The 107361-nt window shown below is 41.1% G+C and overlaps 4 protein-coding genes across 4 annotated transcripts; 2 read left to right on the top strand and 2 right to left on the bottom strand.

Annotated features, from left to right (window-relative positions):
* Positions 1-2652: 2652 nt before the first annotated feature.
* Positions 2653-81103, top strand: gtf2f2b (general transcription factor IIF, polypeptide 2b; the record flags this gene model as incomplete). The annotated part of the gene is made up of 9 exons (XM_084084091.1): positions 2653-2817; positions 3239-3367; positions 4763-4833; positions 4948-4966; positions 10706-10853; positions 74585-74666; positions 77883-77982; positions 79056-79199; positions 80954-81103. 9 exons carry the CDS (start codon positions 2653-2655, stop codon positions 81101-81103), a joined length of 1008 nt encoding a protein of 335 aa, XP_083940217.1.
* Positions 51552-53130, bottom strand: kctd4 (potassium channel tetramerization domain containing 4; the record flags this gene model as incomplete). The annotated part of the gene is made up of 2 exons (XM_084085204.1): positions 53010-53130; positions 51552-52235 (listed from the first exon to the last, which is right to left on the bottom strand). The coding sequence occupies exons 1-2, from the start codon at positions 53100-53102 to the stop codon at positions 51552-51554; spliced, it is 777 nt and encodes a 258-aa protein (XP_083941330.1). The 5' UTR covers positions 53103-53130.
* Positions 81104-84733: 3630 nt separating the features above from the next.
* On the bottom strand, positions 84734-87462 carry LOC311064211 (claudin-14-like; the record flags this gene model as incomplete). The annotated part of the gene is made up of 3 exons (XM_084084034.1): positions 84734-85037; positions 85813-86039; positions 87229-87462. The coding sequence occupies 3 exons, from the start codon at positions 87460-87462 to the stop codon at positions 84734-84736; spliced, it is 765 nt and encodes a 254-aa protein (XP_083940160.1).
* Positions 87463-99470: 12008 nt separating this feature from the next.
* Positions 99471-106459, top strand: LOC311064256 (F-box only protein 47-like; the record flags this gene model as incomplete). The annotated part of the gene is made up of 9 exons (XM_084084090.1): positions 99471-99615; positions 100588-100664; positions 100955-101035; positions 101710-101818; positions 102359-102535; positions 103768-103917; positions 104923-105065; positions 105605-105764; positions 106368-106459. 9 exons carry the CDS (start codon positions 99471-99473, stop codon positions 106457-106459), a joined length of 1134 nt encoding a protein of 377 aa, XP_083940216.1.
* Positions 106460-107361: the final 902 nt, after the last annotated feature.

Genomic DNA, 107361 nt, shown 5'->3' with positions numbered 1-107361 from the left:
ACGGCTGGAGAGCTCACAGAGCACACACGCACGGTCGCACGCACGGTCGCACGCACACACGCACGCACGCACGCACGCACGCACGCACGCACGCACGCACGCACGCACGCACGCACGCACGCACGCACACACACACACACACACACACACACACACACACACACACACACACACACACACACACACACACAGACAGTAAAGGTTACATTCACAAAATCTAAATATGGTAAATACTTTGCCCCCCCCCATATAGTATTGTATATTTGTCATTAAATGTTTCGATGAATTGAGTATGTAGGACCCCAATGGAAACAAGCCATAGGCTTTCTTGGGTTTAAAATCCTCTTTTGAACTGTACTTTCCTGTTCATTATTTTTGGCAAAAAGCTTATAAAGTATTCAATCAAAGTATTCAATCAAACACACACTCCGAACCCAACCCCTAAACCTGACCTCTAAATGTCTAATCCTAACCTTATGGCCTTAATCTTTTCCTAATTGTAAAGTGTTAGGGTTAAGCCTATAGCTAGCTCCACAAATCCTTTGAAACCATAAAACAAGCATTTCTCTTGTGAGGACCCAGAGAATTGTCCTCACAATGTCTATTACTCACATTCTACTACACTTTGGGTACATTTGGCCACATAGGCTTTGTGTTGGTGGCCATGGCGTTGACAGATCTGTGCAGGAACAGAGGAAATGAGAACGCTGTGGAGGAGGAGAGACACCTTCAATGTCAAATGATCCACAACGGTTTCATCCCAGTGCAATCCAATAGCAACACACACATCTCCCCCAGTGTCACATTTAAAGCAGCAATCCGTAAACTTTTATGTCCTACAGAAGCCTCTGGGCCGGGGGGCCCACTGGTGCAGGCCGTGAGGATATTGCGAATGGGCCCCCCAAACAATTGGCAAAGACTTTAGTGGTAATATAACATTAATATGACATTAAATTAACGTACAAAAAGGTCACAGTGTTTCTTTCCTTGAAACCTTTTTATTGTGATACCAACAAATAGGAACTCAAACTTAAAGGTTCTATGACATTCATTTTCACTTTTTTAATTTTTTATGTTTTTTGGGGGGTTTTATGACCTCAATTACACCCAATAAATCTGAACTTTGAACATTCAGTGGATTTTCTGAATAATTAGGCTGAAAAGTAATCTGAGCTTGGCCCTTCGACAGTGAGGTCACTGTCGATTAATCCCGCCCACTCTCCTCCTCGCCCCTCCCCTCCCCTATCCTTTCCTTTGGGGGGGCGGAGCAGAGGCGATGATTGACAGGCAAAATCCCTCACCAGCGACACCCGCAGGCAAAGATTTCTTTTTTCATTGCAGTTGAAAAGGCTTTAGAAATGTGAGAGAAAAACACCTGCCATGGATCAATGGAGTGGAATTTTTTGTTAAAACCTTCTATACACGTTTGAAGGACCATGACAAAGACTTTTAATGTGTGGTAAAACTGAACGTCATGAAACCTTTAACGTTCGGTCCATCCATTGATCCTGGCCGGAACGCGATTGAATGACTGATCGTTAAAATAAACATGCTCTGACGATGTATGTTTGCCCCCAGCTGACCACTTCACACGGCAATCAGTCGGCCCCCGTGTTAAGCGGTCAGAAGGGTGGGCCGTGAACGCTTTTCATGATTTTTCAAGTGGGCCCTGATCCAGGAAAGTTTGAGAACCACTGCGAGTGCGATAGCAACACACAGAAAACTCCCCAGTGTCAATCAGTAAAACGTTATGTCCTGCCAGCTGCCAGTGATTTGAACCCCAGCCACCCTGAATAAAGCAGGTCAGTGGCCTTGTGGTTAAAGTGTCTGCTCTGAGAATGCGGGAGTCGGGGTTCAATTCCCTGGCCGGGTCATACCTATCCAAAAACTGAAATTGCGCACTATATAGATGGAGGGCACTCAGCATCAAGGGTTCGGTTGGCCATAAGTCCCTGCGAAATGCGTGTACTTGAATGTCATGTGACATACTACCTAGCGTCATGTCCAGTGGGTATATCATTATTATACTAGTTATATTGTATTAACATGCTCTACCATACAGATTCCATTTGTACACTCTCTGAAGTGTACAGAAGTGGGTGAAATATTAGTTGTGCTCCATCATTTTGTTGTGCTCCAGGCCTATTTGTTGAGTCATGTTGACTCTTATTATGCTCAACTGACAGTACCCTTGGACTAGAATAATAAGCCCTGGGTGTCTTTTCACCACTGGATGGCAGTGTGAGCTGAACATTATTTAATTGCCATGGACACAATCTACACAGAGCTGTAGGAGGGGAGCACAGAGCATCCTTAAAGGATCTACATCATCTTGCTCACCCTCTGTTTTTCAGCATTTCTAAAACAAAATATGATATGTTAAAACAGCTTTCTTATTTTTGTTTTCATAAAAATGTAGCCCATATATTTGGGTTAGTGTAATTATAAAATCACACCGGTTAATATGAATATTAATGTTACTGTATTGTACTGGAGCCTATTAAGAGTTTTTCCACGCCGCTGGCTTTAATTGTTTAATTGCCAACGGCCGCCAACAAAGTTGTGGAAGACAGTCGACTGTGGACGCTGTAACAGTTTAATAACCACGCAAGAAAGACAAGTAAGCATTTTACAAGTGACAACGGGACAAGAATGGACCAGAAGCGTCTTGTAGTTGCTGCTGTGGCTGTAGGCATGCTGCATTTAGAGGCTGAAGAGGAGGCTGCCCAGTGGAGGAGGAGAATCCGTGCAAGGAGAGCCAGGATGGAGCTGAGGAGGCAGAGAAGAGATGCCATGTTGGCCTGCCTCTCTAGTGTTGTAAGTTTATCTAACTAAGCAATTTTTGTATTGGATAATGCTTTGTGTTAGTAGTTAGCCTAGACTTGACAGTTTACTCGGTAAGCATAAATAAAACACAAATAAGTGTGAATAAAGTACCTGTACCTCATCTGTGTGACATATTGTATATCATTAGTCAAAACCAGAATATCCCATGAGTCATGTCTATGAAGGCTAGCTTTATGTATGATGAAATATTGACCAGAATGGAACAGAGCCTTCATTAGTGTCATTGGTAACACCTGTGCATTTCTTCATCATATGGCTGCTGTGAATAGAGCCTATACCGCCCTCATCTGGCAGGTCAGGTTAATTAGTTGCAGCTGTCCTGCGAAAAGGGGTCACATAATTCAACACGTCACCATTTACGGTGTGACATCACATGACATGCACGTCGAAGAGAAAGAGGAGAAAGGTCTCTCCCAAAGTGTGTAAACAAACTTTCTATGTAAAAATGTCCAACAACAACAATAAGGCGGATATTGATTTGAGTGGAATCAAACAAAGCACAGGTGTTTGGCTGGTGAAGGTTAGTATGAAGTAGAATTAAACAAACAAACAAACACATTTTTATCAAAACTATTGTTAAAACCAGTGGTGGAAAAAGTACTCAAATGTCTTACTTGAGTAAAAGTATCAATACCGTAGCTATAGCTACTCTGGAACAAGTCAAAGCCAGTAGGCTATTCAAAATTGACTTGAGGAAAAGTACAAAAGTATTGGCATCAAAATGTACTTAAAGTACCAAAAGTAAAAGTACTAGTTGTGTAGTGGAGTGTGGAGACAGATGTAGTGAAGTAGAAGTAAAAGTATAGAAAAATGGAAATACTCCAGTAAAGTAAAAAAATCCTCAAATTTGTAAGTACAGTACTTGTACATGTACTTACACCACTGGTTCTCAAACATTTTCATGTCAAGGTTTGATCAAATTGATGTGTAGGCCTATTTGGCACACATTAATTTACATAACACTGATGTTAGTGCTGTCAAACAAGTCTATGAAGCTAAAAGTTAAATCTGCAACACCATTTTATACAATATGTTCCGCTGTGGGGGTCCCTGCTTCAGGGGCCAATACTAGTGGCATGAGGGCATATTTTATATGGCCCTGTAGTATTATAATAAAATGTATTATGTACAGCTCTGGGCAGACAGGCAGATTGACACTTATTAGCCTGCGGACCCCCATTGGAAAAGATATGCCAGGGACCAGCATAAGAGAAGATTTTTACGGCCCTAGCAGTGATTCCCAACTATCTTAATTTCAAGGACCCCTGCAGTTTGACATGCAATAGGCTACGGACCCCCATTTAATGACATTTCTATCCCTGGGACCTCAATTTATGTTGTAAAATCAATGTTAATTTAGCTCTGAGAGTTACAGACCCATAAGGGTCCATTTGGTTCCTAACTATCCATCATTTAGCTGGGGACCCACTGGAACTCCCTCAAGGACCCCTGGGGGTCACCGGACCCCACTTTGAGAACCAATGCCTTATGTAGTCTCATTCTCAAGATGTAAAAGAAATGCTATTTTTATTTTATTTTACAGTGTATGTACATTTTTGTAGAGACCGTTTCACACCTGGTATGAACAAAAATTTGAATGCAATTTATTGGAGTGTAAATATAATAGCAGTGCATGCATGTGAAATATAGACTGAATTGTTTTATTGTTCATAGCACAGATGAGTGGCTTACATTTGACTACACTGCCAACAAAAGACTATTGATGCACTGTAGTTAAATCAAATGGTTGTAATATTTGTATGTGACCTTCTTATGGTCCAAAGGTACAGTATGACAGGAGATACAGTCGGCCCTAATGTATTTTCATATTTTCAAATATGGTTTGGACACCCCTGCTATAACCTCCCTCCATGTTTCACTTCTCTCTCTCTTTCTCATCCCTCGCTTCCATCAGGTTCCCAAGTATCTCTCCCAGCAATGGACCAATTCTGCAGAGAGAGAAGTGGGGAAACTGAAAATTGGAAAGTAAGCATTTTCTTAAGTCCTTTGGATATATATCTTTGGTATAACATACGAATATGTTAATTTCAATGTATAGTTATTGTGGAAATGTAATGGCATTTCTTATTTTCTTCCCAGGAAAAATGGGAGAACAGAGGTGAGTTTTAATACTTACTGTTATGTTGTGTTAAGTTAATGTAATTTAAATAAATATAAGACGTGTTTTAATGCAGTGGTTCTCCTCTGTTCCGCTAAGGTATTGTAAGTGGGCCCCCCGAATAATTGGCAAACACTATTTTATTTCTTTAAAACCTTGAAAAATATTTTTCATTGTGTCACATATAAATAGCAACTTAAATGATACTATGTTTTTATGTTTGCTCCATCGATCCAAGCCGGAACACCGATTGAATTATTATTCAAATACACAGGCTCTGAAAAAGCACAAGGCCCACCCACAGTGGTCAGATGGGTAAGCCGTGAACACTTTAAAGATTTTCAATTGGGCCCTGATCTAGAACCAAACCAATGCTTTAATACAACAGTGTGTACAGTAGTTCAGTTTCACCAGCCAGTGAGACAAGATCACTGACATGGACTTGAAAGTGCTCCCTTTCTTGACTGGGATGAGAAGTCATAAAACATAGTCACCACTAGGTGTCACTGTAAACCTAAAATGACTACAAACCTAGAACACACACATCTCTGTCACTCACTCACTCACTCACTCACTCACATTAATGACTCGTTAAAGCTGCCAGGAATATGATTTGGTTTATTTGTGTCTGAAAATATGTCTGTACAGTTTGGCTCACAACTTTAGATGGGGCCTCTGTACAGAGGCCCCATCTAAAATAGCATCGTTCAACAGTATAGATGTTTAGTTTTTACGTGGTACAACACTATCCGATGAGATAAGGCCAGTAGTAGAAATGTGCTGGGTTGTATCCTGACTGAGATACAGGGTTTGATTTGTAACCACTTGAGCCGTATGTACTGCTTCATATGAGAAATATCGGAAATAACCGATAACCTACAAACTCATAAGGCATCGCATCGTTTCGCTTGTAGGTCGGCAGCAAATCCAACCCTGCTGAGATATATGATCAGATGACACTTATACGGCTATGCATCCCAGGGGAAATTAGCTTAGGTTACTGTAGCTTGCCAGGAACAGAGTGACCGTCCACAGTCAAGCCAGTGTGTCAAAATTGCCATATGTCTTGAGTATGTGCAGAGTAGCCTATAGAGTGACAGGATTATTTAGAGTGTTACAGTACAGTGTATGGAGTGCAGGTACTTTAGATCGGCCAGAAGCTCAGTGCCAAGAAAATAAAAGCTAATGGCATTCAACGCGGAGGACGGAACCGTTGCTTACTGCCAGTCAGTGGTGTAAAGTAACTAAGTACATTTACTCAAGTACGGTACAATTTTGAGGTATTTTTTACTTTACTGGAGTATTTCTAATTTTCAATACTTTTACTTCTACTCCACTACACCTCAGAGGCAAATATTATACTTTTACTCCACTGCGATTATTGGAAAACTTTAGTTACTAGTTACTTTGCAGATTATATTATAAAACATACATTAACAACTTTAGCCCTATTTTATACGTAGGCTATTTGAAAATAGCAGATCTACAAGCTCACAACGCGTCGCCCCGGACCGCTATTTTCAAGATCTGCTATTTTCAAGATCTGCTATTTTCAAGCAGATCTACAAGCTCATAGCGCGGCATAGTGCCGCGCTATGAGCTTGTATACCTACTATTTTTGAATAGCCAAAGAAATCTAAAATGACAGAGATGCGTTCCCGGTCTTAATGGGTTAACCCCTAACGGCTCCGCCGCCCCCGAGCACCCCTGAGCAGCCAGTAGAACTCTTGACTGACATGGTGATCTATGCCAGTGTTTCCCAAATTATGGGTTGGGACCCATCTTTGGGTCACAGGCCCATTTTTAAGGGTCGTGAGTAAAGATCCCTTTTTTATGTTTCCTACAGAAAAAAAAAATACAATCAAAAGCAATGATCAAGAATAATTTAAGGCACATTCCCTTATATCTTGGACTTGGTGCCTGGTCAAATAGCTTGAACAGTGAAATCATGTAGAAAGAAGGGCTCGCAACTCACTGTTATAATGCTCCAAACTTTATTATGTTGACAGCTAATATAATGAAGTTTGGACTGGAGCATTATAAAAGTGAGTTGTGAGCCCTTAGTTCTTTCTAAAGGAACTGGCAATGACTACATTTGGGAGAGTAGTATCATAAACCAGCCCAAGAACTTTGAATATAGGCTGGTGAAGCCTAAAGCTAAAACAATACCTTTTTAATATTAAATCTCATCACTACTTGCATTGCAAGCAGCTCAAAGACACTATAAAAATGAAATAATATTCCTTTAGCTGCTAAGAGATGTACGGTACCTACTAGCCATAAGGTAGTCAAAGGAGACGAGATGGACTATAACAATTTACAGTGGTGGAAAGTAACTTACTTAAGTACATTTACTCAAGTACTGTACTTAAGTAAAATGTTGAGGTACTTTTACTTTACTGGAGTGTTTCCAATTTTCAATACTTTTACTTCTACTCCACTACGTCTCAGAGGCAAATATTGTACTTTTACTCCACTACAATTATTTGAGAACTTTAGTTACTAGTTACTTTTTGTTTTTGATTATTATTACAAAACATACATAAACCACTTCAACCCCATACATTTCGGCCATTTGAAAATAGCCGATCTACAAGCTCACAATGTGTCGCATCGCGACGAGCTTGTAGATCTGCTATTTTCAAAACATTTTCTTATACATTGTATACATTTGCAAACTTGTGAAGAACATTCTGCATAATGAGTACTTTCTACTTTTGTACTTTAAGTATATTTTGATACAAATACTTTTGCACTTTTACTCAAGTACATTTTGAATTCTGGACTTTTACTTGTAACAGAGTATTTCTACATTAACAAATGTGAGTACTTTTTCCACCACTAACAATTTATACATTTTTAACCTGTGATAAAATATATATATAGTATCTAGAACCACATTCGTTTTCCTGCACTGCTATTATTGCAGGAAGAGCATCTTACTCATCTAGGAATAATAATTTTCTCCATCACTTAGCAGGCTTTTTTTGGTCCTTTGCCAGAGGCTTGTTTCCATGGTAACATGTTTACAAAGTTGTGTCATTTAGTCTTTAGTATATGGTGGTTGTCGGGCAGAAACCGTGTATCTCAGTGGACGCCTCATGGTGGACGACCAATGGCCAAATGAATGCCTTATAGCAGTGGTTTTCAACCCTTTTTATATCAAGGTCCATTATTTATTCAGCATTTGAGCCACGGAACCACCGTTTGATGAGATTTAGCCTCTCAGACCCAAGACTTAGAATATGATTTTGTCCACAATTCCTTGCTGTATTGATGTGGTACCGTTAGGAGAGATAACGGGCAAAAGTTGATCAAAATAACAATTCTTTAATTAAGTAATGCCAATGTTTAACAATAATTTAACTCTTGAGAGCGTAAAATGAAACCAAATGGACCCGTAAGGGTCCATTTGGTTTCATTTTATGCTCTCAAAAGTTAAAGATCTATAAGGGTCCATTTGGTTTCATTTTACGCTCTCAAAAGTTAAAGATCTGTAAGGGTCTATTTGGTTTCATTTTATGCTCTCAAGAGTTAAAGATCTGTAAGGGTCCATTTGGTTTCATTTTACTCTCTCAAGAGTTAAAGATCTATAAGGGTCCATTTGGTTTAATTTTACGCTCTCAAAAGTTAAAGATCTATAAGGGTCCATTTGGTTTAATTTTACGCTCTCAAAAGTTAAAGATCTATAAGGGTCCATTTGGTTTCATTTTACGCTCTCAAAAGTTAAAGATCTGTAAGGGTCCATTTGGTTACCAACTCTCCATCATTTAGCTGGGGACCACCGGGAACCCCCTCAAGGACCACTGGTGGTCCCTGGACCACTGGTTGAGAACCACTGCCTTATATCACCGCACGACTAAACAGTGTTGCACAAAAGTTGTAAAAATAGCCGATCTACAAGCTCACAATGCATTGAAGATTTTTGAACATGAAAGTGATTAAGTCTGTCTGTGGGTTTATATATATATATATAACCATTAAGCAATGCCCTTCGCTTGGACCACCTACAGGCCAGGAGGTTGTAACCTTGACTGCTGCTGCGGCCCATTAAATGCCTTAAAGGAGTAGTTCACCCAAAAAATGACTTATTTTCTATCAATTGCACACCCCATGAAGCCTTGAATCCATGGATTTATTTGTGTTTTTGTCGCATTCCTAAGCTAATAATTTGATTCCTGTCTCCTACCGGCTAATGTATACGGTAGGAGACACAAAGTAGATTCTTTGTGTCTCCTACCGGAAATACAACAGGGCATCAAATTATTGGCTTAGGAATGCGACAAAAACTAAATAAATCCATGAATTCAAGGCTTCATGGGGTATGCATTTGATAGAAAATAAGTCATTTTTTTGGGTGAACTCCTCCTTTAAATGCCTTAACCCATTCAATCCAGAAACGCATCTCTTGTCATTTCTTTGACTTTTCAAAAATAGCAGATATACAAGCTCATAGCGTGACAGAGTGACCTTGTAGATCTGCATTTTTTTTAAATCGTGAAAATTTGTGCAAATCATTGAATATATATATATATATATATATATATATATATTTTTTTTTTAAGCGGACATTTGTAACGCAAATCTTTTCTTCTGGGGGGTCCTTGGAACGAAACATTTTACAAATGTTCGCTTTAAAAAATATATATTCAAAGATTTGCGCAACATTTCAAGATACATTTTTTTTTTCAGATCTGCAAGCTCATAGCGCGGTACTCTGTGCAGCGCTATAAGCTTGTAGATCTGCTATTTTTAAATGGCCAAAGAAATCTAAAATGACAGATGCGTTCCCGGATTGAAATGGGTTAAAAGACTGTAAACTTAAAGTGTGTTTTGTTCTTTTGATGTCTAGTAGTATTGCTTGGAATCTGCACCCCACGGTGTTCAAAGACCAGTTGTTTTTATTTGAGCGCACAGAGCCTTTGAAGTAACTGTATATATATATATATATATATACAAATACTGTACACATACAGTATATCGTCTCTGTTAGGTGGAAACCTCATATGTCCAAAACCGTTACTTCTCAGGACTCAAATTCAAACACCGCAAAAGTAGCAGATCTACAAGCTCGAAACGAGGCGCGAAGCCTTTGATGCTTTTGTGTGACGCTGTAGTATGATCAAGTAGGGCAGTGGTTTTCAACCTTTTTCATGCCATGGACCCCTAAATTGATATACATTTGGCCGCGGACCACCCTTTGAAAATGTTTTGTGCCAGGGACCGCCAGAAGCAAAGATATCAGTTAATTTTCGCTTTGAAAAATATAAATACTCAAAGATATGCACGCTTTTTCAAGGTTTTTCAAAAATAGATCTACAAGCTCAGTGCCGCGCTATGAGCTTGTATATCTGCTATTTTTGAATAGCCAAAGCTAAGTGGTTAAAAATGATAGTGACGCTATTAACTAATTTTGCTGGGGACCCCCTGGTACTCCCTCAAGGACCACTGGTGGTCCCCGGACCACTGGTTGAAAACCACTGAAGTATGGCTTTAATTTACGAAAAAACTCAAAAAGTTAGAATATGGAGATAAGAGGTTTCTGCCCGACAGCAACGATATATTATTTGGCCTCAAAGCGTCAGTACAAAATGGCGTCAAACGAATGTTTTTTTCTCTTTCTCATTTTTAGCGAGGCGTGTTGAACATCTTAGTGTCGTGTCGTCCATATAAGAGCTTGTGTCTTCGTCTTTGAGTAGGATCAATGAAACGTTTTGTTCTGCCGCGTGTTTTTGCCAGGAGGTGTCCTTCACCTTGAGCAAGGCATTGTCCACGCTGAGCTCCCCGGGGGAGAAGAGCGAGACCCTGCAGGTTCCCAGAGACTACCCCTTCACCATGCACACCGCCCCGGGACAGAACCTGGCCGTCTTCACCCAGTCTCACACAGGTCAGTCCTACACAGGTCCACCACCCCCATTCTAATGCCCCAGGGGTCGGGACCCCACCCATGGAAACCTGAGACAGCAGGGGGTCCAAATCATTTTGGACCCCCTGTGGACTTTTCGACCATGAAGGGTGAACCCCAGAACCTTCAAGGACCTGAAACCTTCCGGAACCTGTGAAGTTCTGTGATTGTTTTTGTTTGTTTGTTATATACATCATAACCTGAACCACCCCTGAAAGGAGAGGTATGTCATAAAACCCATGAAGAAAAGTGAAAATAGCTGATCTATAAGCTCACAGCGTGTTGGGTTGAGATATGTTTTTATATTTTTGCTATTTTAAGTTCTGGGTTTAAGTTCTGAGAACTCAGGGTTATCATCACCTCCTGAGCAGCTAGGGCCCAAATTAGGTTCTGAGAAGTTCATCTGAAACCCAGTCGTAGCGTAACGGAAACGAACCCAGAACTGTGAAATACTGTACGCTATACTGCATGGCACTTAGTTCTTGTAGTGGAACCATTCATGGGCTAAACAGGTTCTTTGTACAGCAGAGGTGCCATATAGCAGTGGTTCTCAAACCTTTTCATGTTCCAAATTGATATGTATTTGGCCGCAGACCCCCATCTGAAAAGGTTTTGTGCCAGGGACCCCCAGAAGAGATGATTTGTATAAAATAAAATAAATCCAAATTATTCTAGATTCCCAAACATTTTCGATATTTTTCAAATATTTTCAAAAATAGCAGATGTACAAGCTGCAGCGCGGCAGGAAGGGCTACGCTGTGAGCTTGTAGATCTGCTATTTTTGAATAGCCAACATATAAATGGACATAGTGGTTAAGGTGATTGTGATGCTATGTTAACTACTTTCGCTGGCCGGACCCCACTTTGAGAACCAATGATATATTGCGCCTCAACCACCCCAAAGAACCACTGAAGAACCACCATTTTGTGTTTGTACTGGTCCTTTCGGTTGGCTGCCTGCCAGTTGTCATGTTTGCCAGGTTGACAGTGGGGATGTGATAATGGATTGGTTGCATGTTTTTACTGGTGTAGCTACTTGTCAAAGCATCGCCACAGCTCATCAAAACGTCTGCTGTTCCAGTCGTTGAAATAATGTTTTCATAAGTGAATCAGACAGTTTCAGCAAACAAAGATGGTGACGCACGAGTTGACTCACAAGTCACAGTAAGTGACTCGTGAATCTGTGACTCACAAAAAAGCTAGTTGTTTCTGAAATGAAACCGTATTGAATCAGAAAGCCTATAAGCAAAGCCTCACCATGGTTCGTTGCTAATGGAGAATATGCCATGTTTTCTCTACAGCAGGGGTCTTCAACGTTTTCAGGCCAAGGACCCCTTGGCTGAGAGAGAGATAAAGCAGGGACCCCCAATATATATTGTATAGAATATAATCTTTTCATAGATTTCATAGATAGCTTCATAGACTTGTTTGACAGCACTGTCATCAGTGTTGGATTCATTTTAATGTGTGTTTTCAGACTTTTAACCACATAAACCGTCCATACTAAGTAAACTTGACCCACTCTGTACTTGGTCTGCTCTTTTTTCCCCCTACACCAAACCTCTTTGCCGAAAATAGCAGATCTACAAGCGCACAACGCCTCGCAGCGCGAGGCGTTGTGTGCTTGTAGATCTGCTATTTTTGGCTAAAGTTCTCCTCAGAATAGGGACGCATGGTTGAAGTGGTTAATGTAAAAATCACGAAATTTGTAGTAACTCTGAGGACCCCCTAGGGGTCCCGGACCCCCTGTTGAAGACCCCTGCTTTACAGAGTGCTTGACATTAGAGATGAGATTAAAAACCCTTGTCCTGTATTAAACTGAAGTGATTTACCAATAATAACATCTTTTTTTTATAAGATCATCTACAGAATGTAGTTTTGTCTACTACACTGTCATAATTTATAAACTCCTCTCTTATGCCTAAAGAGCTCTTCTCCACTATTCCCTCCCTAACATTTTTGTCATGTTTTTTATTTGTTGACGGACTTGTCAACATATATTATACGTAGCCTGCGAATTAATTCTGGCCAGCATACACTCGAGATAGGTTACATGCATGCTCGCTCTATGTGGCTGTTTACAGCGTCATGCAATTGGGCGGGTATTTAAGTTCTCTTGAATCGGGCATTCCATCCGCTTGTGTGTTCTAGCTTGTTGTCATGCAGCGTTTGCTCCCACCACCACCCCAGCACCACCAGTAGGCTCTGCTATTGGTCTGTTCCCTATGGGGGGTTGTTATGTATATCTCCCTGCTCTTAATGGTTAATGAATCTGGATGTCTAAATTGTGCTGAGCAGGGAGAAAAAATATAGCAGAGCCTGAACGCCAAGATAAAATATTACATCCACACTTGTATTCTCATTCTATAATATTGCTTTATTCGGTCTATAACATTGGTTCAATCTATTTGAGAGTTATCTGACAGAATTAGCTTAGTTTTGATTAGTTTTCATCAGTGAAAAAAGGTAGTTCAACCTTTTTTTGTTCTGTCCTTGGACCATGAATGGTGTGTCCTTTTCAGAAGCTGATTTAAGTCCTATGAAAGTGGGCTGACGTAAGCGTTTCATGTTGGATTTGTCCTTCAAGACAAGTCGTTATGCGTCATACATGCTGCTGCTGAGTGTGAGTGTGCCAGATTGACTGGAGGAATTTCACATCATTTGCCAGACATTAAAATGGCTGTCTGCTTTAGTATAATAACAATAGAATTGCACTAAGCCTCTGTGCATTCTCAGACAGCTTGTTTGTTTGGCACAGTGGTGGAAGAAGTACTTCAGCTGTCAAATAATTGTAGTGGGGTAAAAAGCACTTTGCTGCAAATTTGCCACTTGAGATGTATTGGAGCAGACACACACACACACACACACACACACACACACACACGCACACACACGCACACGCACACACGCGCACACGCACACGCACACGCACACGCACACACACAAACACAACACACAGAGAAACAGGCTCCATTCGTTTGAAATATGAACTGTGCAAATTTCATATTTTTTTTAATTGCCAATTAATAATGCATAGAGTATTTCAGACATGTCATCACAGATTGATACATTCCTCCCTGGAATGTGAGCTCTGCTGTAGTAAGAACTGTTGGGAACATTGACACAGATTGTTTAGGTTTAGATGCAATAACTCATGTTAAGAGTTATTATGTTTACTGAACACTGTATGGAGGTTTTTGGTATTTGTTCACATTAAGTATAGTCTAGATGGAAAGAGGGGTCCACCCGCATGGGGTGCATTTGAAGATTCTGCCAGGTACGGTTTCATGGGCTGAAATAATGTTCCATGGGGTTAATTTCTAACCCTTTCTTACACATATCCTGACCCCAAACCCGAAAATGGAAAAAGTAGAAAATAACATAACTATTGAAATAAAAATCATACAGAGACAAATGAACACATTTTCCCACACAATTCTGACCCAGGGAATTAATCAAAATGGTCATTATTAAGATTAAAGCACACCATGACACTATTTCAGGACAAACTGCAGGTAAAAGGGTTAAACAATGTCCCATGGGGTTAATTTGAACCCTTTCTCATATCATGCAAACAAAACAAGCAGAACATGTTTAGATCACTCTAAATATCTCTTTATTTTTTTTACTAAATACTAGTAGAAGATACATTTGAAGTTATTAATTACAATAATAATCTAAACAAGATTCTCTCCATGCTGTGATGCCCCAAATATGTTATATGTGTTAAACTAGTCATTCCTAGTCAAACTAGTCAGTTTAAACATACACACATGAACACATTTTCCGCAGTAAAATGTTAATTGTATATTGAAAAAAAAATCACAAAAAGGGTGCAACACAATGATGTTTACGTTATACTCGGCTGGCACACCATTCCAATCCTAACCTTTAATTTGATGAAATGATGTGCCCTAATTTCCCTAAACTACTACAACTAGAATAGAGATGCTGGGGTTTTAAGTGTTTTTTTAACCCATTTAATCCGGAAACGAATCTGTCATTTTAGATTTCTTTGGCTATTCAAAAATAGCTCCAAAGTATAAAATATCGCCGGGCTATGAGCTTGTAGATAAGATTTTTGGAAAATCTTGATTTTTTTTTTGCAAATCTTTGAATATATGTTTTTTAAAGCGAACATTTGTAACTCAAATCATTGCTTCTGGGGGTCCCTGGAACAAAATATTTGACAAATGTTCGCTTTATAAATATATATATAAAGATTTGCACACATTTTCACGATTTTTCAAAAATAGCAGATTCACAAGCTCGTACAAGCTCGAGCTTGTACAGCTGCTATTTTTGAATAGCCAAAGAAATCTAAAAATGACACTGATGCGTTCCCGGTTTGAATGGGTTATGTGCTGCTCCATCAGGAAGCAAGGAGTTTAACCGAGGAGTACTCTACTTACAAAATGAGTGGAAATCTACAAGTGGCTTTTCAGCCATTTGCAAAATACACACTGCTTTAGCGCATGCATGTCTGCAGACTGCACTGAATGGCCAAATCGAATTCATTAGAGATAACAAAGTCATGCAAATAAGGAACTTATTAGATGGAAATTTAATATGAGCCGAGTTAACAGAGACGTCAATTAGAGACGGTGGAGGAAGAGCCAGGGCCATCTGAGTAGAAAAGGATTTCTGCTGGCGACACAGAGGCTCAGGAAATACATGCAACTAAGACGCATTTAGCATGTCGTCTCTGTCGGGTGGAAACCTCACATCTCCGAAAATGTTACTTTTTCAGGATTCAAATACAAAAATGTCAAAAGTAGCAGATCTACAAGCTCAAAACGCGTCGGGAAATGCTACTTTTTGTGTGACGCTGTAGTATGCGTTCATTTCCGAAAACGAAAAAAATAAATAAATATGGAGATAAAGAGGTTTCTGCCCGACAGCAACGATATCGTCACTGTGGGGTAGTAACCTTGTATCTCCATATTTCATCTTTTTATGTTTTTCCTTGTTTTGAATTCTCTATTTTATATTTTGTCGTACGACAGTGTTGTGCAAAATTCGTAAAAATAGCAGAACTACAAGCTTGTAGATCTGGTAGATCTGCTATTTTATTTATTCACATTTTGTTAAAAAAAATGTCTTTGCCTATAATGACATGCCCTAAAACAGGGCAGCCAGTCTGTGGGTTTTATAAATATTTGACCAATGAGGGTTTTATAAATATTTTACCAATGAAAAGTATTAACAAAGAAAGTAAAAAAAAAAAGGTATTAACAAGAGCTTGTGACTAAATAAAAACCACATTGGATCCACTGGAACGCAGGTTCTTTTTTTTTCTTTTCTTTTTTAATTTCCTGGAAAAGTACTGGTTATGGACATGCCCCCGACAGAGACAATATGCAGAGGAAGTCATTACAGCAGTGTGAGTGCTGTCCAAACAACAAGGCGTTCATTCCACTGGATATGAGCACATCCACAAATCTAATCAGGATCTTTCACACCATTTATTATCGGTCTGCTCTGCTGCAGAGTGCTGCTGTCATGAACACTTCCCCCGAACAACGACGGCAACAAATATCGCTGCCGTCTGGTAGAAACCCTGTATCACCGTATTTGTTTTTGTGAATTAATGTCCTACCATGCCGTCGTACAACGGTGTTGCACAAAAGCATAGCGGAAGTAGCCAATCTACAAGCTCACAACACGTCGTTGTGTAGCTTGTAGATTATATTTTGACAAGCGAGCTTGTAGCCTACATTGTATTTACGTTTTTTTGGGGGGAGGATTTTGAAAGTGGTTAAAGGGGAATGCCACTCATTTTCAACAATGAAACAATGTCATAATATATCTTGGAGCTGTTGTGTGGAAATAAGAAAAAAAAGTCCCCCCCCTTCTATGTTGCCTAGAACTGGAGAATTGATGGTTGGGGTCATGTGATCAGTGACGTACGGAAGGTGTGCTCTTTGGCCCGCCCTCTTGGCTGCCTCATTCACTAGAATGGGGAATCTCACTTCCAGTTCTCCAGTTCTAGGCGACATAGAAGGGGGAGGACTTTTTTCTTATTTCCACACAACAGCTCCAAGGTATATTATGACATGGTTCAATGCTGAACAATGAGTGGTATTCCCCTTTAAGTCTGTCTGTGGGTTTCATAACATTTATATTGAACCAATGAAAAGCATTAACAAAAGAGTTTGTGACTAAATAATAACTACATTGGATCCATTTGGAAGACAGAAGTAAGGGTTTAAGATTTCCACCCGATAGCGACAAAATATATTTGTATTATAATAATATTATGTCCCTTCTTGTTTTGCATCACATTGTTTTGGTCCTCTTGTAGCAAATCGCATCTATTGGTTTAAAGGAGAGTGTGAATGCTAATGTTCTGCTCTGTTGTTCTGGTTGTATTGAATACACACACTGTTTACTCTCTCTAGCCTCTCTTCTCCTGTATGTACTACTACTGTATGCTGTATACACCCACGCATACATGCTGCATTAACCACATGAACTCTACTACCCTAGCATCCCTTTTCTGGGCATGTTGTCATAGTAGGCGAGCATTGGCTGAAAATAGCCGAGGCACAAGCTTTGTGAGCCTGTAGATTGGCAATTGTCGGCAAAGAGATTTGGTGTAGAGGGAGGAAAGGAGGGGACTGAGTACAAACCCCCTGTAGATCCCGGTCAACAAAGTATATAGGTTTGTTAATAACACCATACTGTATCGCTCTCTCTATGTGTGTGTGTAGCGTTTTATTACAGTCAAAATCAAATAGAATAGTTTTTTTGCTGGCTGTGATCAATCGAGCTGATCAAAAACAACCATCATCAACCATTACTGAGACAAAACATTTCTTCCCACATACTGTAGTGAGAAGGATCTTTTATTCATCACATCTTTTTCTTTGTTTGGTTTTATTTTTTAAAATTGTTGGCAATCTTATGTATTTTGGACACCGGACAATAATTTATCTACGACAGGTGCGTTGGTGGAGCATAAATGTATAAAATGTATTTACAATTTAGGCCAGGGGGTCCGGGACCCCTAGGGGGTCCTCAGAGTTACTACATGGTTCCACCAAATCTTTGTGTGATAGGATATATATACTGTATATGTATTTACATGAATCACTTGAACCCTAGCATCACTATTCTAAGGAGAAATTTAGCCAAAAATAGCAGATCTACAAGCTCACAATGCTTCGAGCTGCGAGGCTATTTTTGGCAAAGAGGTTTGGTGTAAAGGGAAAGAAGAGCAGACCAAGAACGGAGCTTAAACGGAAGTTTACTAAGTATTGAGGGTTTAAGTGGTTAAATGTCTGAAAATACACATTAACATGACAACATATTAATAGAAAAGATCATGTGTAAACAAACCAACTGATGATAGTGCTGTAAAAACCAGTATAGAATCTATGAAAATGTTTAATCTGCAACACAATTTTATACAATATGTAGTGGTGGTCTCAGCTAAGGGGTCCTTGGGCTGAAAAACAGACCCCTGATTTAGGCATTTAGCAATGTTCTTATCTAGAGCGACTTACTAGGGCGACATCAGATTAAGCAGTATAAGCATGAACAATAGTCGATAACCCAGGCAAAACATCACATTATTAGAGAGAACACAACAGTGTAGTGCCTCAAAAAACAAAAAAATAGGATACCAGGTGAACAATGAACAACAATGAAATGACATGCTGTACATTTTGTGGTCGAGAAATGGGGAACAAGAGTACAAGAAGTGACAAGAAGCCATATCTTGGTTAATCGCTAGCATCCACCGAAATATGAAGGTATACAAGATGAAATTATACAAGTCAATGGATAAAAACACCCACACACCGTCTTTACTTGCTCAATACAGAAAGAAATCAATGCAACCTTTCAGTCAAGGACCTTCTTCAGGCATCCTGAAGGTCCTTGAGCGAAACTTTTGAGCTTTTGTGTGACGCTGTAGTTTGATTCATTATGATTACTTAAAATATGGAGGGAGTCCTTGAAATGAAAGTTTCAGAACAGAACCACAAGGCCAGTCCACACCAATGCAACTAGTCGCAACTCGCAACACATTTTTTTCAAAAGATAAAAAAATAACCATTTTAAAATGATGTCCATACATTTGTTTTGTTTTTTAAAAAATAGGTGAAAATAGCTAATCTACAAGCTCACAACGCGTTGCATCTTCAGCTTGTAGATAGTGGCTATTTTCACTAGTTTTTGTAAGTTTGGGTCCCTGAGGAGAGAATTCTCTTCTGGGTCTTCTTGAGTGTGAAAGGTTTGAGAAGCACTGATCAAAAGTAGCAGATCTACAAGTGCAAAACGCAGCGTTTTGAACTTGTAGATCTGCTACTTTTGATGCATTTTAATTTGAATCCTGAAAAGTAACGTTTTTTAATATATGAGGTTTCCATCCCCAACAGAGACCATACAGTATATCAATGACTCAATGTCTGCATTCTATAGTGAGTGGGTGTCATGGTGTCTGGGTCGATGTGTGTGTGTGTGTGTGTGTGTGTGTGTGTGTGTGTGTGTGTGTGTGTGTGTGTGTGTGTGTGTGTGTGTGTGTGTGTGTGTGTGTGTGTGTGTGTGTGTGTGTGTGTGTGTGCTTGGAAGCATTATGTACTGTACATTCATGATTCATAGACTCTGTCTGCCGTGCTGTATAGGTCACTGCTCTCATTCTGAATCTGCGTCACGCCGTAAAAGTTATAAGAACGGTATAATGCAGAGTCCATAGAAGCGAAGTAACTGCAAATATGAAGGGTGAAAATAAATAACATATAGAATTGCGGGGGGAAATAACAATTTGGTGTGCGTGTGCGTGCACGTGTGCGCGTGTGTGGGTGTCAAGTGTAATGGTGGACAAAGTACTCAACTCGAGTACTTGAGTAGAAGTGTAGCTAGTACTGGTCAAATTTTAATCGACTACAAGTGAACGTTTCTCAGTTAAATTTGCACTTGAGTTGAAGTACTGGAGTACTTGCTTTTAAAAAGACTTAAAGGAGTAGTTCAACCAAAACATGACTGTTTGACTGAAAATGTTTTAGACATTGTCTTTCAAATGTAGTAGAATCAGTCCTAAGTATCCAAAAATACATCCAAAAGTACAAATACTCAAGTAAAGTACATATCGTCTCTGTCAGGTGGAAACCTCATACAGTATGTCCATAACCGTTACTTTTTTAAGGATTCAAATTCAAGAATAGCTTATAGCTTGTAGATCTGCTACTTTTGATGCTTTTGGGTGATGCTGTAGTATGATCAAGTAGGGCGTTAATTTATGAAAAAACACAAAGAGTTAAAATATGGAGATAAGAGGTTTCTGACCGACAGCAACGAGATACTCAAGTAAATGTACTTAGTTACTACTGTCCACCACTGGTCACGTGTAAATTTACAGTGCAAGTGAAGAGGACGAAGGTGTGTGTGTGTAATGCAGGTCAGACATGTGCTTGAGCATTTATGAGAGCAAGCAACTGTCTGTGTGTGTGTGTGTGTGTGTGTGTGTGTGTGTGTGTGTGTGTGTGTGTGTGTGTGTGTGTGTGTGTGTGCACTCGCGTGCGTGAGACTGTGGGTGGGCATACCCTATTAAAGGGCTACCTGTGGGCAGGTTAAGGTGAGTAAACGGCAATTAAGTGCATTCATTTTAATTTTGTTGATATAGCATTAAAGTGGGCTCCGTGTATCCACGATGCTTGAGCTCCATTTTGTGCTTTTAACACCCCAACACCAGAGGACTAATGTTTTACTCATCACTCCATTCACCCACTAAAGTCTATGGAATGAATCGTGGGATCGTCATCGTGCTTAACCCATTCAATCTGTCATTTTAGATTTCTTTGGCTATTCAAAAATAGCAGATATATATGAGCTTGTAGATCTGCTATTTGTGCAAATCTCTGAATATATACTTTTTAAAGCAAACATTTGTAACTCAAATCTTTGCCTCTGGGTGGGTCCCTGGAACTAAATATTTTACAAATGTTTGCTTAAAAATATATATATTCAAAGATTTGCTCAAAAGTTCAGAGATTATTATGGCATTTAAAAGATTAGCCTATGGTTTAAAGTAGTCCTTATATAACGCCATCCTTTAAGGGTAAGGTCCTATCTTTTGTGATGTTTTATGTTTTGATTTTGTTTGTTTGGCTGGGTTTAAATGTGTGTTTCTGCTTTGACACTTTGACGTGCGTACATAAAATATGCGGAAGTTGCCGGCCCCACGGGGGAAAACAAACGAGAGACGACAAACCAACAGGTAGTCCACGGGAGACCTGGTTCAGTTTGATTCATTATTCATCTCTTGTAAAGCTATCGGTGGAATATAGCTAAGGCCACAGTAACTGCTTACTCACCGTTTAAAGGGAAGACGCTCAGGACGTATCTTTTAAACCAGTGGTTTTCAACCCTTTTCATGTCAAGGTCCATTATTTATTCAGTATTTGAGCCACGGAACCACCGTTTGATGAGATTTAGACGCTCAAATTTAGACACAAGACTTAGAATATTTTATCGTTGGATACGATTTGTTGCTGTATTGATGTTAGTACCATAGGAGAGATTACAGGCAGACGTTGATCAAAATAACAATTCTTTAATTCAATAATGCAGATGTCTAACAATAATGTAACTCTTGAGAGTGTAAAATGAACCTTGGTTTCATTTTACACTCTTAATTTTTTACACTCTTCATTTTACACTCTTCATTTTACACTCTAATTTTTTTTTTTACACTCTTAATTTTACACTCTTAACTCTTAATGCTAAGCGGTAGAATGATAGTCGTTATTTTAGTCTCAGATCTGTTTAAACAGCGAGGGACACAGCACTATGGCATATTGGCAAAACACACACTTGGACTCGGAAGTTTTTCTGACGGGGTGCATACGTCATGACTTAACAACAGAACAGTCACACACACACACACACACACGCACACGCACGCACACGCGCACACACACACACACACACACACACACACACACGCAATGACACTTGCTAGCAATGGCCTCACTAAATCTCAATCAAGTGAGATTTAGACCAAGTCCTTATTGATTGATCATTAAAATGTTCTGAAAATACACACGGATTTTCAAGCGAGTGCATTTTTGAGATTATCCAAGTGGGTCCTGATCCAGAAATGTTTGTAGAACCACTGCACTAAAGAGTCCTATTGGAGACATGACTGTGATTGCACATAACTAGCTGCATGTGCTTTCATGCAGAACATAGAACATTATTATTGATTATATCAGTGCATATCAGCAGCCAGTGACCAGATACAGATTTTTTTTCACAATTTCTCTAGATTGTTCAAGGTTTTTCTTTATTTTTTTGCACATCTGCAAGCTCACAACATGTCGTATTTTGTTGGTTTGTTAACGGCAACCCCCCTGGGACCTCATCAAGAACCCCTGGGGGTCCCCAGAGCCCAATTTGAGAACCTTTGCAGTGCATAGGAAAAAGATATTAAAAATAACCTTCTTAAAACCAGGAAGAGATAAGTTCATGAACACAAAAGGCAAATGTCAGAAATGCAAAAATGATGTTCAAGTATATTTAATTACACAGTACATAAATGTGTTGCTGCTTGACTTTGTCTTTGTGTGACACCGTTGGATAAGTATTCCTATTATTATTATTATCATCATTATTATTATTATTATATTTTCCCTCTGGTTCTGCACCACTCTGAAAAGGCACATGTATTGATTACATGGTTGCCTGGCAACTGCCACAGAAGCTGCTAGAATGGACAACCTAAAGCTAGCAGCTGTAATTACTGTACCTGTCTGTTTGTCTACCTGTCTGTCTGTCTATCTCTATTTCTCTCTGTCTGTCTCTATTTCTGTCTGTCTGTCTGTCTCTCTTTCTGTCTCTCTTTCTGTCTGTCTGTCTCTCTCGCTGTGTTTGTCTTGCTCTCTTTCTGTCTGTCTTTCTCTTTTTCAGTTTTTCTCTCTGCCACTCTTTGTCTTTCTCTCTCTCTCTCTCTCTCTCTCTCTCTCTCTCTGCCACTTACTATTTATTTTTCTCCTACTTTCTCTGTCTTTTGTCTCTGTCATTCTTTCCTTGTTTTTCCTCTTGTTTTTCACCGTCTCTCTTTCTGGTTTATATGTCTAATGTTCTCTTTCTCACTCCTACACGCTCTCTCTCTCTCTCTCTCTCTCTCTCTCTCTGTCTGCCTAGTTCCATCTCCATTTTTCAATCAATATGCTTTATTGGCATGAATGTTGCAAAGACAATATTTCCAAACTATTACGAAGTACCTCCTACTCTCTCTATGTCTCTTTCTCTCTGAGTGGTTTTCACACCAAGTAATGAATTGAAATAGCTCAGCACACAGAGCTGAGCAGCATGTTTCTGTATTTTACTGATTCTGTGGTGGAACATTTCCCCCAAAATATGTGTTGTGAGCTTGTAGATCTGCTAGTTTTTGCCAAAGAGATTTGGTGTATTTGGAAAAAAGCGCTCCTGTGCAGTTGTAGCTCGGATCCTTTTTTCAGGCCAAGGACCCCCTTAGCTGAGAGGGGGATGAAGCAGGGACCCCCGCCACTACATACATACTGTATAAAATTGTGTTGCAGATTCAACTTTTTCATACATTTAATAGATGGCTTGACACCATCATTGTGTAGCGTTGTGTTGGATTCATGTTGATGTGTATTTTCAAACCCTCAATACTTAGACAACTTGTACTTGGTCTGCCCCCCCCCCCCCCACACACACACACACACACACACCAAACCTCTTTGCCGAAAATGGCTGATCTACAAGCTCACAAGCAGCGTGAGGCGTTGTGAGCTTGTAGATCGGCTATTTTCAGTTAATGTTCCACTCAGAGTAGGGATGGGGTTCAAGTGGTTAATGTAAAAAAAAGAAAGAAAAAAGGGTTCCAATCACACAAAGATTTGGCAGCCCCCCTGTAGTAACTCTGAGGACCCCCTAGGGGTCCCGGACTCCCTGTTGAAGGCCCCTGGACAAGAGGGTTTAAAGTGGTTAAAGTACAAGAACAAGGTAAAATATAGCTGCAAGCAGCGATAATACGGGGCCAGTGAATAGAGAAAGAGAGAGACATGGAAACGGAATAGATTGAAGAGAGAGAGAGTGACATGGAAACAATAGATTGATGAGAGAGAGAGATGGAAACATAATGGTTTGATTGGACATCTCAACCTACTGCCATTAACAGGATTCGAACTCTCAACCTTCAGACTAATAGGCTGCAACACTACCTATAGTGCTATAGCTTTGTCCAGGCTGATATTGTCTGTTGAAGATCATAAACTCTTGCCTTCTTTCATGAACCAAGCCCCTGTTTTACTAACACTAAGATCACTCGTTCACAAACCATTTACCAATGAAGAAATTGTACATCTCCTCAGAACCAAAACTAGTGAAAGTAGCCGATCTACAAGCTCACAAACCATGAAAAGTTGTGAGATTGTAGATCAGCTATTTTCAGATAAAGTATGTCATACGTTGAAAAAACGTACTCTCAAATAAGCATTTCAGGTTATCTTTACCATTTGCACATGTATTCATTGATACAGTCATGTTGTTTGCAATTCAACTTAAATTAAGTCTGCATCAAGTGAGGCTTGAACTGGCGACCTTGAGATTGTGAGGCATTCATTTAAGGGAGACGCCATTGGCCCAACAGACAAGTAACTGTGAAAAAGGAGATCACACAGATGATACAGTTTCACGCAAATAGCTGAAAAATCCTGGGTTTAAGTGTTTTTCAAACTGCTCAAAATTGCGGAAAATCTAAGGGCGGAGCTTAATGGTCAAATCGATACGTGTGTTCCTCATGAGTCAAGGCACATGTGTAAGCAAGTTTCACGACTTTCGGCCAAACGAGGCATGACTTATGCCTGTTTAAAGTCTGACTTTTCAAAACATTGCTATAGCGCCCCCTTTTGGCCAATTGGAGTGAGATTGGTTTCAGTGATATTTGGAATGACCCTGTACATTTCTGCAAAGTTTCAAAGAAATGTGAGTCTGCATGTATGTTTTAGGCACAGATGAATAATTTTCATAAAACTGTAATAGTTAAAATCTATCTCCTCCTGGGATTTTTGAGAAATCTGCACGAAACGTTTAACACTTGAACTTTGGACCACTGCCTACAAAAATTTCCAACGGATTTTCCATAAGTGAAAAAATGCAGAAGTTAGGAGCCAATGACTGTTTTACATATAATTCAAAATGGTGGGCGATCTAAAGGTCAGAGGTCAAAAGTCAGACCACAAAAGTTGTCGGGCATGAAGAGACGCATGTGTGTATCGAAGTTTCATGGTTGTAGGTCAAACAGGGCATGAGTTGTACCTGTTCAAAGTTGGCACTTTCAATTGAGTGCTATAGCGCCACCCTTTGACGAATGAGTGTGAGAATTATTTCTTGGTAGTTTTTCATGAGCATCTACCATATGGCCGAGTTTCGTAAAAAGCGTATGCACGGTTAAGCCAGAACTGGCAAAAACAAGTATTTTTCAAACTGCTCAAAATTGCGGAAAATCTAAGGGCGGAGCTTAATGGTCAAATCGATACGTGTGTTCCTCATGAGTCAAGGCACATGTGTAAGCAAGTTTCACGACTTTCGGCCAAACGAGGCATGACTTATGCCTGTTTAAAGTCTGCCTTTTCAAAAAATTGCTATAGCGCCCCCTTTTGGCCAATTGGAGTAAGATTGGTTTCAGTGATATTTGGAATGACCCTGTACATTTCTGCAAAGTTTCAAAGAAATGTGAGTCTGCATGTATGTTTTAGGCACAGATGAATAATTTTCATAAAACTGTAATAGTTAAAATCTATCTCCTCCTGGGATTTTTGAGCAATCTGCACGAAACGTTTAATACTTGAACTTTGGACCTCTGCCTACAAAAATTTCCAACGGATTTTCCATAAGTGAAAAAATGCAGAAGTTAGGAGCCAATGACTGTTTTTCATATAATTCAAAATGGTGGGAGATCTAAAGGTCAGAGGTCAAAAGTCAGAGGGTGAAAGTTGTTCAGCATGAGGAGACGCATATGTGTATCCAAGTTTCATGGCTGTAGGTCAAACAGGGCATGAGTTGTACCTGGTCAAAGTTGGCATTTTCAATTGAGTGCTATAGCGCCACCTTTGGACGAAAGATTGTGAGAATTATTTCTTGATCGTTTTTCATGACCATCTACCATATGGCCGAGTTTCGTAAAAAGCGACAGCGCGGTTCAGCCAGAACTGCGAAAAGTGGCAGAAGTGACAGAATAAAGCGAATAATAAAACAGGTCCAGAGCTGAGCTCTGGCCCCGTAACTAACAGAGGGCACCAAATATAGCTGCCTCATTCTGCGCTCCTCACATTATTTCTGAGGGTGCTTGGTTTTTGTATTTTTGCATTAAATTTCACTTGTAAAGTAGCCATCTACATGACAGACACATTTTAAAAGTAGCCATCTATATTTGATTTGTTTTGGTAGCCCAGAAATGTCCCTGTCTACCGAAATAAACAGTGAAAACACCCGAATGCAGCGAGACAGCAATGTGGTGTCCAGGCTCTGTCGCTGACATTGATGAGTACACAATTCATAAGATTCCTCCCAAAGTGTTTAGAGCAGGGGTCTTCAACGTTTTCAGGCCAAGGACCCCCTAGCTGAGAGAGAGATGAAGCAGGGACCCCCTACTCTATATTGTATAAAATTGTGTTTCAGCTTAAAGTTGTTTACTTAGTCTGCTATTTTTTCCCTCTACACCTATAGCCTCTTTGCCAAAAATATATTTTCGGCTAATGTTCCCCTCAGAAAAGGAATTTTAGGGTTCAAGTGGTTAATGTAAAAAAACTAAATCCTATCACACAAAGATTTGGCGGACCCCCTATAGTAGCTCTGAGGACCCCCTGTTGAAGACCCCTGGTTTAGAGGACTTTGTCTGCACAAAAGCAGTTTGGGGGTGTCCAAACTAGAAACCATGAATAAACGGTACAGTTCGAGATGCCCTCACACCACACGAGATACCGCCGCCTTCACCTCCAGATCCATTACAGTCTCTGTAGAGTGATCACGGAAGCCAAATGGGAACACAGCAACAAGATCGAAACACAGTTAAAATGGTATTGAATGGTATTGATGTAGTACGTGGCACCGTGGCAGGGGTACTACACACACTATCGGACTCCTCTCTGGATCTGGGCCCCCTGCAGCCATTTCTAAAACCGGTTCTCACTAACCTTGGTGTCAAATTGGACAGTGATTTTAAGTTTGATAAACAGATTAACTCTGTCATTAAATCCAGCTTTTATCACCTGAGGCTTTTAGACAAAGTCAAGTCTGCTGCAACCATTTCTGATTTTGAACGTCTTACCATTGTACATTTCGGAGCTTCTACCTCCCAATAACTCTACAAGGGTCTTGAGGTCTACTTACCAGTCACTTCTTAAGGTCCCACCAACAAAGCTGAAGACCCGGGGAGATGGATAATTTTCCGCCGTAGTGCCCAAACTGTGGAACGAGCTTCCACCCCATGTTAGAGCGTCTCAAACCATGCCTGTGTTTAAATCACGTCTCGAAAATTCAGACTGATAGTTGCTGTTTCCACTAGGTATCGTGTGTATACTGTAAGTTGTCCTGTTTATTGTGTATTGTGTTTTGCTCTTGTACATTTTAGTACTTTTTTTGTTACTGAGTGTACACTGTACAGCACTTTGGTTCAACACTGTTGTTTTAAATGTGCTCTATAGATAAAGTGGATTGGATTGGACTTTAAAGAGAGACCCAGCTGCTCAAGTACGGTCACTGACTTCCTCCTCCACAAGCTGAATAGTTTTTAATGCCTGATTAGAGTTCAGTAACTCTAAACACTCAGCCACCGCCGAGCACGACCTGCATCATTTACCAGAACGGTGTGCACAAGTGTATACTGTAGTTCAAGCAGTTGGTCGACAGCCACGAAGAGGCTGGGCCAGACGTGGGCACGCATTGAGAATTCAGAGGCCCCCTGGGAATTTACCATTTATTATTGCGAACGCGGAAGGAGGCCTCCGCCCAAGTGGAGCATACTATGAAACTCGGCTCGGCTTGTGTCTCTGTCTGTGTGCAGTATGTGTGCAGCCGCGCCCCCATGTCACTCACGCTCTCATTGGCTGCCCCCATGTGACTCACGCTCTCATTGCCTGCATGCACTACAGTGTGGCTGAAATTCGCCTGTGCCCCTGGGTGTCTACTTACACTCCTCTGAGAAAAATATAGCAGCGACAGTCAAAAATAACACATCTACAAGCATCTACACGAGTTCATCTATTGGGATATCTAAGAATTCCATGTCATTTGTGCATATTTCAGGCCGGGTGGCAAGTAATTGCTCATTCCTTTCTATTCTTCTTATTGTTATTTTCGAGCTGCGTTCGCTTCCAGCGTTCGCGCGTCTTACTTGTTATTATCTGTTGGAAACACCTGGAGCTTTTACTCAGGATTACACAGACAGGCTGAAGCCTTTGATCAGCAACACTAAGGACAACGTCAACAACTGTAGATACAGTATCTCTGTCATACAGGATTTATGTCATAGGATTTGTAAGGCATTACTTTTCCTGAGCCAGCGGCAACAATATCGATGCACTACTAGCGTACAGCGGTGGTTCTCAAAGTGGGGTCCGGGTACACCCCAGGGGTCCTTGAGGTGTTCCCTGGGGATCCCCAGTCATAGCATCGAAAAATCGGTTTAACCACTTTATATGTACATCGGCTTTTTGGAAATAGCCGATGTACAAGCTCATTGTGTACACATTTAAGTTGACGATTCATTGTCACACAAATAATTGCGATTGACGACTTTGTTGTGTTTTTGGCCATTGGAACATATGAATACAAATTACATTTGTGTTTGCCTTTTAGGCTTTGTAATCAAATATTGCAATAGGGCAGATGACAAAGAACTTAAATATACAAAGATATCATTTTATACAAAAAAGTGGAAATAGTTGATCTACAAGCTTGTGACGTGTTGTAAGCTTGTAGATCAGCTATTTCTGCTTTTTTTTTTTAAGTATTTTGAAAATGAATGAAAATGTTTCAACATGAAACGATTATGACGATTATGCAAAAATAATTGCGATTAGACGATTATGTAATATTTGTGACAGGCCTAGATGAACGTAGTGATTCTTTCTAAATGTTATCAGTTTCGCGCCGTGAGTTATCAATCTTAATGGTTATAAGAGCTGTAGTGAGAGGGAGACATGGTATGGAGACTGAGTTATACTTGTGAGCTTGCAGATCAAAATTTCAGTGAGCCTGGCAGATCTATTTTCAGTGCACAACACCGCCGCACAACTAAAGTATAAATCAGGAGCACTTGTTTGTGTGTCAGTCACACAGAGTACAAACGGACTGTGCGCAGTGTGAGGTTAATCCGTTAAAACCAGGAACACATCTGAGTAACCACTTAAACCATCATTTTATACTTTGGCTATTAAAAAATGGCAGATATACAAGCTCATAGCCGAGTGCAAATCTTGGAATATACAGATTAACAAAAAAAAAAAATTGCTTCTGGGGGTCCCTGGAACAAAATGTTTTCAGATAGGGGTCCTCATTTTGGGAGGTCCTTGACATGAAAAGGTTTCAGAACCACTTATATAGAAACATACGTTTTTCAGAAAACTGTTAGTATTTAGAAGATTTGTGTAATCCCCAGAAGCAAAGATTTGAATTACAAATGTTCGCTTAAAAAAAATAATATATATATATCCAAAGATTTGCACACATTTTCCATGATTTCAAAAAATATAGTAGATCTACAAGCTCGTATATCTGCTATTTTTGAATAGCCAAGGAAATCTAAAATCCCGGATTGAATGGGTTAAGACGAATGCTTTGTCTAGGTCTCTCTGCATTCCGGTTCTGTAATCCGTTATTTCAGAGGCTCATTATGTGCGCAAAGGCTTTTAAATAATTAAATTGTCAGGCAGTGGAATGGATCCCCGGGCAGAGGGTTGGTACCGTAGGTGTTTATATATAAAAGGAAGTCCGTCTGGCTCAGCTTGTGGGCTCAGCGACCTCCTGAGGGTTTAAGCCATTAAGACCGGGAACGCATCTGTGTCATTTTAAGATGTCTTTGGCTATTCAAAAATAGCAAATCTACAAGCTCATAGCGCGGCACTCGGTGCCGCGCTATGAGCTTGTAGATCTGCTTTTTTTTTACGTGTACAAATCTTAAAATATATATGTTTTTAAAGCAAACAAACTCAAATCTTTGCTTCTGGGGATTCTACAAATGTCTTGTAAATCAAGACATTTGTTCAGTTCATCAGTTTTTTGAAAAACAATATGTTGCTATAATATCGGTGGTCAAACTTTTTTCATGTCATGGACCCCCAAAATATGTATTTGGCTGTGGACCCCCATCTGAAAACATATTGTTCCAGGGGCTTCCAGAAGCAAAGACTTGAGTTAAAGATGCTAGCTTGAAAACATATATATTCAAAGATTTGCACACGTTTTGACGATTTAAGCTCATAGCTTGTATATCTGCTATTTTTGAATAGCCAAAGAAATCTAGAAAAATGACACAGATGCGTTCCCGGTCTTAATGGATTAAAGATGAACGTTTTCTCCACTGATAACCTTGTGAAAAGCTTCACTTTTCACAAGTTCATTCAATTGATTCCAAAGGCTCTACAGGATTCTACAAGGTCTACGAGGTGTTGGTGTTCATGTCATCAGCTGTACATTCTAAGCCGTGTTATTCCCACATGATCTTGAGCTATTCTCGTCACTGACGTCAAGGAAGCCACCTTTGGGCTATTGTGTTTCAGGATGGGAAGTCTTGTATTCTGACACATACGTAATGCATACGTTGGCAGAGAGAGGTGGGTGGCATGGTGGCTCCATGCCGCTGGCTCTGAGAATCACAATTTATCAGCTTTATTGTCACATCACAGGTTTACGGTATCCTGCCAGTGGTGGAAAAAGTACTCCCATTTTTTGACTACAAAGTAGCAATACTGCAATATTTAAAAAAAGTTTCAAGTAAAAGGCCTGTGTTCAAAATGGTACTTGAGTAAAAGTACAACAGTATTGGCATCAAAATATACTTAAAGTACCAAAAGAAGAAGTACTCAAATGTTTGAAAATAGCAGATCTACAAGCTTGTAGATTGGCTTTTTTCAAATAGCCTATCACACACATTTTGAGACGGACCTGCCCTTCACTAGCTCCTGTCATCGCAGCTTCCCTTCATTAAACCCTTAGGCCCTACATACTACTACAAATAGCCCTACATACTACTACAAATAGCAGATCTACAAGCTCATAGCGCGGCACAGAGTGCCGCGCTATGAGCTTGTAGATCTGCTATTTTTGAAAAATTGTGAAAAAGATTTTTTAATATTTTTTTCCGAAAAACTTTTAGGATTAGGACATTTTTAGAAGCAGCCTCAGGTCTTAATGGGTTAAACTAAAGTGATATTGATAAATTCCAAATATTATCAAAGTATTCTCTCTTTAAGAAACCCTGCTGTAAGCACTGGACCTGTCACAATTATTATATAATCGTCTAATCGTCATTATTTTGCAGAGATCGTTTCCACGTTGAAAAGTGTTCATACATTTTCAAATCAAAAAAAGCAGAAATAGCAGATCTATAAGGTTGTAGATCATACATTTCCGCTATTTTAAAAAACCTTTTGAAAGTATGAAATGATTAAATATGTCCGTCATTTGTATACGTATTGAGTCATATCTGCCCTTTGCAATTTATTCATAATGTTTCAATGTTCAATGCCTAAAACACAATTAAATCGCAAATTGTCGCAATCATTTGTATGTCAATGAATCGCCGACTTCGATTTCATAATCGTGATGACCCTAGTAGGCGACGCGGCGCTTGGGACAAAGGGGACGCACGACAACGCTATTGTGTGTCCTCTCTCCGTAACAATGTAGCATCGACGCCGTGGCGAGAAAAAACGGCTCCGTGGGGGGAGGGGGGGGGGGGGGGGGGGGCTACTGAACTCGTACAAAAGAGAACACGATGAAAAACTGGCTGTGAGAAATCTCATTTCCACTTTCTCTTGGATGTTCTATTGCATCACATCGCTTGGGAGATGGAAAGCAATTGGCCTGCTCCTCTGATTCATTTGACCCTGTGTTCAATAAAAGTAATCACTGGTCTCACTCACACACACACACACACAGTGTGGCGTGTGTGGGGGTGCCTCTAGATGTCTTGTAGACCGCACCGCACACATTTCACTATTATTCTAAATCATGTCTTGTAAAACACTGGTTCTCATGTCATTTTAATGCCAAGGACCCACAAATTGATGTACTGTATCTGACCGCATTTGAAAATATGTTTTCCTTTAAATGTTTTCGAAAAAATAGCAGATCTGCCAGCTCGAGGTTAACTTGTAGATTGGCTATTTTGAATATCCGAAGTATAAAATATAGGGTTATTCATTTTGCTGAGGAGCCCCCTGGGACAACCCTCAAGGACCCCCGTGGGTCCCTGGACCCCACTTTGAGAACCACTGTTGCAAAAAACACTCCCCGATTTTTTTCTTTTTGGGTTCAGCTAGATCTAAAGTTCTGTCAGGACAACTCATGAATGGATAAAGGGCAACTCATGAAGGATAAGATATTTGTATTTAATATAAAATGAGCAATATATTTGTTATGGTTTGGATCTGCTTTTAGGTACTCTAATTAAATGCGATAAAGCGCATCTCCCAACCCATAGGGACTCCAAATCCCCCGTAGAGAAACAGCACATCCAAAACGTATCAGCTAAAGCAAGCAGGGCTGAGTAGTGCAAACTTCCAGTTTAAATGGAGCGGTCTGAGAACTAAATGAGTGTCAGTGAATGAGTGGATGTGAACGTGGAGCTGAGGCGGCCCAATGGTCGCCGCTAACAACCGCACTGAGTTCCCTGACAGAAGTTGTGCCAAGCACGACGCCATGTGTCATTTTAGATTTTAGCGCTGGCTATTAAAGAAAATAGCAGATCTACAAGCTTGCAGACGCGGCACGAAGTGACGCTTTACTTTACTTTACTACCTAAGCATGGCTATTCTTCCTGTGGTCCTTCACACCCAAATACACACAAATCATACACAACAACATACTACAGACGCAATACACAGACAATAGTTCACCTACAAAAGTTAAGTGTACCAAAAAATTGCAGACCTCTTCTGTTATTATTATCACTCACACGTTGTCTTTGTTTCTGCTCAAAATCAATAAAAGAGATTTGTCCAAAAAAAAAAACTACATTTCAGAAATTTACAATTGTACAATATTGTACATTCCATGATCAAAAGGAGAAAAGGGTTACCCATACCTCTTACAGTTTTGCAACAAAATAATGTATTTATTTACTTTATTCTTTCATTCTGACACGCTGTGCATCTGCTATTTTTGAAATGTTTTGAAAAATCCTGAAAGTGTGAGAACTACTGATTTGGAAGGTATTTGCAGAATCGGCCTCAGGACTTATTGGGTAAAAACAAAATACAAAATTTAGTTCTGAAATGGCCCCACTGGCAACAATATGAGTCTGTTTTCAAAGCTGCTTGCAATTTGTTCCAGATATTATGTGTGGGGGGCATAAAAAGGAAAACGTCTGTTCCTAGATAAAATAAAAATAAAATAAAAATCATCTCCGGAACCTGGATACAAAGCCAGTCCGGGGGCTACAGTATGTGATAAGTGGCAATGTTCCAGTGCAACAAGGGCGGGGGGGGGGGGGGGGGGCAGCTTGTTAGCGGGGGCTTTGAAGATAAACCATTCCAACACTGATCCCTCATCTCGCACACAGAGCGAGGACCAGCCAACCTGTTCTTTACAGGACACAAGTAATGGTACCATAACTCACCACCTGTAGCATGTAGCATATATTCTCAACCTTTTTCAACCCATTAAAGGAGTAGTTCACCCAATTTTTAAAACTTATTTTCTATCAATTACACACCCCATGAAGCCTTGAATTCACGGAGATTGAATTTGTTTTTAACGTAATCCTGAGCCAATAAGTAGGGGACTCAGTAGAGACTCCAACGGTCATCACATTATAGGCTCTATGCACAGCAGCCATATTACCACTTCCTTCCCAGGTGTTACCAATGATACTAATGAAGGCTCTGTTCCATTTAGTTTAGCACAGTGGTTTCCACGACCCCATAACTCTGAGAGTGTACAAATGGAACCAAATGGACCGTTACGGGTCCATTTGGTTTCATTTGTACACTCTCAGAGTTACACACCTGTAAGGGGCCATTTGGAAGCCCATGAGGGTCCTTGGACCCCAACTGTAGACCCACTGGTGACCCTGACTCTGTTTGACCAGAATGGAACAGAGCCTTCATTAGTATCATTGGTAACACCTGTGAATGTCTTCATAATATGGCTGCTGTGAATAGAGCCTATTGGCTCAGGAATGCAACAAAAACAAAACAATCTCCATGAATCCAAGCCTTCATGGGGTGTGTAATTGAACGCTAAAATCCAAAATGACATGGATGCTTTCCTGGTTTTAATGGGATAATTTCAACGCCCCCTCACGTTGATATCCATTAGGCCATTGAAGCCCCGATATGATTTTTATCTCTGGGACTGGGACCCATACCTACACTGTAGAATCCTCAGTATTCATTTGACTCTGAGAAGGCTTCAAATGGATCCAAATGGACCCGTTTTGGTTGCATTTGTCAGACTCTCTCAGAGTTACAGACCCGTTGATGCATTTGGACCCCTGGTAGTTCCCCAGACCGACGTTGAGAAACGGTGGCATATGGCGTCAAGATGTTTAGGGCTGGTAGTGTGGCTGGTCTAATTTATATCTGCATGATCTAAAATGAAGATAAAGACTGCTCTTCCTGCAGGACATGCAGGGAAGTGCAGCATAAAAGGGAAATCCACAGAGGACTTCTTGGGGGTCTAAAACTGTGTTTCTCAGACATTTTCATGTCAAGGACCCCCAAATTGATATGTAAATACGATGGCTGTGAACCGCCATTTGAAAAGATTTTGTGCCAGGGACCCTCATTTTTTTTCCCAAAAAATTGCAGCTCTTCAAACTCGCAACACGTTGCAGTGTGATGCGTGAGAGCTTATACTGTAGTTCTGCTATTTTTGGTTTGCCAAAAAATAAAATAGGGCGTGAGTGTTTAAACCGTTCCTCATTTTGCTGGGGACCCCCTGGAACCCCTTCAAGGACCCCTGGTGGTCTAAATTATATTCATGAATCCAAAGAAAGAACGTGTACTGTACATTGCCCCAACTGCTGTCGCGGTCAATAGTCTTCCTGGGGTCCACACAAACAACACAACATAACATAACAACAACACACAATATACAAACAAACAGCTGACACTCATCAGTCTAAACCTAAGTTACACTATCAAAATCCCAGCGATAATTACAAAACGATAGAACATAGGTTAAACATCATGTACAAAAACATTATTCCAGTTGTGTGGTCTCATTAATAAAAGTGTTTTTCTTTTAATAAGTATTTGCTTCTCATTTGTTTAGTATTTACAGATAATGAGTTCCACTGGCTGGAGGGCTCTATAAATAATTTAAGTATGTTTGAACTGGTTTTGGAAGATCTAAATAACCTAAGATTACCCGTCTGCTTTTGAGAACCATGTTTTCCGATTTAACTAATTGATCTCTGAAGAAATCTGGCTTCCCCTAAACTACTGCATTTCTGGAAATGTTTAATGTGTTAATTTAGCCTCAATAGTTAACCATGCCAAACTGTGGTGCATCCTTGTAACATTGGTTTCAATGGCACTAAAACAATCCTAGGCGAAAGTACTGTGTGATACAGTTGATGCAAAAAAGAAATGATTTCTCCTAGCTCATAACACGGTCTAATAGTCTGTGTAGCTTCATTCAGTGAGGATCATTACCGTAGCATTTCCTCACTAACTTACTTTAATAAGATTTTCTCTCTGCATCGGTGTTCAGGGAATTCATTTGCAGGCCCACCAACGGTCTTATCCAATTTCTTTTAAATGAGGCCTTCCATTATACAGCAGGAAGCCCATTTCATGTTGAGAGCAGAAACCCAAAACCCTGTTTTACACATCAGTGGTGGAAGACGTATTCAGATTTCTTGTTGTTTTATGGTTAAAAAAATATTTGTGGATTTAGCCTTACAATTAGGAAAATATTCAGAATGGGGTTAGTGTTAGGATTGGGGTTAGACTTTTCCCTATTTTATACTTAGAAAAATAGCCGATCACAGCGCGCATTGTGAGCTTGTTGATCGACTATTTCTGCTATTTTCAAAAAGTCTTCACAAGTATACAGTAGTAACAAAAACCTGTGTGTTCAAAGTAATCTCCCCCACATGACTGAATGACAGACGACTGGCACTTTGGAGAGAAAGTCTCCTTCCGTTCCAGGTTCATATTCATTTAGGAAAGAAATCACATGGGGCAGGAGGCACGCTGAAGACAGACACTGTGGTATCACAGGAATGTAAGTGTGCTGCCAAATATTTTAGAATAGAGAGTGCAGTGTGTGGTTGTCATGGTGCTGAAACCAACTAGAAAGGTGCGTTCCGCAGAGCGCAGATCTCCACCAGTCGTTCCTTTTTGAAGGAAGCTTGTAAATGAACTTGTGTCGCAATGTGCCTGTGTGTGTGTGTGTGAGGGGGTTGTCCTCGCTTTTGGTTGATTGAATACTTTATTGAAGATTTTAATCGCCACTGTTCACAGCGTCTGTGTGAGATGCCCCTGATCAGCTTGTAAACACTACGGCGGCCCAATTGGGACAAAAACACTGTGGCGAGGTTTCTGTCATTAGGAAAGTCAGATATGAACAAATAAATGTATAAAATCTCAATTAAAAAACGCGATCTAGCGCCTGGAATTTTTTACTTCGTCCACCACTGGTAAAATCCTCAGTGTCCCGTTCATTCATTCATTCATTCATAACTGAGTGTATCCTATACAATACAACACAACATGTCCCTGTTTTACACATCAGTGGTGGAAGAGGTATTTACGGGGCCAGGCTTCCAGCATGGACCCGTATTGTTATTCGCATTATTCCATTTCTTCTTCTTCTTCTGCCGTTTTTGCCAGTTCTGGCTGAACCGTGCATACGCTTTTTATGAAACTCGGCCATATGATAGATGGTCATGAAAAACGATCAAAAAATAAATCTCACAATCTTTCGTCAAAAGGTGGCGCTATAGCACTCAGTTGAAAATGGCAACTTTGAACAGGTACAACTCATGCCCTGTTTTACCTACAGCCATAAAACTTCAATACACACATGCGTCTCCTCATGATGAACAACTTTCACGCTCTGACTTTTGACCTCTGACCCTTAGATCTCCCACCATTTCGAATTATATGAAAAACAGTTAAAATCTCCTCCTGGGATTTTTGAGTAATCTGCACGAAACTTTTTACACATGAACTTTGGACCTATACCAAAAAACGTTTGCAAAATATCTTCCATAAGTGAAAAAATGAAGCTTTAATGAGCCAATGAATATTGCAGTTTTATGACAATTATTCATCTGCCCCTAACACATACATGCAGACTTACCATTCTTTGAAACTTTGCAGAAATGTAAAGGGCCATTCCAAATATCACTGAAACCAATCTTACTCCAATTGGTCAAACGGGGGCGCTATAGCAATTTTTTGAAAATTGAAACTTTAAACAGGCAACAGTCATGCCTCGTTTGGCCGACAGCCATTAGACCTGCTTACACATGTGCCTTGACTAATGAGGAACACATCTATCACGTTGACCAGTAAGCACCGCCCTTAGATTGTCCGCAATCTTGAGCAGTTTGAAAAACACTTAAACCCAGGATTTTTCAGCTATTTGCGTGAAACTGTATCATCTGTGTGATCTCCTTTCACAGGCTCTTGTCTGTTGGTGGCTTCTCGCTTAAATGTGTGCCCCACAACCTGAAGGTCACCAGTTCAAGCCTCACTTGGTGCAGACTTCGTCTAAGTTGCATTTCACACAACATGACTATCAATGAATACATCTGCAATTGTTAAAGATAACATGAAATACTTAATTGAGTGTTTTTTACATACAGCTGATCTACAATCTCACAACTTTTCAGATAGCAATGAGAGTATGTTTTTTCAATGTATAACATACTTCATTGTGAAAATAGCCGATGTACAATCTGACAACTTTTAATGGTTTGTGAGCTTGTAGATCGGCTACTTTCACTAGTTTTGCTTCTGAGGAGATGTACAATTTCTTCATTGGTAAATGGTTTGTGAACGAGTGATCTTAGTGTTAGTGAAACAGGGGCTTGGGTCATGACAGAAGGCAAGCGTTTGTCATCCTCAACAGACAACACCAGCCTGGACAAAGCTATAGCACTATAGGTAGTGTTGCAGCTACCTAAGAGTGCCTCACGACCGCAAGGTTGCTGGTTCAAGCCTCACTTGATGCACACTCATTTAAGTTGAATTGCAAAAAACATGACTCAATCTATTCCGTTTCCATGTCTCTCTCTCTGTCTCTTCAATCTATTCCGTTTCTATCTTCAATCTATTCTGTTTCCATCTCTCTCTCTCTCTCTCTCTCTCTCTCTCTCTCTCTCTCTCTCTCTCTATGATAGATGGTCATGAAAAACGATCAAAAAATAAATCTCACAATCTTTCGTCAAAAGGTGGCGCTATAGCACTCAGTTGAAAATGCCAACTTTGAACAGGTACAACTCATGCCCTGTTTTACCTACAGCCATAAAACTTCAATACACACATGCGTCTCCTCATGATGAACAACTTTCACGCTCTGACTTTTGACCTCTGACCCTTAGATCTCCCACCATTTCGAATTATATGAAAAACAGTTAAAACCTATCTCCTCCTGGGATTTTTGAGTAATCTGCACGAAACTTTTTACACATGAACTTTGGACCTATGCCAAAAAACGTTTGCAAAATATTTTCCATAAGTAAAAAAATGAAGCTTTAATGAGCCAATGAATATTGCAGTTTTATGACAATTATTCATCTGCCCCTAACACATACATGCAGACTTACCATTCTTTGAAACTTTGCAGAAATGTAAAGGGCCATTCCAAATATCACTGAAACCAATCTTACTCCAATTGGTCAAACGGGGGCGCTATAGCAATTTTTTGAAAATTGAAACTTTAAACAGTCAAAAGTCATGCCTCGTTTGGCCGACAGCCATTAGACCTGCTTACACATGTGCCTTGACTAATGAGGAACACATCTATCACGTTGACCAGTAAGCACCGCCCTTAGATTGTCCGCAATCTTGAGCAGTTTGAAAAACACTTAAACCCAGGATTTTTCAGCTATTTGCGTGAAACTGTATGATCAGTTTGATCTCTTTTTTCAGAGGTTTGTCTGTTGGTCCAATAGCGTCCCGCTTAAGTGTATGTCTCACAACCTCAAGGTCACAGGTTCAAGCCTCACTTGGTGCAGACTTCATCTAAGTTGCATTTCACACAACATGACTATCAATGAATACATTTGCAATTCTTAAAGATAACATGAAATACTTAATTGAGTGTTTTTTACATACTTCATTGTGAAAATAGCTGATCTACAATCTCACAACTTTTCAGATAGCAATGAGAGTATGTTTTTTCAATGTATAACATACTTCATTGTGAAAATAGCCGATGTACAATCTGACAACTTTTAATGGTTTGTGAGCTTGTAGATCGGCTACTTTCACTAGTTTTGGTTCTGAGGAGATGTACAATTTCTTCATTGGAAAATGGTTTGTGAACGAGTGATCTTTGTGTTAGTGAAACAGGGGCTTGGGTCATGACAGAAGGCAAGAGTTTGTGATCCTCAACAGACAATATCAGCCTGGACAAAGCTATAGCACTATAGGTAGTGTTGCAGCTATCTAAGAGTGCCTCACGATCGCAAGGTTGCCGGTTCAAGCCTCACTTGATGCAGACTCATTTAAGTTGAATTGCAAAAAACATGACTCAATCTATTCCGTTTCCATGGCTCTCTCTCTCTCTTCAATCTATTCCGTTTCCATGTCTCTCTCTCTGTCTCTTCAATCTATTCCCTCTCTCTCTTTCAATCTATTCCCTCTCTCTCTTTCAATCTATTCTCTCTCTCTCTCTCTCTCTCTCTCTCTCTCTCTCTCTCTCTCTCTCTCTCTCTCTCTCTCTCTCTCTCTCTCTCTCTCTCTGAGGGTCGGCCATAGCTGAGTGGTTAGGGAGCCAGAGGCTCTGGTTGACCCAGGTACGATTCCAGGCCAGGTCAGCAAATGTGTCGATGACATGAAATTTGTCCCTGAGCAAGACTCTTAACCCCTAATTGCTCACAGGCCCTCATTGGAAACAAGACCGCAAGGACTTTCATGAACTGACCTGTTAAAGGAATTATCATTTCTCTTTCTCTCTCCTGGCCCCGTATTATCGCTGCTTGCAGCTATATTCAGATTTCTTGTTGTTTTATGGTTAAAAAAATATTTGTGGATTTAGCCTTACAATTAGGAAAATATTCAGAATGGGGTTAGTGTTAGGACTGGGGTTAGACTTTTCCCTATTTTATACTTAGAAAAATAGCCGATCACAGCGCGCATTGTGAGCTTGTTGATCGACTATTTCTGCTATTTTCAAAAAGTCTTCACAAGTATACAGTAGTAACAAAAACCTGTGTGTTCAAAGTAATCTCCCCCACATGACTGAATGACAGACGACTGGCACTTTGGAGAGAAAGTCTCCTTCCGTTCCAGGTTCATATTCATTTAGGAAAGAAATCACATGGGGCAGGAGACACGCTGAAGACAGACACTGTGGTATCACAGGAATGTAAGTGTGCTGCCAAATATTTTAGAATAGAGAGTGCAGTGTGTGGTTGTCATGGTGCTGAAACCAACTAGAAAGGTGCGTTCCGCAGAGCGCAGATCTCCACCAGTCGTTCCTTTTTGAAGGAAGCTTGTAAATGAACTTGTGTCGCAATGTGCCTGTGTGTGTGTGTGTGTGTGAGGGGGTTGTCCTCGCTTTTGGTTGATTGAATACTTTATTGAAGATTTTAATCGCCACTGTTCACAGCGTCTGTGTGAGATGCCCGTGATCAGCTTGTAAACACTACGGCGGCCCAATTGGGACAAAAACACTGTGGCGAGGTTTCTGTCATTAGGAAAGTCAGATATGAACAAATAAATGTAATAAAATCTCAATTAAAAAACGCGATCTAGCGCCTGGATTTTTTTACTTCGTCCACCACTGGTAAAATCCTCAGTGTCCCATTCATTCATTCATTCATTCATAACTGAGTGTACCTATACAATACAATACAACACAACATGTCACATATGTACACTCAGCGTTCTATTATGACTGAGGATTATACGGTATAGAGTAATTGTATATGAACTATGCAGCCTTGTAGGGCTGTATGTGAAGCTGTTCACTAGAGTGCCACTTACTCTCAACTCTCAACACGGTGGAGAGGAGAGGAGAGGAGAGGAGAGGAGAGGAGAGGAGAGGAGAGGAGAAGCTTGGCTTTCGTTCAGCTCCCCTCATTCTCTCTCTCTCTCTCTGTATCCTCTCTTTTGAAACCTCCTCCTCTCCTGTTACACTCTCAAGGGCACCGTGTTCTTTTAAAAAATCGCTCTGACTCAAGTGCATGGCAGAGTCCTCGCCACAACTGTAATGATGGCTCTGGTGTGCGATATAAATTAGTTATATAAAAAGTGCTTGATGTGGACTGACCTTTTATCTCTGTCCTTATTGCTTCCTCTTGTCCCTTGACTTCTGTCTGGATTTCATGACCTGGGCCTGGGCGATATGGCTTCAAATCAGTATCATGATTATTTCAATAGATTTTGCCTCGATTACAATAAAAAAAAGTATTATATGAAAAAATGTCAGATCTACTGTACAGGCAAGAATTCAAGCATGAGAACCACTGATATAGCAACAGGATTAGGATTTAGAAGACATTCTTAGAATTGGCCTCAGGTTTTAATTCAGGGTTAATGAGAAACCGGTTAGCACTTAACAATAACCTGCTATGGACACTATTATGTTATATTACTATGGATAGCCCCAAGGCATTATGGTCCACGGCTCACTGTACTCAAACTCAGGCCCGGGGCCACTTCCAGCCTGCAAAGGAATATTGATTGGCCCAGAATCAATCAATACAAAAATATCATATTTTTTTTATATACAGTAAGATAATGAAAAGCTATATTATCTTATCTTTTAATTACATACATTAAAGTACTTTAATTAGATTTAATTACATTACTATTAATAATAATCACTCAGTAGAACCGCAAGTCACCTGACTGACCCCAAATTACAATTGACATTTGCAACAATGAGCGTCAGCAAGCACCGAAAGGTTGATGCCAAAACCTGTCACAACCACAAATGGACAGATTATAGATTTCTTTTTTTTCTCCATCTAATGCCAATCATTTAGCACTGTGTGTGATTTGTCAAAATACAGCGTCACCATTATGTCATTTTCCTAATGTGACCCTCAGGTTAAGCTATTCGAGTATCTAAAATCACAAAATACTCTCTTTTTCCCCATTCATTCTCATTTTACCTATTCTAGATATAACCCACCCACCCCCAATCACACTGTAATTTCCCCTTGCCCTGATGTATATTTAGAAACACCCCTTTCAACCAGCCATTGTTTCACTGGCACTTCCCCACTTATCTATACACTGTGTGTGTGTTCATGTACTGAGTGCTGATGCATTCAGTATGTGGGTTCATGTACTTACTGAGGCAATCTTACCATGGACTAATGCAATCAGAATCAACTTTATTGTCACGTCACAGCTTTAAAAACAATAATCTAAGATATGATATCTACACATACATACTGTACAGTACACACACACACACACACACATACACACACACACACACACACACACACACACACACACACACACACACACACACACACACACACACACACACACACACACACACACACACACACACACACACACACACACACACACACACACACAGTACATATGTCTAGCCTCATATTTATGAGGCTAGACATATGTATATGAGGCTAGACATATGTATATGAGGCTAGACATATGTATATGAGGCTAGACACAAATGTGGTAACGCTTTGGTATAGGTCCACATAGCAGCAGATATGTACATGAGACTAGACCATTAAGGCCCATTAAGGCCTGAGGTTCCGATTCTACAAATGTCCTCTAAAACAGTTTTACCCCCAAAATTATACAGTATGTATTTGGCCGTGGACCCCCATCTCAAAATATTTTGTACCAGGGACCCCCACTAGAAGCAAAGATTTGAGTTAAAAATGTTTGCTTTAAAAAATGTATATAGTCAAAGATTTTTGCAAATTGTCAAGATTTTTCAAAAATAGCAGATCTACAAGCTCATAGCGTGGCACTCGGTGTCGCGCTATGAGCTTTAGATCTGCTATTTTTTGAATAGCCAAAGTATAAAATAATGGTTTAAGTGGTTGCGTTCCCGGTTTTAATGCATATCAGATATCAATATCATTGCATATCAAATCATATGAAAGATATGCATTGCATATCAAACTGGGGGTTGCATGTGTGTGTTGGTGTAATGAGTACTGAGCCATATTCTGTGGCCGTATTCTTGCTGTAAAATTCTCTGGAAAAGCGTTGACTCTCACACGCCCTAAAATCTTCAACCAGGACTCCCTGTCCCTGTCGGGGTGGAAACCTCATAATGTACAAAAACTGTTACTTTTCAGGATTCAAATTCAAAAGTAGCAGATCGACAAGCTCAAAACGGGCTTGTAGATCTGCTATTTGTGATGCTTTTGTGTGACACTGTAGTACTGTACTATGGTCAAGTAGGGCATTCATTTACGGAAAAAAAACAAAAACATAAAAAGTTAAAATATGGAGATAATAGGTTTCCTGCCCGACAGCAATGATTTGACCATGTCATCTTCTCCCTACAGTAATTCATTGCCTTCATCTTTCTTCTTGTTGTCGCTGAGTCAGAGCAGAAAAGCATCTCTGCCCCCCCCCTCTCCTCTCTCTCCCTCATCCATCACTCCTCTCATGCCTTGGGTTCGGAGGCAGACAGCGCCGGTAGGCTTCAATCAGTCTTTCGTCAGAAATAAGATGGAGCTGATCTGACGTTTAAAATAAAATAAAAACACCTGGTTTGATACCAAAACGCATAGTTACTGGCAGTAGGTGTCTCCTATACACTGTATTTATTTGTATACTGTATTTTATGCCTTTTTGTATGTTTATTTGTGTGAATTCTCTCAACCAGCGAAGGTTCACCAAGTTCATTTTCCCTTATCAGTTGTGAAGGACAGGTGTGCTGCTGGCATGTTGTTGAGTTCATTCACGTGTGTGTGTGTGTGTGTGTGTGTGTGTGTGTGTGTGTGTGTGTGTGGGTGGCTCTGTGTGTGTGTGTGTGTGTGTGTGTGTGTGTGTGTGTGTGTGTGTGTGTGTGTGGGGGGGGGTCGGTTGGGTGGCTGTGTGTCGCTTGTGACTTGCGAGGAGTGGGCTGGTCCTTTATCCCTTTCTGTGTGTGTGTGTGTGTGTGTGTGTGTGTGTGTGTGTGTGTGTGTGTGTGTGTGTGTGTGTGTGTGTGTGTGTGTGACTTGCGAAGGGTGGACTGATCTTTTATTCCACTGATGTGATGATGTAATGTCACCTGTGTGTGTGGGGAGAGGGGGTTATGAGTCACAAGGAGGGAAGGGAGTGAGGGAGGGGCCTGGAGGTTTGACTGTGTCTACCCAACAGATGGTTTTCTGGGATGTGAGAGAGAGACATGTTTTATTTTATTTCTTTCATTATGTCTACGAGAGAGAGGGGGAGAGGGGGGGAGAGAGAGAGAGAGCTCCTACACAATCCAATGCACGCCCCATGGCCTACAGTAATAATAAGTATTTTAGCATGAATCATTAGCAGTTACATTTTAATGATAACTGCAAAGTGTTTAATATGTAAAGAGCAAATTCGACTTTGAGAGCAGCAGACCTGGGGATCTCTAGATGTATTAGTGTTGGTAAGTTAAGCCTCTGTTATTATGGTGACTGCTATGAGTATTAGACGAGAATTGCTGGTGTCCTGTTGCACTTAGAAAGGACAAAAAAACAAAAGAAGTGGAGAACATGCAGTCTATTTAGGGCTTTGTTGTCATGAATGATGCCTGTACATTGATGACACACATCCGGAAATGAGAAAGCATGAGCGCTGAAAACGAGGTCCACCTTGAGGGAACAGAACAGGGTTTTACTAATGGCTGGCCCACTTTCACAATGATAAGTGTCTCACTCCAACAGGGAGGAGGGGAGAGAGAATAGACGATGGAAGGACAAGAGAGAGAGGGGGAGACTGGAGTGCAGTGATTGTCAGCTGGATTCACAACAATGGCAACATTTTGCAATGGCAGTGCAGTAAGGAGATAAACTATGAAACACAATGTTGCTTTTATCAAAGTTGGTGTCTGTCTGCAACCCCTGATGAAACCTCTTGAAACATTGCCCTGAGAACTTTCTGTCTGTGACCATCAGATTTTGTAACAGAAACCCCCTTTTCCCCCACTCGTCTTGTTTTCATTTTTCTCCAAATGTAGTCGTTAAGCCAATTTCCAGTTCTCACTTGTAGTTCCTGTCACTGAGTACGTCAGAGTGTGTGTGAGAAGGAGGACAGTGGAACAGTGAGAAGGCAAGGAGTAGAGGAGGTGAAGGAGTTTAAAGAAATAGTTCACCCAAAAAATGACTTATTTTCTATCATTTACACACCATGAGGCCTTGAATTCATGGAATGTTTTTGTTTTTCCTGAGCCAATAATTTGATGACCGGGTGTATTTCCGGTAGGAGACTCAAAAGAGACTCCTTTGAGTCTCCTACCAGACACATTAGCATCTTTCCCATTGGTCGAATCCGTTTTCGCTCGTTTATGCGTCTGGCCCATAGAGATATAATATAACTAGAGGGCGGATTGCCCCGCCCCCAGCTATCATTTCAATGAATGTGCTCAGTGGCGTTTTGAAGCACCCGGAAGTAAGAATAGGAACCAATATGGAACCAATATGAACCAATGGAATGGATCCATGGGTCGTGGCGCGTCGTGAGCATGCGCACAAAACGGGAGACGCACGCGCAGTAGCATTTAAGTGCATTCTCAGATTTGACCACCAGGCTTGGCCGCTTCACTGTTCTACCGTAGTTCTGGGGGCTTGGTCTGGCCCCAGCAGTAATAAGCTGCAGTACCTATGCATAGTACAGCATGTCCAATGCACTTCACTGCTCCCTCTGGGTTCTGGGGGCTTGGGTGTAACGGATGGAGGAAAGTGTCAGGAGTTATTTGTGACAGAAGGGTACCAGCGAGAGTGACTGAGTAGATGTATAGCCATGCTGTACGGCTTGAGAACAGTGGCAATGACTAAAAGTAGAGAATCTGCATACCTATTCTCTGATGTTTTTCTTTTTGAGTAATATTTTGACATCATAATAACCAGTTTAGCTTCCACAACAATGCCCAAACATTTCAGGTCCTGCCAAGGCTTTCTCCTTCCTAAAAGCAGAGTGAGCGGACGTCTTCCCTCTTGTATGTTCTTTGTTCTTCACATCGATAGACAGTTTAGAAAGCTCAGAGGCAGACATTGAAGTGGGGGCGGGGTTTGATGCTAAGCCAGCTAGCAATAACGTTGCATACTACAGTATGTCTGGAGTTGGAGATCTTATTCTGTGATTTGTGTGTTTGTTTTTGTTTTTGCTTTTGCATTTATCCAGAGTCCAGACACATGGATTAAGCACTTGGAATTGTAGGCATTACATTTAGTTTTACTCGGTTCCACGGATAAATATTGTGAAAATAGCAGATCTACAAGCTCACAACGCCTCCCGATGCGAGGCGTTGTGAGCTTGTACAGTAGATCGGCTATTTCCACAATGTTTGCCTCTTTCTTACGTAATATTTGAGAATTTGGTCAATTTGGTATTAAAAAGTTCTTAAAAGTCATTGAATTGTAACTTTAGAAATGTGCAGATACTCTGTATACACGTATACTGTATGTTGGTTTGTTTACTGTTGAGTGAGAAATCAATGTTGCACATTAAGCTAATCAAAATCATCTGAGCGACCCACAGGTTGTGAAACTACTGCTGTAAAGGATGATTTATACTTGCGCCGGCTTGCAACCACGTATAAATCAGGCATAGCACTAACCTATGTGGATGGTAAAGTCAAGCCCTGCAGTAATAATAGATATTGAAGTCATTTTAAAATGAAAGAGCATTTTTTGAATTGGTCAGATTCTGAATGTTCAGAAGCATCCTCCATAAACCCTAATGATTACCGTTTATGGAAGATATTTATGGTCTCGGATATTTCATAAAAGCAAAGGTTAAAGCGTGAATCTGCAATTTCCTCTGGTTGGCTTTATGTAGAATAGCAAGAATATAGGTTTAGAACGATAATGCCAAAGCCTCATCATTTCACATATCGTGCTAATTGTTAAGGAAACAGAGTGCTAGTGTGGGAGGGCTCCTTTCACGCTGTTTCACACATCACAGATTGGCCCTTTCACCCAACAAAACCGTGAGATGTTTATAAATCCTTTCTCTTTTATTTTCATTAATCCCACCAGATAGGATGGTGTGTACTGTGTAGAGACCGGAAATTGAACCAGGGCAGAGAGAGGGTGAAAGACTTGGCAAAAGCCTTGCAGACTTTTAGTGTTGTCAACATTAACCCATTCAATCCGGGAACGCATCTCTGTCATTTTAGAGTTCTTTGGCTATTCAAAAATACGATTTTTCAAAAATAGCAGATCTACAAGCTCAAGCTTGTAGATCTGCTATTTTTGAAAAATCGTGAACATTTTTCCAAATCTTTGAATATATATATTTTTAAAGTTAAACATTTGTAAAATGTTTTGTTCCAGGGACCCCCAGAAGCAAAGATTAGAGTTATACATGTTCGCTTTAAAAATGTATATATTCAAAGATTTTCACACATTTTCACGAGTGCCGCGCTATGAGCTTGTAGATCTCCTATTTTTGAATAGCCATAGACATCTTAAAATGACACAGATGCATTCCCGGATTTAACGGGTTAACAGGTAGACTTGCTTACTGTGTACACCCAGACATCCATGATAATTATGCTCTCACTCAGAGACTTGTTCCTGTCAGTGACTTTTATTTGAAAAACAATTCACATTGAAAAGTAACGTCCATCGGCGTGGTTTCTTAGATTCACACATATAGGCTCACAGCACTGACAAAAGCACACATACTGTATATTTAACATGCTTCATGCTAGATCCAAAGCCCTTTACAGTAATCAATGTAACACACATACAGTAGGGGGCTGCCAGACATGTGAGAAAGAAGAGAACGCTTTCTTACTCCTGTTTGATTTGGCAGCTGGCTTACTATTCCGTCCTGTGCAACCGTTGCTATGCTTCCATCCAGTTGTCAAGCAAATGTTATGCCAGATTTTTTCAAATAAAATGCACTTTCAGTGGGTTTCCGCTTTTTATGGGAAATACATTCACCAACCATTTAATTGGGTATGTCAGTCTAACTGCACGTTAACGCAAATTTCTATACGGCCAATTACATGGCCAATTAACAGCCAATTACATTTCTGAACAGCCAAATTACGTGCATTCAGGCATGCACGTATGGTCATGTCAAATCTGCTGCGGTTCAAACCGAGTGTCAGAATGGTGGAAGAAAGGTGATTTAAGTGACTTTGACCGTGGCATTGGTTGTTGGTGCCTGGTCGGTCTTCTTATTATTACAGAAACTACTCATCTACTGCCATTTTCACGCACAATTATCTCTAGGGTTTACAGAGACTGGCCAGAAAACATCCAGTGAGCAGCAACTAGTTCTTTGGGCAAAAAAAAAGAAAGCCTTGTTGATGATGCCAGAGGTCTGAGACTGGCTTGTAGATCTGCTATTTTGATGAGACTGGCTTGTAGATCTGCTATTTTTAGTACTATTTTTATGTAGGTAATGTCTTCGATTTTTTTAAATACTGTATAGCTATGACATTCTTTTGAAAAGTGTCTGAATTTGTTTAAAATTCATGATAAATGCTGTCCTTTTTGACGATCTTTTGAAATAATAATAATTAAAGGCATAATGTAGGAAAAAATAAAATCAAGGTGTATTTACTCACGACCCATAAAAATGGGTACCGACCCACTGGGCTACAGCATCACAACACCACACTGAGTGCCACTCCTGTCGGCTAAGAGCAGGAAACGGAGGCTACAATTAGCACAGCCTCGCGGAAATTGAACAATAGAGGCTTGGGAAAAAAATACTGCCTGGTTCTGACGAGACTCAGATTTCTGCTTTAACATTTGGAGGGTAGGGTCAGAATTTGGAGGCTACAACATGATAGAGTGGATCCGTCCTGCCTTGTATCAATGGTTCAGGCCAATTTCAAAGTCACTTAAATCGCCTGTCTTCCCAATTCTGATGCTCGGTTTGAGCCACGTGTGTTGCTGCCATGTACTTTAATTAGATGATTAGAAATTAGCGTTAATGTGCAGGTAGACAGACGTACCGTATAAAGTCGTTGCGCTTACTGGTTGGCACACTGGTTGGCTTTGATAAATATTGGCAATTTCCTTTCAGCTTTTCTATAAAGTGCTACTGGAATTAAGTGTTTTTTTTGTTTTAGTTGGCCAACCCGGAAGTTACCTTCACAATTCACACTTGTTGTTCAACAAGATAATCTCCACATACTGTATCAACACACACGCAATTAAGAAAAACACCACAGCCTCAAAATTCACGCTTGACATATCAGGTGTAATCTATGTCATAGAATAAAATATGAAACCCTCTTAGGCTTATCTCAACCACAGACAGGTGACGAGACCCATTGTGAGCTCACCTCTGGATATTAGGAATACAAACTGTAAAGATCTATTGGGGTAGATAAGGGCTGGAAGAATATTTTACCTCAATATTGATATTGTGAATATAATGATAAAATATTACCGTTTTTGAAAGTACAAAATAAGGCTGAAAATAAAACACTTATGCCATATCACGATATTATGATATACAAAAGCTCAGACGCCCAAATTGATATCCCCCCCCCCCCCCCCTTCAGATGTGGATCTGAAAGGATTTTGTGCCAGGGACCCCCATAAGTGATCTACACGCTCACAACGGCAAAGTATAAAATAGGGTGTAAGTGTGTAAACTGTCGCTCGTTTTGCTGGGATCTCCTCAAGGACCCCTGGGGGTCCTCGGACCCCACGTTGAGAACAATGCCGTTGAGCAGAGGCCATAGAGAGAGATGCACTGGGTCCTGGAAATCAGGTACAGTAGGTAGATACTACACCAAATACTCACAGTGTACATAGAGTACAACAATATAACACACAAAAACACACACAGTAATAAAAGCTCACTGGCACAACGGTGCACATCAAGGCTGTTCGTGGAGGCTTTCACAGTCGGGTTTGACAAAGCGATAGAAGCAGTTATGCTGCAGGACAAATGCACTTGCACAGCTCTGTGTGTGTGTGTATGTGTGCGTGCGTGCGTGCGTGCGTGTGTGTGTGTGTGTGTGTGTGTGTGTGCGCGTGTGTGTGATTGCAATGCTATTTATGTAAATGCCCGGTTCATAAAATCTATAAACCATAGCCATCATCTAATGCACTTGGAATCTGCTGACCCTTTCATACGCATCAGTTGTGTGTCTGTGTGTGTGCATGTGTTTCATGTGCACGTACAACTGTGTGTGTGTGTGTGTGTGTGTGTGTGTGTGTGTGTGTGTGTGTGTGTGTGTGTGTGTGTGTGTGTGTGTGTGTGTGTGTGTGTGTGTGTGTGTGTGTGTGTGTGTGTGTGTGTGTGTGTGGTAGTAATATTTAAATATTTTAAAAGATCTTTGTTCAGTGAGGAATTTACTGCACAGAATCTAGAACAGAACCAGTTCTAGAACCAAAGTCTTTCTGTGGAAAAGGGGCCGGTGTGTGCAATCACGATTCCCTCTGCAAGACAACAACCGAGCACAGCTCAGCGCACGTTATAGGACCTTAAAGGGAGCACTTCAATCTTCATATAGTTGGCCCTCTCTAATGCTCATTATAAACTGGCAATATTTCCGTCTGCTTACTCTGCGTCTCATTGGTGGACTATGAGCCGTTCAGAAACCTGCCTACCATTGACGATCATCGATTGGTATCACTTAACTACTAGAAACTACAGCCTTTCTCTACCTGGAAAGCGTACAGGAGCATAAGCATGCTGATATAGACGCCATTGTATTTGTAATAAAAAATAAAAACACTTTGAAATCATGTTTGAAATGACCAAACCTGCCTACTGATGATGTCACTGGTAGGCAGGGTTCTGAACTGTCCACAGTCCTCGTCTGAGACACCGAGTAAGAAGACAGAAATGGTGACATCATCATATAACAAGCTTTAGTGAGGACCAATTATTATGAAGATGGCTTGAAAATGGGTGAAAAGTGCTCCTTTAACCACTTAAACCCCAGCATCCGTATTGTGGGAATAGCAGATCGACAAACAAGCTCACAACGTTTTGTGAGCTAGTCGATCTGCTATTTTCAGCGAAAGCTTTCCCCACAATAACAGAAAACAGAAAATACACCAGAATTTAAGTGGTTAAAGCCAATACCTTCATGTTAGTGATGAGCATGAATGAATCAGGCACTACTCTCTCCTTTTCTTCTCCTCGTCTCCTCCGCGTCTCCTCGTTTCCTTCCCTCCGTCCTATACTACTTGACAAAGTGCAGGGCTTCGGCGGCCGTGACGGAGCCCTTATTGCTGTCGAGGCTGGTGATGAGCTGGAAGCCCGCCCGCAGCGCCAGCATCACCGTCTCCAGCTTCAGGCAGTCCAGCGTGCACAGGAAGGTGCTGTCCTCCTTCAGCACCAGCCGCGAGCCCGGCTCCGACTTGATGAAGTGGCGGAACTGGATGACGTTGGACGACACCTCAAACTCCTCGGGGAAGCCGTCCAGCCGGCTCTTGGAGATCTGCACCAGGCGGCCCTTCACCTTGTTGATGAAGGTCGGGTCGCTGCAGTACACCTTGAGCCCCTGCGAGCGCTCGTGGCTGTCCGTCATCTCCAGGAAGGCGGGGTCGCGCCGGGCGGCCCGCTGCGCCGCCCACTCGGCCACGGCGTCCGACAGCTGGCCCAGGCGGTAGAAGTCGGCCTCGCGCTGCAGCAGGCCGGCCTCGCGGAAGTCGTCGGGCAGCTGCAGCTCGCCGACGCGCAGGTAGTTGAGGACGTGGCGGAACACGGGGCCGTCGCGGTCCACGAAGGCGTTGCCCATGTTGTCCGTGTGCTGCACGGCCTTCTTGCCGCTCACCAGCTCCTCCAGGTAGGAGCCCTGGTACTTGACGAGGGTGGAGCGGTGCGCCGCGTACAGGAACCCGCCCACGTTGAGGGTGATGGTTCCCTGAGAGTATTAGGGAGCAACAGTTGATCCAACTAATCGAGTTAATATTATCAAAAAACAATGATCAATAATTTCATCAAATAATCGCTTGATAATCAATCCCTATTGTGGGCATGTGTATGTATAGGTGACGTAAAAAAAAAAAATTGTGACAATACCAGATCTACAAGTTCAAAGCACGACAGTTTCACATACAATTTTTGCACAACACTGTTGTGTGACGAAGTACAAAATAACACTTAACCCATTCAATCCGGGAATGTATCACTGTCATTTTTGATTTCTTTGGCTATTCAAAAATAGCACATCTACAAGCTCATAGCGCAACACCGAGTGCCGCGCTATGAGCTTGTAGATCTGCTATTTTTTTAAAATCAAGAAAATTTGTGCAAATATTTGAAAAAAAAAAGTGTGGACATTTGTAACTCAAATCTTTGCTTCTGGGGGGTCCCTGGAACTAAATATTTTACAAATGTTTGCTTTAAAAATATATATATTCCCAAGATTTGCACAAATTTCCAAGATCTTTCAAAAATAGCAGATCTACAAGCTCATAGCGCGGCACTCGGTGTCGCGCTATGAGCTTGTAGATCTGCTATTTTTGAATAGCCAAAGAAATCTTGAAATTACACAAATGTTGCTTTCCCGGTCTTAAAGGGTTAAGTGGTTCATCATTTTGTTAAAAAAAGTAATATAAAAAAAAACCTCACTTTTCGATTCTTTGATTAATCGTGTATAGTTTGATTAATTAAGTGTATAGTTTGCAGCCCTTACCTGCGAGGTCTTCTTGAAGCTCTTGCTGGGCTGCAGCAGGTCCGGGTTGATCTGTCTCAGTTCACTCTCCATGCTTCTGAGGTTCCATTCCATGCTCCGCTCACCTGCCTGCGCCCGCCACCACCTCAGCCCAGCCTCCTCAAAGTTGGAGAGCGCGTTTGTGGGCGCACGCTTTTGTGTGAAAAAAAAAGAAGACAATAATTCCCCGCCCGCGTACAGTGTGTGGCTCCCGGTGATGTGGTCGCTGTGGTGGCTGAGCCCCGAGCGGTGCGTCGCTGTCAGCCTGTCGCCCAGCGAGTGTGAGAGTCAGAGGAGACGAGAGATGGCTTCACCAAGAGTCCACCGCGAACTGAGAGCAGAGAAAAGAAACTGCCTCTCTGTGCATCTTTTGTCCCTATAGCCCCCCACCCACTTCTCTCTCTCTTTCTCTCTCTCTGTCTCTGTCTCTCTCTCTCTGCTTCTGAGAAGGGGATGGGCACACTTCGTCACAGAGGAGGTGGAGAGTGGGAATACGATTAGAAAGCAACAGCGTATACTGTAGGTTCTAGGTACTTAACTCTCTCTGTTTCTCTCTCTCTCTCTTTTTCTCTCGCTCTCCCTAATTGCCGTTGATGAAAAGGTTATTGTCTGAGCTACAGCGTTTGAGTCCATTTGAAGTGGTAACTATTGGTTGTATCAAGTGGAATTTATACTAATATATAGAGTACATACTGGGTTACAGCTTCACATTCTATGGCTGTACAGGTTATATTTTATTCTATTTAGCTAAATATTCCTATTTGTGACTATGTAGAACCCATTTGGTAAAGTAACATTTTTCGTTTGTTTTTGTCTCTGGGGGCACCAACTCCTTTTTGGTGTAGAAACAGGAACTCGGTTTGGCTCCTCCCCTTTCTTAGCCCACTTCCTCCCGGGTGCTTCTGTGTGTATTCTTACCAACAGCAACACTACATGTTTAAGGCAGTGGTGCTGACAGATTCTGCTGTTAGCAGAATCTGCCTTGAGAGATTAGTCTAAAGGCAATCTACATCACTATAACGATTGATTGATTTTGAAATGTGTATTTACAAATCGCATGTATATGTACAACTAAAGACAGATACATACAATGGTCAAAAGCATGGACACAAGAAAGCTCAAAAGCGTTTGTCCAATTGTTGGTCCTTTGACTTATTATAACCATAATCGTCCACCACTGTCGTCACTATAGTTGTGGTGTGGAGACTCTCATCCACTTGAATTAGAACAATTTTGAAAACAATATATTTATAGTTATAGTGCTTTGGCCCTTCACACACACACATGGTGACGGAGCAGCCCCCATTCTCCAGATGGGAGAGGGGGCTGTGGTACTGTACTGTGGTCGGTGTGAAAGTGTCTTGGCTCGCTGGCGAGCGTGTCAAATCCCCCATCATCTCAACAGCTCAACCTATGCTGCGAAAACGCCATCTGTTTACTGTATAGGAATAGCTGGTGTATCAGAATGGCAACGTTCATAGGAATGCCCATTTGAATGTGGTGGTGTGTCCCTCTGGTTTGTTGGCACCGCGTCGCATCTCATCTCTCTGAACGGTACAATTTCAACTCCGGCGAGTGTACAAATGGAACCAGTCCATTTGGGTCCATTTGGTACACTCACCGGAGTTGAATAAACACAGAGGATTTTACTGTGTGGATATGACAAGAGGACAGCAACAAGTGGTCATAATAGCCGGGCGTTTATGTAAATGACGGGTAATGGCAATTGTATTTATGTAAATGTCCGCTTCCCTCTCTCGCCGAGGTAACGAGCAGCTGGCAGCGAGCTCTGTCATTAAAAGACAGAAAGCGGCTTTGTCTGAGTGTTGCATGGGCATGGATTGTGTGTGTGTGTGTGTGTGTGTGTGTGTGTGTGTGTGTGTGTGTGTGTGTGTGTGTGTGTGTGTGTGTGTGTGTGTGTGTGTGTGTGTGTGTGTGTGTGTGTGTGTGTGTGTGTGCGTGCGTGCGTGCGTGCGTGCGTGCGTGAAAAATATGTGAATGTTAATTTAAGTGTGAGCAAATTGCAATGAGCAGATATGGTTTCAGTGGTTTATTTAGAGGGGATGTTTTTGTAAAAGAAATTGTGTATATACAGTATATATGTATATATATATACATATATATATATATATATATATATATATATTCTGAGGTAATCGTTTGTTCAGTAACAGGGTCTCTCCCCATCTCTCCAGCTCTTTAGAAAACAGAAAATCCAATTTTATCCAGACAGTAAAGAGAACCTCTCAAAGATAATTTATCAGCTTTAATGTTATAGTACTCCAGTTCCAATTTTCTCGGCTGGTTTTCTATCCTCCCTGGACCTGTAGTACTGCTGGTTTTATATCCTACCAAGGACCTCTAGCACTGCTGGTTTTATATTCTACCGGGACCTCTAATACTGCTGGTTTTATATCCTACCAGGACCTCTAGTACTGCTGGTTTTATATTCTACCGGGACCTCTAATACTGCTGGTTTTATATCCTACCAGGACCTCTAGTACTGCTGGTTTTATATTCTACCGGGACCTCTAGTACTGCTGGTTTTATATTCTACCGGGACCTCTAGTACTGCTGGTTTTATATTCTACCGGGACCTCTAGTACTGCTAGTTTTATATTCTACCGGGACCTCTAGTACTGCTGGTTTTATATTCTACCGGGACCTCTAGTACTGCTGGTTTTCTACCCTTTCTGGTTTTCTACCCTTTCTATCCCATGTCCGTGATGAGCAACAACACTGGCGTGGGGACCATTTGGAATACGATGAACTTCCTGGTTTCAGTGATAGAACAGTGAAATCATCTCTTATGTTGTGATGGTGTGCATGGTGGCCATACTGTTGTGTTGTGAATCAGGTACATCCAGACCAGAGCCAGCCTGTCTGTCTGTAGGGGTTGTTTACACCTACGAGGACCCAACATCGGTCACTATGTATAATTGAACAGTACTGGCTCTTAGAGCCTGACACTGACAAACTGCCGGGACTCTGGCAGCATTTGTCACTATAGGAGAGAGTGAGACGCGGTGTGCATTGGTCGATAGTGACGCACGTGTGTGAACTATTATATGGTCCCTGTCGGGTGGAAACCTCACAAGTTCAAAACAGTTATCAGGATTCAAATTCAAAAATGGTAAAAGTAGCAGATCTTCAAGCTCAAAACGCGTCGCTTCGCTCCACGTTTTGAGCTTGTAGATCTGATACTTTTGATGCTTTTGTGTGATGCTGTAGGGTGATCAAGTAGGGCGTTAATATGCAAAAAAACACAAAAAGTTAAAATGTGGAGATACAAGGTTTCTGCCTGACAGCAACAACATGAACGAGTACACCGTATGTCCCTCTAAACCCCACCCCCTGGTGCATGATGAAGTAAGGTTGAGGTTGTTTTTCAACCCAGATATTGTCATTGAAATTGTCAGGCAACAGTCAATGCAGTTTTGGAGAAGTAAAAACTCCTGACTAGACACATAACTTCAACATGCGTGAGAACACTGTTCCGTGTGAACCTCAGAATGGCGAAGTAGAGCAGGGTGTTCTTCACAGCTTTCATGACATCTGACAATTCAGCACTAATGTCATTAGTGCTGAATTGCACTAACGTTACGAGTGACTCCCTAGTCCATGTGTAGCATGCAGTTTAACCTGTGACCTGTGTAGCATGCAGTTTAACCTGTAACCTGTGTAGCATGCAGTCTAACCTGTGACCTGTGTAGCATGCAGTTTAACCTGTGACCTGTGTAGCATGCAGTTTAACCTGTGACCTGTGTAGCATGCAGTTTAACCTGTAACCTGTGTAGCATGCAGTCTAACCTGTGCCCTGTGTAGCATGCTGTTTAACCTGTAACCTGCTGGGCACACATACTAGGATCCAACCAGTGCTCGAGCACCTTTTTTTTATTCTCTTATTTAAATATCGGTCTTGCTGAACCACAGTTGCTCTCCACCCTGCTCTCACTCAATACAATGTAGGTTAGGTCGCTTTGTTTTCTAATCCTGATAAGTCTGAAAATGTTTTAGTTGGGCATGGCAGTCTCCATGTTTCTTGTTAAAAAACAGTATAAAACGTACGAAAATAGCAAATTAAGTTGTCAGCACTCGCTATGCAACACTTTTAAAAACACGCAGCAGAAGAAGGAAATGTTTCTCAGACATATGTGGGCGTGAAGTGTGGTTTACATTTAGACTATGCAAGTAACACTCAAACGTGTGAACTTGCTACAGTAGGCTCTGTTGACAGGATTTTTATTAAGGCTTATCTATGAATCATTATCATTCATATTTGTAATTTATGAAGTATATACACTTTTACTAGACTGGGTCTATATTGTTTAACTTATCTGTTGCCTAAACTGCTACTGTCCTTCACACAGTGGGGGTAGGGGGTATAGTTGGGTAGTCTTACTTACAATTTGTATTTGATTCATGCATATTTTCAGACATTAAAACAAAACAAAAAAGGTATCAGGAAAAGAAAATGGGTGGTCTTTTTACAGTGACTCCGAGGCCAGGGGTCACAGACCCCCTGTTGAATACCCATGACGTAGATCCCAGTGGGGAGTGTGTAATTACTGTTTCCTTCTTTGAAGAACACAGCGTGTGGCCAATTGCATTTTAGAAGGGAAAAGAAGAAAGGAAAAAACTAACAAGAACAGCCAACCTAAAAGTAACTAGTACTTCACAGCCTTCCTAGAAATGTACTTGAGTAAAAGTAAAAAGTATCAAGAAACTCTAATACTCAAGTAAAGTACAAATACTCAAAATCTGTACTTAAGTACTGTACTCAAGTACATTTACTCCGTTACTGTCCACCACTGAGTATAATCAATCCATTTTCCCCATTTGTTCTCAAAAATCTCTTTTCTTCATCCTCAAGTTAGCAGTCATCCTCCTTGTCAAAAATCTCAGACTATTTTAAGCCAATATTCTGCAGATGGAGATCCAGTCTGTATAGCCATTTACGAGTAATGGCTTTTCCCCCTCCAGCCATGAATATTTTCATAAGATCTCTCTCACTTCCTGTAATTTCATCTGGTAAATCTCCCAGACAGCAATAGACAGGACATTGATATTTGTATACCTAGAGTAATGAGTTGTATTATGGTACGATCTCCATGCAGCCGTCTGTTAACATTTTTCTTGTTACTTAATATTGCGATGTACTGCCTGGAAAATTATTAAAATGATGGAAACACTATCTGGCTAACGTTTCATCGTCTCGGCATCGAGGTCTATTAACTAAACCAAATGGTATATTAATAGTGAGTCGTCTGGATTCCTGTGGCGTGTGAAGTCCATGCAACACATGCCACAAATGACACTACACATTATATTCAGTTTGAAGTCATGGAAACATAATTGAAAAGCGGCGTCTATAGGTACATCATAGCATACATACACGTCACGTAGATATTAATATCTACGTGTATGTAACTATTTTTTTAAGTTTCTGACACCTGCATGTTGCAGTAGCTCTGTCATTTCCCCCCAGAATCAGGTTTGAATTTATCCAAAGTTAACCCATCAAGACCTGTGGCCTCTGCTCAATTCTTTCCATGTCAAGGACCCCCAAAATGATATGTATTTGGCCGCCGACCACCATCTCAAAATAGTTTGTTCCAGGCACCCCAGAAGCAAAGATTTGAGTAGAAAAAAACATGTTCGCCTTAAAAATATAGGCTATATTCAAAGATTTGCACAAATCGTCATGATTTTTCAAAATTAGCAGATCTACAAGCTCATAGTGTGGCACGCTATGAGCTTGTATATCTGCTATTTTTGAATAGCCAACCAATGTGCTATATATTGTGACGACCAAACCAACACACCAGAGACAGTATTGCAAAAGCCAAATAGGGCATTTATTTAGGGATAATTGCACAGCGTTGGGAATGGGGGAAATGCAAACCAAGCTAAGTAAACAATATCAACAGAAATTCTTCCCGGTCCGGGGTTTAGTCCATGCACATTTCACAATGTATCCAGTCAAAGTCCTAATGTTGCCTATAATAACCCATTTTGGGGCGGGAACCCCTATTTGTAACTATACCTTTCAGGGCGGGAACCCCTTTTGGGGTTCTTGTTGCTATGTACAGTACTGTATATAGCAACATACATTTGTTGTAATTGTTGAACACATATTTGAAGTTTTTCAGAAAACTTTTAGGATTTAGAAGGCGTTTTTAAAATCGGCCCCAGGTCTAAATGGGATAAAAAAAAGAGAGGCAAAATGTCAGTAATGTATTTCACCATTATAACAACATATGGAGGAATAAAGGAGTTATCGCTTCCCGACTGAGCACCTGTCCGTCCAACGAGGAGAGCCAGTGAACACTGAGGCAGAGCGAGGACTTTTTACAGAGAGGCGTGATCAGCACCGACTCAGCGCAGCTTGTCCTCATCAAGTCAGACAGAGGGCAGGTCATCACCTCAGGTTGAGCTAGAACAGGGTTTCTCAAAGTGGGTGCCTTGACGCAAGTCCAGGGGTGCTTTGATAATATTTGAAATGTATCAATGTCCCTTGCACTGTACTTGATGCGTTATTTTTCAGTCTACAGCTCTCTCCACCAAAAATAGCAGATCTACAAGCTCACAACATGTCACAATATGTCACAACGTGACTCGTTCTGAGCTTGTAGACTGGCTATTTCTGGTTAATGTTCCCCCCAGAATATAGGGATGCTGGGGTTAAACTCTCTCAGTGCCACACAACGAGATATCCCGATTTTTTTCTGAATGCCCTCAGTGCCAGGACGAAAAAAAAGAATATATATATAGCCTATATTTATTTTTATTTTTTTGGGGGGGGGTGTTCAGAACCCAACATATCATTATCTGAAGATTTGCAGCTCCATCCACTCCTTGTTTAACTTATAACTGAAAAAGGCTGTATCTCGCTTCCTAAGCACTTTTTTTTACTTTGAAAAAAAAAAAAAGAATTGCTGGCACAGCACAGTATGAACATATTTTTTTATTTCATTGGCACTGAGAGAGTTAAGTGGTTAAACGCCAAGTGTAACAATTATTTTCAATCTGTCCTAGTGGAAACTAATATGCTCTCAAATTTTCCTCATACATACTGTATCTTAGGGTGAAAGATTTACATATTTGCGTAACATTAGTATGATATAAGGTGATATAACGTATCAATGTAATTCAGGGGTGCCGTGGATAAAAAAGTTATTTACAGGGGTGACCTCAGCCAAAAATGTTTGAGAACCACTGAGCTAGAAGCTAGAGTGGAACGTACCTCCCCTCAATGGAGCCTAGGCGGAGCCAAGCTGTCCTTGGTGCTTAACTCTGCCTCTGTTCCACTGTCTCGCCTCACTGGGGTGCTTACCTGTCCGGCGGCCCAGCGACACTCCACAATATATATATATATACTAGAGTTTCGGGGGGCTACGCCCCCCTCAACCCCAGCCGCGCACGGGGCTTTGCGTTTGTTGGTCCCTCCGTGTCCCTGTCTCTGTATCCGTGTAGCTGCAGCACAGAGTGGGCAGTATAGATGGGGATTATGGCTGTTAGAGGCATGTACGCGCACGGGGCCCGCGTGGGCGTGTGTATATGGGGGTAGACAAATTGTCTAAGTAACATTTGCAAAAAGGGAAAAAAAAAAAAAAAATTGTAAGAAAGTGTAATGTAAAAGTTACAAAATGATGAAAAATAAGTAGAAGAAATTATATTTTGTATGTTTCGCGGACCACCAGGGGGTCCGCGGACCCCCTGGTGGTCCGCGAAACATACAAAATATAATTTCAAAATATAATTTCTTCTACTTATTTTTTATAATGGTCCGCGCGGAAATCGTGGGATGAAAATTTCCAAAAGGAAAAAAAAAAAAAAAAAAAAAAAAATATGAAGGTGGTTGCTTGTTTTTCTGAAAGCTGGCGAATGGCAGCCCTTTCTGCAAGATGGCGGCCGCCTGGTGTTGTTGTGATTTGGTCGTGCGCACGTGCTCTCGGTTACACAGCGTTGTACTGGCGAAGTATAGTTCTCGCTTACACAGACATGTCCAGACATGTTGTAGGTCCCTCCGTGTCCCTGTCTGTGTGTCCGTGTAGCTGCAGCACAGAGTGGGCAGTAGAGATTTCTGGCGCAGGCTGTGCAAACCTGGCAACCCAGCGCATGCTGCCGCACGTTACACCAGAAATGGTGCCTGGAGAAAATGGTGACCAAAAAAAAAGTTAGGAAAAAAAGGAAAAAACCCCCGCAGCGGCTGGCTGCTGTTGTGGTGATGAGGTCGTGCGCAGGGTAAACGGTACGAAGCTGCCTCCCCTTCCGTTTTGTCCGACATTTGGTGAGTAGAATTAATTATGTTGCGCGGTGGAAAAGGTGTAGTGATCAGTGAGATGTCCCCTACGCGAGGCGTAAATTCAGCGCGGCCGCCGTGGCGAGTCAGTTGGCGACATGTGGTCTGGCGGTGCGTTGTTTATTCGATAACAGAGCTGTGGGGTGTCGACACCGAGGGTGCGGAAGTCGGTCGCCATTTATATAGTTAGATATATATATATATATATATATATATAGCTAAAATCTAAAATGACACAGATGAGACTTAGTTTGAAGTAGATCACACTTTTATTATAGAAACACCCCCACAGCATGTCTTTTCACAATCACAAGCAGTCCCAAAACATGTCACCGGGTGAATAGATGTAACTGTCTTGCCCCCTGAACAGTAAAAGGCCTCAATTATGAATGCATTTACAGTACAGTGTATATGGAACGCGCTCTGGCGAAAGAACACCATGATTCATAATATGACAGAAAGACGAGGAGATGACAAGTGGGTGTCTGATGTATAGCTGATAATTAACAGTGATCATTGAAGCTTTCCAGCCATGTATTACGCACGCAGTAAAGTCCATGTACGTAGGTAGTGAATTTCACTCACAGGCTGTACACACACGCTCACGCACGCACGCACACACACACACACACACACCCACACAAAACTAGTAATCAGAACATAATCAGACTGTCGCTCAAAACAGCATGAGCACACACTGTGCAGAGTGTTCACACAGAACAGTAAAGTTGCCAGCTGGAACGCAAACTGGTTCCTCAGAGTGATGCCACAGAAGAAGAACCATTTTTGGTTCTTCTAAAACCACTAAAAGCCAGGAAAGCATGTGTCATTTAAGAGCTTGTACATCTGCTATTTTTTTTACTTTAAATATATATATATATTGAAAGGGTGAGAACTGCTGATTTAGAAGGCATTTTTAGAGTCGGCCTCAGGTGTAATTAGGGTTAACCTGGAATGCATCCGTGTCGTTTTTTGATTTGAGCTAAAAAGCATTATTTTACACTTTGGCTATTCAAAAATAGCAGATCTACAATCTCGTAGCGCGGCACCGAGTGCCGCGCTACGAGCTTGTTGATCTGCTATTTTTGAAAAATCGTGAAAATGTGTGCAAATCTTTTGAATTTATATTCTTTTAAAGCAAACATTTTTAAGTCAAATCTTTGCTTCTGGGGGGTCCCTGGAACAAAATATTTTGAGATGGGGGGGTCCGCGGCCAAATGTATATACATTTTGGGGGTCCTTGACATGAAAAAGATTGAGCACCACTGATATAGAAACATACGTTTTTTTCAGAAAACTGTTGGGATTTAGAAGACATTTGTAGAATCGGCCTCAGGTCTTAATGGGTTAAAACAACAAAATATTGAAAGTGTAAAAACTACTGATTTAGAAGGCGTTTGTAGAATCGGCCTCAGGTCTTAATGGGCTAAAGAACCATTTAATTGAATGGTTCTATAAAAACCCTTCACCACTTAAACCCTATTATTCTATTTTGTTTTGCAGTCTTGACTTGTGACGTACAGTAATAGGTATAGAGAGCAAATAAGGATGTTTGTAAAAGTATAGCTTACTGAATGCAACGTAGGAAAACATGAGAGAGAGAGAGAGACGTGAATACAAACAGGAGAGGGATAGCTAGAGAGAGAGAGAGATGGTCTCGGGGTGAAGAGGTCTTTTCTTCCGCCCCCTCATCCTCCTCTCCTATCAACTCTGCCCTCCATCATTCCATCCCCTCCATCCTCTCCATAGACCTTCTTCCACTCAGTACACATCCAACCACCGCCCACCCTGCCACCCACCACTCTGTCCCTGGATACCTCCTCCCTCTACCACACACACACACACACACACACACACACACACACACACACACACACACACACACACACACACACACACACACACACACACACACACACACACACACACACAGTGATGCTTTGAAAAAGGTGTGTGTTGGTCACTAGCAAATACATGAATATACATTTCATGAAATACATGAAAGGGAGGATACATGAATAGTATGTGTTGTGGCCTTAAGGGAAAATACATGGATAGGAAAGGAGAGAGAGAGCATGGGAGGCCATCTGCAGTATACAGATAAAGCTACGCAAAGCAAAGCAATGCAGTACATGGGTGGCAACAAGGACTACTATTTTGCGTGTCCAGTGTAACACTGAGTGTAATCATTTATTTTCTATGGAGTGAATTATTGTTTTCACTGAGGAAAAAACAGTTTAACCCCATATGGTTGACCGTATCCTATACTAGTGACTTTTGTGTTTTCTGTTATTGTGGGGAAGGCTTTCGCAGAAGATAGCCGATCGTCAAGCTCACATCGTGTAGCAAATGTACTTAGTTACTTTACGCCACTGCTTATTCCTAACCTTAACCTCAGTAAAACGAACACACAACCTCTCTGGGCGAGCAGTCCTCGAAAGAAAATGGTGTGTTTGGGGCGAGCGTTCCGGTAACCTCTGGGAAGATGAAGGCTGTGTTCTTTCGTAACAAACAAGCCTCAGTTGTCCAATGTGCCCATAATTGTTTTGACCGGTCGTAATGTCAACAGTCCTCTCATTCACTGCGTCTGTCTGCTTGTAGTCTCTCTCTCTCTCGCTCTCGCTCTCGTTCGCGCTCTCTCTCATGGTCGGGCGCAACTCCCTCTGACAGGAGTGATCATCCAGATGAATATCAAACATGTTTGAAATCGATTGGGACGCCCCTATCGTCTGTGAGCCAATTGGCTTAAGATTGGATCTTTGAACCACTCACACCACTAGTCCGGCAGCCCCTGAGGTGTGAAGCAGAATTCACCAAGCGTTGGATTGTTCACCCACTAATAGGGAACGTGAGCTGGGTTTAGACCGTCGCGAGACAGGTTAGTTTTAGCCTACTGATGATGTGTTGTTGCAATAGTAATCCCGCTCAGTACGAGAGGAACCGCAGGTTCAGACATTTGGTATGAAATTAGGTATATTGTTTCTTTTATTGGCCTAAAATATTGTCTATATACATACAGTACATTCATGAAACCACCTGCTGACCGGCTGTCAGCATTGAGCAATTATTTTTATAGGGGGGTATAGTCCAGGCAAACTAGCTCATTTTGGACCTCAAAATCAAAATGATCATTTTTGAATAAATAAAACGGAACTACTGGATGTTATTACCAGATAGTCTATACAAACTAGCATTTCACATCAAAGTAATTGTTACTGTTGTTGTGATTTTTTTTCACCATACATCATTTCTATGAGGTGTCCAGAACAACATATTAAAAGCTCTAAGAAATCCTAGGTGCTGAAATGTGTTTAATTGGCATCAATTCAAGATGTCCATTATTTTCAAAAAGCCATTTACATTTATGGTGAGTCCAATTTCCATTCCTGAATTTTCAATTGACTTCCTAATACATTTAGAGGTGAGGAATTACGATAAAATACCCTGAGGCATGCATGTACATGCATGTGCATGTCTATATATGGCTTTTTGACAATAATTGGTGGACATGCCAGTATAGTTTGTTGATTACTTGTGATGCAGTAATGGCCCAAAAAAAAAGGTGCCAAATGTATTTAATAGAAAAGACGTTCAAACAAATACAGTATGAAAACCAAAAATTGGATATTACTGTATATAAATATGGAATGGTTCACCCGACGTTGCCTTTCGTGCAGTATATTTTGCAGTCCATCCTTTGGGGAATAAAGTCAGAAAGGGCAGTGATGATATCATGTCAATATGATTTTGACTGAATGGATGGATGGATGAGAAATGGGGGGGTTTGGGCCAAATCGCTGACATGATCTCCAAATATAAATTCCCATCACTGCTCATGTTCAACATGGCCCAGAGGGAGGCCCTGTCTGTGAGGAAGTCAGAATCTCATTAAAGGGATCAATTAATTCTCAACATCGCTTACCGTAATTTAGCCAACCCATCAGCGTTCTAATGTGGGTTGGCGCCCATCTAACCACCCATATGCCCCGATTAGAAATCCACCATGAAGCGCACATCTCCGCTAGGCTGGGTTGCCTAGCCATGGGCCGTGTAAGTGGTGCATTGCAGCAGAGGATTTAGAACAGTGGGTATAGAACAGTGTTTCTCAAAAAGAGCAGATGTACAAGTGCACAGCGCGTCACTTTGTGCCGTGCTGCGAGCTTGTACATCTGCTATTTTTGAACATTTTTGAAAAATCTTAAAAGTGTTTGAAAAACTTTTAATTCAGTCAGAAACACTCACGTCAAAGTAGATTTAACCATTTATTGCAACAAATGGAATACAGTTAAGCTTGGCGTTAAAGCTCCGCTCTTGGGAGATATTCCCTGAATTTTGTCGAAGCAGCCTGCTAAGCATAATATTCAGGGAATGCTAAGCAAATCCCCATAGGGATACAATGTCAACAATAAGCAGTACATTGACATATTAGTTTGAATTAGCAGATATACATGATAATCACAAGTATTTGAGCCTATGCCAGACTCTAATGAAAAGGTGGAGGCTGGGGTGAAGGAGGAGCTAGCAGAATGCATTGGTCAGCAACCAAGAAAGACCTAGTGAATACGAAGCCGTATTTAAAGGAACCCCTTGCTAATGCGTGAGTTGTGATAGGAGTATGAATGTGTGATGTAATGACCAGCAGCGCTGTGAATGGGGAATAGAAAGCTGATGTTCAACATCAGCTGACTGACAGCTGGTTACAGCTTTGGCGTGCAAGACTTCCATGTCCTGCATGAACTAACGCTATGCTTCATTCATTTTGATGTTTCTTTTTACACAAATCTTCTCTCCTGGGGGGGTCCCTGGCACAAAAACATCAGATGGGGGGGGGGGGGGGGGGGGGGGGGGGGTCCGCAGCCAAATATATATCACTTTGGGGGGATTGGGGGATTTGAACTACTGAAATGTGTAGAATCTGCCTCAGGCCTTAATGGGTTAAACAGGTTGCCAGGTAGCTGAGACTGGAACAAGAGGGTCGAGGGGGAGAAAACAATGATTGACGTCCAGTTGGCTCTCAGCACATACAGTACATGACTATTTTAAGTGGTTGCCATGCCAGCTTCACAGCAGTCCGTCTGACACTGACTCGCATTACGCCACAAGCTCTGAGGATGAAGATGATGGGCGCATGCATAATTCAGCGCCTCCAAATGAAAGGAGAGTCCTTGCCATTAGCGTGTAAGGGGGAAATGTATTTCCATGGCCAAGCTGTTAATTTCAGTAGAGAGAGAGAGAGAGAGAGAGAGAGAGAGGTAGAGTGAGAGAGGTAGAGAGAGAGAAAACAAGTGAAAAGATTTTATAACATCTAATTTGGAGATAAAGAACGTTGTTGATTAATTTCGGGAGAGAGAGAGGTAGAGAGAGACAAAAGAGGGCAAAAGTGAAAAGATTGGAGATAATGAGCGTTGTTGATTAAGCAGAGTAAGAACAGAGTAGAAAACAGACCTCCTGCAATTTTACGCATCGGTTTCGCCTCGTTTGCAAGTGTAATGCGGACGTTGCGTGGTTGTTGATACTGGTAATCATGTTATAATGAGAAAAACACCGCAGAGACGGAGAGAGCTGTCAATCTGAGAAGCACATAATCACAAGGGCGCACACACACACACACGCGCGCGCGATCTAACATCACATCACAAACCACATCCAGCACAGTAATTAGTTTAGCTGTCATCGAATTTAAATGGTGCCGTACTTTAAATTAACCCATTAAGACCTGAGGCCAATTCTACAAAATGTCGAATCCTAACTTTTTTTTTTGAAAAAAATGTCGCTTTAAAAAATAAGATTTGCACACATTTTCACGTTAAAAATAAAATAAATAGCAGATCTACAAGCTAGTACCGCGGCATTCGGTGCCCTGATATGCGCTTGTATATCTGCTGTTTTTGAATAGCCCAAAGAAATTAAAAAAATGTAGATGCGTTCCCGGTCTAAAAGGGTTAAATTATCCTGTGTGCCGCACTTCTTCTGTATTATCACGTTCGTTACAAACACGACGCTGCAGCTGTGTGACCTTTGGAACACGCCTGCAGCACACCTATAGTAAAACAGATGCGTGTTAATTTAACTGAGAGTTGCAAATGGATAAATGAACACTTGAATGCACAGGTAGCATTTAGGTATATCTGTTGGCCCAATATATTCACTTCAGACTCTGATGCTTACAAACAGGTGTATTATTTGTGTAAAAAAGAGAAAAAAAGCATCCTTCTCCTTCCAAACCATAACCCTTCATCAGCTATTTCCATTTTCTTGTGTACATTACTGTAAACTGGGGGTCAAGGAGATAATAGTGTATTTTGTCTCTGTCGAATAACTTAAATATGTCCAAAGCTGTTACTTTTCGGCATTCAAATTCTAAAATGGCAAAGGTAGCAGATCGACAAGCTCAAAACGCGTTGCTTCGCGCCACGGTTCGAGCTTGCAGATCTGCTACTTTTGATGCTTTTGTGTGACGCTGTAGCATGATCAAGTAGGGCATTAATTTACGTAAAAACTAATCTGTGTGGAGTTTACATGTTCTCCCCGTGTCCCCTAGGGTAGGTACCCTCGCAAAAAACATGCAGTAATCCTGGTCTCTATACTGCCTCCCCCTGGTCAGTCGGGGTGCCTGATGGAGGGGAAAGGAACTGGTTGTAATAACGTGTTCCTCCTTCCACGCGCTACGTCCTACCGGGGAAACCCCCCCCTGTCAGGTGATAAGTAGAGGCCTGCTCACTCCTTCATGCGTCGAAGGAAGCATTAGCTCAGTGCGGGGCTCTCCCCAGGCTGGCAGAGGGAGAGTAGCGCCCAGGATTACAAGCTTAGGCAATTGGCACTGGGTGAAAAATGGGTTAAAAAATCATGGGATAAGTATGGAGACTTTTTTCTGCCCGACGGCACCAATGTTGTACTTTCTCCACAATCCAGAGAAAGACTTTAGCTAGGGAGGAGAGAGAGAGTGAGAGAAAGGTCAGGACATAGAATTTCAACAGAAAGCAGAATACTTCAAGGCTTGTGTGTGGAGGAGGTGTGGATGTTTTATCCCATTCAATCCGAGCACGCATACTGTGTCATTTTAGATTTTCTTTTTGCCATAACCATTATTTTATACTTTGGGCTATTAAAACAATTCATAGCAGATATACAAGCTCATAGCGCGGCAAAAATTAGAAAAATCTTTGAATATGTATTTTTCAAGTGAATATAATTATGTAAAATATTTTGCTCCAGAGACCCCCCCCCCCCCCCCCCCTTTTTCGCTTTAAGAAATATATATTCAAAGATTTGCACAACTTAACACAATTTTCTACAAGCTCTTAGCGCTATGAGCTTGTATATCTGCTATTTTTGAATAGCCAAAGAAATAAAAAATGACACAGATGCGTTACCGGTTTTAATGGTAGATTTTGGGCGGGAACCCCCTTTTTGTAACTATACCTTTCAGGACGCTATGTACAGTATATGGCAATATATTCTTTTTCAAATTCTTGAATAAATATTTGAAGTTTTTCAGAAAAGTTTTTCAGAAAAAAGGTCAGGATTTAGAAGGTGTTTTTAGAATCTGCCTCAGGTCTAAATGTGTTAACATCACTTTATAAAACACAGAAATAGCTGTGCCTACAGTGCAACCCAAGGCGATTGTTTGACCTCTTGGTTTATTTACTGATTGATTTCTCCTTTCGGAGACGCTTTGTGACAAATATTTGCACCGTATTGCTCTCTGTTGGAGACAGTTCTTTACTTCTTTGTGTTCATAATTCATGTTTCTTGACTCTGAAATGCCAAAACCGAATGGAACGTCCCCGATTCCTCTTGCCTCAAGCACCAAGAGCTATTGATTGAAGGTCGATCGCTGTGAGCAGTCGCATTGAGGAAGAAAAAAAAACATTCAGCTTCATTTAATTATTCATTCGTGCTGCAAAATGTTTTCGACCATCTGGCCTTCATCTGTGATAAAATGTTTTTGTGGCATGAATAATAGATAAATATATTTTTCTGAGTGAGACGAATGGAATAAAGCGCCAGACAGTCGGACCACAGTGGTATTAATACCAGAGTATTTATGCTGTACTTAAGTTTTTTTTTACTTTTTTTTACTGGAGTATTTCCAATTTGTTATAATTTTGCTGTTACTCCACTACATCCCAGAGGCAAATATTGTACTTTTACTCCGTTTATTTGAAAACTTTACTTGATTTAGATTATTATTACAAAACATACATTAACCACTTCTTCCTCCACCGCTCACGCAGGCTCACTCACTGGTACTGGTTTGCTTTCCTCCTACGTGTGTGTGTGTGTGTGTGTGTGTGTGTGTGTGTGTGTGTGTGTGTGTGTGTGTGTGTGTGTGTGTGTGTGTGTGTGTGTGTGTGTGTGTGTGTGTGTGTGTGTGTGTGTGTGTGTGTGTGTGTGTGTGTGTGTGTGTGTGTGTGTGTGTGGTGCACCACCACTCATCTGCTGATAATGACACAAAATGGCATCCATTTGTGTGTGAAAGACAGAGATGAATGTAAGATTCATCTGTTAAACCATGCTGTAAAAGTGTGGATTTATAGCATCACGCTTTTGTCTAGTGTGTGTGCTTGTATTGTTATACTTGTGAGGGCCTAAGGACCACGCAAGTTTAGAAGAATTGGAGAAATTGACATTTTCCTCACAAGAGATATGGTGTTTTTATGGATATAAAACATTTGTAGTTTAGGCTTACAATTAGGCAAATATTCTGGTTAGTGGGTTAGGATTAGGCATTTCAAGGTTAGGTTTAGGGGTTAGGGTAGGAGTTATGGCCGATTTATTATTTGTTGCACGCGCGAGTTTTGCATGGAAAATAGCAGATCTATAAGTTCACAATGCAGAATGTAGGTTTTCTATTTTCGGCTTTAGGTTCAAAAATTACAACAAAAAGAAATGGGCAAATAAAAATGACATTCATAAAATCGCCCCCTAAAATGTTCATCTCCTTGGAAGTAGTAATAGAAATGTGTGTGTGTGTGTGTGTGTGTGTGTGTGTGTGTGTGTGTGTGTGTGTGTGTGTGTGTGTGTGTGTGTGTGTGTGTGTGTGTGTGTGTGTGTGTGTGTGTGTGTGTGTGTGTGTGTGTGTGTGTTTCCTACAGCGTTTGCCTGACAAATATTTGCGGCCCAGTCTGGGCAAATGGCAGCAGTACAATAATATGTGATTGATGTCCCCAGTGAAATAGGTTTATCAAGCGAGGACAAAACTCATTCAGCGGAAAAACAACAAGAGCTATTTGACTGGAGGCGTTTCACAGACTTAAAAAAGGTGTTCTCCTCTCCGGTTCCACCATCATCATCACCATCATCATCAGTCTGGTTCTCTGTCAGTCATCCACTGAAGGTCCTTCTGTTGACTTCTACAGCTGCTTGTGTGGGTGTGGAAGAAGAACTCTCACTCACACCAGTGTTGCCTGATTTTTCAACAGAAACAAGCGGCCAGGTTCATGGAAAACAAGCCCAAAAGAAGAAACCAGTTTTGCCACTTTGAGCCGACTATTTTGAAAATGGCAGATAAAAAAAACAGGACCCGCAAATACATTTACAAATATTTACAAGCGACTGTAAAACTGAAAAGCAAGCCCAAAGTCGCTTATAATAAGCAGACTTGGCAACACTGTCTCCCTCTCTCTCTTCTCTTTTAGATATGTATTTTTTTCTTTAATGATTGGTACAGTATGACACATCGGCAGCATTAATGCCCCCGCTCGCCATCTGGACTCCATGGTGCCGTGGTGGACGCATGATTCAAAATGTACCAAATAAGAGCATTTAAAGGAAGTCAACGGTACAATATGACAGCTGGCTATTAACAATTAACGAGGTTTCACGCTTGGTAACGATATCCAAAAATAGCAGATTTATAAGCTCACAAGATCCAGATATTCTTCTGTTCGATTTTGATTGGCTGTCAGTGTTTCTATTGTTCATGAAATCCGCTGAAAGTGATCCAGACGATATCGTTTACAACTATTGTGGTCGTTATTGTTGTGGTGTGGACTCTGCCGTCCACTTGAGCTAGAACGACTTTAAAACAACATTTATAGTTATTTATTGTTATAGTCATCGTTCTTGATGTGATGTAGGTGATTTTAAGAAGCTATTTTAACCTTTTTACAAGGTTTCTGATACTCTAGCCCCCTAGAGGTCTTCAACATGAGGTCTGGGACCCCTAGAGGATCATCAGAGTTACTACGGGGGGTGGGGTTGCCAAATCTTTGTGATAGCAACTTATTGTTTTAACATGAACCACTTGAACCCTAGCATTCCTATTCTGGTGGGAACATTCACTGAAAATAACAGATCTACAATCTCTCAACCCATTGCGAGCTTGTAGATCTGTAGATTTTCAGAGAAGAGGTTTGGTGTACAGGGAAAAAAGAGCAGATCAAGTACAGGGAAGGTCAAGTTTCAGTATTGAGGGTTCGAGTGGTTAAATGTCTGTAAATACACGGATGATAGTGCAGTCAAACAAGTCTACGAAGCCATCTATGGAAACAGTTGAATCTGCAATACAATTTTTGGCCTGAGAAACGTTGGAAGACCCCCTGCTCTAGCTTCCTCAGCACATTGGTCCAACGTGTAGGTGGTCCTGGTTCTGACAGGGTGGTCTGTGTAGGTAGGGGGTCCTGGTTCTGACAGGGTGGTCTGTGTAGGTAGGGGGTCCTTGGGTGTCAGTCTCCAGCCTGGTTCTTAATTGGAACAGCTCTCATACTGCATGCAGGCTGCACTCTGGCCTCTACAGGGTTAAAATGACAAGGAAAAAGGCACCAGAAAGCAGGTGGTTCAGAAAACATTTTAAAATGTCAACTTGCTATTTCAGATACAGTAAGTGCTGAGAGTGTGCGTGCGTGTGTCCACAAGTATGGTTGCATGTGAGAGTCAGTGGCCCTCATTTAGCAATGGAACGAACAAGCCAGCTTAAATTTGAGCCCAGAAATCAGTGTACGACCACGTCCACGTGTGATTTATCAAGCAGGTGTACCCTGTCAATCACAGCCAGAAAAGTTGACGGATATATTGTAACACTGAGGCTGGTGTTAGACAGCAGCATAACAATAGAATTCTGAGACTCATTCAGTCCACACATACATTTGTACATCAGGTTTCTCAATAGGACATGAATAGTGTTCACTCCCACATTGTAGAACTACTCACTTGCACTGCACCACCTTGGTGTTCTCAGTAGTATACGCATGCAATCATTATAAGTAGTAACCTGAAGCTTATACAGGCTTATTGCCTTCCTGAACTTAACCCACAGGGAGGCGATATACAGAGGAGTACAGTACGCTCTGAAGAGGTTTAGCTTCACATCAATTGAACTTGAGTAGAATTTCCTCCCCTGCATGTTAGCTGGAGCATTTAATACACGGCTCTGTCTATACAGATCATCATCAGTCAGTTGGTCTGTTATAAAAAGTACTAAAATGTTTGAAAAAAGCGCGTTGTGAGCTTGTAGATCGGCTATTTTCAAATAGACTAGGTTTAAAATAGGGCTAAAGTGGTAAATGTATGTTTAATGTATAATTTACATCTGCAAAGTAACTAGTAGCTAAAGTTTTCAAATAATTGTAGTGGAGTAAAAGTACAATATTTGTCTCTGAGATGTAGTGGAGTAGAAGTAAAAATATTGGAAATTCGAAATACTCAAGTAAAGTACAAATACCTCAACATTTTACCTAAGTACAGTACTTAAGTAAATGTACTTAGTTACTTTCCACCACTGTTACAGTAGCTTTGCTACATACAGATAACACTTGACATGACCTGACCCTATCCCCTCTCATCCTACAAACTCTTTTTGGCATTATATTTCACATCAAATGCTACTCCATACTCAGAACATATACAGTACAGCACTGCTAGGAGACAGTATAACCAAATCGTCCGCATTCATAAGGTGGTTCACTAAGGTGTTGAATGATTAAGCATCTTGTAACATTGTAAATCTGTTATATTGTTTTTAATTGCTCGATTTCCATTGCTTGGACACTTGGAAATATCCTACCTAATTTCATATGACAAATCGTTGATGTATGCCTTAATAAGCCTGTCAGATGGTCAGACGATGCTGCTCCGCATGTCTACGATGGAACAAACAGGTGCAGCCAAAGCCTACACGTCCTCAGAGTCAAGTCAAAGTCACGATAGATTGATAAATCCCGAAAGTGACGGTAATCTCGGCGTACGCCCGTTTTTAGTACTGCGTAAACTCGATAAATGAGGGCCATTGTGAGGACAATTTTCCTGGTATATGGTCTGGTATACTTAGTTATGCAGCGATCTCACACCCCCCCCAAAAAAAACGACCATAATACAAATACAAGCTCACACCGTGTAGCAGCAGGAAACACAGTGTGAGCTTGTAGATATGATAATTTTCAGCTATTTTCCGGCAACTTTCAGCTATTTTCAGTGTCGTCTCATCCTTAATGTTTGATGTCCTCACAATTATAGTAATACCCAACGTGTGTGTGTGTGTGTGTGTGTGTGTGTGTGTGTGTGTGTGTGTGTGTGTGTGTGTGTGTGTGTGTGTGTGTGTGTGTGTGTGTGTGTGTGTGTGTGTGTGTGTGTGTGTGTGTGTGTGTGTGTGGAGCCGTCTGCCACTGCCACACAGACTTTTCTGTGTGTATTGATTCCAGGCTGACTAGAGATGAGCGGAGGTTTGATACTGAACAGCTTGAATAACAAGCTCCTGCCCTCTGGTCAATTTCACACTGCGTTCAAATGAATCACAGCACTTTTTCAAAACTGTTGATATTCAGTGGTGTGTGTTAGCGTGTGCGCGTACTTAAGTAAAGTAAAAGAAGAAACTTGTATCTCCATTTTTCAACTTTTTGTGTTTTTTTTGTCAGTTAATGCCCTACTTCGTCATATGACAGTGTTGCACGGAAAGTAGCAAAAATAGCCGATATACAGCTATTTCCTCTGTTTTCGTGTGTCAGTGAGAACCAATAAAACGTTTAAACAAGAGCTTATGACTTAATAACTACCGTACATTATTTTGGACATACAAGGTTTTTGACGTGTTTTTTTTTTATTACTATACTTGTGAGGACACTTGATCCTCACAAGTATAGTGGAATTTGAGAAAAAGACATTGTGAGGACAACGTTGTTGTTGTTTTATGGTAAAAAAAAAAAAAAGTTTACAATTAGGAAAAGATTCTTGTTGGTGTTAAGATTATAGGCGATTTAGGCTTATGGTTAAAATGGCTAAATGTATTAAAAATAGCATTTGTGTGTGTGTTTAGATGAGATTGCCCTGGAGGGCGTGGTGGTACAGAGAGGGGAATGCAGGCCTGCTGCCACTGACAACTACATGAAGCTGAAGAAGTGAGTGATGCACGTCAACTTTCACGCTTTGTGCCAGTCTAGCTGTTTTCTTTTCCCCCTATTGATATTGTGGCATTTATTATTATTATAAAAAAGAAAAATCAATCGTTGATTTATGGAGAGAAAAAAAATTAAGCAAAAGTAGCAGATCTACAAGCTCGAAACGTGTCGTTTCGCGCCGCATTTCAAGCTTTTGGATCTGCTACTTTTGATACTTTTGTTTGACGCTCTAGTATGACCAAGTAGGGCATTCATTTACGAAAAAGCACTAAAATGAAAAGAAACGACTTGTAAGTAGCATGAGTGAATTGGTAAGTGATAAAATGATGGATGTTATGAAATCATACACGACAACAGCCAAAGCAGTGTCACTGCCAACTGTATGACTCAGGTATCTCTGAGCAGATACACGCTGCCAGCCGGCTTCCAGCAGAGACGCAAACCAGGGTGGGAATCGTTCTTTAGTACAGTGTTTACTTTTTCATATCAAGGACCCCCAAAATGATATGCATTTGGCTTTTGTGTGACGCTGTAGTATGATCAAGTAGGGTGTTAATTTATGAAAAGACAAGACAAAGTTAGAATATGGAGATAAGAGGTTTCTGCCCAACAGCGGCGCTATAATGTGCCTGTGATGGCGGCAGAGTTGATTGATGGTATCGCTATAGCAACAGCATCACTGTGTGCAGAGGAGATGCTGTGCTCAGCGGGGGGGTGAAGGTTCAGGCAGTAGTGTTCATGAACGATTAGTTTGAAATCATTCGGTCTTTAGCATAGATTTAGAAACCTATATACTGTACCTCTGGCTGCCGAAGTTCATTGGCGCAACCAGTGTTGATTTTGTGTGGATTTTCTAAAACGAAACATTTCGTCAACAAATAGAAACTAGACTAAAATGTTTGGGAGGGACTAATGGAGAAGAGATCCAGTAGAACTAAAGACAAGTCATAATGGGTGCACACGGGTGTCATACAGACCAAAAATAGTTGATCTGCAAGCTCACAACGGGTCGCAGCGCGGCGCGTTGTGAACTTGTAGATCAACTATTTTTGGTCTGCAGCTAAGTGAAAATAATTTTGATGGCATCACGGCCTGCCAAAAATACATTTTTTTTCAAATCAACTGTAGATTTAGTCTACTAAAATCTTATGATATTTAGTCGACTAAAACTAGACTGAAAGTAAAACATTTCAGGTGACTAAAATATGACTAAAACTAAACAGAATTTTGTTCCAAAGACTATGACTAAAACTAAATCAAAATTTACTGTCAAAATCAGCACTGGGAGCAACCTTTCTCCGCAGGCGCCATAATGGGAGTGGAAGCTGAGCCTTTTAATGGATTTACTGTATGTCCGTTGAAGCAGGCGGTATCTCCACTATTAAAATCATCGCAACTCCCAGAATTTTCAACTGATTTTCAAGCGTTTGTAACAAATGTCAGACATGGAGTTATGGATCCAGTAGACCTATACTTGGTTACATTTAAAAGGCATATTTACATATCAAAATATTTGTATCTATCTAATCCAAGTAACTGTAATAGTCACAAAGCATTTCTGTCAGTCCAGGCAGTCACTGAAATAGACAATATACATGAAATATGCAGGCCACATTGCAGAATTGCGATAGCGATGAGCTTGTAGATCTGCTATTTTTGAAAGATCTTGACATTTTAAACTCAAATATTTCCTTCTGAGGGTCCCTGATGGGGCCAAATGCATATAATTTTGGGGGTCCTTGACATGAAACCTTTTTCAGAAAACTGTAAGGATTTAGAAGACATTTTTAGAATCGGCCTCAGGTCTTAATGCGTTCATAATATCTTGTTAATAACTTTCATCGGTTCAATATCTCTAAAAAGCCACACAGACACTTGACCTCTTTTTTTTTTTTAATGGCCGATAGCTTGTGACTAAATAATAACTACATTTGAGCACAGGTTCTTTCTTTCCCCATTACCTGAATAGTAACAGTTTTGGAAACATACAGTCTCCGTGTGACATTCAATATTGCTGTGCACGATTCAGCAAAGCACAGATTGTGCGACAGAGGCGTGTGGGAGAGGTTTGGCATAGGGTAGTTAGTGGTGGTGCAGGTTTACCACTAAAGGAAAATACTGAAAAATGTTTGAAAATTATTGAAATGTTGGCTTTAGGGCATTGGTTCACAATGTGGGGTCCAGGGACCCCAGGGACCCTTAGGGTTCCTTGAAGGGGTTCCAAATGTACTGTAACTCTGAGAGTGTACAAATAATGCGCAAAACGCAAAGCTAAGTATCTGGGGCATCTTATAACAGACCAACTGACTGATGATGATCTGCATAGGCAGCGCCGTATATTAAATGCTCCAGCTAACATGCAGGGGAGGAAATTCTACTAAAGTTCAATAGGCTCTGCACAGAAACCATAATATGGGAATGAATTGGACCCCTTCCTTACTTCCTTCACAGGTGTTACCAATGATAGTAATTAAGGCTCTGTTCCATTTAGTGTGGCATAGTGGTTGTCTTATTTTCAAGGACCCCCATAACTCTGAGAGTTAGACACCCACCATAAGGGGCCATTTGGGAACCAAAATGGAGGGTTTCTAGTGAGTCAACATGCACGATATCAGCACCCTGACCAGAATGGAACAGAGCCTTCATTAGTATCATTGGTAACACCTGTGAAGGAAGTAAGAAGAGGCCCAAGACACTGGTATGATCGTCTCTTGTAATATCTGATGTTTTTTATGGTAACATTTTTATGGGTTGTTCTTTCTGTATGTATAGTGTTTTTTTCATGTTGTTTGTTTCTAATGGACCCCTGAGTCTACACAAATAAAGTTGATTGATTGATTGAAATCCTTTGAAAATAGCAGATCTACAAAAGCTCACAACACGTCGCTTGTGAGCTTGTTGTGAGCTCACGTGTTGTGAGTTCACGTGTTGTGAGCTTGTAGATCGGCTATTTTCAAATTGCCTAGTAGGTCTATACTGTTAGGTCTGAAGTGGTTTTGTAATAATAATCAAAATCTACAAAGTAACTAGTATCTAAAGTTTTCAAATACCGGTAATTGTAGTGGAGTAAAAGTACAATATTTGCCTCTGAGATGTAGTGGAGTAGAAGTATAATTATTGTAAATTGGACAGTACCCGAGTAAATGTAAGCCACTGCTAATTGTTGTCCATACTGTCACTGAACTGTTGGTTGTCATCTTTACTGTGACGTGTCAGGAGGTTCATCGAAGAGTCCATCAAGCCTCACCGTGTGTCCCAGCAGCTGGAGAAAGCTGTCACCACCGTCTACAAGCCTGTGGCCAACCACGTCGTTAATGTAAGCACACGTACACTATGTTTCTATGACAAAAGAAATCGTCCTTTTTTTCCACTGACGAAAACTAAATAAAATGTAAGCTATGCTGACTAAAACTATGACTAAATATATTGACAATTTCGTCAACAAATTAAAACTAGACCCAAATATTAGGGAGGGGCTAGTGGAGAAGAGATCCAGTAGAACTAAGACAAGTCATTTTATGCTTGGTTGTGCGCGGGGGCAGCGCTTCGGAAACAGCCGATCTACAAGCTCCCAACGCGCCGGGGGCTTGTAGATCGGCACAAAGCCAAGTATAAATCAGGCATTGCGGCGCCATCACGGCCTGACAAAATATATTTTAGTTGACTAAATCGACTGTATATTTGGTTGACTAAAATCTTACAATATTTAGTCTAGACTAAAATATTTATATATATATATATATTCCGTCTGGGACATGTGAAGGTCATCGGTTCGACCCTCAGATCGCCCAGTACAAAGTGCTTTGTTCTCGCATGGCCAGGCCATCAGAGATCTCCGCCTACGGCTAACGTCTCTAGGGAAATGTCAATTCATGGCATGGGTTTTGGAACGGTGGAGAAAAGAACAGAACTGCTTTGAAAGAACAGAACTTGATTCCGTCCCAGCCCGTGTTCCTTTTGACAGCAAATTTTGATTTGGTTTTAGTCATAGCCTTTTCGTGTTCGTGTTTTGAATAAAATTCAACACGTAGGGGGTCCTTGGCCTGAGAAACGTTGAAGATCCCTGCGGGGGTCCTGGTTCTGACAGGGTGGTCTGTGTAGGTAGGGGGTCCTGGTTCTGACAGGGTGGTCTGTGTAGGCAGGGGGTCCTGGCGGTGGAACAACTCTCATACTGCAGGCTGCACACTGGCCAATACAGGGTTAAAATGAGAAGGAAAAAGACACCAGAAAGCAGGTGGTTCGGAAAACATTTGAAAATGTCAACTTGCTATTTCAGATACAGTAAGTGCTCTGTGTGTGTGTGTGTGTGTGTGTGTGTGTGTGTGTGTGTGTGTGTGTGTGTGTGTGTGTGTGTGTGTGTGTGTGTGCGTGTGCGTGTCAAACATGCAGGTGGAGTATGAGAAGAAGCGTAAGGCGGAGGGGAGGATGGTGCGGGCGGAGCGTCAGGTGGTTCTGGACATGCTGTTCTCTGCCTTTGAGAAACACCAGTACTACAACATCAAGGACCTGGTGGACGTCACCAAACAGCCTGTGGTAAATTAACACCCTATGGCCTACTTGATCATACTAGCTGAGTAGCAGATCCGCAGGCTTGAAGATCTGCTACTTTTGCTACTTTGGAATTTGAATCCTGAAAAGTAACAGTTTTGGACATATTTCTACCCGACAGAGAAGATATGAGACAAGCATGCCGAGACGCCAAAGTTCAACCAAGTTCAATAGGCTCTATGCACAGCAGCCGTATTGGCAAGAAATTGTGCCCCTTCCTTACTTCCTTCACAGGTCTTACCAATGATGCTGATGATCCATTTGCTGATTACTGTATGTTCCATTTAGTGTAGCACAGTCAAAGGACCAACATAACTCTGAAAGTGTGCAACCATTTGGGTCTATTTGTACACTCTCAGAGTTATACACCCATAGCGGGCCATTTGGAACCCCCTCAAGGAACCATGAGGGTCTCTGGACTACACGTTGAGACCCACTGGTGAAGCAGAGACTGCTATTGTGCCAACATGCACATTAGCAGCACCCTGACTATAATAATAAATACATAAATAATAAATAATAAATTACCCGCTGTTTTACACCTGTAAACCTGCGATGATTCTGAGAAAACAATGGGGCCAAGTGCAGACCCCTGGGGGACTGCACTTAATTGAGTCAATGAAGTATATATATAGGGTTTAAGTATAGTTCAAATGGATCTTTGGCTAAAAAGCATCACTGATAGGATTTGTCTTTTTTCTACCTACCCACAATCCACCCTGCTTTGCAAAAAGTTCAAGGAGTCGCCCACACCCGTTCGATTCTCACCTGTTTTGGTTCAAATTAAGTCTCAGGCGTATGCACACACACACACACACACACACACACGCTCACACACAGCACAGATGGATCAATAATGTGGTGGATCCATGCCAGGCCGACAGAGAACAGCAGCGTGTAGGTGCTCATGAGACCTACTGTACTTCATGTGATTGCCTCTGATTGCATAACTGATGGCCGAGTAGGAGTTAAGCTGTAACACACATTGGATCATTGCTCTCTTAACCCATTCAATCAGGGAACGCATCTGTGTCATTTTAGATTTTTAGCTATAACCATTATTTGACACTCAAAAATAGCAGATATACAAGCTCATAGAGCAGGTCTATGAGATTGTAGATCTGCTATTTAAAAAAAATCTTGGACATTTGTGCAAATCTTTGAATGCATATATTTTTTTGAAACAACATTTTTAACTCAAATCTTTGCTTCTGGGGGTCCCTGGTACAAAACGTTTTCATGTCAAGGACCCCCAAAATTATTTATTTTTGTCCGCTGACCCGACCCCCATCTAAATACGTTGTTCCAGGGACCCCCACCAGAAGCAAAGATTTTAGTTAAAAAAAAAAGATATGTAGGGTATTCAAAGATTTGGACAAATGTTCCAAGATTTTTTCCAAAAATAGCCAAAGTATAGAAATAATGGTTATGGCTAAAATCTAAAATGACACAGATGCGTTCCCGGTCTTAATGGGTTAAAGCACTTGGCTAACTCTCAAATAAAGTGAACCACGCTATAAGCCAATTGTCCATTATCCGGAACTCTGCCGAATGTCCAGACTGTGTTACTCCATCTACCAACAGTGGTTTTCAAAACCCCATAACTGAGAGTGTACAAATGGAACCGTTGGCAGTGGCTCAGGGAGGGAGAGTGGAAGGCTGAAGAAACGTTGAAGACCCCTGGTCTAAAAGTGCAAAGAAAACAATGAAGTGCATGTGCGTGTTTGTGTCCCTCATAGATGTATCTGAAGGAGATCATGAGGGAGATCGGGGTGTACAACACCAAGGGAGCTCACAAGAGCACGTGGGAGCTGAAGCCAGAATACAGCCACTACAACCAGACAGGTGAGAAGTCGGACGAGGAAGAGGCGCCGAAGAGCACCGGCTAGACCCAGGAGAAGGTCTCTGCTTTCACCTCCCTCTCACCCTCTCTCTGGGCCCTCCATGCAGCGCGGCCGGGTGACGACGGCACGGTTTGGTTGACCATCGGGCGTTGTTCAATTTCAGAACTGTATAACTTTTGTTTTTTGTTCGAAATAGGGTTTTGTTGAAATGCTTTCCAATCCCAGTATTGTTTAATCTTTTGGCTCTTTTTACCGGCGAAGGGTTAAGCCAGAACCTTACGTAATCTGAAACCTTCCAGAACCCAAGAAAGATGGAAAGAAAGAAAGAAAGAAAGAAAGAAAGAAAGAAAGAAAGAAAGAAAGAAAGAAAATCTCATAAAAAGCAAACATAGCTGATCTACATGCTCACAGTGTGAGCTTGTAGATAGGCTATTTTTGTTACTTTGTTCTGAGCAGGGCCCAAATAAGGTTCTGAGAGTTATCTGAAACCGAGCCATATTATGATATGGAAACAAATCCAGAACCAGTGGAATATGTTTCACTGCATGGTGTGTTTAGTTCTTATGGTGGAAAAGAGCTATTCTAGTGTCTGTAGTGGTATTGGTACTGTAAGGTGATTAGTACCGTACCTCACTATTATAGCAGCAGATTGCTGTGAATAGCTGCTATGGTCGACACCACTGAAGCACCACTTTTTTGTTTAGTTTTTTGGACATGTTATTTTTGTACAGTAATTGAACATTAAAATAACCCACCACACTTGTGTTCTATATGGTTGTTGTTTGTTCAAAAAAAAAATAAGTCAAACATGATCTTCATCGTGCTTCCTGGTGAAGGTCCTTTAGGTCGGGGGTTCTCAAAGTGGGGTCCTGGGACCCCCAGATCACCCATCACGTGAGTATTTGTATTTTTTGCTACTTATGACTTTTCATTCCACTAAATAAAATAAATACAGTAGTAATTCTACTGACTACTACATTTCTAGCCTGGAATCCAGCTAGACTGATTTGAGTTTGATAAAATGGGCGCCGATGGCCAAGGCCCTAGTAGTGGTTAAAGCGCATACCATATAGGCTCTAACACAGCCTGACAGCGAGTCGTGGGTTAGATTCTCGAGCACCGGCGACCCTTGCTGCGTGTCACTACCCATCTCTCTCTCTCTCTGTTTCCAGTCACTCTATCACTGTACTATCTGAATAAAGGCAGGAAAGCCTCAAAAATATATTTAAATTAAAATAAAAGCTTGAAAATTAGTTTTTATTGAGATACCGATAAATAGGAACTTTAATAATGTATATCATAAAATGAACATGAAAATGCACGCAGCCCACGCCGTGTTAAGTGGTCAGATGAGTGGGCCTTGAACCAGAAAAGGTTGGGACCCGCTTGTGTATAATGTTTTATAAGCAATAAAAGCAAGACACAATCTTCTAACTCTTTAGAGGTGCACAAGATGAACGTACAAGCAGCATTAAGAGCAGCACACCAGACAAACAATGGCTGCATAATTATGCTCCAGTGCAACAGCGTAGTTAAACTTGATCCTGTAGGCTCAGTCCAACAGCCTACCTGCCACACACTTGGCAAAGAATGAACTGGTCTCCACAGTTTGCCATCTGTAGGGTATACTGTATATACACAGTTATACTGCCACCTTCTGGCCATTTGTTTCATTGTCTGTTCTTCATCCTCATGCAGTACAATCAACTTGCTGACGATTGTTCAAAGGAACAGTGTGCACACCACGGTATATCGTTTTACAGGTTATTCCTTTAGTTTCCCCCAATTATCTCACAGGGAGGGTTCCCACACTCTTTCATTAAAGGGATTCTAGGCAACATTAAGCCTAAATTTTAAATATATTTATATATATATATTGCATTTTTTCCCCTCTATCAGCCACTATATAATGATGCTGGGGTGTTTCCCTGCATTGAAACACGGTCCTCTTTCTGAAATCCGTATTTTCCCTACAGTTTATGTTTTGACATCCGGGACGTAAATGAAACGCACGCATGTGCGCGTCCGTGTCCGTGTGAACTGTTCGAGTGAAACCGAATGGAACCGAATGCAGCCGACAAAAATCGAACGAGCCGCCATTGTTTTCTGCTGCGCTGTTTTTACTTTTTACTTTCGGTTTTAACCCTGCAAGGCCCAGTGTGATCGCACGATCACATGTATGTTTTATAAAGAAATGAGTTTAAATCATTTTTCTTTTCTGTTATTTTTTGTTTTTTTCACCTCTAAATCCTCATTGGGTCCTATTGTTTAGTCTTACAATGCCATTGGCCAGGATATTTGCATATAAATACCCCCCACAGAGCCAGGAATCATCACAACTTGAAAAGAATCTGGGCCTTGCAGGGTTAAAACGCTCTCAAACTTATTTTTTGAGGCACGGAAATCATTTGGATATAATTTAGTTGTTTAACTTCATATATGTGGTCAATTTATCATGACAGAGCCTATTTAAAAATAAAAAATCAGAGAACCGGCAGAGGCGGGCAGTGACACGCATTGTATCCGAATAAAGCAACCTATTTTCGGCATGGCCCGTTCAGAAGTCCCCCCTGCGTCACCCCCTGGCAGTCGGGGAAACAAACTGCTGATGAGGAGGGGGGGGGGGGGGTGGAGGTGGAGGGGCGGTGTTTGACCAGTTTTTTTTCTTTTTTTGATCTCTGAACTTGCCTAGAATCCCTTTAACCCCCCCCCCCTTTCATGTCAGATGTTGAACTTTATGACCCACATTTACAATTTCCATGTATGGCCAGATTTGGACTTGCTGCACAGGGGTCAGAGAAATTCACCAACCCACGTGGGCCGAGCCCACCCAGTGGAGAAGCAGCCAATCAGGTCCATGTTGTGGATTACCCATTCCTGGCCAATAAGGCATCCAGAGAGGCTCACATTTCAATTTCATGACTTTTATATAGACCTTATATATCATAATGTCTCATAAATTACCCAAGGCCTTTTCCAGGTTTTCCAGTAGAGTGGACTGGGGGAATCTTGTTAGACGTGACGGGGTGCAGTGATTGTCCTTTTAAAGCCTGCGGGGGAACTTTTTTTGCTCATTGTTTTTTCATAAATGATCCAGGCCTGGAAAATGGGATTTAGTAAATCCTTTCCATCTTTTCCATTAGGGCACGGCCCCACCGCACTTTTATTTTACCTCTGGGGCGGAATCTGCCAATGCTTTGTCAATGCAAATGTGTGGATTCATGGTCTTGCACATTTTTTCCAAGAATCCATGCATTTTGCATTGACAAAGCATTAGCAGATTCCACCCCAGAGGTAAAATAAAAGTGCGGTGGGGCCGTGCCCTTAGAGTGGACTGGGAATCCTGTTTTTTGCTCTTTTTGACTTGCGAAGGGTTAACCTTCCATAACCTGAAACCTTCCAGTAATGAATACAAATCACGTTGCGAAGCGTTGTGACCTTGTAGATCTGCTATTTCCGGAAAAAGAAATTCAATCATTTTTAGTATTAGCTTTGTTTTTAAAGTGTAAGGGTTCCCAGAACTCAGGGTTAGTATCACCTCCTGAGCAGCTGGGGCTCCAAATTAGGTTCTCAGAACCTTTATATGAATCCCAGCCGTAGTGTAACGGACACAAATCCAGAACACACACACCGCACAGTTTCCCGTAGTTCCTGTATAAGTCAAAAAGAACCATTTCAGACGTAGTCACTGAGCCTGTAGCCGCTGCTGGACGTTGACATCCGTGACGACAGCATGCGGTGGTTGTCCTTCAGAGCCTCCGCGGGGCGGTACGGTGGTGCGGGGCGGTGCATGGCGTTGAAAGGAGGAGGAGGAGGAGCAGGAGGAGATGACGGGTAATATCTGGGCGCACGGAGGCGGTTCCTGACCGGCCTGGCGCCGCCTCCACAGCTCCAGCACAGCACCAGACCTCCAGCTATGCTGAGGAAGGCCGAGGCGAAGCCCAGGTACACGGCCATGCCGATCTCGTACTTCATCCCGCTGCATGGGGGGAGGAGGAAACGCGGGAATTATAGTTAACCCATTAAGACCTGAGGCCGATTCTACAAATGCCTTCTAAATCAGTAGTTCTTACACTTTTTCATAATTCAAAATTATTCAAAAATGTCCTCACTTTAAAGATTTTCCAAAAATGTTCAAAAATAGCAGATGTACAAGCTTGCAGCCAATGCAAAAAAACGAGCGTGACACAAATTCTTTCCCGGTTTTAATGGGTTCAGGTCTTAATGTAACTTTCCTCTTCTACTTCTACTCTATTTGTACGCAGTTTCCCTGTGCAAGTGCTGACATTTTTTACAGTTGAGCTAATAGAGCCTTCCAGGAGATAAATTGAAACCATCAGGTTTAACCAAAACTAACATAATAACTGGATGGTAATTGGAACAAAACACTAAAACCAACTGAACTCAAAGAGAAAACGTCTTGTCAATATTTCGTCAACATAATCTTTGTCAATATTTCGTAAATAAGCGTATTTTGGGTGTAATGTATCTTGCAACATTTTTTAGCTGTGCTGTTTTAAGACAGAAGGCACAGCTAAAAAAATCTTCAATCGATGATGATCGGGTGGAAACCTCATTATGTCCAAAACTTTCACTTTTCATGATTCAAAATCAAAAGCAGCAGATCGACAAGCTCGAAACGCGTCCCTTGTAGATCTGCAACTTCTGATGCTTTTGTGTGACACTGTGGTTTGATCAAGTGGGGCGTTAAAAGGTTTCTGCCCGGCAGCAACGACATGCAAAACTATAATAACCTTGGAAGGAAGGGGTCGTAGAAGTCCAGGATGACGTCGTTGGTGGTCCAGCAGACGGTAACGAGGCACAGCAGCCCGGCGCAGAGGAAGCACACGCCCCCGCTCAGCGCCAGGGCGGGCTTGGTGTTGGAGGCGCGGGCAAAGCGGGTGCACTTCATGCCCATGATGGCCACCAGGATGGCCAACGTGGAGGTGATGCAGGACAGGACCATGAGGGCACGGGCGGCCTATGGGGATGAAACGGGCACAGAGGAAACAGTTTGGTTCTGGAGCATGTGGAAGTTATAAACAGTAGAATGAGATGAATGGATGATTTGCTTCTGTAACCTAAAGCAGTGGTTCTCAACCTTTTCAGACGGCGACCCCCAAAATAATCATGTTTGAGCTGGGGACCTCCAAAAATACTAATCCTATTTGAACCTGCTCATTGGGAGCAGTTAGCGGTTCAGTGTCTTGCTCAATGCATTGTAGATGAAAGCGGAAAAGGAAATATCTTGTCCTGACTAGATCACCTATTTTGTTGCATTTCTGCTTTATTTTTCGATAGCGACAGTGAGAGAGAAAAGAAAAGCGGACAGAGAGCATGGGGAATGGCATTACAGCAAACAGTTCCAGGCGGCCAAGCAGGGTTATACTATCTTGTCCTGAAATAACTCAAACTAGACTGTTCGTTGTAGATTAACCCATAGAAACCGGGCAATGATCTGTGTCATTTTAGATTTTAGAACAGTAGCAGATATACATTAGTATAGCAGATATACAGTACAAGCTAACAGCACGTCACTTTGTGCCGTGCTGTGAGCTTGTACATCTATTTTTGATAATTTGTTTATATTTTTGATTTTTTTTTTTCACATTTCTTTTACACAAATCTTCTCTTCTGGGTGTCCCGGCACAAAACAAATTCAGGTGGGGGGTCTGTGGCCAAATACAGGCCAATTTCTTTTCTTTTTTTATGTAGGAAACAAAAAAAGGAGATATTTACTTGCGACTCATAAGTTTCCCAGTTTGGGAACCACTGCTCTAGAGCAAGGGTTCCCAAACCTTTCAGGCCACGACCCCCCAAAGTAATCATATTTGCCCCCCCCCGCCCCTCCACCCCCACCCTGGCAAGCACTTCTAAATGTAGGCAATAGTTTGACTCGGTTCCACAGACAAAAATGTCTGCCTCTTTCTTAAGTAATATTTGACAATTTGGTATTAAAAAGGTCTTAAAGGTCATTAAATTGTAACTTTAGAAATGTGCAGATACCCTGCATACACTTATACTGTATGTTGGTTTGTTTACAGTTGAGTGAGAAAACAATATTGCACATTAAGCTAATCATTTGGGGACCCCCCCCCCATAATTTGGGGTCCCGACCCCCAGTTTGGAAACCACCAGTGCCCTATAGAGAGCTCTCTTTACTAGCATACCTGCAGGTCAGGCGGCAGCGCCAGCAGGGAGCGGTGCATCTCACACTGGTAGATGCCGGTGCTGTGCCACACGCACTCCATCCACAGGCCCTTCATGTAGGAGGTGGCCGTGATGATGTTGGAGCCCACGTAGGCCGTCCGCCGCCAGTGGGGGAGACACGTCGCCACCACGGTTCCCACGAACCCCAGCAGAGCGAGGAAGAAGCCCAGAAGCTGGACAGCCATGCTGGCCATGATTTTGGCAAGACAGCCACACACAAATATCTACACGTAGTGTGCAGTGTTCATTGTGTTGACTAAGATTTTGATATTTAGTCGACTAAGACTAATCAATTTCAGATGACTAAAATAGGACTAAGACTAAATGGTCTGTTATTCAAAAGACTAAAACTAAGAACAAATCAGAATTTGCTGTGAAAATTAACACTGGTAGTGTGGGAATTCAAATTTCTTGGACCTTTTTTTGATGATCGACTTGGAGCAAAAGAAAAATGTGCTTTTCAGCCCTCTGATATGCCAAGAGGAACCCCTCCCACCCCCCCAGAAAAATCACGTACAGTTTAGGCCCAAAAGCCCAGGCCAGCGATAATCATCATTCACTCCACAAACCAGATCACATCATGAGATGGAAACCACACACAGAAGAAGAGCTCGAGCTGGAGAATAGATGGAGGATCTCTCTCTTTTAGCTGCATAATCCCCGGCAGTAAAGTATAGTAAACTCCATTGAGTTTGGAGGCAGCATACAGAGCAGTTGTTTTTGTTTTGCAGGTCTCTCTCTCTCTCTCTCTCTGGGGTGTTTGTTGGCAGTGAAGTTTCTTGGTCCTCGGTTAAAGACGGCTGCCTGAATGTGTTACTAATGAGAAGCTGAGTTCAGCTTCACCTGTTCCAACGTTCCCCTTCCGGGGGCGAGCCGCCTGCATTGCCAACCAGAGAGAGAGAGAGAGGTAGAGAGAGACAGAGCGAGAAGGAGAGAGGCAGAGGGAGAGGGCGAGAGAGATAAAGGAAATCAAACATTGACAGAAAACACCCCAGCTGAGATTAAGGTTACAAGTCACTAACTTAGAAATGACAAAGCTTTTTCACAGCTCTATGAGACCCAGAGGACAACACAACGCTCCAAGCTGTTAGGCCAAAGTGTGATTGAAACAGAAATACAACAGAGATACAAGACACAAAAAAAAGTATTAGCTTTTCCACCTTTTTCAACTGATGCTACTTCCTACTATTTACTACTGCATCTATCTATACTGTTATCTATGTTTTTATGATTATTAGTTATGTTATTCTGTTGTCCATGCATTCATCGACTGTAGATAGTATAATATTTTAACAAATTAACAGTGCCATTACAGGTCTCCCTAAGCCATCGATCAGAAGACTGCAGGTGATTCAGAACGCTGCTGCTTCAGTTCTTACTAATACGATAGTAGATCATATCACTGCGGTTCTCAGAGAAATCAAAGACTTTGTTTCAAAATCCTCTCTGTATCCTCTGGAAATGTCCAAAACTGTTACTTTTCAGGATTCAAATTCAAAAACCGCAAAAGTAGCAGATCTACAAGTTCAAAACGTGTCGCTTCGCACCTCTCAGGTGCTCAGGGACAGGCCTGCTTGCTGAACCCAGATTCAGACTTAAGCAGTGTTCTGTTTTTATTCATTACATATCTGGAACAAACTCCCAGAGAGCTGCAGGTCTGCTTGCTACAACTCTCAGTTCTTTTAAATCAAAGCTGAAGACTTTTCTGTTTGCCACTGCCTATTACTATTAGGGTTTTATTTTAAATTATTTCTAATGAACAGTAATTTTACTTCTTATTTTTCATTCAAATGTCCTTTTACAACGTGTTTATAAATGATCTGTGTCAATGCTTTAAGCATGCTTTGAATTGCATTGAAATGTGTGCTATACAAATGTACTTGCCTCGCCTTTTATTACGTTATTAAATGTCATGTTATGCCCTCATGTCCAGCAAGAATTATGCAAATCCCAAGGGTAGTTAAGCATTGACATGCGGTTTAGTTTACTGCACCTCTCTGTTGTTTCCTCCTTGGTATAGTTTTGTAGAGTTGTATATTTTTAGAGGTTTATAGGGATCAATGTCTGTTCTTTGTTGTTACTGTATGTCTGTTTGTACAAGACCAAGGACCAAATAAGTCTTTGACTTTATTGTGTTTTCTCATCCATGACGTGTTATTCCAGTGAATGCATTGTACTTGTATTTCCCCTTTTCAGCATAACATTCAAATAAATCAACCATCATCAAGCTGCTGTTGAACTAAGCCCTACCGAAGAAATGGTCTCAAATCATCCACTTCTTTTTAAAAGAAGTTTGACGGGCCAGACCCTCCCCTTTACTTCACCGATGGCCTTATCTATCTGTTCAAACAGTGGCAGACATGACACATCACTCAGTAGATATTACAAAAAAGCTCTGCTATGCAGTATAGGAGACTCCTTGTAAACTCTGCCAACAGACCACAATGGAGACAAGCCCCCTGGGGCTTTTTGTCCTTTTAAGATAACCTTTGACTGTGCTACCTGCACTGTACACAATCCTGCAAATAAAAGTATTCAATCAATGTTATTATCCTTTTGGCATGGTGGCTTGTAAGGCTAAACTATTGATTATTTTCTCCGCGATTATTCTATCTAATTTGTTTGAAGAGTCGAGAAGCCTGTTTTTAAATATTTGTTTAAATTTTTATATATCAACAAATGGATTGCGTTATTTTATACTTAGTCACAATGGTGTCATGCAAAAGTAGTTAAGGATATATTATTCATAGATTATTTTTTTACATTATTGGTTACCAAATCTTTTTAATCGATTAAATCGATGAATCATATTAACTTGCTTGTATTGAACAATGGAGAGATGCTGAGTTATACTTTCACTTCACTTATAAATTGATACGGTACTGATTCAAATGATACAGCTGAGTCAAAGAGCCATTGTTTGGACTTTCTCAAAAGGCCAGCGGATGTTTCTCCCGGGAAGACAGTGTACAGGCAGATGTTTGTTCAGTGTGACTTGGCTGGTACTGAGCAGTGTTGCCATGTCCGCTTGTTATAATCTAGTTTTTGTTGGGGCTTGTGTAAGTGTAGTTGCTTATTTGGGCTTGCTTCCAATTAAAAAAAAATAATTAAACCAGTCGTTCTCAAATAATACATTTTCAAGTCATGGACGGACCCCCCAAATTAATATGTATGTCCCCTAACACCCCCCACAAATGTTTTGTTCCAGGGGGCCCCGTACCAGATTCGTGTTGTTAGAATGTTTACAAAATATTCCAAATATTCCACTTTTTCCCCCTTTTTTTTAAATAGCTGATGTATACAGTATAGGTTTAAAGTGCTCATGTGGCCAATTGGCACTTATTTTGGGCTTATTTTCATAGACCAGCTGCTTGCTTATTTCTCTCACAAAATCTGGCAACGCTGGTAACGAGGCCTCTCCCAGTCATAGAACCACAAACACACACACACACACACACACACACACACAGGCCCGTTGTTCTTTACTGATTGACAACACCACAACAGCGTGACAAGTGAGCACCAGGAACATGACAAAGCACAACAAAGTGTACTTTGCAAAAACAGCACGAAGCCAAATCGGGCACAAAAGATCAAAGAATGTTCTCTCTGTGAATAGTCCTACTGTAACTAAAATACAACTGATATGCATTGCATGCCAGCTGGCTTAGTGAACTTTCAATTCAAGCACATCAGGTTATAGACAGAACATGTTTGCTATGTTTCTATTAACAAGTTGTTACAAACATATGCGTAATGTTTAACCACTTTAACCCTAACATCCCTATTCTGGACATTGGTCATAACAACAGGTGAAACATGCAGCGGAAATAGCAGATCTTCAAGCTCACAACGTGCCTCAATATGACCCGTTGTGAGCTTGTAGTTTAGATCTTTTCAGCAAAGAGATTTGGTGTTGATGGGAAAAAAGGAGGGGCCAAATACGGGCCCCTGGGCAACCCCGGTCAAAGAAGTATAGGGTTTAAGCAGTGGTGGAAAGTATAAATACATGTAGTCAAGTACTGTACAGTACTTGAGTAAAATGTTGAGGTATTTGTTTTACTTAACTTGAGTATTTCCTATTTTCAATACTTTTACTTCTACTCCACAACATCTAAGAGGCAAATACTGTACTTTTACTCCACTCCAATTATTTGACAAATTTAGTTACTATTGTTGCTTTCTAGATTTTAATTATTATTACAAAATATGCATTAACCACTTCAGCCCTATATATACTTTGGGTATTTAAAAAAAATATATGCATACTGCATAATGAGTACTTTTACTTTTGGTACTTTAAGTATATTTTGATGCCAATACTTTTGTACTCTTTTGAACACCGAACTTTTACTTGTAACAGAGTATTTCATCATTGTGGTATTGTTACTTTTACTTAAGTAAAACATTTGAGTACTTTCTCAACCACTGGGTTTAAGTCACTGTTTCCCAATGTTGGGTTCGGGGACCCCCAGGGGTCCAAATGGACCCTTGTGCATCTGTAACTCTGAGAGTGTAAAAATGGAACCATTTTGGTTCCATTTTGACACTCTCAGAGTTAAATTAACACTGAGGAATTTACAGTGTAGATTGGGTCCCAGAGAAAAAAAGAAAAAAAAGTTTGTGGCCTAATGCCTTAACAAACGGGGGATCCTTGAAGTGTAAAAGCTTGAGAATCACTTGTTTAAGTATACTAATATACTTAATCCAGTGAATATTAAATATGAAACGTCTTACCTCTGAGGAGCACCTGTCCACAGGTGTTGAAGTGTTGTAATCATCCGTTAAGTGTTATAACAACGCATCTTGACAAGTTCCACAACCCACATGAAGGAGGGTGTGGGGGGGGGGTTTGGCATCACTCTGTTGGCATCACTCCCACTTGTCTCAGTTGTCTGCCTTATGCTCTGCCAAAATGCCCTCTGTACTGGTGAAGAAGTGATAGGTCTCTCTCTCTCTCTCCCAGATGACCTGATGCTATTGTTCTAACATCATGATGTGCATACCTGCTACTACATTATGCTATAAGCATAGAATATGTATATGTCTTTGATTAGTTGACCTGTTTCTATTCTGTGCTTTTCTCCCCTTTGAGCTTCCTCTATCTCTCTCTCTCTCTCTCCTCCTCTCTTCTCACCAACACTACGACTGATGGAGCGAGCACGAAAAATAAATAAATAACAGAGTTGATTCTGATTCTCTCTCACTCCCCCCTCTCTCTGTCTGTCTGTCTGTCTGTCTGTCTGTCTGTCTCTCTCTCCCTGTACAGAGTGTGTCAGAGATGTGACTGCCCAGCAGTGGTGGAAAAAGTACTCAAATGTTTTACTTAAGTAAAAGTATCAATACTGCAACGTAGAAGTACTCCGTTAGAAGTAAAAGTTCAGAATTCAGTATTTACTTGAGTAAAAGTACAATAGTATTGGTATTAAAATGTACTTAAAGTACCAAAAGTAAAAGTACAAAAATGTTTGAAAATAGCAGATCTACAAGCTCACAACGCGTCGCGCTGCGACGCGTTGTGAGCTTGTCGATCGGCTATTTTCAAATAGCCTGTGTATAAAATAGGGCTAAAGTGGTTAATGCATGTTTTATAATGGTATAGTTTATATCTGCAAAGTAACTAGTAACTAAAGTTTTCAAATAATTGTAGTGGAGCAAAAGTACAATATTTGGCTCTGAGATATAGTGGAGTAGAAGCAAAAGTATTGGAAATGAGAAATACTCAAGTAAAGTATAAATACCTCAAAATTGTACTTAAGTACAGCACTTAAGTAAATGTGCTTAGTTACGTTCCACCACTGCTGCCCAGTGTTGGAGGTGATCAGTGTGGATCCCATTAGCCTCTGCAGCAGTGCAGCGTCAGGGTCACAAGGTCAGTGCAGAGAGACTTATAAAGACTACTACAGGACCAAGTTCCAACACGACCCCCGAGGCAAAGCACGGGAGACGGGGACAGAGACACAAGACACCACCATGTCACCATGTCACCAGTGGTGGAAACAGTACTCTAATAATTTACTTCAGCAAAAGTATCAATACGGCACTGTAGAAATTCAGTGAATTTATTCAGTCAATTATTCAAAATGTACAGCAGTTATTTCACAACTTCAAGACTTGGTCAATAAATCAATGCACAGCACTGCAATTACCCTCAAGTTGATCTGACTAGACTGTGTGTGTGTGTGTGTGTGTGTGTGTGTGTGTGTGTGTGTGTGTGTGTGTGTGTGTGTGTGTGTGTGTGTGTGTGTGTGTGTGTGTGTGTGTGTGTGTGTGTGTGTGTGTGTGTGTGTGTGTGTGCGTGTGTGCGCGTGCGTGCATGTGTGTGGTTTGTTGTGTGAGGATGGATGGAGGATTTATGTGTACGTAGAGTATATGTTACTTTCTATGTGGCTCTCATGTCCCCCCCCCCCCCCCACACACACACACACACACACACACAGCTCACCCCATTTCTCTCTAATCCAAGTATAAACCATAATTGCTTATTCTATTACATACATACAGAATTACAATACATACAACATTCTACACAAACCTACTCGGTGTCTCCTTCTTCCTTGCGTCTCTGTGTGTGTAAACCATCCAGCTCTATGCAATCAGCAGCCCCTCTCTCTGGTGTGTGTGTCAGTGACAGGCAGGATTACTCTCTATGGCCTTCCAGCTATAGATGCCATTTTAATACCGAACGCTTAATAGCCTTACTCAAACACACTAATCCTGTGATTAGTGGGTGAGCATGCATGACTGACTGGCATGCATGCACCTTGCTGGCAGTGTTGCCATATTTTGTGAGAGAAACAAGCAAAAGAGTCTCCATGTCTCTCCAGCTTTTTAGTTAACAGAAATGTTATTTTCAGGTCAGGATACCAATTTTATCCAATAAGGACAGAACTCACACATGATACAGATTAAACAAGTGAAATTGGAAGAGATGACACAAATAATTGAGAAATGGGACACTAGTCTAAAATGTAAGCTCATGAATGGGTACTATCTCCTGATTGGCTGAAATTTGCAACCCACCTTAAATGTATTTTATGTTTATTAAAGAGCTGGAGAGATCTGGACCCCTGCAGTGGTGGAAAGTAACTAAGCACATTTACTTAAGTACTGTACTTAAGTTCAATTTTGAGGTACAGTATTTGTTTTTTACTGGAGTATTTCCAATTTTCAGTATTTTTTACTTTTTACATCTCAAAGGCAAATATTATACTTTTACTCCACTATAATTATTTGAAAGGTTTAGTTACTAGTTACTTTGTAGATTTTGATTATTATTACAAAACATACATTAACCACTTCAGCCCTGTATATATTTCAGCCATTTGAAAATAGCCGATCTACAAGCTCACAAGGTGTGGCGATGATGCGACGCATTGTATAATGTTATATGTTTGAAAGCTTGTGAAACGGGACCTTCAGCATAATGACTACCTTCTTCTTTTTGTTACTTTAAGTACATTTTGATACCAATACTTTTGAACTTTTAGTTGGACTTTTACTTGTAACATAGTATTTCTATATTGCAGTATTGATACTTTTACTTAAGTAAAAAAAATGTGAGTAGGCCTACTTTTTCCACCACTATTAAAGTGATAGAGAGATAGGGACCCCTACTGAACAAACACTATATATTAGTATAACAACAATGAGTATCACAACTATCAGAATAATAGTGCTTTAACCTTAACAAAAAAACGTTTTGCTTTAACCAACAAATATCACTGACCCTACCTTTAACGTTAAAGCTGCAGAGCACAGACTATCTGCGTCTGTCACTCACAGAACTGGGGCCAGTTGCACCACCTCACACTAAGTTTAAACTTAGCCTAGTTATAGGTTAAATGGCTTTTAAAAAAGCCATTTAATCCATTTAGCTGGGAAAGTATCTGTCATTTTTAGATTTCTTTGGCTATTCAAAAATAGCAGATATACAAGCTCATAGCGCGGCACCGAGTGTCGCGCTATGAGCTTGTAGATCTGCTATTTTTAGTTTTTTATGTGAAAATGTGTGCAAATCTTTAAATATATATATATATTTTTTTTTAAATATGTATTCAAAGGTTTGCACTCATTTTCACGATTTTTCAAAAATAGCAGATCTACAAGCTCATAGCGCGGCACTTGGTGCTGCGCTATGAGCTTGTAGATCTGCTATTTTTGAATAGCCAAAGAAATCTAAAATGACAGAGATACTTTCCCGGATTGAATGTGTTTAAGCTATAACTAGGCTAAATTTGAACTTGAGTGTGAGGTGGTGCAATTGGCCCCTGGCCCCTGATGCATTAGCCCTCTGTCATCATAAATAATCTCACATCACCTGGCTTCAATTCCTGCTGGTTTCCATTCCACTTTTAACCAGTTCCATCCGGTCTGGGGGGACACTGTATCCGGTCATATCTGGATCGCTTCCGTATCCGCTTAAATTATCCCAACGTTTGCTCGGTGGAAACCTTAATACAGTCTATGGGTGGAAAAAGTACTCGAATGTTTTACTTAAGTAAAAGTATCAATACTGCGATAATGTAGAAAATACTGTGTTTACAAGTGAAAGTCCGGAATTAAAAATGTAGGCCTATGAGTAAAAGTACAAAAGTATTGGTATCAAAATGTATTTAAAGTACCAAAAGTAGAAACTACTAATTTTGCAGAATGTGACGTTTTCAAATGTATAAAATGTATACAAATCTTTTGAAAATAGCCGATCTACAAGCTCACAACGCATCTCGACGCGTTGTGAGCTTGTAGATCTGCTATTTTCAAATAGCCAAAGTTTAAATAGGGCTAAAGTGGTATGTTTTTGTAACAATAATTCAAATACATCTACAAAGTAACTAAAGTTTTCAAATAATAATAGTGGAGTAAATTATATTTGCCTCTGAGATATAATGGAGTAGAAGTAAAAGGCACTGAAAATTGGAAATACTCCAGTAAAGTAAAAAAAAATACCTCGACATTAGGTAGGTGCAGTGCTTGAGTAAATAAATGTACTTATACTTTACACCTGCCCCTGACAACCAAGCAGCCAATCCCAGCACAGAACCACCCCTGAGCCCCTCCGGTCTATGGGATGAAGATGTTTTTTGTTTTTTTTTGCGATCCCATGGTTGTGGTGTCGCCGCTCGTTGTCTGATTGGCTACTGTACATCTGCGCGAGCGTGAGGACAGGTTTGGCGCTGCTTTATGAACTGTCTGTCGTGAGCTGCTGATTAGCACGTTAGCAGCACCTGATAGCATTAGCACGGTACAATAACTAGCTCTATATGCTTGCTTAGCACAAGTGGGCTAGAGTTAGCCTTGTCTCTATGTTATTGAGTCATACACAGTTTATAGAGCTTTTGCTGTTGTAGTGATAGTTTAGAGACAGTTTAGAGAGATAATTAGAGGTATGTTTACACTTGGAGTTGAATAGTTGTCTTTAAACGCAACAGGAGTCTGTTTAGAACTTTAACTTAATAACAGGCCAGATATTCTTTTTAATTCAATGGCGTAGGTAATAATACTAGTTAGCTACTTTTTGCTGTTTTAGCCGTTTTGGTTATGGAGGTTATGTTTATTTATTAACCAGTTTCAACCTGGTGTTTTGGCCATGTCATGCATGTCATTATATGGGATTATTTAATGATCAATTTTCAAAAATGGGGGGAAAAAGAAGATCTGCAAGCTCACAATACATTGCATGTTAAGCTATTTGTTGTACTAGGAATGATATAGGGCTTGATCTGTTGCCTGTGATACTTTTAAGGTTTACTTCTCTCATAATTATCATTTTCCCAAAATGTTTTATTTCTCCCTAAATAACTGTGCAGGTTTGTAGTGATGGCTCCTCAGACTGCCAGGAGGAGATCCAAGCCAGCCAGGAGGAGAGTGAGACAGCCTGCCTCTGCAAGCAGAGCCTCCACTACCAGGTATAGGACTGAACATTTATAGTGCAAATATGATATAATCACCACTACCTGAACTGAACTCTCAAAAGTGGGGTCCGGGGACCCCCAGGGGTCATTGGGGGGGGTGGGTTCCAGGGGGTGCCCAGCAAAAATGTGTTAATATAGCGTCTGTCACACTCATTTTAAACACTTTATGTTTAATCCGTTGGCTATTCAAAAATAGCAGAAATACAAGCTCACAGCGCGTCACTGCGTGCCGCGCTGTGAGCTTGTACATCTGCTATTTTTTAACAGTTTTTTTTTTTTAAATCTTTGAAAGTATTGGAAAATGTTGACACAAATCTTCTCTTCTGGGGGTCCCTTTTTATTTTATTAGACGTTATACAGGAAAAAACACATGTTACATCATGTTCATCGTAGAAACGTCAAGGATACAGACACATAAAAGTCTTGCGACTTATTTTCATTGTAGTCCTTGGTCTGAGACAAACAACACTGCAACAGAATACATACAGTTAGACAGTACAGTAATAAATAAAACAGTCAAAAGCTACACTACCTACGGCATAAATACATATAATCGCATTGCTAACACATAAGTGACCCTACTATTCTGCAACATTTTCTAATAGCCATGCTTTGACCCTTATCTTAAAAAGGAGATGGCTGCTGGTGCTCTTTATAGTCAGGGGTAGCGAGTTCCAGTTGACTGCTCCTCCAAATCTAAATGAGCCTTTTCCCATTTCAGTGGTGAACGTGGGCATGGTCAGGTCTGCTATGCTGGCTCTGGTTAGGTGGGAATGGGCTTCGCTACGCTTCTGAAAGAGCTTACATAGGTACACAGGGGCGCTGTTTATGTAGATGTTATGAACCAGGTTCAGCTGTAGTTGAACTGACCTGGCTGCCAGAGGGAGCCAACCCAACTGCTGGAAATGATGTTTTCCAACATGGTCCCTTGCAGACAGCCCCAAGACAAGCCTGACCAACCTATTTTGAGAAACCTGCAACTTCTCTTTTAGGGAACTTCTTTGCTGGCACGAAACCTTTTCAGATGGGGTCCGTGGCCAAATACAATATCAATTTAGGGGTCCTTGACATGAAAAGGTTTGAGAACCACTGATGTAAAGTATTCATTGTAAATGTGTGCAAAAAAAAAACAGAAAAAAAGGACACTGTTACATACTGTATCTTCCCAAATGGTTCAGCTCTGCTATCAGAAGCCAACACAACACCAGTGGAACCATGATTACCAGGAGCCGACACACCACCACCACTGGAAGTGTCTGGACCCAAAACAACAACAGCAGTGAAAGCACAACCAGCCAACACAACACCAGCGATGGCTTCTTTGAGGGGCTTCCCCCGGGAGTGTTCGACATGATCTTACATAGACTGTCTGGTAAGTCGTTTTTTTGCCAGCATGGCATGGCTTATTATTGGCCTAAAAACTAACGTTGTGCTTTGATAGTGTCAAAAAATATTGCACAACAAATGGGCGTCTACAAACGGTCCAAGTACAACTCAGTCAACTCACCAGTTTACTAAGTAAGTGTACTGTAGGTTTTGACCGATTAAAACCGGTAAAGCATCTGTATCATTTTAGATTTGAACCACTTTAACCATTATTCTATACTTTGGCTATTCAAAAATAGCAGATATACAAGCTCATAGCACGGCTTGTAGATATTTGCAAATCTTTGAATATATATATTTTGAAAGCAAAATGTCTTTACTCAAATATTTGCTTCTGGGGGTCCCTGGAACAAAATATTTTGAGATGGGGGTCGTCGGCCAAATACATATAGTTTTGGGGGTCCTTGACATGAAAAGGTTTGAGCACCACTGATATAGCAACACAGGTTTTTCAGAAAACTAATCATGAGCTCTTCATACTGTTTGTTATCAAGTGGCCGGTATATTTTGAGTTGCTGTAGTTAGTACTTTTTCACGTAGAGAAGTGATTTCAATAGAATAATTGATTTGAAAAAATAGTGAAAATAACCAAACTACAAGCTCACAACGTGTCATAAAGAAGATATAAAACAGAGCTCAAGTTGTTAATCGTCACATTGATTCCTTGATATATAAAATTCATGTATATGCTGATAAATTGATTATTCGATCAAAAAAGTAATCGGTGTGTGTGCGTGTGTGCGTGTGTGTGTGTGTGTGTGTGTGTGTGTGTGTGTGTGTGCGTGCGCGCGCGCGTGCGTGCGTGCGTGCGTGCGTGTGTGTGTGTGCGCGCGTGTGCGTGCGCGTGCGTCCGTGTGCGTGCGTGCGTGCGTGTTCCAGTGCAGGAAATCAGTGTGTTCAGCATGGTGTCCAAGTACACCAACAGCTACGTCATGGACCACATCTCCAGTGTGGTTTGGAGAAGAAGGGCCATCGTTCAAGGTTTCCACTACGCGCCCGACCTGTCCTACGACCACCATGCCACCATGCAGCACTACAGAGATCTGGGTGAGCAGCAGCCTCAGTATTGACTTGATTGAATTGATTTCTATTACTTATTTGTCAGGAAAAAAGTCAGGGAATATTGTGAGTTAGCTGATTTTCAGCCAAATGGTTTGTGGTTGATGTGTTACTAGTAGCCCCGCCTTGCGTTGGTGCCATAAGGGGAGGCCATACATAGCTGAGCAGGTATCTCAGGCAGTGGTTCCCAAACTGGGGGGGGGGGGGGTCCCCAGATGATTTTGGGGGGGTCCCCATTTACCTTAATGTCCAACATTGTTTTCTCACTCAATAGTAAACAAACCAACATACTGTACAGTATAAGTGTATACAGGGTGCACATTTCTTAAGTGACAATTTAATTACTTTTAAGACCCTAAAGGTTGTTACACACCGGGGCGAACCGGCGAAAATAGCGAATATACGCAAAATTCGGACTCGTTCCGAATAATTAAAAGACGCTTTTTCGCTTCGCTTTTTCGCTTTTTCGCTCCATGTACGGAGCCATTGACTTTATAAGGTTTTTAAAAAAAACGCATTATTCGCACGAAAAAATCGCCCCGGTGTGTAAGGACCTTTAGACCAAATATTACGTGAGAAAGAGGCAAACATTGTGAAAATAGCCGATCTACAAGCTCACAAAGCGCCTCGCAGTGCGAGGCGCTTTGTGAGCTTGTAGTTCGGGCTATTTTCACAATATCTATCTGTGGAACCGCGTCAAACTAATAAATGTAATGCCTACAATTCCAAGTGCTTGTCAGGGTGGGGGGTCCTCAGTTCAAATATGATTGATTATTTTGGAGGGTTGTGGCCTGGAAAGGGTCTGGGAAACGGAAGGTCTCTGGTTCGCTGTTGTTGTTGTTAATCATATTCATCGTCGTCATCGCCATAACCATACTACTACTACTACTACTGTTAATAATACATATTTGTACTAACACATTGTGAAAATGTTTTGGTTTTTTTGGTCAATTGTTTCAGGTTTGTTGTTCAAGAGATGCACCCTCTTACTCCCGACAAAGGACAGGCTGAAATTTACCTTCAGCAAGTTCTCACAGGTACTGTAACACAAGGAGAGGTGAGGGAGGAACAATCATATTATGGACTAAAATAAATAATGATAAAAAATATTATGAATTATAATCATGCATATCCATTGTTTGTGACACATTAATTAACAGTATTTATTCATTGTCAGTATTAATATAGAGCACCAAAGTCCTGAGGTCACTCCCACTACCCCTGGGTCACAGAGTTATGTTTTCTATTGGAATAACCATTGGGAAAAGCTTAGACCCCGTCATATAGGAACTGTGTTCGATGAATAAACAAATCTATCCCTTGTCAGGTGGGTTGCTTCATGATGGAGCCGTGTGCTGCAGGCGTGACAGGCTGCTATGGCGTCTCCTGCTACGGAGCCTTCCTCAAGGTGAAAGTCCACTCCATACAATTACTGTTTCATTTTAGGCATTTAGCAGAGTGACTTACAATAAGCAAGGTAATCACATCACATCACATACAGTACAGTACTGTCTAGTACATTAGTGGTTCTCAAACTCTTTCATGTCAAAGACCCCCAAATTGATGTATATTTGGCTGCAGACCCACATCTGAAATGGTTTTGTGTCAGGGATCCCCAGAAGAGAAGAGTTATGTTTAAAAATTGTGCTAAATTATTCAATTGTTTTTGAATAGCCAACATATAAAATATGGATAAAGGCGTTCAAATTATTGTGATGCTGTATTAACACATTTTGCTGGGCAACCCCCTCAGGGACCCCCTGGGGGTCCCCAAACCTCACTTTGAGAACCACTGAACTCTAGGATCCCAGCAGCCAGCCGTTGGTTGTATCTCTGGGAGCAGTTACAGCTGGGTTAAGTGTCTTGCTCAGGGACACTTGGACACATTGCTGTGGCCTGGGAATCGAACCTTCCCAGGCGGGCTCTCTAACCATTCAGCTACGGATATGAACACTAAAACATAGCTAGTAGATAAAGGTTCAGATACCCGATTTGTTTGGCATTAAATTATGTAGGGCTACACATTCTATGAACACCTAAATATAACATGTGTTGCTGTGTACCTTTTTTGCTGTTCAACAGACCCTGATTGCCGGTTGGGACAAGCTGGAGTACCCCAGGGTGTTCAGCTTCATGTGTGAAATCACAGGCTTGCCACGGAAAATCCAGTCAGCAGTCGCTGGACAACCAGGTGATTGTTTACGCCTTACTGTTAACCCATTAAGACCTGAAGCCGATTCTAAAAATGTCCTCTAAATTCTAACCGTTTTTTGAAAAAAAAACTATGTTTCTCTGTCAGTGGTTCTCAAACTTTTTTCATGTCAAGGACCCCCAAAATGTATATGTTTTTGGCCACGGACCCCCATCTCAAAATATTTTGTTCCAGGAACCCCCAGAAGCAAAGATTTGAGTTGAGTTTTGAACCGCACAGCAAAGATTTGAAATGTTCGCTTTAAAAATACATATATTCAAAAATGTGCACACATTTTCCGCGCTACGAGCTTGTAGATCTGCTATTTTTGAAAAATCTTGAGCTTGTATATCGATAAAGAGCTTAAAGAGCTTGATTATCTGCTATTTTGGAACATTTTTGAAAAATCTTCAAAATGTGATTAGGAGGCATTAGAATTAGGCCTCAGCTCTCAATGGGTTTAATGAACGGTGTCAGTGCATTCCACATTTTGGAATTCATCTAACGTCAACACCGTGTTATTGTCGCTGTGTGTTCCAGGTAAGAACCGCTTCCTGGAGCTGCAGGTGCGTAATTTCTGCCGTCACGTTCTGTTGGACCCGTGGTGGCACGATGGCGCAGACTTCCTGTTCTGGCTCACGCACATCCTGAAGCCCCTGCCCATGGTCAGCCAGGCACGCCTGCTCTTCATCCTCTATGGGCCCCTGATGAACGACGGTAAGACACACACACCGTTCAATGAATCACGTTGTGGGTTTATTTTTAAATGGCTTGATACAGGGGTCTTCAATGACAACGTTTTTCAGTCCAAGGACCCCTTAGCTGAGAGAGAGAGATGAAGCAGGGACCCCCACTACATACTGTATAAGATTATGTTAAACTGTGTTGTGTAAATTCATGTTTTTTGGCTTGTCGACTTATCTTTTCTATTAATGTGTTGGATTCATGTTCATGTGTATTTTCAGACCTTTAACCAACTAAAGCTCCTCTACACACCAAACCTCTTTGCAGACATGTTACAAACAGCAAACAATAAAATCAACAACACGTTATCAACAGAATAAACCGTTGACAGCAGTAGAGGTGCCAATGAAAGGCAGATACTGTAGCCCTAAGAGAAACACTTAACATAAAGGTGTGTTTTCAGAAGAGTTTTGAATGAGAGCACTGATTGTGTTAATCTCAGATCCTCAGGGAGGGCGTTCCAAAGCCTAGGTGCCCGGGCCGCAAAAGCCCGACCACCCCGAGTAGCGAGGCGGGTCATAGGTTTGCCCTACAAACCCCTGGTTTGTAGGGCTCCAGCAAATCCATAATGTACTTAGAAGCATGCAGGCCTTTAAAAAAAGTAAAATCTTAAAATCCCTTCTGAAGCTCACAGGTAACCAGTGGAGAGCAGTCAATATAGAAGTGATATGGTCACGCTTCTTAGTATTTGTTAACAATCTTGCGGCAGAGCTCTGAACTAGTTATAGACGGGATACAACTTTTTTGCATAGGCCGGAGTATAGAGAGTTGCAGTAGTCTTAGGCGAGACGAAATAAAAGCATGAATGTTTTTTTTCAAGATCATGTTTCCTAAGCTATTTTATTTTACGTAAGTCAAAAAAAATGTGACTTAGCAAAACATTTTTGCCTAATAATTTGGCCTAAGTCAGGTCTACAAGTCAACACATAAATTGGCCAAGTAATTTAATCCTCTTATGTTACATAATTGACACACAGTGTTATATATATATATTGTTCTAAACTTTTCAGTTGAAAGGATTAAGAAACATCATATAGTCTGTATTTGGTTGAAAACGTGAAAAAATTACTTATGCCATAATTCTTTAGCAAGGTGACGGTATTGAAAAATGGGACATACTCAAGTAAAGTACCTCAAGCCTGTACTTGAGTACAGTGGCACTTGAGTAAATGAAGATATTTCCCACCACTGTCGGCTCCCTCCAGGTTCTGTTGGCTGGCAGGACATGCTGGAGACGGGTGTGCACCGCACTGCTCTGTTGGACCTGTCCAGGGTGGTCTTCCTGATGCATGGTGACCAGCAGTTTAAGGACTGGTCCACTGACACCATGCTGGCTATACTGGAGGAACTCACTGGTAGGACTGGGTATCCATATTGGCTAACAAGTAGGGGTGCAACGGTTAATCCAACTAACTTTAGTTAATCAACTATTGATGTAGGGCTTTTTGTGTTTTTTCGTAAATGACCGCCCTACTTGATCACACTACAGCGTCACACAAAAGCATCAAAAGTAGCAGATCCACAAGCTCGAAACTCAGCTCGAAACGCAGCGCGAAGCGACGCGTTTTTTTCCTTGCAAACGTTATTAAAGGACCTAGTCTAGTACTGCTACTTCTCTTTCCTACCAGGAGTTTGCCTGCATTCGCCTAACATCCCTAAAGTCCCTGATTAACTAGTTAAAATGATGAATGCATCTAACTACCTGGTAGGATATAAAACCAGCAGTACTAGAGGTCCTGGTAGGATATAAAACCAGCAGTACTAGAGGTCCTGGTAGGATATAAAACCAGCAGTACTAGAGGTCCTGGTAGGATATAAAACCAGCAGTACTAGAGGTCCTGGTAGGATATAAACCAGCAGTACTAGAGGTCCTGGTAGGATATAAAACCAGCAGTACTAGAGGTCCTGGTAGGATATAAACCAGCAGTACTAGAGGTCCTGGTAGGATATAAAACCAGCAGTACTAGAGGTCCTGGTAGGATATAAACCAGCAGTACTAGAGGTCCTGGTAGGATATAAAACCAGCAGTACTAGAGGTCCTGGTAGGATATAAAACCAGTGTGATATTGAATTGAACATCATATCGTCTCTGTCGGGTGGAAACCTCATGTCTCCAAAACTGTTACTTTTCAGGATTCAAATAAAAAAATACCAAAAGTAGCAGATCTACAAACTCAAAACAAGTTGCTTCGCGCCACGTTTCAATCTTGTAGATCTGCTACTTTTGATGCTTCTGTGTGACGCTGTAGTACGATCAAGTAGGGCATTAATTTACATACGAAAAAAAGTTAGAATATGGAGATGAGAGGTTTCTGCCTGACAGCGACGATATCCATAGCCTGTTTGTCTGTGTGTTGCAGTTGTTCCAGAGGCCTGGCACGTGGAGAACGTGGCCTGCCTGCTGCTGCAGTGCGGCAGCAACCTCTGCTACAGCGTGCTCACCAGCAAGGCACTCAACGGACGACTCTCCGAGATCTCCAGACTCATCATCAACATTGTCATGGTAAAAGGATCAAATTAGGGCTGCAATATAGTGATTATTTTCTCAGCGATTAGTCCATGAATTACTTTTTTGATTGATCGAATAATCGAGAAGCAAAAAAACAAAACAAGGGATTGTTCACCCAAAAAATAACTTGTTTTCTATCAATTAGTCACCCCATGGAAACTTGAATTCATAGACATTTTTTGTTTTTGTTTCATTCTTAAGCCAATAATTTGATGACCAGTGGACCGGTAGGCAGTGGTTCCGGTAGGAGACACAAAGGACACTCTTTGTGTCTTCTACGGGTCCATTTGGTTCCATTTGTACACTCTCAGAGTTACACACCTGTAAGGGTCCATTTGGAACCCCCTCAAGGAACCCTGAGAGTCCCTGGACCCCACTCTGAGAACCACTGTCCTGGATATGTTTAAATCACACACTGGTATCGGATAGGTACTCGGTATCGACCGATAAAGTTATGGGTTTTCGGAATCGGTATTGGGAAGGAGAAAAATGGCATTGGTTACATCTCTACTGTGTTGTATTGTGTTGTTCAGGTGTGTGAGAGAGACGGTTACTGCATGAGCTGGGCGGTGAAGCTGGTCCACAACCTGTGTCAGGTGTTCGTCACCAACGAGGCCAGGAAGGCCTTCATCGAGGGCCTGGAGAGCACCTTCTCCGAGCTCACCATGGAGATGTATGAGCTCATCATGGCAGGTCAGGCAGCACACAGCCTCCTGATCCTCCTTTAAGTACATTTCTGTACTTAAAGGACCACTTCATGTCGAGCGTCTATACGAACACAATTGGCCCGTGTTCAGGGGGAGGGAAGCCGGGCGGGGTAGGCAGGTTTCTGAACTGTCCGTAGCCAATGAGATGCAGAGTGAGTAGATGGAAATTGCTCCATCTTATAATGAGCATCAGTGAGGACCAGTTATATGAAGATAAGGTTGAAAGTAGAAGATGTGCTTAAAAGTAGCTATACCACAATATCAATAAGATAATACTGGCATACTCTGTTACCAGAATACTTTACTTGAATAAAAATGCTAAAGTACTGGTATCAAAGCACCAAAGCAAAAGCACTCCATGGTAGTAACTTTTTCGAAAATAGCCGATCTACAAGGTGGAGTAACTTTTTCGAAAATAGCCGATCTACAAGGTTACAAGATGTCAACCTGCTATTTTAGCTTTTTTTTTTAAGGCTGTCCAGCTAAAAACTTCTTGGTGGACACGACCCCCTCAAAATCATTTATTTTTTAATAATCAATTAAATCAAATTGTTTCATTAACTGCTTGTCTGCTACACCCCTATTCTAGACAACCAATTTGAAGACATGGAATCCGTGTGCCGACTCCTCTACTCCAGTGCTCACTTCCACTCCGAGATCCTCCAGATGTTCCTGAAATGAGAGAGGCCACGGCGAGCTGGGAGAACAACGGGAACTTTAAACTGCTGTTTAAATGAATTCATATTGATTTATACGTTTGTTTGTTAACTTTGTTGTTTTGGTGACGTGAGTACGTCCCACACAGAATATGATAAAGCGACATAGTTTATTTTTGAACGATTATTTTCAGCGCAAAGAAAAGCATCAACTCGTATGGAATGAGGCATCACAAAGTTAATAGATGTGAAATATTCGCTGATGCCTTTTCAAATTGTTTATTCCTCACGCTCCCTTGTTGATGAGGGGAAGAAGAGTGATGATAAGGTTATTGGATATCGTCCAGAACTGTTAGAAATTGGAAAAAAAGAACCGTTGTTCCAATTGATCAATTGTAGTTAGTATTTAGTCACAAGCTCTTCTCAATACTTTGAAATATTTATAAAAACCCACCCAGACTAAACAACTTTTACTTTCAAAAATATTCAAAAGTAGCGGAAATATTTTCACTATTTCGGCATGACACAAACGATGAAGTAGGCCATTCATTTCCAAAAGAAATTAAAACAAAAATGTTGAATTATGGAGATAATATAATGACCACTCGTCATGACCACTACAAATACTATACTAAAATTGATCAATTGGAACAACAGTTATTTTTGTAACAGTTCTGGCATACAAGGTTTCTGCCTGACAGTGACAATATATTTATTTGTATTTTATTTCTTTAAAAAGTCATTTATTTATTTATTTTATATTCATTCATTCTATTTATATGCTGTATTTGTTTTGTACTTATTGTGAAGAATGTTCTAAAATACAGAACGAAAGGCCTCTGTTCAGCCTTATATTTATATGCAGTTTTTGTACATCATATTTATTTGTATTTATATTTATTTATTTATTTGTTTGTATTTATGCAA

This window comes from Gymnoscopelus microlampas (assembly GCF_963454915.1).
Source record: "Gymnoscopelus microlampas genome assembly, chromosome: 17".
NCBI classification, from domain to species: Eukaryota; Metazoa; Chordata; class Actinopteri; order Myctophiformes; family Myctophidae; genus Gymnoscopelus; species Gymnoscopelus microlampas.
The sequence above is the reverse complement of the archived record's forward strand: the minus strand, read 5'-3'. Positions and strand labels throughout refer to the sequence as shown.